Consider the following 128115-nt stretch of genomic DNA (forward strand, 5'->3'; position numbering starts at 1 on the left):
CAAGCAAGGGGTCAAACTTGACTTACAAATGGACTATTGATATTATTGCCATAACTGTATTACGAGTGTTCCTGTTATTTTATATCTGCTTGCCTAAGTGTTCAGCAAAAATTAAGATAAATTGCTTCATTCACTTCACTTATTCCTCAACCATCAAGTGACTTTGACTTAGTGGAACTTTGGAGGGCAAGAAAATGAACTAGAAAATACACTGAAATACAAATTTATTAAATATAGATTGTTGTTGTTCTCCTTTGAGATGCTCCCTGTTTGGGGTCGCCACAGCGGATCATTTGGTCCATATATTTGATTTGGCACAGATTTTACACCGGATGCCCTTCCCGACGCAACCCTTCCATTTTTATCCAGGCTTGAGACGGGCACTGAGAGATAACTCTTCAGCTCCGGGAATCGAACCTGGGTTCTGGCTGCTGGACCAGCAGAGGCTCATTTATTAAACATAGATTAAGATCTTAAAATATAGATCTGAGCTAAATGAATCTTGGGAAGTCAAAAGCTGGGGTCAGGGAAAATTCACAAAAAGTCTATTTAAGGTTCCATAATCCAAAGAGTTGACTTTTAATGCTCTAGATTTATCTTTTTCTCCCCAGATGTAGAAAGCAGGCTCCAAATCACAATATAAAACGTACAAGACAAACAAAGCTGTATATAAAAACTAATGAGTCATAATAAGAAATGAAGGTTGGATTCAAGTGGATTTTTATGTGATACAATGATATAGTCAAATAATTCAAACAACCTTACACATATAGAAGTGGAAGGAAATGACATAAATGCTAAGCCAAACATGGTCCTCACCCAAAAAGTAGGCTACCTGAGCATCTCAGTAACGAGTGGGCGGATAATTTATGCATCCCCAGCACTCGCAGGTGGGTCGTGTTTTGTCTTTGTCGTGAAACGGAGTAAGTTGTGTTTTAGTTTGCATGTGCATCTTTCTCATGAAGAATAGGTTTTAATGAGCAGAGATGATTTTGTTGGATGTGTAGCTCTGTTTCTGCAGAATCCATCTGTAGCACTGCATTTACATTTCTTTTCTTCTGGCAGATGCTTTTATTCAAAGTGACTAACAAAACTCACAGACTCTAACAGAATCTAAAGAACAATGCAAAAAACAATGTTACAGAGGCTCAGGAAACACATGTATACCTGCATGCTCATGCAGTTGTCCGATCAGCCAATCATGTGGGAGTATTGCCGTGCACACCGTCATACACCATTATACATCCATCCAAATCATTGAATTCAGGTGTCCAAAAGACATTCTGGACAATTTCATGCTTTGTGGGAAGAGTTTGGGGATGACCCCTTCCTGTTCCAACATGACTGTACACCAGTGCACAAAGCAAGGTCCATAAAGACATGGATGAGTGAGTTTGGTGTGGAGGAACCGTGAAGTCCTGACCTCAACCTGATAGAACACCTTTGGGATGAATTAGAGCGGAGACTGTGAGCCAGACCTTCTCATCCAACATCAGTACCTCACTTCACAAATGCGCTTCTAGAGAGGAATGGTCAAAATTTCCCATAAACACACTCTTAAAACTTGTGGAAAGCCTTCCCAGAAAAGTTGAAGCTGCAAAGGACGGGCCAACTCCATATTACATTCATGTGTATGTAAAGGGAGACATCCCAAAACTTTTGGCAATATAGTGTACATTAGAACGGAGAAAATTGCTGTGATCTTGGCGACTTGGTACGGTTTTAGGTTTCAGAAAAAGCCTATTTTTATGCAGAACAGGCTCAATTTTACATATGGGCAAGACTGGTTTCAGCTGACTGGAGGGTTATGGTAACTCAAATAACCACTCTTACGTAGTTAAGTAGCCTTTATTTGTCATGCATACATGCCGAAATTCTTTCTTCACATATCCCATCCTTGGACTGTTGGGGTCAGAGCACAGGGTCTGTCATGATGCAGCGTCCCTGGAGCAGGGAAAAGGGGTGTGGGTGACAAGAATTCGGTGGCCTTGGTCAAGAGCCCAATGGTGGCTTGGTGTTGCGGTACTGGTGCTTGAACCCCAATCCTCTGATGAAAAACCCAGAGTCTTAACCACTTGAGCAACCACCACCCTTGAACAACCGTGATGAACAGAAAAGCATCCCAGAATGCACTACTGCAACCACAGTAGTTTTTTTTTTTCCTATTATGCAACAGGGTACAGCAAGTACATACAAACAAGCAAGCTCTTTAGACCTAAAGCGAGCATGAAGGAGACTGAGGCCACTTTGTATTCACAAGACATGAAGCAAGCGGAGCGCAAAATGAACCACGAAACAAACCTCACTGAAACTATGTCTGGAGGTGAGTCGAGCGTTGCTTTGCTTGTGGGCTGTTTTACACTTTTTCTGAGTCATCAAGCTTTTCTTGTATTTACACATTTGACAGAAAAGCATAAATCTGAAGTTTTTGCTTCTTCTTTTTTTTCTCCCCCAGTTACTCAGCCGCTCGTTTTCCACATCTCGAGATAAAACGGTCCTCGAGCTCATCACAATTAAATGCTCTAAGAGACGAAATCTCTTGTTTATCAGGAGGAAAGCAAGCTGTGTATAAAAATACCTTTCTTTGATGAAATTGTTACTTTACTGTAATATCTCTTTACTTAGAGGAGATCAGAGAAGATCACCACTGTGTGGCTGATTATTTACTCCGAACTGCTGAAGCATGATTAACAGAACTATCCAACAGCTAAATTACAGCATTTAACTCATTCCTTACGCCATTTAGACAAACAAACAAACAAAAAAAAAGACAAATACTTCGTTCTTACGGTTTACTTTTCTATTACACCGAATTCATTATAACTTTATTTTCAAGAGAGAATTTTTGTTGCATAGGTTATCTTTCATCTCACTTATGTCCACTTGATTTTCCTTCACGGTAGCTTAATAAAGGGATATATGTCATCTCTCTTCTCACCTCTCATCTCATCTCTCATCTCATTTTGGAATTTGAAAGGTAATCAATAGTTTCCCGGACCGTTGTAGAGACCGGGGAGATTTGCAGGAGGATGCAACTAATGTCATGAAGTCACCCAGAAGCCAATTAGATTTTTTCTTTGCTTATTTGAAGTTGTTCGTTTCACAGCAGCCCGACAGCCTACAGCTCTGGGAGAAGTGTTATGAATGCTTTTTGATTCTAAACATAAAAATGGAGCCCGGAAATGGAAGTGAAATAAACAGAATCGGACAAAGCAATGATCCTGTTGATTAGATAAATGGCCATTAAATGAAAACCTACCATGGCTTTGCTGTTGTTTGCTCTTGGCTCAGTATTTGTGCGTAATGCTGAAGATTTAACTCAGGCAGCAGTGCCAACATAGTGCAAATGGCATTATCTGTATCTGTGTGAATGATTTTGGGTCATGATAAGCGGGTCTTATACTTGCTGCAAGTAAAAACCTGTTTACAAAAACAACCTGTTTATAAAAAACTTTACAGCAAGATACATTTTGTTATTAATTGTACCAGATTGACTCTGCCGTTGTTATCTTTCACGTACTTCGTGTTCAGGGTTTCTACAGCGGATCAATCTTTGTGTGTGTGTGTGTGTGTGTACGTGTGAAGCACCCTGCAATATCCAGGTGTCCTATATACACACTGATCAGGCATAACATTATGACCACTGATGGGTGCCATGAATAACACTGAAGATCTCCTCATCATGGCACCTGTTAGTGGGTGGGATATATTAGGCAGCAAGTCAACATTTTGTCCTCAAAGTTGATAGCAGGAAAAATGGCTAAGGGTAAGGATTTGAGCAAGAAGGGCCAAATTGTGATGGCTAGACCACTGGATCAGAGCATCTCCAAAACTGCAGCTCTTGTGGGGTGTTCCCAGTCTGCAGTGGTCAGTATCTATCAAAAGTATTTGCAACTAATAGGACTTGCTGCTAACATCTTGGTGCCAGATACCACAGCACACATTCAGGGATCTAGTGGAGTCCATGCCTTGACAGTCAGGGCTGTTTTCGTAGCAAAAGGGGGACCAACACAATATTAGTTAGGTGGTCATAATGTTATGCCTGATCAGTGCAAAGTGTATTTCAGGGTTATTCCTTCATTCATAGCACAGCCTTTGGACATGCTAAAAATTAATTAAATGACACTGAAGTGATGACTGATCGGCAATCAGTTTGATAGCAACTAAAGACTTCATACTTTTTATAAGAATGTCAGACAGACATCTTATCCACTTTAATTCAAGTTGAATTGTGATGGATTACTTAAATCTATCTTTTATAGTATTCACCTGTGGAAAAATAAAGAAAGCACGAGAGAGAGAAGAAAACGAGATTGTCGCACAGAGTGCTCCTCATTTCGTAGTGTTTCCTCGTTTCCTTGCTAGAGTAAGTGACACCAAACATATTTGCTAAATGAGACATCCTTGTTCACTGAAGCACTTTGGAGGATTTGGTGCACAGTCGTTTCACCTGCCAATGAACAAAATCAGATCTGCTCAACACCAAGTGATTACACACTGTATTAACTTCTAACGTTCCTGTGTGTGTAAATCACATATTGATGTGGCTTATACAAGCTTGGGCTCTGTCTGAACAAGAAACATCTCATTACTATCAGAGAATACAAAGCAAAATCTTTTGCTCCGTTTACTCAGAGCATCTCTCAGGCTTCTGCACTTGGACCTCTGCTCTTTGCCACCATAATGGCTAAATGTTTTTCTGTTATGCAATGACACATAACTCTATCAATTCTTGCTAGTACTAGCTCTATGTGTATTTATAAGCCTCCATGATTGCAGTAATCATCAGAATCACATGTCGATGTTGTTCTTTGGTTGTTCCCTGTTCAAAGCCGCCATAGCAGATCATCTGATTCATATCCAGTCTATCCAGGCTTGGGATCAGCACAGAGAGTTAAACCCTCAGTGGCTTGGTTGGTTCCCTACTTGGGAATCAAAGCCAGGCCACAGCAGTGAGAACATAAGATCCTGCTGCTGGACCACCAGGTCAAACCACCGGACAAATCCAAGCTGAACACACTCACTGACAATTGGGACGTTGCACTCTGCTCACCATATAAAACTTGATTCTAGTCATAGAGTAAATCTGTTATGGGGCAGTAGTGGCTCAAGTGGTTAAGGCTCTGGGTTGTTGACCAAAAGATCAGAATTCAAGCCCCAGCACTGCCAAGCTGCCACTATTGGGCCCTTGAGCAAAGCCCCCAACCCACCCTGCTCCAGGGGCGCTGCATCATGGCTGACCCTGCACTCTGACCTTAACCCCAAAGGATGGGATATGTGAAGAAAGAATTTCACTGTGCAGTAATGTATATGTGACAAATAAAGACAACTTAACTACTACAATAGTGTTAGCGACATCATCCTCAGACCTGGTGAATGATACATTTTTCAGGAATATAACTTTTGACTTCTGGCTCATCTGATGAAGATAAAAAGGAAAAAGAGAAGGCAATTTCACCGAATAACAGGAATGTACAATAAATGGGAGCTAGTCAGTGAGACGACATGAGAGTAGCTTCTTCTGGATCTGTTTATGCTAGCTGGCCATACTGTGTCCAAAATGTCACTTATTGATATTGCTATTAATTTCTTTAGTTTATAGAACTGCTGTATAAAAACAATTGGCAGTACCTACAGCTGAATCGACTTTTTGGGGGTTTTTTTTGTGGAGATTTCAAATTTACTAGAGATTGAAAATGTCTACCATGGATCAGGAAGATTCCTTTTTCCTTTGGAAGATTCATCGTAATGTCTTTAAAGAATTACATTTAGAAAGGAAATTATTTAATCACAATCTCAGATGATGGAGTCTGTTATGAGTCTGATTCCTGTCAAGGTTTATCCCTCATATCGTCTCAGGGAGTTTTTCCTTGCCACTGTCAACTCTGGCTTTCTCATTGGGGTAAATATAAATTTAAAATTTGTCATTTTTATTCAGGATTTTTATATTTCTGTAAAACTGCTTCGAGACAATGTCTATTGTTAAAAGTGCTATAGAAATAAAATTGAACTGAATTGAATATGTCTTTGGGGATCTAGAGTTACATTATATTGCTAAAAGTTTTGGGTAAAAGTTTTCAGCTCTAATTCATCCCAAAGGTTTTCTGTCAGGTTGAGGTCAGGACTCTGTGAAGTTCCTCCACACCAAAGTCTCTCATCCATGTCTTTGTGGACCTTGCTTTGTGCACTGGTGTGCAGTCATGTTGGAACAGGAAGGGGGCATCCCCAAACTGTTCCCACAAAGTTGGGAGCATGAAATTTTCCAAAAATGTGTATGTTGAAGCATTAAGAGTTCATTTCACTGGAAAGCCCAACCCCTGAAAAACAACACCTGAATTCAATGATTTGGAGGGGTGTCCCAAAACCTTTGGCAATATAGTGTAATTCAGACATATTTGAGATAAAACTCTCTTGCTTAGTAGTTTATCAGTTTCTAATCCAAGTTATATTTTTGTAGTTCTTTTCTTGTTATGCTGGTGATTATTGATTTGCTCGTACCATCGTGTTGGCACTTATGAGCCACCATTTCATTTCCAATCCCTCACATAGCTACCGACTGGAGCACATGTGTTTTCCCCAGACACATGAATCCTGCCACTGTGTGTTTTTGAGCTGTTGCTCATGCAAGGTTTCAGAGTAGCAGAATCTCTTGGAGGGCATTCTGACTGCCCTCTTCCATATACATGAGCTTATAGACGCCCACGACTGGCTCTGTCTGCATTGTCGTTAGTGTGTGAAGACGGTATACATCCTATATTCTGAGCGAAGAAAACGCTTAGTTGTGTAACCTTTTCTCCTGAACACTGAATAACCTTCAGAACCTGCAGAAGACACCAGAGATACAGGAAGGATTGTCTGTATTTATATGTGTTTGGGTGTGCATAGTGACAAGAAGTGCAATAATGAGTAACATCACCTGCTTATTGGCCACAGGACTTCAAATAGTTGTGCTGTTTCACAGCACACACACACACACACACACACACACATACACACACACACAGGTTGGGATTAAAAAAAAGATAAAAAAGATCAAAATAATAATAAAAGTGAATGCCCTTGAGACATCTACTCTCTTTTTCTCTCACACAATAACAAACAGGATAACGGTGAACAATGAATTCAATAGTTCACATATCCCACTGAGCAGTCACACACACACACACACACACACACACACACACAAACTGCATATTTAAACAGGCAGGAATAGGAATGCGATGAAGAACTAACCGTGACCATTATCTGAGCCTGCTGAATTGATATGCACATGCGAGTGTGTGTGTGTGCTCAGAAATGCTATTATCAGTTTGGAGCAGCTTTCAGCTTTAAATAATAATAAAATTGACATTTCTGGTCAGACACAAACACCTAATTCTACTCAATGGTGGACAAATTTGAGTGAAAATGTCATCTTCTCTAGTTAACATAATGCAAACAGACCCAGACGATTTTTTTTCTCTATATACACACACACACACACACAAAGAAATTCAATATCAAGTCTAAATAAAGCAGTTTCCTGCCAGACATCTACGCATCAGGTGCCAAACGCTTTAGTCAGCAGCAGCGATGTCTGAGACTTTGAAGACAGATGGCCCAAACCTCGGCCCAAACGATCGGCTACGTATCTTCATTTCTAAGAAAAGTGTGATAAAACCTGCAGCACATCATAAGACAAGCTCCAACCTGCCGAAACATGCATAAATAACTATTAGCTAGCGTAGAGAGCTAGACTAGCTCACCGCGTCATTTCATTTATTCAGCTTAATTTAACTTATTAACAATTGTTCGTGATGTTAAATAGATTTATAACTCTCAAGGGACATATTTGTTGATAGCTAACTTTGAATCGGAATTAAAATGAGCTAGTTAGCTAGCTAATAAACCTAGCAAGATACAAACAGCATTTTGCTGACTTAGCTAATCAGGCTTAATATACCTTTGCTAACGGTGGTGTTGCTCACTTCACTGGCTAGTTTACAGAAAAGAAAACATAATATTTTTGGATGAATTGTGTCAATTTTTGCAGTTAAAATGTAATATTTGACCTAAGTAAGCAGCACTAACACGACCACCGCCTTGTTTATCAGCAGGATATAAAGAAAAGGTATTGTTAGTTAGCTAGCTAATTTATTTAAGGTTTAGTAGCTCACTAGATTGCTTAGCTAGTTAGCAGGCTCATGATAATTCACACATGTTACTATGTACACAGTTAGCTAAAACTTTTATGGATGAAATCTTTTACCTGATGACTTATTTACTCACTTTACTAATTTTACATTTACGCCAATGAATTATTAGTACGTCAGTGCAAAAAAGAAAAGTAATTATTTTTTTAAAGTTTAAAAATAATTACAATTATATGATTTATTATCATATAATAAATTATTATTATTATTATTATTTTTTTAAATATGAAATTTCTACCATAGTGTTCACCCTGTGTCTGTGTTATACTATTTTATTTTATTAAAGTTATGGTGCTGTGTAATATTTTACAAAAAAATAAATAAATAAGTGGGTAATGAGTGTGTAAAGCCCGGGATAATGATTGCACTTATAGCTTTTGGAAAGGAAATGTTTGTGTGTGTGCAATACAAATCTCTTTATTACAGCTCTTACTGTTGCAACTTGGAAATAATTTTCTAATCTTTCTTTCTTTCTTTCTTTCTTTCTTTCTTTCTTTCTTTTTTTTTGTTGTTGTTTGTTGAGTGCTATGATATTATGCTGGGTTTAATATCAGCGGAAAAACAGACCACATTTACAGACTATTCGTGCTTCTTTGCTTTCTGTTAGAGCGTCACAGTCGGGGCGGTTGCACTCCTCCATAAATCACACCGCTATTGCATACTAATGATGCCACATGTCCCATGAAACATTAGCGTCTACACCATCTGTTTTCCTGGAATATAAAGCTCTGTTTTGTGACTATTCATTGGCTTTCTAAACAGGACTGACATGGTGCAAGCGTGGTCCTAATTGTTTTTTTGTTTTTTTTGTATTTTAATTTTCCTTTAAAATCTGTATCGTAGGCCAAACATACATATAGGCTTCTTTTTTTTTTGTTTGGAAAAGTTTTTCATCCTTCATCCTAAAATTTCCTTTCATATCTTTCTGAAGGCGTGTTTGCACATTCCAAGGGGCCCTGTGGGGCAGCAATGTCTCTGAATGCTCTGTGATTGGCAACCTTTTGTCAAATCTCGCTTTCAATCTAGCGCTATTGTAGAACTGCTGTTTGGATAGCTGGTGGGGGTAGTACGATCAGGAAGGAGGAGGATGATACTACCAAGCCTTCTTCCATACAGATTAACATTGTTTATATAAAATACTTTTCTGCTTGGAACTGCACTGGAAAACCTCAGTGACGACTACAGACATGATTGTGTGTGAATAGTTTGTTAATTTGATTCATTTGGATTTTATATACACCGATCAGGCATAACATTATGACCACTGACAGGTGACGTGAATAAGACTGATTATCTCCTCATCATGGCACCTGTTAGTGGGTGGGATATATTATATGGCAAGTGAACATTTTGTCCTCAAAGTTGATGTGTTAGAAGCAGGAAAAATGGGCAAGCGTAAGGACTTGAGCGAGTTTGACAAGGGCCAAATTGTGATGGATAGACCACTGGATCAGAGCATCTCCAAAACTCTGGGGTGTTCCCGGTCTGCAGTGGTCAGTATCTATCAAAAGTGGTCCAAGGAAGGAACAGTGGTGAACCGGTGACAGGGTCATGGGCGGCCAAGGCTCACTGAGGCACGTGGGGAGCGAAGGCTGGACCGTGTGATCCGATCCACCAGACAAGCTACTGTTGCTCAGATTGCTGAAGAAGTTAATGCTGGTTCTGATAGAAAGGTGTCAAAATACACAGTGCATGACGGGTCAGGGCTGTTTTGGCAACAAAAAGGGGACCAACACAAGATTAAGCAGGTGGTCATAATGTTATGCCTGATCAGTGTAGAGGATAAAGTTGGTAATGTTGGGCCAGTTTTCAAGATCTTACTTAACTTTATGATACACCACTTGTATCATATTTGCTACACACATTTCTGAGCCTCTGAACCACCAGATGTTCAATAATTTCCTGTAAATATATGGGAAATGTGAAGTTCATCTTTACCTTGAACTTTTTTTTTGCCTTCCACAAGGCAAAATAATAGAAAGATTTTTCTAGATTGAAAACAACAACAACAACAAAACAAACTAAACTAAAATTAATGTTTGAAATGTTCTAAATACAATGAACATCCTTTGTGTTTCTTCTAAAATTAAACATTTTTGTGGTCATTAAAATTGCCATAAATTCCAGATGTATCAAATATGATACAAATTCATATGTGTAAATAGTTATTACATTTTTACTGATACCTCAATTTCAATTTCAACCACTTCAGTTTCAAAAAAATTGAATTTTGTCAATTATATCAGGATATGTCAGGTAAACATCAACGTCTTTAGATCTGTTGGGGTAGGTTCAGGTTTCTCGTCCTATGAAAGACAAAGGAGATGTGTGTGGTGTCAATCAGTTGTGATTCATGCTGTGTCGCCAGCAGAGCACCGCATATGGTGTTTAATTAAACCAGTCGTCCTGAAAGAAAAATCAAATGACTCAGGTGTACTGACACACACACCTACAGGCAATGAAGAAGACGTATCAGTAGGGTGACCAGACCTGTGCGGTTCAGTCGTTGGACGGAAAAGCTACTTCTGAAATTCTCCAAAAAGAATCAATTTTATGAGGCTAATTTATGAGGTAAAAGTTTAGTAACCCAGTCATCTGGGATTGACTCATTATGAAGTCACTACTATTAATAAGCATGGTGTATTTTGGTTATAGTATCATTTGCTGTGTGTGTTTTTTTGCAGCCACCTGCATCTCAGTGAAACGAAGACATACCTTTCTCTCCTGGTTTGTTATGGCTTGAAAACAAAGACTATTAAAGAGTTTAATTTCTTTAATGGTTCAGTTTTCACTTTCTGCTCTGACTCCAGCAACACTTAAGGCTGTTTATTAGCGCACGTTTTTCTCCAAAACATCTTAATGGAAGCAGGTACTGCATGGTGAATGAGACAAATCCTTGACCTATAGTCTGTCTGGTGGGGTGCCATTTTCAGTCCCCTGCTTTGTACACTGGAGTTTTGGTGTGACATCCATCCAGGAACACTTCTGAAGCATCACCAGTTCCATCCAGGAACACTTCTGAAGCATCACCAGTTCCATCCAGGAACACTTCTGAAGCATCACCAGTTCCATCATCAATAAAGATTAGTGACAGAAGCAGCCATGCAAGCCCAAGCCATGACACTACCACTACCTTGTTTCACTGATGAACTCAAATGTTTTATATCAATACATTTTGACCTTTTCATTTTGGTTCCAAAAGGTTTGTGGCTCATCTCTGTATTTCTTTGCTTGTTCAATTCGATTTTATTTGTATACTGCATTTAACAACAAATCAGCTTTACATAAATATATAAAAACTGGGTACACATTTCAAATTTCTAAATGTATCTCTAATGAGCAAGCCAAAACAGCGGTGATTATAAGATGAAGAAATTTTGAGAGGAACCAGACTCACTTGGGTGACGGTGCGATTATAAATTAGCTCTCTCCTATAACTCTATACTATATAGACAAAAAGTGCAACTGTGTAAGCAGCTAACAAGCAACTTATAAAAATGAACATCAGAGTTACATTTCTTACTGCTTTGGAGTGGGTTATATCTTCTTGTATGCCATCTATATTTCTGGTCTTCTATTAATTGTTTAAACAATCGATCGAACAGGACAAACCTGCACAACAAGAAACACCTGTCAGTCAAATGTCCCGATATTTTTGATCAGTTGAAATAAATTGTGTTTTAGTAATAAAAAAAACCAAAACACTATGTTCTAGGCTGATTAATTAATCGAGATCTAAATATCAGGAAATGAAATTTAAAGAAATTCTCATCTCTCGTCTCATAGTCATCTTTTGACCTCAAACACAAATGTCCGACATTGCTGTTCCAATAATTTTGGAGGCAATTATACGAGAGCTATACAGTGAATTTTAATATTTGAAATATCGCAACCGCAAAATAATTTTATGCTAATTTACTGCTGTGGTGTGTTGGAGTGGGATGCAACAGATGTAAGGCATCTGGAAATGAATTATTTTTAAGCCTTTGTAATATGACAGACGTAGGCAACCAAGACAACCACAGAACGCCACAGGAGGTCTTTCCTACCAGTGGCAATCAAACTATATAACTCCTTCCTGTTCAGTAGGGAGCAGAGCTGAACAAATAAACACTGACTGTATTCACAATAATTACAAAGTACGTTAATATAGAAATACCATGTGCAATATCATACCATCTATATATATATATATATACTCTAACACACCACAGCAGTAAATTAGCATAAAATTATTTTAAGGTTGCGATATTTCAAATATTAAAATTCACTGTATAATTGCCTCCAAAATTATTGGAACAGCAATGTCGGACATTTGTGTTTGAGGTCAAAAGATGACTATGAGACGAGAGATGAGAATTTCTTTCAATTTTATTTCCTGATATATATATATATATATATATATATATATATATATATATATATATATATATACATGTATATATATATATATATATACGTATATATATATATATATATATATATATATATACACTATATTGCCAAAAGTATTCGCTCACCCATCCAAATAATCAGAATCAGGTGTTCCAGTCACTTCCATGGCCACAGGTGTATAAAATCAAGCACCTAGGCATGCAGACTGTTTTTACAAACATTTGTGAAAGAATGGGTCGCTCTCAGGAGCTCAGTGAATTCCAGCGTGGAACTGTGATAGGATGCCACCTGTGCAACAAATCCAGTCGTGAAATTTCCTCGCTCCTAAATATTCCACCGTCAACTGTCAGCTGTATTATAAGAACGTGGAAGTGTTTGGGAACGACAGCAACTCAGCCACGAAGTGGTAGGCCACGTAAACTGACGGAGCGGGGTCAGCGGATGCTGAGGCGCATAGTGTGAAGAGGTCGCCAATTTTCTGCAGAGTCAATCGCTACAGACCTCCAAACTTCATGTGGCCTTCAGATTAGCTCAAGAACAGTGCGCAGAGAGCTTCATGGAATGGGTTTCCATGGCCGAGCAGCTGCATCCAAGCCATACATCACCAAGTGCAATGCAAAGCGTCGGATGCAGTGGTGTAAAGCACGCCGCCACTGGACTCTAGAGCAGTGGAGACGCGTTCTCTGGAGTGACGAATCGCGCTTCTCCATCTGGCAATCTGATGGACGAGTCTGGGTTTGGCGGTTGCCAGGAGAACGGTACTTGTCTGACTGCATTGTGCCAAGTGTAAAGTTTGGTGGAGGGGGGATTATGGTGTGGGGTTGTTTTTCAGGAGCTGGGCTTGGCCCCTTAGTTCCAGTGAAAGGAACTCTGAATGCTTCAGCATACCAAGACATTTTGGACAATTCCATGCTCCCAACTTTGTGGGAACAGTTTGGAGCTGACCCCTTCCTCTTCCAACATGACTGTACACCAGTGCACAAAGCAAGGTCCATAAAGACATGGATGACAGAGTCTGGTGTGGATGAACTTGACTGGCCTGCACAGAGTCCTGACCTCAACCCGATAGAACACCTTTGGGATGAATTAGAGCGGAGACTGAGAGCCAGGCCTTCTCGTCCAACATCAGTGTGTGACCTCACAAATGCGCTTCTGGAAGAATGGTCAAAAATTCCCATAAACACAATCCTAAACCTTGTGGACAGCCTTCCCAGAAGAGTTGAAGCTGTTATAGCTGCAAAGGGTGGACCGACGTCATATTGAACCCTATGGATTAGGAATGGGATGTCACTTAAGTTCATATGCGAGTCAAGGCAGGTGAGCGAATACTTTTGGCAATATAGTGTATATATATATATATATATATGTATATACTATTTCATTTATATTTCAGCTTATCTTAAAAACAATTATACACAATACACCCAGACGCACAGAAAATAACAATGGCACAGATTATTTTGCGAAATATTCCCAAGCTACTACATGAAGGTTATGAAATGTATTCCAAACATACTGTATATGTGAAAGAGCAGTCCTTCACAGTGGGTGGTACATAGAGTCCCTTGTAATAGAATTTGCACCTGGAGACTGACAGGTGTAGGAATAATACAGCGAGCTCAGTTCAAAACATTTCCCTACAATAACATATGTAGATGATGTAGTTGCGAGCGTATTGTAACAGACGTCATGACATCATGCTTTGGAGAGCAGCTGAGAGACGAGATGTTGTTAAAGAGAGTAAATGGAGACCAGGGACATGAAAGGGATCAAACAAGCATTAATTGGCCTCTTAACCAGCGCGAGGCTGCCAGCTTTTCAGCACATTGTCAGAGGCTCAACCAAGGTTTTTAATCAAAGGTGTAGAGTGTGTGTGTGTGTGTGGGTTTGGGGGGGGGGTAGTTGATGTAGCCTTTGCCATTCTGTTCACACTGCCTCAGAGATGGAGAAGTGGAGTTTCCCACAGAAGCTGGCGATGAGCTCATACTTTACTCTTGCTGATGGAAAGGTGATGCAACTCGACAGAAACCTCAGTTATGATGAGCATCACACACATACCTGGGATAGTATAAACACATGCACACAAGTATTGCAGCATATTTGCAGTGTTTTTCACAAAATGGAAATGTATGAAAAAGGATTTGAGGGCAAAAGTGCAATATCCAGGTCTATTTGGGTAACAGCTTCTACATACATACAAGCGGGTAGAGAAATCGATGGAGACAGAAACACATCAGTACGTCGTTTGGTATACAATCTCAATGTAAATACGCTGTACAGCAGAAAAGTTTCGTTTAAACTTTAGCACAGAGTGCAGATTAGACATTTGAGAAGTCGTCCATGTTACCATGACAACCACAGCTCAACAATGAAAACACTGAGAAGCATCGGACGTGCCAGTCATGTTCTGAGAAAATCAACAAAAAGCATTTGTTGTTCAATAAATTAAAAAAAATGGCAAAGAGAAATAAGACTAAAATAATAAGATTAAAAAGAAGTACTTCTTGGTGGTAAAGTAACTGCTTCAGTAGGCCAACATCTCTCCCACTGAGCCCTCTCTTCTGCATTTGTACATTTTTACTGTACAAAAATGGTTAAATACACTGTATTGCCAAAAGTTTTTGGGACACCTGCCTTTACATGCACATGAACTTAATATGGAGTTGTGGCCTTCTCTTTGCAGCTTCATCTCTTCTGGGAAGGCTTGCCGCAAGGTTTAGGAGTGGGAATTTTTGACCATTCCTCTAGAAGCACATTTGTGAGGTCAGTCACTGATGTTGGATGAGAAGGTCTGGCTCGCAGTCTCTGCTCAAATTCATCCCAAAGGTGTTGAGTTCAGGACTCTGTGCAGGCCAGTCAAGTTCCTCCACACCAAACCCCCTTATCTATGCCTTTATGGACCTTGCTTTGTTGGAACAGGAAGCGGCCATCCCCAAACTGTTCCCACAAAGTTGGGAGCGTGAAATTGTCCAAAATGTCTTGGTATGTTGAAGCATTAAGAATTCCTTTCACTCGAACTAAGGGGCCGAGCCCAACCCCTGAAAAACAACAACTGAATTCAATGATTTGGTGGGGTGTCCCAAAACTTTTGCCAGTAGAGTGTATCTGCTATTATAGATGTGTCTTGGTAATATCCAGCTTTTCTGATAATGAAAAATATTATAAACAATACAGAATCTCATTTTAGGACCTTGTCATGCTAATAACATATGCACAACCAGAAGGCACTAGTCTTTATTAGTGCTGCAAAGGATTTCTAGTCATAGAGCAGCAAATAACTACGTTAAAATCCAGCAGAATTGGACTAGGGTGAGAAAGGATTTCAAAATAAATATTTACATCTCATCACCTCAAGTGTCTTCTCTCATAAGTGAGTCATAGACAGCGTTCTCTTTAATATTACATGTGCATTGAGAATCTCTGTACAGACTTGGGCATTGATTTCTCCACCATTGATTTCTTAGTGAGTCAAGTCTGGGTTATTACACCGTTGTCCTGCACTCATGCTAACGTCTCTGTATGAACACAGCAGCATCTTCCACGTATTAAGCATTTATGTCCTCGGAATCTCTCTCTCTCTCAGTGCCGAATTTTCCCCACCATGGATTCCGCTTGTGTATCACTGAGGCAGGGGTAGTTCCAGATGATGATGAGTATTACAACTGTACAAAGATAGGTCATGCATTAAAGGGCCCAGCTGCCATCGAGGGGAGCTTCACACACACGGTGACTCAACTGAAGCGTACTCTCACAAGGGCGTCTCACCATGTGAATACTAAACTCCCCTGTACCTCAGAGACTAATTGAAGGTTTTGCTGTTCAGGGTGTAATGTATGTGTGTGTGGGGTCTCTAATGCACACACAAACACACACACACTTGCTACTCAGTGTTATAAAAATCATGTAGATTCTTAATTTAGATCCAAAGCATTTTATTATCTATGACAAATACATATAGTTGCATTGAGTTACAGGAGCACACACAGCTGCACGTTGGCAATAAAACATAACCTTTTCTGTACAAATGTTTTGTTTTTTTCTGTATGAACCAAAAGATAAGAAAATAACGCACAAGCCTAGCAGAAGTAACATTTGAGAAGCACAAAAAAAACCCCAAACAAAATAACGCTTGCGCACTTACTGTATACAACCCTGATTCACACGCCGATAAACTTCAAATGGGATTTCAAAACAGCCTCGCACTTTTCTTTCAGTCGTTTGGAGATCTTTTCTTCTTTTGTACTTTCTCATTTTCTCACAGCGAAAGCAGCAGTGCTGGGCTTCTCTCCCCTGAGCTATTACTCATGCAGGCCCACACCTCATGCAGATGAAGCCCAAATTAAAATCTAATTAACATTTGCCATTTGTTTAAGCCCCAGCCAGGATTGCATGCTGGAGAGTCCTGGTTCAAACCCATTCTCATTCGTCTCCTAAACGTTTCCTCTGTCGCTGACAAACCGACCGAGCAAAGTCAAATGAATTTGAAACGTCGTGGCGTAAATCAGACATTTGTCGCCGTTGTTGTTTTTTAATCTTCAGGGGGAAAAGACACAATGTCTACATGTCTACACATGCTGTTTCATTGTGCACAAATGCTTTCCTTTCTTCTTCTCAGAGAGAATTGACGCTTTGGCTAGTGGTCTTGTGTGTGCGATAAATTAACCGTGTCCTGCTCTTGCTAGCTACATAGCTAGATCAATATAATGCTGATAGTAAGCTAAATAATGAATACCGTGAGAACCGTGGCACTGAAAACAAGCATATTCCCATTAATGGACTCGAAAACACACTTTTTTGCGGCCCTTATTGGTCCTCTAAATGCAAAAACTGTCCATTCGTATTCATTTTAATGACAAGAACTGGTATCAAACAATAGGTTATCGAAGATTTAATGACTGAAACATTGCATGGATGCTCAGGCCTGGGCGCTAATGAGATATACAACAGCGAAATGTACAGCATATTTGGTCAGAAAGACCATTTACTGTGAACTCCGAGTTAGCAAACAGCCTCGTTCAGGGACGTCAGCTCTACCGAGACTCGAGAAGATAGACTGACTAAAAGCAGGCGATTTAATTAACATGTTAGACAGCATTTTACAGCTTGAACCAGACATATCCAGAGCATTGTGCACTATTTTGCTGAAATCGCTCTTTACATTCTTTGCTTTTCGTTATTTTTAAATGATTTGTTTAAGGGCTTTTCTCTGACATTTGGTTTCGAATTCATTTTCTACTATTCGCCAGCTCCTTTGTTTCAACCCCTCAGCTCTCTCAGGTCATTTGCGGGTGACTGACTGCCTACTCCAGCTCATGGGTCCACTTACTATTGTTTCTATGATTGGAGATGGAGAGAGATTTTGACATTTTGAAAAGGTGAGGAGTCACACAGTGTCAGGAGAATCACTGTGTGATGGGGCAGAAACAAACAAACAAACAAAAACAGAAAAAAAAATATTATTACAATCTATACATAATATACTGTACCTTGCACAAGTATTCATCCACTTTAATTTATCCTTTCCACATTTTGCAGTGTTCCATCTGGACTTCACGGGGGTTATATACAGTGGAACCTCATTTGAATGCCCTCCCTTACGAATTTTTGCCTTAAGAATTGAAATTTTGCAAGAAATTTGCATCTGCATACAAAGCATCCTCAGCATATGGACTGAACCAAATGGCGGCTAAGTTGCATTTACGTCTGGGGAAGCCGCTCGAAACTTGTTTGCGTAAGTGGAAAGCCAAGTGAAGTGAGTTTACGAATTTTACGAATTTTTTTTAGTCAGTTTCAAAAGAGTCAACCCACAATACCAACGTTGTTTTTGACATATGTTCAAAAGCTAGGTGATTTTTCACGGGTTTTTTTGTTGACAGATTGGTGGCGTGGGTGGTCTGTTCTATTTTTCGCCCGAGCTTGGTGGCATGACTTCCTGTGAGGACCCTTGACATGGATTGTTTGGCTTGGGTCAGTTCTTTGTAAGAAGCCATACAGTTTACATACGCTTCGTATTGGTAATATTGCTAATATTTTTGGATGGCTGGAACGGATTATCTGCATTTACATTATTTCTTATGTGAAAAATGCATTTTCACCTTAAGAACTCGCCTCAAATAAGATTTCAATTCGTATGCCAAAGTTCTACTTATCATGAATCTATACAAAATAGCCTACAATATTGAATTGGGTGGAAGAAATTTTTTTATTTAACTGGTTAATCAGAAGTGAAAACACAATGGAGTTGACTGGAGTTGACCTGCGTGCAATTAATGCGTCATATGACCTCAATATAAATATTTTACATTTACATTTTCAGCATTTAGCAGACAGCCTTATCCAGAGCGACGTACAAAAGTGCTTTGGAGTCTCTATCAATGAATAAATTAACACTGGTTCACTAGGTCACAGATTAAGGATACCATCAGCCTTAAAACTGTGTTGGGAGGAAATTTAGCCTTTTTTTAAATACATAAAACAAACAGGGAAGATAAGAGCTAGTTTAAGTGTTTCAGGAAACGGTAGGTCTTCACCCATTGTTTGAAGACAGCCAGTGACTCAGCTGTTCGGACATCTAGAAGTTAATTCCACCATAAATATACCCGTTACTGGAAGGTTCTAGAGGTTTCCATACGTAAGCAAACATTATGAAGGAACAAACTTGTGAAAAAGTGTCATACACTATATTGGCAAAAGTTTTGGGACACCCCACCAAGTCATTGAATTGAGGTGTTGTTTTTCAGGGGTTGGGCTCGGCCCCTTAGTTCCAGTGAAAGTAACTCTTAATGCTTCAGCATGCCAAGACATATTAAACAATATCCTGCTCCCAGCTTTGTGGGAACAGTTTGGGGATGACCCCTTCCTCTTCCAACATGACTGCACACCAGTGCACAAACCAAGGTCCGTAAAGACATGGATGAGCGAGTTTGGTGTGGAGGAACTTGACTAGCCTGCACCTCAACCTGATAGAACACCTTTAGGATGAATTAGAGCAGAGACTGGGAGCCAGAACTTCTCGTCCAACATCAGTGCCTGACCTCACAAATGTGCTTCTAGAGGAATGGTCAAATATTCCCATAAACACACTCTTAAACCTTGTGGAAAGCCTCCGCAGATGAGTTGAAGCTGCAAAGGGTGGGTCAACTCCATGTTAAATTCATGTGCATGTAAAGGCAGACGTCTCAAAACTTTTGGCAATATAGTGTATGTCCATTTTATCTACCTGGGTAAGGAGACCATTAATCAGAGACTCCAACAAGAAGCCAATGCTGCATTCATCAGGATGCTACCACCACCATGCTTCCCTGTAGGGGATGGTGTTTCTCAGGATGATGAGCAGGTGATAAATAGCAGGTTTAATAAATAGTGGATTAAAAAGATGAGCATTTATGTAATGAATGCATTCATGTAACATCTACCAAACTATTGTTGTTTATTAGCCTATTAATTTGCGTTTAAAACATTTGGCAAACACTGACTGTTCAGATCACATTCTTACCCCCCTAAACATCAAAAGAATGATTGATTGTACCATAGAAATCTCTCTGGCTTATTGTTTCATACCCCCCAGCAAAATCGTTCGAGCCAAAAACCGATGCCGACTTTTACTTCTATGTTGGTGAAATGTGTAGCACTCGGAGCCGGTACCTCAGATAACAATAACAGTCCTCTGGCTGTGTGTGTGTGTGTGTGTGTGAGAGAGAGAGAGAGATGAAATTATATGTGAGCTACAGCACCAATAAAAATCCATAAAGTGAACTTTTGGGTCACTGGAGCACCATTTCAGAGGGCTGTCTGATGGAGAAAAACTAACCTCATGAGAAACGCGCATGAATTCTAAACAAGTGAGGACCATGTGGCTGGATGTGCTTCAGTTTCACACTGTTTGTTTGTGATCTTTTGTTAGTTTTAATGCCAGGTGATCACCTGACTGGTGTAAAAATCATTGCTGTCGATTGCTACAAGTAGACAGAAGTCAAATGAAGTTTTTCTTCTTCTTTTTCTAAGACCATGATAAACATGATATTGATATAAATCTCTCTCTCTCTCTCTCTCTCTCTCTCTCTCCTTACACTGTATGATTTAACATCTACCTCTCTTTTATTTCTCTCAGGTTCTTCTGGGCTACATCCAGATGCAGTGTACATATTAATAAACAGCTGTTGGGAGTCCATGAGAAAGACTAATAACATCCATTAACAGATTAATTAGCACACGGTCGGCTTGGCTGAGCGATGGAGGTGTGAATCTTACCTCTAGCGGTTCACTGATGCTGATGTAGATTCTTCTCACCCAGCCGATCACGGATGCTCTTCTGGATCGGATGATTTTCCGGATTCACGTAGGTTTAATATATCATAACATTATTATATATGATATAATCTCTAGCACAGAGTGTATACAGTGCTAGACAGTATATTAAAGTGGAATTTAGTGGCTAGACCTTATTTTACTGCCAATTGAGCCCAGGCTGTTAATGGAAGATGAATTGGTTATTAAAACATATTGAGCTGTCAGTAATGCAGCTGTGGCTGGAACAGACTGACTGCTTTCTGGCTTAGAGCCATGTTTCCAGATCGAGGAGTTAAGGTTGAAATTGTGCATATCATATCCTAATCAGACCTGCAGACTTACCCTGCACTTTTACATTCATGAAAGACTTCTTGAGGAGAAAATAATGGTTTGATTCCCTAGTTTATATGTGCGAGCGAAAACATTTCAGAAACCGGGTGAGTTGGACTTTATGATCACTTGACATAAAAACAAGAAGGCAAACACACACCAGAAACACAGATGAACAAACAAATAAAGATGATGTATGACATGAGTGTTAAAATTCTCACAAAAAAAATAAAAGGACAGAAAATGCTTAATGGACTTCATGGTCACTTGAGACAAATGGAGCATGAAATAAAATAAAATATCCAACCAACCAAAACAAATAAATAGGATTAGGGCCAACTGTGGGCGAAACCCATGCTGAATTAAGATTAATTTTCTGTGCTTCCGAATTATCATTATGGAAGTTTGGACTATTTATGACACTCAGCTTCAAAAGATTCATCTGTTATTAGCTGTCAAATATATATATTATACTATACTATACTATACTATACTATACTATACTATACTATACTATACTATACTATACTATACTATACTATAAGTATGTATCATTGTATTGAACTAGACTGTATTTATCTCTTGCTCTCTTGCTTGTATGCTGCAAATCATTTCAGTTGAAGGCAACGAATGTAATCAGTTTGCATTTCCTATCATAGGAGCTTTCATAAGAATGGTCTTCATTTTTCTGCCAAGAAAACACTAAACAATAAATAACCTGGCAAGCTCGAATGCATGAACTGTGAGCAGGTCACTTCAATAATCCACAAAGAATTTCAACATACTGCAAATACGGAGAACTTTCCCTGGGTAAATATTGATTGCCTTTAGGATGTATCTCTCTCTCTCTCTCTCTCTCTCTCTCTCTAACTCTCTTTCTATATATATTCACCACTGTTTCTTCCTTGAACCACTTTTGATAGATACTGACCACTGCAGACCAGAAACACAACACAAGGGCTGCAGTTTTGGAGATGCTCTGATCCAGTGGTCTAGCCATCACAATTTGGCCCTTCGTCAAACTCGCTCAAATCCTTACTCTTGTCCATTTTTCCTGCTTCTAACACATCAAAATGTTCACTTGCTGCCTAATATATCCCACCCACTAACAGGTGCCATGATGAGGAGATAATCAGTGTTATTCACCTGTCAGTGGTCATAATGTTATGCCTGATATATATATATATATATACATATATATACATATATATGTATATATATATATATCATTTTCCTCGCTCTCTCTCTCTCTTTCTCTCTCTCTAAATATATATATATCCTAATTTCTCTCTCTCTCTCTATCTTTCTTTCTCTCTATCTGTGTGTGTGTGTGTCTGTGTGTGTACGTGTTGGGCAGCAGTGGGAGGATTATGTTTTAAGTCTTCTAGCAGTCAGCAGTTCTCAACTTGTACCGTGGCTTTCCGACAATAACTTCAGCAACTTTATGATAAGCCTCAAAAAACAGGACCAAGACTTTATTCCTCTGTGAAAAAAAACCTCACATCAAATGAACATTTCTTATTAAACTAGTCAAGGAAACGGAGAATGTATTTCAGCTTATATCCTCTTAGCAGGACACACACCACAGGCAGGCTGAATGTGAGATTATTGTTTGGAGTTCCACACTGTGTTGGAGTCCGGGCTGAGAGAGGGATCGCAGTGGGAGTAAGCCATGGGGCATCACTGCATTTCATCTTGAGTGGTTTTTATGGCGTGTAATGTTGTTTCCAAAGAACGGCCCCAGTGTATTTTATCGGGAGTTATTAAATAAACGCTAATACCACTCCAGACAAAGTGGCGTATCTACTAAATTGGATGACAGAAATCCAGTGTTGTTCTTGGATAGAGATGTATCGTGTGTACTCCCTCAGTTATGCAGTGAGATGTGTCAGATATAGCGACTCTGTTTAAAATCCTTTTCAAATGAATGCTAGCAAGCATTAATCAGTCATTATTAATTGGCCTGTTGTAGGCTGGCTGATAGAAATTTCCATGCGGAATCGTACAGCAGTGTCGACATGCTGCAAAATTAGGACAGCACATAGAGCATAACACTCAAACACTCAATCTGATCCAGCAATTTTGTTCCGACGCTAATTAACAAAAGTGGCTGCTGGTATAAAAATGCTCTAGTGTTGCACTTTTCCTCACTTGGCTCCACACACAAGCATGTAGTAGTTAGCGCAAAATAATCAGACATGTAGAGCAAAATCGATGCACTAACTTCTTCAGGCAACCAGGATTTGATCCTCCTGCTTGGAGATATGTAGAGTCTTTCAAAATGATTAAGCCGGAACCATCTGGAGTGTGGAAAGCCTTCTGCAAGACATGAAACACATTCGGTTTAAATAACCCTCCTCACGGGTGCTCAGAGAGCTGCGAGCGCACACCAGCCTTTAGTAATGCCTCTCCTATCATAAGCCTCATTTCCAGTAAATTCGGAGGCCATTACCCCCATTACGCTTCTCATGACTGATGGATATTCAGGCCCCTGAGACCCAGTTCTCAAGACCGGATTGAAATATGTAACAACGTGTGCCAAATTCCTCCTGACAGTCTACATAAGAGCATCTGAACGCTCTCTAAATCCTCTTAGAGCAGCACAAAGCTGATATATATATATATATATATATATATATATATATATATATATATATATATATATATATATATATATATATATATATAAATGTGCTATCTGTCTGTCTCTCTTTCTGTCTGTCCTTCTATCTTCCTGTCTCTATTTCGGTCCGTCTCTATTCTTGTCTGTCTGTCTATCTGTCAGTGTGCCTTTCGTTCCGCCTGTATTTCTGACTGTCTGTCTGTTTGACTATCTGTCTCTCTCTGTCTTTCTGTCTGTCCTTCTATCTTTCTGTCTGTGTTTCTGTCTGTTTCTATTGTTGTCTGTTTGTCTGTCTACCTGTCTGTCTGTCTGTCCTTCTATCTTCCTGTCTCTATTTCGGTCCGTCTCTATTCTTGTCTGTCTGTCTGTCTATCTGTCAGTGTGCCTTTCGTTCCGCCTGTATTTCTGACTGTCTGTCTGTTTGACTATCTGTCTCTCTCTGTCTTTCTGTCTGTTGTCTGTCTGTCTGTCTGATTGTCTGTCTGTCCTTTTGTCTATCTGTCTCTCTTTCTGTCTGTCTCTATTCTTGTCTGTCTATCTGTCAGTGTGCCTTTCGTTCTGTCTGTCTTTCTGAATGTCTGTCTGTTGGCCTATTTGTCTCTTTCTCTGTCTTTCTGTCTGTTGTCTGTCCTTCTACCTTGCGGTCTCTATTTCTGTCTGTCTCTATCTCTTGTCTGTTTGTCTGTCTATCTTATGTTTCTTTCTGTCTGTCTTTCAGAATGTCTGTCTGTTTGACTATTTGTCTCTTTCTCTGTCTTTCTGTCTGTTGTCTATCTGTTTGTCTGTCTGTCCATTTGTCTGTCTATGTTTCTGTATTTTTGTCTGTTGTCTGTCTGTCTATCTGATTGTCTGTCTGTCCTTTCGTCTATGTGTCTCTCTTTCTGACTGTCTATCTGTTTGACTATCTGTCTCTCTTTCTGTCTGTCTGTTGTCTGTCTGTCTTTCTTTCTGTCTGTCTATCCTTCTATGTTTCTGTCTCTATTCTTGTCTATCTGTCTGTCTGTCTCTGTCAATGCGTATTTCTTTCTGTCTGTCTTTCAGAATGTCTGTCTGTTTGACTATTTGTCTCTTTCTCTGTCTTTCTGTCTGTTGTCTATCTGTTTGTCTGTCTGTCCATTTGTCTGTCTATGTTTCTGTATTTTTGTCTGTTGTCTGTCTGTCTATCTGATTGTCTGTCTGTCCTTTCGTCTATGTGTCTCTCTTTCTGACTGTCTATCTGTTTGACTATCTGTCTCTCTTTCTGTCTGTCTGTATTTCTTACTGTCTGTCTATCCTTCCTTGTTTCTGTCTCTATTCTTGTCTATCTGTCTGTCTGTCTCTGTCAATGCGTATTTCTTTCTGTCTGTCTTTCAGAATGTCTGTCTGTTTGACTATTTGTCTCTTTCTCTGTCTTTCTGTCTGTTGTCTATGTTTGTCCATTTGTCTATATGTCTCTGTTTCTGTATTTTGTCTGTTGACTGTCTGTCTATCTGAAAGTCTGTCTCTCCTTTTGTCTATCTGTCTTTCTTTCTGACTGTCTGTCTGTTTCTCTTTCTGTCCGTCTCTCTGTCAGTCTTTCTGTCTGTCTACACACTTAGAAACTAATGTCTTTCCTCTGCGAGCCCATATTCTATGTAGCACCCTACAAATAGTTTTCTATCAGAAAAGGTAGCAAGTAGAACTCTTTCAGGAAGCTGAATAACAGAGAAGTTAAAGCACACATTCCAAAAACGATGCAAAACGTTAACAGTGATTACATTTTGTCTCCATTTTTCTCCCCAATTTGGTCATTTGCCAATCCGCCACCAGCCAGATTTGCCCTATTAGACACCATCTACCACCTGAGGAGGATGAACGCTAACAACTTCTTCCTTTGAGACACATAAATCCAACCAACCTCATCGTCTCAATCTGCTGCTGATGTTGCAGCACAGAACATTGTAACACCATCGAAGGAAAGTGCTATCTGTCCTCTTCCTCATACCTGAGCTGGCTAGTGTCTCTGTAACTGTCATCATATGTTAGTTCTCCTTATTAGTTGTTCCTTAATCACCTTCTATTGTATTCACCTATATGTGAATTTCTCTGAAATGGGGAGACTCCTCCTTTTTGTAGTGGAAAACCTAATGATGTTGGGCGACTCCTTCCAAAAATGTTAAATATAAAAGTCTCATGATATAAAACCAACATATCCTATCAAAGTTATTCTTTTTATTCCTCGTTAAAAGATCAACACATCATTCAAATATGTTTATTATTAGCTTTATGTGGAACAACTATCATACAAGTCTCACACAAGTGTCAACAATTGCTTGTTGTTATAGAAACAATACCGTACCAATCAAGCTCATTACATTAAACCTGTGATTTGTATCGCGATGAGCTCTATTGTCATAAGACCTCTTATAGATGATGAATCATCACTTAACCCTTAACTATTAAGATAATCCATGGAGAATCAGCACAGGGACAAAACAGTGGATAAAAGCAGAGAGAGACATTATGGAAATTATGAATGATAGAGAAAGATGGAGAAAAAAAAATGAAACAGCTGGGGATTGCAGCAAAATGCAGTGGTGGAAAACATGCAAAGCTTTCCATAGCGCATTCAGCTTTCAAAGGCGAAGGGATGGAATACAAGATGTCAAAGGTGATTTCTTTTCATCCTTCCCATAATGTATTTCATCATTCATCTTCAGTAAGTGCTTGCTCCTGCTCGGGGTCAAGGTGGACCTGGAGCGTCTGGAATACACGCTGGATGAGATTGGAGTCCAGCACAGGGCACCATTAACACACATTTTCACACCTATACATTCACACCTTCTCCGAGCTCACAAGAGGGCGGATAGCGCTTTCTGAGTGTGTTACTGAAATAGTGGTTGGCTGTTTTCATGTGATAGTCACCATGTACCATGTGAAAGCCTTCACCCATCTCAGTCATATTACAGTGGAGACCTAAGTGGTAGGTGTGAATTGGCCAAGACTAAATTAGAGAGAAAATCAGGATAATTAAAGTCCATGGCAGAGCACCATGCATGCACATATTTACACCTTAGAAGGAACTAGAACTTGAGCTCAGGAAGACACAGAGAGAACTTGCGAAACTCCGAACCTGAGCTCAGGATTGAAGCAGAAATCCTGGACATGTGAAGTGACTATGCTGTACTATCTACTGTCTGCTATCTTGCTGCATCACTATGGAGTTTGGCAAAGTGGCACAAGAGAAATGTATTTGCTGTTATCTTATGGAGATGAGAAGTGTTCGAATCCTGATGATGCCACAACCATCTGTGGCTTGCGGTCTAAGAGATTCAAGGCTGGCTGTGTCTCTTGGTGCTCTCTTGACCCTATACTAGCCGATTGTAAGCTTTTCTGAGTTCATTTAGACAGAAAAGGGCAGATAGCACTTTCCGAGGGTGTTACCCTGCCCTGTGATGCAGCATGAGCAGCAGTTTGGCTAGCTACATGTGATGTAGCGTGTGATAGTCTTCACTCTCCCCTATTGGTAGTATAAAATAGTAGATACCTGACTGAAAATTTGACCAAGACAAAATTAGGAAGAAAATCCGGAACAGACTTGAATTGAAAAAATGTCTTAATTGTAAGTCAAATTGATCTCGTATTATGAGACATTTTTATTTCAGTTTCTAATTTCAAGCTTGACATATTGGCAGTTTTCTGAGAACAAAGCAAAATTATCTGCCAATAGAAGCTTGAAATGAGTCAACTCATCGAATCTGCATAATCTATTTGATTTATAATAATCTAATATCAAGAGATATTACATACATTTTCCCATATTCAAGATATTTTCCCTTGCTAAGATGTAATTTTCTGCAGTGTATCCAGTGAAGATTCTTTTCATATCAGACACTTATAGACGGCATCAGAATGACTGATGAATAAAATGGAATAAATTGCATCTACTTAACTCTTATGTTGTCTGAGGAGAAGCTTTAAAGCTTTAATCCTGGGCTGGATGATGATGGTGCGCGTATTCGAGACCTGTTTATGTCAGCTGCATTGCTGTGAATTTCAATGAGCTCGTGATGGTTGTCGAATAAGGATCTTCCAGAATTTGTGAAGGTATGATTTCCAAAGTTCTATCGTTAGTCGCTTAGTTTTGGAGACGTTAAGGACGAGGTCATTGTTCTTGCATCATGTTACATCATCAGCATATTTGAAAAAAAAAAAAAAAACTTGTCTGAGCCTCTTTTTTTGATGGGTGAGTCCTTGAATTTCCATCTGTCCACTATCTGTTTCTCCTTGGAGCATGAAACACACAAGTTAGTGAGCTATGTAAGAATAAACAGGATTGATTTAGGAGCTTGGACACAATGCAGATTTGGAAATTTCCTTTTGGGGAAATAAATGAAATATGAAAGCAAACAAAAATATAGATATTTGTGATCTGCGAACTCGAAATTCTGATTCTTGTCGTACAAATAAAAACAATTAAATAAATACAAATAAATCCATGTGTGGATTTATTCTTATGAATGACATAAATATGAATATTATTGAATATGAATAAAAAAAATATTTTTAAAAAATAGTTTTGCCCGTCAAACTCCTTTCCTAACACACAGTTTCTAGAAGTCAGCATTGTACGCATTCATCCATTTGTAATCACTTACAAATGAGCAATGTTTAATGACCGGAACTGCCGTTATAATCAGTAATTAAGCTTTATTACATCTCCTTGGTGGACGATAATAAACGCCGGTGGCTTGGAGGAGTGGCCTCTGGTGTGTGGGCGTGGTTTGTGTGAACGGGGGAGGGGTTTAGTGCCTCCTGTCAGCAGCACCTCTTTGTTTGAGATCTGCGCCTCTAACGGTGCACGAGCCCCGGAGAACTGCGCGCTTTCTCTCTCTCCTCCGAGCCGGTAACGGGGACAGCAGCAGTCGGGAAACGAGAGTGTGTGCGCGTGCGTGCGTGTGTGTGCGCGCGCGCCTGTGTATGTGTGTGTGCGATTGTGTTCAGGTAATTTCTTTGAGGTGAGTTATTTGTATCGCGGTGAAATAGAAGCGTCCAGGCGTCGCGCACAGCCCGAGGCACCGGCGCTCCTGCGCTTTAACGGCTTACTGGCGTTTAACGGCGGCGCTTCACCGACGTTCCGACAGACTGCCAGCTGGAAACCTGCGATATTTCTGCACGAGGCAAGAAACTTCCTTCCTTTAGAAAAGAATCCATCCATGAAAACATATAATGTGCACGCATATGCATGCTTATAACTTATTATTCTCCTTGATTCACTTTCATATAAAATATTTAACATGAACTGAAAAGAAAAGAAAAAATCCATGTCCGTGTTCTCTGTGGTGTGATTTTATTCATCTGTGTAATGTGTGATGTCTGGAAATGAAGATGAAATCCGGATTCTGTGTTTATGATGTCAGAAATGATAACAAGCTGAAAGAGAATTATTTATTGCTGATGATCAGCTGCATCTTCTCATTTGTTTTCTTTGCATGTTGGAGTTCACTTGGACAGCATGTGGGTAATGGTAATGGTTGGATACTGCCTGGTTAACAGCAGGAAACTCCATCTGAGGTCTTCCAAAAGTCTCTAACACTCAGTTACTGGAGGCTGCTGCATATGTGTGTGTGTGTGTGTGTGTGTGTGTGGTTAGACCAACCTCAAGCTGTTTCTTTTTGCCATAATGAATTGCGTGTCACATGTTTGGCCGTGGGTTTTCCTGGAAAGATGCAGTAACTGGCCGAGGAGTCGCACTTTCGTTCAGACCACAGAGGTTTTCTCGGTAAATCTTGTCAGTCTCTGCTCTATTGCACTGCTTGTGTATGTGTGTGTGTTAATATAGTGCAAAATTGCACCGGCTACAGTAAACACCTTTTACGCGAGTATCGATCCACTCATGCATGGCCCCCCATACACCGCCTCACTCCAGCAGACAGAAGGAAGATGTCTGTGCTGGCAAATCTCAGTAAGTGCCCTCGACAGGCAGCTGTGTCGAGAGCAGGCGTTAGGCTCGACTCTCTCCTCCAGTGGCAGCTGCTGTGAAGTTGAGAGAGATCGAAAAACTCCCCGGCAGCTGCAGTATGCATTATTTATGCCGACACCTCTTCACCGGCTTGCCAGGCACGGGAAGCTTCATCGGTTCTACATTGGGGGCAAAATGATGATCTCAATTTTGTGACATAATGTATGAGAGATAAATAGGAATCTCTCAAAGGAATTACGTTTATGAGATTATTTACAGCATAAAAAAATACAAAATATGCTACGGTTCCGTGTCTGCTTCACAGGGCTTTCTGTTGACCACAAAACACATCAAGTTCGTTGGCCTGCAAAAATAACAGCACTGAGAACTAAATGGAGTCATGGGGTGCCAATACTTTCATCAAACTTCCATCATCATTTTGTCAATGCGCTTAGGATGAACATATTCACCTGCTGCGTAAATCTCACATTGTATTCTATAGTGCAATAAGTAGTTCTATAAAGCCTTTATACATACATACATTATATATATATATATTTCATATACTGTACTATGTAGTAAGCAGATAGTGTAGTGAAGGCTTACAAATAAAAGATTTCTATTCAAAGATGAGTTAAGAAACGTAAAACCAAGCTGAAATTTAGTGACAAAAACAAAACCAGAAACCAGAAAGTCTTTGCTAATATTGTGATATTGCTTTCTCATGATTGGCTTTGCTTAATAAATGCTAATTATCACCTTGTGTAATTTATGTGATGTGAATGCGTTATTGCTGCTGTTTGTTCTGTGGCAGAACTAATGGCTAATTGCTATTCAAATTCTTTTGGTTTTAAATATATTCAATCAAGCACTTAGGTATTTAAAAAGAAAAGAGTTCTTCTTGACACTGTCGTGGAGCACACACAAGGGACCGACGGTTTTCTTTGTAATATTGATCAATATCGATTCACAAAGAAGAAGAATGACCAATGCCCAAAGATTTGCTCATTGTGTTAGAAGCTTGGGTCAGTACTGAAGGGTAAAGGGATGGGTGATTACTTAGTGCATTAGTGCATTGTGCCTTGGATTATTCGTTCAGTTCAAAATAAAAGTGGGGAAGGATATGATGAATAGATTTATAGAGATACATTTTTGTTTATTGGTCAAATTGATTTAAAAAAAAGTCTATAGGACATCTTGTTATGTTTGCCATGCAAGTAGTAACTATGGTTGTTTGCTTAAAAATAGAAAAGTGTGTGTTAACGCATAAGGTTTATAAAGAATCAAGAAAAATGAACGGAATTCAGTGATATGAATGGAATTGAAATATCAGTAATAAACTGTATGTCTTTATTGATGTAGTGATTTAGTGGCATAACCTGATGGAAATAGAGGCAAAATGGAGGGCAGTTTTCCAATAGGGTTTCTTTTAATCAGATGAAAAAGCTTCTCCGTTTGAAATCGAGTGCTGGACATGCTGCTTGATAAGGGTCAGAGGTGAAGGTCAGGTTTAGGAGAGCTTGCTGTTGTAATGGAGCTTGCAGCTCTTTGTTCCTCTCAGTGCCTTGTCCAACAGCAAACCTACAGCTGCAAGCTTCTTTGTCCTCTTCAATGGACTCAAGGGTCTACCCAGAATGCATCACCTTACACCATCGAAGCCTCTCGTCTGCCAGGATATCCACTTAACGCCAATCAGCCTTTTACATATTCATGTACAAAGGAGCGCTCGGACAAATTAATGTCCATTTTCAAGAAAGGCAAGAGGCCTCGGTGTGTGGCCGTGATCCAGATATTCCTCCATAAGCGTGTTCGCTGTAGCTTTGCTTTGTGTGAAGGATAATACAATGCAGATGAAACAGCCCGTGACTGGTGTGTAAGCTTTATTTGTGCCACTTCCATGCCTAAGCAGCATTTCTTTCCATTCAGGAATTTTACGAAAGTGGTGCAGATGAGATGTTAACTGAATAAACACTCGGTTTTGTGCAGCTGTGTTAGACGGCAGGAGAAATAAGCTTTGTGCTATTGATTGCTCAATACTGCTGACCATCTCGAAACTCAGGTTTCTGCAGAGTGGGACAGAGAGACGGACGGACAGACGGGCAGGGAAAGAAGATAACCGGCAACGGGCTACGAACACCGTTTAAAAATCAGAGCCTCTTTTCCCTCTTTCCCACCTTTCAGTAAAGCAATTACATTCAGGCATGTTAACACACACACACGAACACACACACACACACACACACACACACACATAAACAAGCACCAGGAAGGTGGCCAAGTAGACTGCTCAAGGTTCTTTAGTGGCACACATGCATATTTAATTGCGTCTAGATGTGTGGAGGTTCACAGGAGGGTCTCTGGCTCCTCGCCAGTCACATGACAGCTCTGTATCAGATCAGAAGCCTGTTCCTTCCCGATTCAGTGAAGGAGAAATGGGAGAAAGAGAAAAATAGAGAGAGATAAGCTCCAGACTGACCTTATGGATGACATTAAAGGTGATGATCCTCTAGAGTCACTGGACTGGAGATAGAAGATGCCAGAAAAGAGGACAAAATTCATCCAAAGGCAGTGTTGGAATATATTTTGCTCGAGAGGTATTGTTCACTATACAGCCTCTTGTTTATGTACATAATTATTAGTGACATTATTGTGGAGCGCAGGCATTTGATGAATCAGATTCTGTCTTGAAAGTTATTTTTAGATCTACTGAAATTACGCCACAGTTTCAGTACTTCACAAAACAGATGTCGTCCTTCAGCATGTGAAAAAGGTATTTAAAAGACATAAAGAAAAAAGGTACATATTTACAAGATATCTACATTTTATAAGAATACCATTACGGTCAAGACACACATTTATTACTGAAATAAAAAAGGCATATTTTTTTAAAGGTGAGATCATGGACCATTAACTTAAATAAATAAATATATTTATTGTATATATTATTTATTTAATATATTATTATTATATAATATGCACTGATCAGGCATAACATTATGACCGCCTGCCTAATATTGTGTTGGTCCCCCTTTTGCTGCCAAAACAGCCCTGACCTGTCATGCACTGTGTATTCTGACACCTTTCTATCAGAACCAGCATTAACTTCTTCAGCAGTTTCAGCAACAGTAGCTCGTCTGTTGGATCGGATCACACGGGCCACCCTTCCCTCCCCACGTCCATCAGTGAGCCTTGGTCAAGTCCTTACGCTTGTCCATTTTTCCTGCTTCTAACACATCAACTTTGAGGACAAAATGTTCACTCGCTGCCTAATATATCCCACCCACTAACAGGTGCCATGATGAGGAGATCATCAGTGTTATTCACTTCACTACTCAGTGCTCATAATCTTATGCCTGATCGGTGTATTTTCATGCAGTGTAAATCAGACCAAGTTGGTCCAATAAAAGATGACATCTCAAAAGCAGTGTTTAAATTGATCTAGCACTGTTAAGGTTTTTGGATTCTCCTTATGGGGAAAAAACATAAAGCTTCTATTTAACATTTCCATCAGGGAGGTGTTGGGAAATAAAAAAAAAAATGAATGAACAAACGAACGAAAAATCATTTTCTTGCTATGAATATAAAATGTCACATTAGATTTTATACAAAAGAGGAAATAAAAAGCAAGTAGAGAGCGCTGGCACTTATAGGTACTAAAACTTCCCTTTTAAAATTGAAAAAAGAAAAAACCTCTAATGCTGTTTTTCAACCAACAGTATAAAAGAAAATGACACCCTCATATTTCTAAACCTATCTTAACGTACTCTTTTTAAATAGAGTTTTTAAATCATGTCACAACCAGTTACTGGGGATTCTTAAAGCTAGTAATAGATTTCACCTTTCTTGTCACATCACTGCTGCTATATGATTGCTTGAAATCTGTACAGAGAAGTCGCTGAATCGGGTTTGTCATTTGAAATCTAATAATATAGAGCATCGCCACACTTAATTCCCAGAATATCCCTGAATTTCATCAGGTTTGATGTGTTTCCTCACTGACCTATCTCAGGTAGCCCTGCTGTTCTCTCTGCGTCTACTCGTGTCAGCTTCACTACTTCATTACCTTTGTAGTTATCGATTGCTGAAACGGATATCTGAAGAGATTGTATGACAAACCCTCAGAACTGTATCGCTTCGACCCAACTAAGACACTTACTTGATTTATACCTGAAGCCAAACAGCACCGTCCTGTTCAACTAACCCCTTTGCATTACCCTTAACTACCCAAAAAACCCTTGACAAACTATGATCAGAGTGAGATGGTGGCTTTGTGTGTTGTAAAATTAGTTTTTGAACACAGTGTGTTGGGAATTTTGTTGTGCAGGTTGGATGTGGAGTTTGCACCATGCCTCAGGGGTTTCTTCAGGGGGCTACCAGTTTCCTTCACCAGATCAAACAGGCTGATTAGCATCTCTAAATTATTCGTATTGTATAAATGGCTGTGTGAGTCTACCCTGTAATAAACTGGCATACGTTCCAGGTTGTACCCTGCCCTGTGCCCCGAGTCTTCTGGGATGGACTCTGGGTTCCCCATGACCCAGCAGGATAGAGGTGTAGAGAATGGATAAATAGATAGATAGATAGATAGATAGATAGATAGATAGATAGATAGATAGATAGATAGATAGATAGATAGATAGATAGATGGCTTATTTACTCTGTAAGTCCTATGTAGTGGATCAGAAGTTTATGTGAGATGGGAAAACACCCTGGATGGAATGCTAGTCCATAATACCATCACACACATAGGCTATGTCGCATCTCCAGTCCATCTACTGTCATGTTTTTCAGAGGTTATAAAACTTGAAAGTAACCACAATCAAAACCGTGACCATGGCAGTGCTCCCTGCTGCACAACATACTCATTATATATGAAGCCGGGTTACTTTATTTACATTACCTGCCAATTTTCCTCCCTGAATGTGTTTAGCTGAACAATGAGCATGTAGTTATAGCAATTAATCCACGTATAGTACCTCACCACTCAATGGTGAAGGCGGAATTATTATTTTGTTTCTGTAGACATGAATGTGGTTTGATTTGAATGAGAAGGGCTTTGATTGGGTAATTTTCGAAAAGTACATACTTCTTTTTTTCCCCTATGTGATCGCCGAAGATTTAGTTCATGCTAACGGGTTTGATTGTTTGTTTGTATTGTAATAAAAGTGTGATTTCTTGGGCTTGAACCAGGGATTTAACAGCATGAGCCAATTTAAGGTCAATTAGTATTCCAAATATGTCTGGTGCTGTGACACAAATTAAAAAAAAAAAAAAAAAGTTGTGCAAGTCTGTGGGTGTGCTGTAGCATTCAAGGTCAGTATGTCTGGGATTTCATGTGAAACATTTCAGCTTAAGGAGTTATTGGGAATTAATGGTAATTCTTTAAAATTGTAGATACTAAGAATGGTCTAAAACAAAGAAAAAAACGCGACTAGTGCAACAATGTGAAGGATAACGTGCTGTGGTTGAAGGTAGGATGTACAAGTTATTGTAAAAAAAAAAAAATCAATTCAGAGTCGTTGAGAACACAGAGGGCAACATCACATGACCATAAAAACAGCCCATGATCAAAACCAGGAAGAAAGATAAGATACCAAACACAGAATCATGACTTGGCCTTAAAGTGCCAATAAATACATGATAGAAACAGCGAGGCATGAGATAACTCAAGATGAGACACAGAACAGGTGAACACATTAAGATTAAGTCAACTGATATTATGATAGGACGGTGCAGAGACAGCAATAAAACTAAAACAAAAGCACATGGAGGTTTTGTCACACTGGGAAGCATTTAAGAGGGCATTTGTGACAGTAAGACGTCCCTCAAGGGTACAGCAGTACTTCATTTACATTTACATAGCTTAATAATGCCTCTGTACATTTACATTCCTGGAAGATAAAGGCAACTAATTCACACATATGTTTAAAAGAAGGTAATGGCCAAAAGTTAGTGGATATCTCACCTGTATGTAGATTTTAAACATGTCATTCCATATTTTTGTTGCCCTTTTAGTTGTTTTAATAAGCTTTGGTCTTCTGAAAGGCTTTCCACTGGATATGTGAGCGTGGCTGTGGGGATTTTTTTTTGTTCATTCAGCCACAAGAGAATTGGTGAGATTAAAAACCGTTGTTGAGATGGTGAGGAGGTCTGGGGTAAAGTCAGTGTTCCAGTTCATCCCAAAGGTGTTCAGTGGGGTTGAGATCAGGGCTCTGTTCAAGACACTCAGGTTCATTCATGTCAACCTTGAAAAACCGTGTCTTTATAGAGCTTGCTTTGTACCACTCACATAAAGTTCTATTCTTCATCCCCGGTGGTTTTCAGCTCCAATTTTCCACGCTTGTAAAATGGTTTTGAGTTTTTGAATGCAATTACTTTGTCTCTATAAAGGAGGATTTCAGCACCGGACAGCTCCCATGTTCCTACCCTAGAGCACACTTTCTCCATTTGCTGCTGTCTGATTATAACACGCATGCATTATAGCACAAACGTGGCGTAATACATCGCAGAATAAAGCTAGTGTCATTTATCCCGCTCAGCGTGGATGCGAAAGACACAAGCGTTTATTTATCTCCAGCCCGTCTTCTCTTCTCATGCTAAGGTAATCAGGAGAACATTATGCCTGACATTGCGTATACAAATGAGCTCATGGCACCTAATCAATCCTGCGCATCACACTGAATCGCGATTAGTGCACAGGGAATTCATTTTTTTCGTTTGAAAGTAGAGATAAGTGAGTGCCAGCAAATCAAAGCTGACTGTTTGGTGAGAAGGCCACCAGTAAGCCAGCTGGGAGTAGGTTACTTGTCCTTATTTGTCTTATTCCACTTGCATACGTTTCCGAAAATCGGCCAACATCCTCCGGGGTGTACTTTTTACTTTCCCATCCATTTTGTTTCCCTAGGTGACTGCTGGATGGTTTTTATCATTCTGCCCGGAAGGTTAACTCTCTGAGCCGGTCACTAGAGATAGGGATAGTGAAACTGGAATGAGTTCCACCAAAGTCCTGAGTGTTGATGTGTGTATTTACATAGATCTAAGTAGGTATTTGCTCTGCTGGGGATACTGTATGTCATTTGTCCTTGTTTGCCTTTCCGAGAATTACTCATGGTCCCCATCTCAGTGCCACCCCACCCCCCACCTCCCCCCTCTCGTCTGCTTTTCCTCTGCGGGCGACTCGCAGGCCGATCCATCAGCTCTGCATTCTGCAGGAGGGCCGTATCCTTCAGCCAATCACCAGAGGCGGTGGTATAACCAGTAAGGGAAAAAAAATCAGCTTAAACAAAGGCTTGAGTCTGTTCCTTTGTCTTTGGCCAGGCTCCATCATCCATTTTGTGTTGCTGACAGCCTGAGGCTGATGTGGTCACAGCTTCTCAGCTTCATCATAGAAGAATATGGATGAGGTCGCTACCACATGGCATATAAGGCAACACATGCATAATCTGATGTAAATGAATCACTTTCATGGCATTCTTCAATTTGTGAATGAGTTCCTTCTCAATTGATTTCTTTTGAATTTAGGTCAAGCTGGATAAAAACATGGCGGATTGTATTTACATTTTGGAAGAAATCTAAGGAGCAAAAAAACATTTGGGAGCAAATGGGACTGGGAAACTGTGTAAGAAAACCTTGTGGCCTGTGGTTAGATTTTCAAAATGTTATATTATAGTGGCTCACATTAACAAACCAGAAACAGCCAATTAAAAACCAGCAAGATCAGCAAAATCAGGAATATGACAGCGAATCTGGCAAGATGACAGCAACTTCAGAAACATGGCAGAAAGATCAGAAACGTAACAGCAAGTCTAGAAAAAAACATTAAATTGGGAAACACGACAGAAATTCAGAAAAGACGAGAGCAAATTCAGGAGAAAAAAACACTAGAGAAAACAACATATTTGGGAACACAAGAGCAAATTCAGTAGCGTAAGAGCACATCTATAAATATAAAAAAAATTCTGAAAAACGAAAAGCAAATTTAGAAAGATGACAACAAATTCTGTAACCCAGCTGCAAATTCGGGAGCATCCAATCTGGAAATAAGAGCAAATTTAGAAATACAAAGGAAAATTTGATCAAACTATTACAAGAAAAACTAAATTCACTTTATCATTACCTGTTCTGCACTTGGGCTGCTGTTTTCTGTAACCTAGAATCAGTTTGAGTACAGTTCATTTAGAAAGATACATACTGTAATGCCGAGTTACGAAATTTTGATCGATGACATCATCATTAAATCTGTCATTTTACAAACTGCCACTACTGTCTGTAGTTTATAAACATTGATTGAAGGGAGTTTCATGCATTTTACATCTAATGTTTTAAGCCATGACAGAAAATGATAGCTATCCTGCATTCCCTCAGCATCACTGTCACTGTCGGTGACACCGTGGATCTTTTTGCCTCTTCAACAGACAGTCACTGAGAAAAATTGGAGGGACAAAATTGCTTTTTTTTTCTTTTTGTTACAGTTGTATTGTAATGTTTTTTTCCCCCACATATCTCAGCTTGGACGGTCAGAATGTAGGTACATGGTAGGAGCATTTTATTCCCTACAATCTAAATGTCGTAGATTTTTTTTTTCTAAGATAAGATAAGATGAGATGAGATAAGATAAGATAAGATAAGATAAGATAAGATAAGATAAGATAAGATAAGATAAGATGAGATAAGATAAGATAAGATAGGATAAAACTTTTTTAATCCTGAAGGAATACTAAAGAAAAATAAATATAAATATAAAATAGAGGAATCTATACATTCAAATGTGTTTAAAAGTACAAAATGTATTTGAAAATATAAATGAAATATAAAATATAAATGAAAAATAAATGAAATAATCTCTCTCTCTCTCTCTGTATATATATATATATATATATATATATATATATATATATATATATATATATATATATATATATATATATATATATATATGAATGCAATATAAATTTTAAATGAAAAATAATTGAAATGATCAATATATATAAATGAAATATAAAATATAAATGGAAAATAAATGGAATAATCTATATATACAAATGTATTCAAAAGTACAAATTAAATATAAAATATAAATGAACAATGAATGAAATATTCTATATAAAGTACCAAAAAAGTTGCTAGGGAATATATGCCTCAGTGAAGAGCGGATCTTTCCGTTCGAAGACATTTTAAAGCTGTGTGTGTTTGATGTTTAAATATTGTAATTGCGAATAAGAAGTTTGAACAGATTTCATAGCTAATGCATTTATTATTCCAAATACTAATTATGCCGCATTTCTCATTCTCTTGCTTCATTAATAATGAAATATTACCCTGCTTTCGAGTTATAGATACATTATATGTATAATATATATATGGAGTTGGCCCTCCCTTTGCAGTTATAACAGCTTCAACTCTTCTGGGAAGGCTTAGGAGTGTGTTTATTGGAATTTTTGACCATTCCTCTAGAAGGGCAATTGTGAGGTCAGGCACTGATGAAGGACTGGCTTGCAGTCTCCACTCTAATTCATCTCAAAGGTGTTCTATCAGGTTGAGGTCAGGACTCTGTGCAAGCCAGTCAAGTTCCTCCACACCAAACTAAATCATCCATGTCTTTATGGACCTTGCTTTGTGCACTGGTGTGCAGTCATGCTGGAACAGGAAGGGGTCATCTCCAAACTGTTCCCACAAAGTTGGGAGCATGAAATTGTCCAAAATGTCTTGGTATGCTGAAGCATTAAGAGTTCCTTTCACTGGAGCTAAGGGGCCAAGCCCAACCCCTAAATTCAATGATTTGGAAGGTTGTCCCTAAACGTTTGGCAACATAAGTGTCAGTATATATACACAAACGATTCTAAACTTTGAATTCTTAATCATGACCAGGATGAAGTGAGATTTGATTGAGATATCAGATCTTACCTAAATTTTCTATTTGCCTAATTAAGTGTAAATGTTTAATATCCTCAAATTACACAAATGAGACAAATCCAAGTAGATATTCCGGTGAAATTGCTTGATTTATTTTGCCTTGAAGAAATTCAAGAAATTTCAAACGATGTCTCTGTAGCGAAGTTTCCAGTTCCAGTGGCATGACTGTGGGAAAAGAAGACATTAAATAGAATAAGAGAAACTCAACGAGAAATGGATTAATTAAAAGGAATTCATTTCCAGCTCCGAATCCGGAGAACATTGCCGTGCACAGTGCAGTCAGATTAATTGGTCATTATTTATTTATGTAAGATTCATTCATTTAGAATGATCTGATGTGGTGCTTCAGCAGTGCAGAATTATGCAGAGTCACTCAGCAGCATTAGAGTTCAGATTTAGCTAAAAGGTTTCTTAAGAAGAAGAATCCCCCAGCTGAATTCTTTATTATTCCAAATCCTGTTCCATATGGAGGATAAATCGAGAGAGCTTATTGTCTCCACAGTTCATTTCACTACACAATGCTCTCTGTATTAAAAAAAAAAAAAAAGATATATAGTGTGCTAATGCCACATCGCAGAGGTGTTAACACACGTAGACGCGATAGCGTACGCTTAGCTTCACAGTCTGAGGTGAGACGTGAAATCCCTATGCAGGGAGAAAAAGTCGCTTGGATCAAGTCTCCTTGGCAACCAGACCAGCAGCTAGAGTGATGTTCAATATTTTGAAGCCCACCCCATGGCTTCTGGGTGAAGGAAAGTGCTAGTTTAGGTATAAAAATAGAAGTAAGAAAGAAAATGAGTTCGAATTTAAATATATGTCCAACAAAGATCCATTCAGTCTCTAGATCTGGAGTGTAAGACATCTACTGGAGCAGATTTCCAACCATCAGGAAGAGAAAATGAATATTAAGGGGATTCTGCAGCTGTAACTGAATATGGATGCAGTTATGAACTTCAGTGATGTAGCTGAGGTTGAGGACCTGACAGAACATGCTGACAGGGCTGCTTTTTCTACCTCTTGTTATTTTAGTCCACGCCCACTTTGGCTTTGAATCAAAATACAGATCCAGATACAGGTAGTGATGACAAACGAGCTTGGAGGCAAACGTAAAGGCAGAGGATGGGTTGGAATTACAGGTTCAGAAAGGACTATGCAAATTTTAAATTGGTCTTATTTCACTTTTAATATCTTCCAACTTATTTATAGGAGTATGAAACTGAAGACTAAATGTCTTGCTGCTATAAATTCCATTTCGTTGTCTTTTCCATTTTGTCCTAAGGGTATGCAAACTCTTGCACTCAGCTGTAACACTATGCTTCCCTGGCTACTTCTCTTCTGTTAAACCACTCACTCATCCCCGGGGTACTAATTAATTACTTACACTCACAGACTCTTGCATTCGACCCTATGAGTGACTGGCATGATTAGTTCAGCTAATGCAGGGGACTAGAGTTTGTGGAAGACGTCAACCTGTCCTTCTGTCGGTGAATCGGTGTGACTTAGGGATGTGCTTCTCTCTATCTGAGCTAAATCGATGTGCATTTTAATGTGAAATCAGCAAACTAATCTATGCGGTATAGATTTAAAGCAGTCAGCATTGAAAATAAAAGGATTCAGTGTGCAAGCAATGTAATACTGGGACTAACATGTATAAAGGCCACACCCTTTCAGAGCTACTGACATGGAGACCTTCAGTTGGGCTGACAGATGCAGAGGCAAGAATGACAGACATTAGAGCTTTGTCTTCTTGACTAGATCTGAAGGCACTTTGAACACACTCCCTTTCACTTGAATTAGCTTTCACTGAGACCGGTGCCTGCTGAAGCCACAACTCTGTTGTCCTGAGAGTGTTAGGCCACACCTCCTAGATTACAACTGACAGACACAGCAGCTAAGGCTCCTTCTGGTGGACTGGCTGGCAAAGACACCATTCCCACTTTCACTCAGACTTTCTTCACTAGAAGACTGGAAGGAACAGTGGTCACACCTCTCTCAGTGCTTCTGTCAGGTTTCAAGGCCACGCCTCCTTGACTAGGACAACACCATTTTTCTTGCGGTTGGCAGGATTGAAGCCAATGGCTTGTTCATTAGGACTGTCAGGTATCAAGGTCTCATTCCCATCACTAGGACTGACAGGCACAGAGGCCACACCTCTTTTGGTATGATTGGCAGGATTGGCCATGTCTCCTTCAATAGGACTGGCAAGCTGAGAGACAAAACCTCTTTTGATGTGACTAGAGGCACAGAGGCCACACCTCCATCAATAGGACTGTCAGGTGTCCAGGCCACACCTCCTTCACTCGGCCTGGCAGACACAAAGCCCATGTCTCTTTCATTAGATCTAACAGGCACTTCTAGGCCAGACATCCTTCACTGTGTCTGCCAGACACTGCAGCCTCGCCTCCTTCTGGTGGACTGGCAGGCAAAGACGCCATGCCCACTTCCACTTTGGGCTGATGATTGCTGAGACTAGATCTGAGATGCAAAGATGCCACATCATGACTGACCATCAAAGAAACTGCTTCCTCTGTTGTGGATGGCTGTCACAGAGGCCACACCTCCTACTGTAGATCTGACAGGTACAGAAGCCACGCCCGCTACATTTCAAAATAATAGAACACGGGTAATAAAGAAGAGAAAGGCGTGTGGTATTGGATTTTACTGAGCTACAGAGAAACGCCTATATTGATTCTGTAATGCTATTTTCTCTCTGCTGGCTGTTGCACTCATTGTAGGCTTGTTAATATAAATATGGTTTATAAAGAGAATATTGATGCCACAGGATTCCTAACACGTTTTGTTCCAAACCAGCAACAGGCCTGCCTGGCCCTATATTGTATTTTGATTCAATAACCATGCAGAACAGGTAAAATATTTATAGCAGATTCCTCAGATGTCAGCAGATATTGTGATCAAGTTGATTTATATTTCAACAGAAAGCGATAGAAATGCTCAGTATGAGATAAAGCAGCGCGAATAAAAACGTAGCCAGCAATTCGAAGCAAGGGCAAAAGGCTTAAGTATTTTTAGATGAGAGAGCATGAAACTGCAAATAGACATCCATGTTGGTTGTAAGAATAAAATCACCTGGAATAATGAACGACTGCTTTCTGCTAGTGTCGTCTTCCTCTCAAGGTTGCTGTGTGTGTCTGGTCTGTGTGCATCTCTTTGTCAGTTGAAATCTTATACCATATCGAGCACTACTGATTGAGTGTTAGTTAAAGACATTGAAAGTGTGCCACAGTAAATAACTGGATGTGTGTGTGTGAGAGAGAGAGATGTGAGCACCAGCTCGGCCTGGCATAAACTCATGCAAGAAGACGTCATCATTTGTCCATTTTTGGACAATCATCCTGATCTGGCCCTAAATAAACTGCGGTCTTTTGTACCGCAGTGCTACATTTCCAGCTGTAATTCAATTCACATGTTTATATTAATGCACTCACTCAAATTTGACCATTTCTATAGAAACAACCTCATATGGACTTGATGCCAAATAATAAACATGATGCAATTCAACAAAGAAAGACAAATAATGGTTGATTATGGTGAAGCTTTCTGTATTGAGATCTTTATTTATGAAAGGAGTCTCCAGTTTCAGGAAGTTTTGCACAGATTCTTTTGCTGCTTTCAGTTTCTTGGTAAATTGACCATCTGCATTTTATCGTCTCGTTAACAAATATTTATAGCTGCTCATGAGAACAGGAACTACCTTGTCCCACAGATGTTCCACAACATTAAACGTAACTATAAATGGATAAAAATGACATGTTTATCATTAATAAACCTTGGGTCACACCACACCACAGTCACACCACTGCATCATTGATTATTTTGCTATAACGGCGTGCTCTGTTGTGTTTTATTACTGACAGGTTACAGCGATTAACTATATGAGAGAAAAGACATGCACAATGCACCTGATTTATGTGCCCTAGACAAACTCCTCCGTTATACAACACTGAAATACACACACCTGGTTTATATTGATTAGTATATTGAATATATTGGACATAGCTGCAATCAATCAGACAATTAGACTATCTGATCAGCATCGATTCTTGACCTTTGACTGTGTGGAAGGACTGCGTGGAAGATTGATGACCCAGTGTACCTAAAGAAATGGGTAAAGGCTTAGAGCTATAGAGATACCAAAGCTAAATGGTCTTTTGTATAAATATATCTCTTTGGGACTTCAGTGTTTTCTTTTTCACATGAAAAAGTTTTCCCTTTAATCTAACCTCAAATCGCCTCAGAAGCACCTCACTGACCTGCAGCCATACACAAGAGTCTTAGAGATTAAAAGGAATCTGAATGACCAACGCTTTGTTGTATAAAACACTCAGATAACATTGTTCTGGCTCACTGAGTGTGTGTGCTGGAGTCTAAACTGGAGATGTCTTGACATTGCTGAACACAAAAGCAGCATGAAAAGCAGCTCCAAACATAGGGATTATACTCCAGATATGCTAGAGAGGAGTGTCATGGTTGTCTCGTGTGTGTGTGTGTGAACCTGTTCTTTGAGTGATGCAGTATGGTGGATTATGAAGCTGCAGAGAATCTGAATGTGTGTAAAATTCTTTCCAGTGGTATCGTGCTTGCTTCACATGCTAGTACGAACCGGGGCTTCATTTGTGAATTTATCCTTCCTGAAAGGAGTTCATGACAAGGAAAACAAGTGATTGCATCCCATCCACCCTTTAGTACAACAAAATACAAGTAAAAATGTCCTTAGGCAAAGGGCTAATGCTAGTTAGTGATAAATAAAGCTATAAACTGAGGTAACAAATAAAGTTGGGGAATGGCTCTCTGAACTGGTTCTCATTGATATCTCAGGAGATTTAATCCTGACTCTTACTTGAGATACATTATAAACTTCTACTTAGGTACCATAAGAATGATACTAAAGCAAACATGGCTGGTTTTACTACATTTGAAGAAGTTAAAGTAATACTTCAATATAGCTTTACATTTGGAGTAAACTCTCTTATCCAGAGGAACTTATCCTATTTTTTTTTTTTTTTTACACAGCTGAGCAATTGAAGCTCGTTGTGTCTGGGATTCATGCTCACAGCCTTTCTATTAATAGTCCAACATCTTAACCACTAGGCTACTACATCCTCAGTTTACAGACCTGGGGGTATTTAGCATGAACTGTTTTGCTGAATCATTTATGGCATTTGGCCCACACCCTTTTCCATGTTTCTCATTTTTTAATACAACTGAGCTGTTAAAAGTTAAGGGCTTTGCTCGAGGGCCCAACACTGGTAGCTTGGTGGTTCTGGGATATGAACACACAACCTTCCACTGAGCTACCACTTTGACATGTATAGACTTTACACTATAATCAAATAAACTGTGTATCACTTTAAACAGAGGTACAGATGGATGACAAAATAAAGGAAAATCTAACACAACGTCTTAATAGGTTTTAGTGCCACCACGAGCCATCAGTCCAGCTTCAGTGCTCCTTGGCATAGAGTCAAGTCCCTGGAGAGAAGAACATCATTCTTACTGTCTAATCCCTTGCTCTAATTTAGAGCTGTTTATTAATTATATACAACAGAGATTTGACGTCAAATATGGACCTAACATTTATAAGAAACTAGACTCAGCTCCATGTTCATAAAGTAAATTAGCTTAGCTAATTATATAACTATAGGACATTAGTACAACATGTAGCTACATACACTATATTGCCAAAAGTTTTGGGACACCCCTCCAAATCATTGAATTCAGGTGTTGTTTTTCAGGGGTTGGACTCGGCCCCTTAGTTCCAGTTAAAGGAACTCTTAATGCTTCAGCATGCCAAGGCATTTTGAACAACTTCATGCTCCCAACTTTGTGGGAACAGTTTGGGGATGACCCTTCCTGTTCCAGCATGACTGCGCACCAGTGCACAAAGCAAGGTCCATAAAGGCATGGATGAGTGAGTTTGGTGTGGAGGAACTTCACTGGCCTCAACCTGATAGAACATCTTTGGGATGAATTAGAGCAGAGACTCTGAGCCAGGCCTTCTCGTCCAACATCAGTGCCTGACCTCACAAATGCGCTTCTAGAGGAATGGTCAAAAATTCCAAGCCTCCCCAGAAGAGTTGAAGCTGTTATAGCTGCAAAGGGCGGGTCAACTCCATATTAAATTCATTTGCATGTAAAGGCAGACGGTCCAAAATATTTGGGAATAAGGTGTATAACTAATCTACATTTTATATAGAGAATTTTAGATAAGCTAAATACATGAACACATCCCATTGCTTTAGTATAATATCTGTGAGAGATCATAGCAATAATGTACAGAGTGGTGTTGCTCATGAAAACTGCACACCAATAAGTACTGAAAAACTGAAACACTAACACAAGCTAAACCTCAAACACCATCTTCAAAATGATTTTATCAGCAAGCACTGATTCATGATACTTTGTGGTTTTGAACTTGATTAGCCTATGCTAAGATTACATGCTAGTTACATCATGGAAACGAGGAGACTGAAGGAAGAGGTTTTGAAGATTTTATTCCACTTTTTATGTGACTGCGGTTTAATATCATAGAGCCAGATATTGTTCTGGCTGTGTGTGTGTGTGTGTGTGTGTGTGTTTGGTCTGACAGATAAAACCAAGTTAAGACAGTCTCGAGCTAAGCAGGACCTGCTGGATAAGGAATGTTCCATGCTAAGTTAATAAAAGGGAAATTTGAGGGATATTGAGGAAACTCTCACACTTTAAACTCCAGACATTTTGGAGTTTGAGCTTGGCGTTTAACATGCACATGAATTTTCTTTATATCTCTAATATGGACCTTGTCTGGATCACCATCTGCCGTGTATATGTTTAAATTGCTTTGAATTCTCTCTTCATCTATAGAGACAGTAAAAGTAGTAGTGAGAAGATCTCTTCATTTCATACATCATTTTGTTTCTACCAAAAGAACAATTTCTGAGAAACTCTCCTACCGCAACAGCCATAACAGGCTAAACAATGAGGTGTTTAACTCCTACTCCACTGTCTGACACCTAAAAGGTCATTTATTCTCAGAACCATCTGTTTTTCCTACACTGTGGACACAAACCTAAATATCCGGAGTTTTTTTTTTTTTTTCAGCTCAGCAGATTCCCCGAGACGCTAATTACTATTCACTACCTTCACACGGACACGGAGTTACGCGGCAGAAGACAAGCAGCTCAGAGTCAAATTTCCTGTCTGACTATTTGCAGAACATGAAGCGGCGTAATTATTAATAAATCTTAGTTCAAGTGAAATCTTAAAGACGATACAAAAAGCGGCGTGTTAATTCATTAAAATCCAACGCAGCTCCATCCAGCCTGAACAAAGTCATTTAGTATGACATCTTCTAATTGCTTTAATGAACACCTGAACGGAAAATATGGTGAGACTGAAAAGACTTTCTTTCCTGGAAGTGCAGCTTGTAAATGAGTTGCTTGTAACAGCATGGCAATTAAATCTAACGGAACCGTGATGTAATGATTCACACCGGCTTCGGGATTATTTTTGTGCAGGAGCTAGCGTGACTTTGGTGTTTTGATTATTGCTTTGTGCAGAAGCTTTTTGTTTTTTTAACCTTGCAATTTTCGTGGTCAGAAAATAAAGGTGCCTGGTTTGATCAGTGCGTCATTTGAAAATCTTTTTTTGGTCCAAGCTAGAGTGAAATAATAAGTGGCTTTTAGCCTCACTTCTACTAAATTATCAACATATAATTCTGAAAAAAAAACAGCTTTGATTGTCACTGTTTTTAAAAAAAAAGTGATGGGGTTTGATTTGATTGGATGTCACTTAACCAAACCTTTAGATAATGCAGTCATTTGTTCCCCTGCAACCACACCTTTCTACCCAGTGGCCATGAAATTCACAGTATTACCAGTATACCAGGACCAGAATTATACATACACCTTCTTAATCTTCCATGAGTCGAGTGCCCTTGGATCACCTTTGCTCCGCAAGCTTGTGACTGCATAAGGTTTTATCCCTCAACCCACACACTATGAGAAACAGGAAGCTTACGGTTAAAGTGGCCAAATGGCTGCCATTTCCAGCATCCGCACTAGCGCAGACCCTGTGTTGCTCTGACGGCATCAGTGTCAAACGTGGTTCACTTTGATGGCCGTGGAGAACAGGAAGTGGCCTGGCACTGTGTTCAGTCACTGGCATTGAGAGACTTGGCACTGCAGGAGATTGTTAAAGAGAGGGAAAGAGGAGGTCTAGCTTCAGAGCCAGGCAACGCTATAGCCAAGCCAAAATGCCAAGGGGAATTTGGATTTCCCAAACCCCCCTAAACGACTAGAAAGGCTATTCAAGTCCCAAGTGGCATTCAAAGAACTTTTTGTTTTTGGGCGTTTTACAAAGTTGGAGACAGATTTTTTTTTGAAAAGGAGTTGTCTGGAAGGTAGCTCTGGCCTGGTTAGACAGTTGGTGTGATCCCAGTATGGACGCTTTACAGCCAGTACTGAAGACATTGCAGATTTTGAGCCAAAACTTTGGACAAGTTACAGATGGCACCACATCCTCTGCGATGTTCCTGTACCTCGGTTTCTGTATGGTTATGAAGCTTGCTTGAATATGAAGGCTTGTTTGTTTAGTAGTCTATCCATCAATTTTCCCAACACAGAGTTGCTAGGAACCTGGGGTCTATCCCAGGGGACTTTGGACACAAGGCATTGGGCCAACCTGTACAGGGTGCCAATGATCACAGGGAACAATCACACAACTGTTCGCAATCTATGGACAATTTAGAGATGCTAATCAGCCTAAAACGCGTAACTGGGAGGGAACCAGAGTCCCAGGAGGAAACCTGAAGCACAGGGAGACCATACTCACAAGGTGGAGGTGGGAATTGAAAGTAGCCTCAACTCTGGAGGTGTGAGGCAAAAATACTAACTACTTAGCCACTGGCACATGAGCAGTTTGTCCCATGTGGGCATGGTAGTGACTGCAGCTGTTGTCGCTTGAGGGCATGCACATGTCCAGCATTGTTTTACTTCTGATGAGAAATGCTAGTACTTACAGTATACAGTGGAACCTTGGCATCAGATTGATTTCGTTCTGGAGGCGAGGTCTTAAGGTAAAAATTTGTTTTGCGAAATTAATTTTCCCATAAGATATAATGTAAATGCAGATAATCCATTCCAGCCACCCAAAAATATTAGCAATATTACCAATACGAAGTGTATGTAAACTGTATGGCTGCTTACAGAGAACTAACACAATGTCAAGGGTCCTCATAGGAAGTCATGCCACCAAGTTTGGGCTAAAAATAGAACAGACCACCCATGCCACCAGCACAAACAGATTCCAGACATACAGTTCGGTTCGATTTATCCATATGCCGAAAATGCTTTGTATGTCGATGCAAATTTCTTGCAAAATTTCAATTCTTAAGGTGAAAATTCATAAGGGAGGGCATTCGTATGCCGAGGTTCCGCTGTGTCTAGTTTTGAAGCTACCTGGTCAAGCACTCTTCTTTCATCCCACTCCATCCGCACACCCTCTCACGTCTTTTTTGCTTTATTAAATAATACACTCATCAGTTTTCAAAATGTTTTGTTTAATTTGTTGCATCAAAGCAGGAACAAATCGATATTAACGCCCAAAGATTCATCCAAATGACTCCCAAGAGTCACCAACAATCTCTCCAAGCTTTATAACTCTTCTCTACACATTTAATACAAAGTTTTGTTTCCATCTCTGCATGTCAAACAGTAAATACGAACTGAAACATTATTAAGATTAAACAAAAAAAAAATGAATGAAAAGATGGATAGATCTAATGTTTCGCTATCACTCGATGTACTGCTTAGCATAACACTGACACAGAATATCAGTTCAGCTACAGTACATTAGCTCTGCTAGCCAGCTAACATCAGAGTTACCTCTCCAGCTAGAGCTATCTGATAAAATATAAATTCGTATGCCTCTGTGTCACACATAGAACACCAACTGTCGCCCGTCACTTCGTCTCTTGCTAGTATGAACGGATAAAAGCCTAATGATGCCACTGTTAAGACACAGACTGATCTAAATGAGCGAGATGGCCTTGGCCGTAACATCAATCTGGTTTTTATTCCGTGGTCATTAGAGAGCTGAATCACCTTATAGAGCCTTATGTTACCAACCCGACATCCCAGAGATCCTGATCTTGACCAATTAAACCTGTATGTGAGAGAAAGAAAGACAGCGGGAGAAAAAACAGAAAAAGAAAAAGTCCATTCCCACATCCCTCCTTCTCGCCCTTTATTTATTTATTTTTTTCCTATTGTTTAATATTTAACCTGCTGGAGTCCAGTGTGTCCGGGATTTTTCTTGAAATGTCATTTTTGTAATGTGTTGCGATGTAGCAGACATCATCGGCAGACATGCAGAACTCCGTCTAGCTGTTTATTGTATAGAGAACTCGCTGTTTAGGGAAAATGAAGTCTAGATTTTCTTGACATACAGTTTTGACGTTCTCTATAATTGTCCTTTCGTGTGATGCGGCCTTTATATGAGTCATTGTAATTGTTTCTGTCTGTTTGAACGTTTCTTTGTGTTTTGTTTGCTAGGTTTCTTTTCCTGATAAATGCCACAGACAGTCCACTGATACACTACTGATAATATTATATGGCCATAACACAACACTACTCCTACCTTTAGTTAGCTAGCAAGCATTGCTCATAGTGTAGCTCGTGAGTAGAGTTTGCTAGCTGCTAAGTTTCAGATACACTATATTGCCATAAGTTTTGGGACACCCCTCCAAATCATTGAATTCAGGTGTTGTTTTTCAGGGGTTGCGCTTGGACCCTTAGTTCCAGTGAAAGGAACTCTTAATGCTTCAGCTTCATACCAAGACATTTTGAGCAAATTTCATGCTCCCAACTTTGTGGGAACAGTTTGGTGATGACCCCTTCCTGTTCCAACATGACTGCACACCGGTGCACAAAGCAAGGTCCATAAAGACATGGATGAGTGAGTTTGGTGTGGAGGAACTGGTGTGACAGAGTCCTGACCTCAGCCCGATAGAACACCTTTGGGATGAATTAGAGTGAAGTCTGCCAGCCAGACCTTCTTGTCCAATGACTTTACAAATGTGCTTCTAGAGGAATGGTCAAAAATTCCCATAAACACACTCCTAAACCTTGTGGAAAGCCTTCCCAGAAGAGTTGACGCTGTTATAGCAAAGGGTGGGACAACTCCATATTACATTCATGTGCATGTAAAGGCAGGTGTTCCAAAACCTTTGGCAATATAGTGTAGCTAATGTAGGAGAGGGAAATTTAATAGAAGAAAAGCTTTGTAAATTTCCCTTTGTGATGAATACAGTATCTATCTATCTATCTATCTATCTATCTATCTATCTATCTATCTATCTATCTATCTTTATTTATCTGACTAGCTTAGCTCAAGTAGCTAAACTACTTTGCTGCTTGTGTGTATTACACAAGGCAAAATTTAGCCTAATGTTTGCTGATTTAATGTTAGTGTTGTTAGCTAATTAGTTGCCAGCTAGTTGGGTTAGTGTTGATAGGTAATTAGTATACTGCTGAAGAGGTGACTTAAATGTTTGCTAAACTAAACAGCTACCTGGGTAGCTTAGCTAATGTAGCTGAACTATGACATTAAAACCAGTGTTATGTTAAGAGCGATAGCAATACTCTGATCCATGAATTTTTGTTTTGTTTTGTTTAAGCTCACATTTAATGGTGTAGTCAGTAAAATTTAGATACAAGAGCATGAACGATAATGTTTGGAGTTGAAATTGTACTCTCTTTATGTTCCGTCTTTCCATTTTAGTGTATCGTTGTGGTAGAGAGCTAGAAAGACTGGATAGTTGTTTTGCTAAAATATAATTATAGTATAATAAGGGCTCCTTCAGTTGGCAGGTCTGACAGAGGCTGTGAAGAGTTCACACAGGGACTGACAGCTCGTCCAAAACTCTCAGCCACAGGCTGAATCATGAGACACACTCGTCTCCGTTTCTCCCACCTCTAATTGAAAGATGTTCCCTCGCTTTCCACCCACCATTACCTCTGGGGTAAACCGGCACACTGAATGTGACATCTAACTAATTCTCTTTCTCATCACTTCTCTGCATCAACTATTATATAATTGGGAAGAGCCGATAACACAATAATACTGATTAGAAACCACCGGTTCCATCAATATCAGGATCACACACATGTAGGTGGTTCCACAGTCGTAATCCGCACAAACCAGATTGTGGTTCCTCCTCTTTGTGGTCGCTGGCTTTGCTTTAAATTCAAAGGCTTCATTATTTCCTACTCCCAGTCCCTGGTCTATTTTAATTATCTGGAGGGTGTGTGTTTGATTGACTTTGTGTGCGTTTTAATCTCCAGGAATCAGTAATCACCCTGCAGCCCTGAAGCAAGACGGAGTTTCCCTACAGCACTGCTGTACAATGCAAGCCAATTAGTATGGAAGCAAGCAAATCATTTTGAACCTCAGGGAACCTAAAGCTGAGATTTTGCTAAAGCAAACTCGTGATAAAAAACTATGCTGGTACATTTAACCTGTGATAATGGCATCGTAGTGTCAGTTTATCTTAATTTTCGTGCTAGGGATTTCCATAGGGCTGTCTATCAACCATGTGCATTAGAATATCAGGCAACACCCACTTCATGGCTGATGAGAGGCGGAGTCATTGTTTCAACCTGGATAATCTTCTCTAACAGCACATCCTGGGGTTTTCTGCTCTTTTTATGCCCAAAAAATAAGATTAAAATTTTTCATTTACTAATACGTGACACATTATACTATGTATGGTTACATTTAATGTTCAGGATCATCTGTGAAACAAGATTATTACTGAGGTAAGGGTAGCTATAAACACAATAATCCAACAAAAGTGTAATAATCCAACAATAATCGTCTGAGCTAATGCCAGAGCTGATTTTAATGTTCTAGCATGTTAATAGAGTGTTTATAACATATCTGATCAATTCATCAGTATCTTGAAAACAAGAAGAATGTGTATTTACAAATCATTAGCCATCTCCATACAGAGATTTCTTTTAGAAAGCAAGGACATTGTGTCTCAAGATGAGCTGTTTGTTTTGTGTTTTTTTTTAAATCTAGAGATTGATGCTCTCAGCAAGACTGTCATCTGTAATTCCCATCTGATTCTATTCGTCTGGCAGTATTTAAATGTGAGCTGTAGACTTTTCCGCATTGCTTGTCCTCTCCGAAAGGTCCAGAGTGCAGGCGACCGCTGGATCGATGAGGGTTACGGCACCGCAGTGCTTCCAATATGGCTGCTTGCGCTATGGGGCTCATCCATCATTGCTTCCACAAGATGTTTGATTAAGCTAAGGGTCCTAACAGGGCCCTGTCCTCGCCTTGGGGATTTATGATCAGGCCCTGAAGGGACACTTCCTCATGCAATGCAATGATACGCAGCCAGCCATGCTGGGGGAAAAGGGCCAGGAAGGCGGAATGTTTTCTTTATGCCCACCAGTGTGATTTAGAGCCGGGGATGATGTCTTGTTTCTGCAGTAGCTAAAGGGAACTGGTTATATCCCAGTCAGAGACATTTAATACTGAACTGATGGCTATTTTTATACCACAGTGCTGATTGGTTAGATGTATAATTAAGTTTCTATATACACAGAGAACCTGAGGAATCAGTCTCTTGTGTACTGACTCGTCTATACTGGATTTCTAAGATGCCGTAAATAGATATTAGGTGAGATAAATCATACAGTATTCCTTTAACTTCATCCTGAAGCCAACTAGAAGGACAAACCTGGAGTATTTTAGCTGTGCTCACTAGTTTCGAGATAGAAATGACAGCAATATTTCGATTATAGGAGTATTTCCAGTAAAAAGGGACTGTGTTAAAAAACTTCCTATGTCACCCGAAGAGAAAAGATTTATGATTTATGTATATCTCGCGTTATTATAGCACATACCCCAGAGCTTCATACTGACAAATATGTCGATGTGTTTCTCTGTCACGGTTTTCCCGTAGACGTGACAACATATCCACTGGCTGCTTTTCCTTGGGTGTATGATTTGCCAATTCGATAATCTCCTTATGGCTAATCCTTGATTCTGGGGATCAGAAAAAATGCAAAAGAAACCAGAACTCAGGGTTTTTTTTGGGGGGTTTTTTTTTTTGCATAAGCCTTAAGCATATGTCTGAGTCACGGCTACCATTAATAGTCGTCATTACGAGACATTCTTTTCCAAGTGAGCTGTAAAAAAGACAACAAGCTTCTTTCCAGCAAAGAGTATTGAAATTGAGAATACATGATTCGGTCCATTTAGGATTTTGGGGGTTTTTTTCACACACACTTACTGGAGTATAAGGATAAGGCTTATAATCGTTCATTCCTTTGCCGGGTTTTATTCTTTTCATTTGGTTTCAAGCCTCGAACATGTGCATATTACTAGAAGCTATTGGATTTCAGCCATGCAGGCCAACACGAGACGTGCATTTTTTTCTTTTTTGCACATCTCTCAGTACAAGCACATGGCATAGGTGAGCTAATAACAGTGCTCCAGTCCAGTGCTATGAAAGTCTGGCTTTAGCTTATATATTAATAAGGCATTCAGTCATCTCCGCTTGACATAATAACCCTCTCCCTGCCATCATGGAGCATTAAACTTGAAGTTGAACCAATCATGTTCGTGCTCAGACGCAGTGGATAACTTCCAGCATCGCAGTTTGGTGGACATGCTGTTTCTATGAGGACCTGGAATCATTCTATGAGTCAGGAGAAAAAATGCAAACAAGAAAACAACCCGAGGGAACAAATATCCAGAAGCTTGGATGCTCCCAGGTCCAGAGTCCAATTTCAATAACCAGCTGGCTCTTTGTGTAATCCAGGAGCCGAGCTAACCAAAGCAATTTAAATCGTAGCTAACTAAAAGCCTTGTAAAGCCTGAAAGGACCGTCTTTTCTAAATGATTGGCTGTCTAAAGCTAAATGATCGGTGCGAGAGAGAAGGGCGGACCTGATGGAGAATTTACAGTAGAGGCAGGAGCTGCGTCATCGTGTCCAGGCTTTGAGAAACTCATTCCTCATTTCAATCTCAATAGAGTCTCTCTTGGGCACCGTTGGTGTCAATGCAGAGAGCATGCCCTTCCCAGGCCTGTAAATAAGTCTCTCTTTAGCGCTCCCTTTTCTTTCAGTCTCGCTTAGTCTTTATTTATTTCCCTGTCTCTTTTTCTTTTCACTGTCTACCCTTCAGTCTGTCCTAGCTGGTTGTACATTAGCCATTAAATTTTGGCTGCAGTCCTGAGCCATGATTTGACATTTTCTCACACCAAGTCTTTCTCTCTCTGTCTCTCTGTCTTTCTCTCTCTGTCTCTCTCTCTCTCTCTCTCTCTCTTACACTCAATCTCCTTAGTGCTCCCCTTTTCCTGTCTGTTTGTTTCTTCTCTGGCTGTCTCTCTGTCTCTCTCTCTCTCTCTCTCTCTCTCACTCTCTTACACTCAATCTCCTTAGTGCTCCCCTTTTCCTGTGTGTTTGTTTCTTCTCTGGCTGTCTCTCTGTCTCTGTCTCTCTCTCTGTCTCTCTCTCTCTCTCACTCTCTTACACTCAATTTCCTTAGTGCTCCTCTTCTGTTTGTTTCTTTTCTATCTGTTTCTCTCCCTCTCTCTCTCTCTCTCTCTCTCTCTCTCTGTCACACTCTGTCTCCTCTGTCTCTGTCACTCTCTGTCTCCTCTGTCTCTGTCACTCTCTGCCTGTCTCTCTCTCTCTCTCTCTCTCTCTCTCTCTCTCTTCCTGACTGCACAATATGGACAGAGATAGCATATTGTGACTATATTGCTACAGATCATAATCACAATATGCCTCACAATGTCCTAGGGAATGTAAAAACATGTGCATGTAAATATTTCAGGAAATATTACCCATATACTGTATACCAATACCAACAGCTCCAGGACCCAGAGTTAAATCCTGAACTCGTGAGTTTCCTCCAGCTTCTAGTGTTTCCTTTTAACTGTGTTGAATGTGTTAAAAAATGGGGGGAAAATATACAGGTAGGTGGAATGGCAATGCTAAATTGTGTTAGTATGAATGTGTGTGGAGGTGAAGGTGAAGTGGGCGTGGTCTAAACCCCTAAAGAGTTTTATTATTATTATTATTATTATTATTATTATTAAATCTGAACTCTGTCACTAAGCCTCCAGAAACACTGGAAAACACTGAAACAAAACCCCTAAGGAGTCTGACAGTTCCTCAGTCTCAGATATCACTCAAGTAAATAGATAGATTTAGGAAAAAGTTTTTTTTTTGTTTATAGTTTTTGTTTGTACACGCCTGTGATAGATTTTACAAATTGAGTTCCAAAACATGAAAAAACTGTAGCCTAATAAACCTCTGCAGCCCTAAGCATGTTAATGAACAGGGTCAGGAGCTTCGTATCTGACCGCTCGCTTGTTTTGAGACTACAGCTACATCTGCATCTGACCTGCAGATTCCAGCCCCTGTGCAAACCTCTAGCCCTAACCACATTCCCATGTGAAGCTTTCTGGCAAAATCTTCCTAAAAAACAACATGAAAATGGAGTGATGGGTCTCACGTTAGTATTCATATCTGTCTGTTTAAACTTCATTATGCATGACTGACTGGATGGCTGAATGAAGGAATGTCTAAATGAGTGAATGAACGAATGAACCAGTGAATGAATGAATGAATGAATGAATGAATGAATGAATGAATGGGTGAGTAAACAAATGAATGGATGAATGAATGAACTAGTGAATGAATGAACGAACGCATGGATGAATGGTTTGATGGATGAACAAATGAGTGAATGAATAAATGATCTAGTGAATGAATGAACAAACAAATGATTGAATAAATGAATAAACAAATGAATGACTGAATGAATGAAATAGTGAATGACTGAATGAATGAAATAGTGAATGAGTGAATGAATGCATGAACAATGCGTGAAAGAATGAATGAACAAATGAGTAAATGAATGTATAAACAAATGAATGACTGAATGAATAAATGAACGAATGAACCAGTGAAGGAGTGAATGAATAAATGAATGAGTGAACTACTGAATGAATGAACAAATGCATGGATGAATGAATGAATGAATGAATGAACAAACAAAGGAAAGAATAAATGCATGAACAAATGAATGAAAGAATGAACTAGTGAATGAATGAACAAATAAATGATTGAATAAATGAATGAACAAATAAATGATTGAATAAATGAATGAACAAATGCATGATTGAAAGAATGAATGAATGAACCAATGTGTGAATGACTTAATAAATGAATGAATGAATGAATGAATGAAATAGTCAGTGAATGAATGAATGCATGTACAAACTAATGACTGAATGAATAAATGAATGAATGAACGAGTGAGCAATCTAGTGAATGAACTAATGAATGAAAGAACAAACAAATGAATGAATTAATGAACGAACAAATGAATGAAAGAATGAATGAATGAACAAATAAATGAATGAACAAATGCATGATTGATAGAATGAATGAATGAACCAATGTGTGAAAGACTTAATAAATGAATGAATGAAGGCATGTACAAATTAATGACTAAATGAATGAATGAACGAGTTAGCAAAACTAGTGAATGAGTGAATGAACTACTGAATGAATGAATGAAAGAATGAACAAATGAATGAATTAATGAACGAGCAAATGAATGAAAGAATGAATGAATGAACAAATGCATGATTGAAAGAATGAATGACTGAACCAATTTGTGAATGAATGAATGCATGTACAAATTAATGACTGAATGAATAAATGAATGAATGAACGAGTGAGCAAACTAGTGATTGAGTGAACGAACTAGTGAATGAATGAATTAATGAACAAACAAATGAATGAAAGAAAGAATGAATGAACAAACAAATGGATGGATGAACAAATGAGTAAATGAATGAACTAGTGAATGAATGAATGAACAAACAAATGAGTGAATAAATGAATGACTGAAAGAATGAATGAATGAACTAGTGAATGAATGCATAAACAAATTAATGAATAAATAAATGAATGAATGAGCAAGTGAACAAATGAACAAACTAACTAATGAATGAATGAATGAATGAACACCATTGTAGAAACCTTTTTGCTCAACTTCATGCATACAAAATAAACCTATGGCAAATACAGTACACACACACACACACACTGTATCAGAGCTCAGGCTCAGACCTCCACCATCTTCATGTAGTAAAGACCCACAGGTACACTGAGATACAGATTAACAACCAATAAATTGTGCTACTCTTCATCTTTGTTTTTCCTCTCTCTCGTTTTCCTGGAGGCAGTTTTATTTTTATTTTTTTCTTCCTGGCAGCTCATCTGAAGCTCATGTCCTGCTGTCTGGCAGAATATGCGCTCCCTCCCTCCTGGTTCTTTCTGGCATCTGGTTACTGTGGCCACATGATGCCCGCGTGATGCCCATGTGATGCCCGTTCAGCGGCACCGAGCCCTCTCCACATGCATAATGGATAGGCTACATAAGCTCTCTTCACACTCGCAGTCTCCCTGCCAAGAGTTGGGCTGGCGAAACACAAACAGGCAAGCAATGTGTTCAAGAAGCCAGTCGCAAAACCACACACACACACACACACACACACACATACACACAGAGTCATTGCTCCCATGTATATTTTTAACAAGCTATGTCCTGGCTGTCAAGTGTCCTGCATCTTTTCTTTTTTTTTTCTCACTGTCACATTAGAACTTAAAGGAGCAATGTGTAATTTTTCTAAACAATATGAGCTCCCGGTTAAAAACCACACGTGCCGCGTGAGTTATAAAGATCTTTAAAGATGTAAGACGGTATAAAAAAGCAGCATCTTCCTGCTTAAAGCAGCTCTGTTTTATGAGCTCGCGGAGGGCCAGAAAAAAAGCTTGATATAAACAAATCCTGGGATTTCCATTCTATTAAAATTGTGGAAACTGCAGTTTCTTTTTTTCGAGGTAGCTTTAACATTCGGTGATTATCAGAGGCCTAGGAACAACTTTTTATACAAACAATTTTATAAACTGCAACTTTAAAGCTGCAGGCTTTTAAGGCTGTGTAGGGTTTTTTATGGCTGCAAAGCTTATGTGATGAGACAATAAAATAATACGTTTAAAAAGAACCTGTAAGGCAGCATGACCACCCACAAAGAGAGAGAGAGAGAGAGAGAGAGAGAGAAGGCTTTTCTTGAGAAGAGGCAAAGAAGGAAAATGCAGAAAAACTGTGAAGGGGGGCTGTGAGTGCCGGGAAGCAGGAAAAAGAGAAAGACAAAGCAAGAGGGAAGAAACGGGATGCAAAGCTCATTAACATTCAGCGAGTGCCACCACCCGGGCCACCTGATTGCTATTCTATATTTGATTAAAAAAGTGAAACTTTTTTTTGTAATTTCAACGTGTGGACGCACATTTACATTCATCTCTCCTCTTCCTCCTGGTCATAAAGGACACACAGTCGGCCTAATAAACCCTGGTGTTTTTCATTTTTCATCAGGACACTGAGCGTGCCTCATCAGTTAAGTGTGTGTGTGTATGTGTGTGTGTGTGTGTGGGTGGGAAGGCAGTTGCGATTTCATGATGCCCTTACTACTGACGAATGTCACAGGTCGCCTCTGCTGAAAGAGGCTCTCGCTTTTCAGCCTTATCTGCCCGTGTGAGTGTGTGTGTGTGTGCGAGCGTGTAATGATATGCTTGTGGAGATGGCAGCGAAAGGAGGTTGGCTGTGTTCTCGCTGATGATGAGAGATTGGTGGAAGGTCAGGGTGCTGGTTTATAAATTATCAACACAGGTTTTAGATGGAGAACGTGAAAGAGAGCGAGAGAGAGAGAGAGAGAGAGAGGTTTGGTGGAATCTTTTTTTAATGAATGTCTTTGTCTGACCCTCAAACAGCCAATAAAGCTTCATTTGGGATTCAAATCACAGCGGTGTTTCCTCTGTCCTCCCTTTCTTGACTTGCTACCTTACAGTATTCTCTGTTTTTTTCCTCGACAGGATGGAGGGTGTGTGTGTTCCCAGTGGGCTGCAGGCTCTCTTAGTGCTCCTCTGTCTCTCCAGTGGATGTGGTAAGTCAAAGATGTGTCTCACTCCATTTGTCCTGAGCTTGTGGAGAATTATGGATAAAGATGTTCACTAATGTGACTTGATTGATGAGTTACAAATCATATACACTGACCAGGCATAACATTATGACCACCTGCCCAATATTGTGTTGGTCCCTATTTTGCTGCCAAAACAGCCCTGACCCGTCCTGCACTGTGTATTCTGACACCTTTCTATCAGAACCAGCATTAACTTCTTTAGCAATTTAAGCAACGGTAGCTCTTCTGTTGGATCGGATCACACGGGCCAGCCTTCACTCCCCACATACATCAGTGAGCCTTGACCGCCCATGACCCTGTCGCCAGTTTACCACTTTTGATAGATACTGACCACTGCAGACCGGGAACACCCCACAAGAGCTGCAGTTTTGGAGATGCTCTGATCCAGTCGTCTATTCGCCATCACAATTTGGCCCTTGTCAAACTCGCTCAAATCCTTACGCTTGTCCATTTTTCCTGCTTCTAACATCAACTTTGAGGACAAAATGTTCACTTACACCCTAATATATCCCACCCACTAACAGGTGCCATGATGAGGAGATCATCAGTGTTATTCTCTCACTGCTCATAATGTTATGGCTGATCGGTGTAAGTGTATAATATACAGTGTATGCTTGCTTTGTTAAACTGAACAATCTAAAATAGCTATATAAGACATTCTATATAGTTGAGATCGTCCAGCATTGTGGCCTCTCAAATAGAAGTGATGGACAGATATCCCACAAACTTTGGCCATACACAGTGTACCTCTGAAGTGAAAAATCAGAGCTCCGAATTCATTAAAAAACTTGGACGCCTCCATATTTGTCTCCAGTGAACATTGTACCAGATGATGGATATTTATATCCTTAAAACATTAATCTGTATAGTCAGTGTTATATTTGCTATAGAATATATTTGCATATTAATTCATGTAATATAAATGAAATATGCAGTGTTAAAAAGTTTGTTTGTGTGCAGCCAGCTTTCACTAACATCATTTCCTGAACCTTGAAGCTGAGAAGTTTCCTGAATAGATTCTTTAATTTGCTCTCCAACATCGATGCTCAGCAACATCAGGGGACGGCGTAACACGCAAGGAGGAAAGCGCTGTCCGATTACTTCCACATGCATGAGCTCCCAGAGGCAGCTAGGGCTGCGGTGATTAATGAAGAGAGAGATAAAGGAAGTGAGAGAAAGAGAGAATAATCTCTCTATCACTGATGGCTGTTGCACCATCTGGATCCAAACGTACGATCTCCACATGATAGGGCAAGCGCTTTTCCGTAGCACCACTCGGGCACCCCCTGAGTAGCTGAGAGGGCTTGTTTCTTTCCTGGTCAGAGGGGATGAATTGTGAGAGCCGACCTCTGGAATTAAGCAGTAGAAAGCCGGCTAATTGGCTTAGCCTGCACATGCCAGTGGTTTCGAATAGCTGTTGCATTTTTGCATTGATTTCCAAGTAGACTGAAATATCTCAGTAGCAGAGGCTCTGCAGTGGCTGAGCTGCATTAGTGGAAGATTAGGGTGCATTTAGTTTTAGTAGTGACAAAATATAATTCACAGGTTACATTCATCTGGAATTTATTATCATAAAGCTGGTGATTATGAAGAATTGACAGGAACGCTAATGTTGTTTCGGCTGCTCCCTGTTTTGGGGTCAGCACAGCGGATCATTTAGTTCACACAGGTTTTACACCAGATACCCTTCCTGAAGCAACCCTCCCATTTGATCCAGCACTGTGAGTTAATTCTGCAGTGGCTGGGTTAGCTCTCTGCCTGGGAATCGAACCCAGGCCACGGCAACGAGAGCCCAGGATCCTGCCGCTGGACCACCAAGGGCATATTGTGATAATATGCATTTCAAAAGCTTCCCATTCAACCATGTTGGAGCACACAACAAACCCTAAAACCTTCACAGTGTGTGGTTATGATAACCTGTGTTGTCTACAAGTGTATGAGTTGTGTAGAGCTTCCTGCTCCGTCCTCGCTTATTGCAGTTAGACATGCTGTAGGTTTCGCTCCCATTCTCAGGGCCACACATTCCCTGGCAGCTTCACTCACTCGGCCAGGCATTTCATTAAACGCCCCACAGCAGTGTTAGACGTCACAGCGGGGCTGATGGGAAAGTGAGTTCCCTGCCAGGCCACTTTTATGCTCCTGTACGTCCGGAGCAGCAGTGTATAGAACATTAGGTTAGAGCTGACAGATGGACTATGTGAGAGGTTTAATGGTCAGGGTTTTTTCGAGTGCTGTGAGGTGCCACATGTGAAACGTGGCTCCTAAAATAAATGTAGTGGCTACGTGTGTCGATAAGTAATGACTGTGCACTAGCACACACCAAAAAGCTAAAGCTGTTGCTCTTTGCCTTTTTTTTGCACTCAAACATTTCTGTATTTACTTTAAGTGCTGTGTAAGACTGTGTTTGGGTCAGCTTTAAAAAATATAAAAACAGGGTTCCACAACCTTTGTTGTACCATGGACCGCTCTGATACCGGACAATTTTTCCGGGGTGGGGTGATTGATGGGGAGCTCTCTAGTGACATATTTTTTGGGGTCATTTTAGCGTGGGTTAGCTTGCGGACTGAAGTATGGAAAAATGCTGCGACTGCGTCAAATGCTGGAGTGAGCCACGGGCGGAAGTGGCAATTTATTTTTAATAAAATACATGTCATTTTAAGTTCTATATATAAAATTATAAGTTTATTGTTTCTTTGTGGGGCAGCATGGTGGCTTAGTATTTAGCACTGTTGCCTCACAGCAAGAAGGTCCTGGGTCTGAATCCCAGGTTCGAACAGGCAGAGGCCTTTCTTTGTGGAGTTTGCATATTCTCCTCGTGCCTATCATCACTATGTCTCCTGATTCACCCTGTAGTGACCACTCTTATGTCCGTGACCTGTAGAGAAACTCTTCCTACCTGACACACATAGGTTCGGGTTTCATACCAAGCTATAGAATGCTCTTTGGGTGGAAAAGCACTGTGTGTGTGTGTGTGTTTGTGAATGCATGCTCATGATGTCTGCGGAAATAAGAACACAAGGGAAAATATAGTTACTGCTTCCTTCCTTTGTGCTCAGCAGTCATAATCTGACACATCTGTTCACACGCATGCATTACACACACACACACACACACACACACACATAGATGCAGTCACACACACACACACGCATATATATACGCACACCTTTGAAGTAGGTTTGAAAAGCACTTCAGCCTCACCACTGGCTGAAACACTAGAAGTGGCGTTTTAATTATTCACTCAGGGATTGATGGCTGGGTGCTGTCTACATGATTTCCTACCATATGTGTCTCTCTCTCTCTCTCTCTGTAACTGTCTTACTCTGTGTGTGTGTGTGTGTGTGTGTGTTACTGTCAAACTGTCTCTCACTCTGTGTAACACTGTGTGTAACTGTGTTACTGTCTCTCAGTGTGTTACTGTGTCACTCTGTCAAAAGACTCCCTCCCTCCCTGTGTGTGTGTGTTACTGTCTCACTGTCTTACCCTCTCTCTGTTACAGTCTCTCTCTGTATTACAGCTTCACTCTCTCTGTATAACTGTCTCCCTCACTGTCTGTGTTACTGCCTCTCTCTCTCTCTCCCTCTCTCTCTCTCTCTCTCTCTCTCCTCCCTCTATAAGAGCCATATTGAGCAGTTTGACCAATTCCTTTCTCCCACTTACCAAGCAGCTGTTGCCATGGTTTTGCCTGGTGATGGCTGAGGTCTGTGTGTGGGTGCAGATGTGCAGCTATGTGTGTATATGTGGGCGTTTGTGTGTTTGTATGTGTGTGTGCGTGAAAAAGAGAGAGTGAGTGAGAGAGAGAGAGACATAGAGATATTAAAAGATAGGGGTAGGTATGAGGACAAGCTGTGCTTTCAGTGGCCTGGGAGTATTAATGCATAACCCCACTGAGAGAGAGAAAGAATGGGAGAGAGAGAGAGAGAGAGAGAGAGAGAGGCAGGTTAGGGGAAAGAAAAGATGAAGGAGAAGCGGGAAGTCGATACTCAAAACACTCTGTTTGTGACTCTTCTAGTGAAATGATAAAACTGACAAGACATGATGTGAGATGTACCACATGTGAGAACAGCGTGTGCTCACACCTGCGTGTGTGTTACATCCCATTAGGAAGAAAAACGAGTGGATTTCTGAACAATAGCGAGGTTCTGGGGGGGGGGGGGTCTGAGCACTGAAAGCTCTTCTATCTAAATGCAGATTTGTGGGGGGGGGGGGGGGTTGTCTTTATATACCGACGTTAACACGCCTTATATCCGTTATTCAAATACTCCGCCTCCCCCCTACCCCAACACCACCACCACCACCACCCTTCCCTCCAAACCCCCATCCGTTTTCCTTAAGGCTGATTGTATTAAATATCAGCAGTTTAGTTTGCTCCCACAGTCACAAATGGATTCGGGGCACAGATGGAGGAAGGCAGCACAGTCAGATGAAATCTCCGAGTCGAGTTTGTCCTCGGATCATGCGGCCGACTGAGTCTACTTGCAGTTACTTATTCTGTATGATTAAAGTTTGCTCGAGAGAGAGAGAGAGAGAGAGAGAGAGAGAGAGGAACAGTTTTCTGTGTAAATGTGACTCTTGTGATTTGTTAGAGAGATGCTATTCTTTTAAACTTTTGTCTAAACATTTACACAGGGAAAGTTATGCATATTCAGAGTCGGATTAAAACAAGTAGATTCTTCATTTAGATTATTCAAATCCTAGAATCCGAGTACAAGTTTTTCCCATGAACCAGTTTTTCAATTCAATTTATTCGTATAGCGCTTTTAACAATGGACATTGTCTCTTTACAGAAGTATAGAAGCAATAGAAATGATCAAGTTTAAAGTCACTATTTATCCATAAGATTTGTCCTTAATGAGCAAGCCTGAGGTAACGGAGGCAAGGAAAAAACTCCCTGAGATGATACTTGGCTAATTCCCTGCTGGAACACTAGGGGGCATTCCAGCAGGGGTTTGTTTATACCCCGTGCCATGTGTCTTTGTTTATGTTTTATGTCTGCCCCGCCCGATCCTTAGCCCATTCCCGTCTCTGCACATCTATCCCCTCCTGTTTCACTAATTACCTCCCTTATTTATACCGGTTGTCTCTCATGGAGTCCTCGTCTTTGGGTGCTGTGTTGTTACTCAGTGTTTTCTGGTTTTTGGTTCAGTATTTTGTTCTGTTTTCCAATGTTATTTTATAATAAACCCCTGTCTGATGTCTATCCCTGCACTTTATTCTCCCGCCTGGCACCCCATGCCCAGGACAATATGAGGAAGAAACCCTTAGGGGAACCAGGCTCAGGGAACCATGAGGGAACCTCATTCTCATTTGGGGGACAGTAAATAATGGAAAAGTTGATCATGTCCTTTCTTTAACAGTGTATAGTCATTAGGAATTGAGCAACCGAGAGCTCCTGAGGTCAGTGTAGTTTCTAATGACGTTAAAACATAAGCACTTTTCCTGAAATGAATATTTTTCACATTTCAAATGAATTCGTTTAACATCATCACTGATCAGAATAGCACTTGCTCCAGCCCATCATATTATTTTTCATATATTATCATATACTAATTATGCAGGCAGTTTAAAGATACTGGATGGATCTATAATGTGATGGTGATGAAATCTGTTTTTATCACAATTTGATTTTGATAGTTTGAGTTTGTTTGGTGTGTGACCACACGTGTAACTCACTTACATGTGTGGTCACTGCTTGGGATATTTTCGGATAAAGTTTTGAATGACCTTAAGTCCGAAAACCTCCCAAGCAACATCTCTGATTAAGATGCTTCTCCTTCGCTTCCTTAATGGCTGATGTGTGGAAAACAATTGTTGTGAGGCTCTCTAATGAGTTACTAGTCTCATATTTATGCATTTTCCCATGGTCTTCCCTCTTATTATTCCTCACTTCAAAGGTCTGCATTATAAATCAGTTTTAAATGCATAAGCATTGGCGCAATGTTGACGTTTTGCGACGTGGTAGAGTTCACGAAGTCCATGTTACTGGTTTCTAAGATTAGCTACAATGTTATTTTAGTCATACGGAAATTTTATAAGATCTTCCGGAATATTCCTGAAAACCTGTCTACAGTTTCTACTCATTTCTCCTGTATTAAAAACCTCCAGCTAGTTGAATTGTTAGCTTCTATCGTAAGGTCGTCTCGGCTTGCCGCCCTAGTTTCCTGGTTGCCTAGCAACAGTGTCTTATGACTGCTTTAAACTATTGTATCCTTGCCATTTTAAAGGCACAGATTCACATCGTCAGTTATAGTAACATGACCGGCTCTGGTTACAGTCAGAGCTTTAATTATACCCTAAGTGTCTTACACAGAGACATCAATAAAAGTGGTATGGTTCTGAATCTCTTTATTAAGCTTTAACATACACACACACACACATACACACACACTGAGAAAAACTCTGATTAATGCGACTGCGACCAAAGTGTTGCCCTTTCCACTGACTCCTCTCTCTCTCACCATGATCAGGCCATCGGTCTCCTGCCGAGTGTGTATAATGGTGCTGACATCAATCAGTAACCCCGCTTTCATTACCAGACACAACACACACACACACACAGTTATTTAGTTAATTAGAATATTTCTCAAAAGCAGTGACAGGAACGAACACATCGCTAAAGGAACAGTCATCTCTCTCGGCTGCCGATACGCCCTCTCTTTAGATACACGCAACATAAAGACATTGGAAACGTACTTGTTCTGTTTACCTCATTAACCGTTTTTTTTTTTTTGCTAACAGCTTTCTTGGGTCAATGAAACTTCAGCGGGTGCCGAAGCTGCCCGTAAGCCAGTGCGGGTCTATGGGAAGATTCAGAGAGCGTGAGCTCGGAATAAACCAGCTGTTACTCACTTTATGAACCGATTTTCAATAAATGTGCCTAATTAAGCATTTCATATCACTGGTGATGTAAATATACATGCACTGATGATCACTGAGTATAATTTCTAGTATAAATCCTAGACAAAGCAGCAGATTTTGGGCTAATGGAAATGTATATTTATACAGAAATGATGATAAAACACAGCTGGTCATGAGCAAGGGATTTGCTACAATATATAGCTTGATTTTAGTTAAGCTAAAGCTAGCATGATTGACAGCTGAAGCTATTTCAAGATGAACTAATTCTAGTGATTTGCATTTAAAAGGTACTTACTGTATGTCAAAATGTTGCTGCATGAGTCGATTTTCTCTGAGTTTCATTAACAGGATACGTTCATTTCACTCCTGACCTGGCAGGGGCATTAATATGATCAAGGAGGTGGTTTGCCCAAAGCAAGGTTCAGCCATTGCGCTCAGGCTGTGCTGACCTTTGAGAATTCCCCAAATGTAGGAATCCCGACTACGTAGTTTCTGGGGCAGTGGTGGCTCAAGTGGTTAAGCCTCTGGGTTGTTGATTGGAGGATTGGGGTTCAAGCTCCACTGTTGGGCAATTAAGCAAGGCCCTTAACCCTCTCTGCTCCTGGGGTGCTGCATCATAGCTGCCCCTGTGCTCTGACCCACAACTTCCTCAGCTGGGATATGTGTAGAAAAGAATTCCACTGTGCTGTAATGAATGTGTGGCGATAATAAAAGCTTCATTGCAGAAGTTGCCCCATTTCTTGAGATTCTACTTTTTCAAATAACGTCTAGACCCCAGACTTTGCCTTTCACCTGTATAGGAATCATGGGATAGAAAATACAGACCGAAGAGTAACAAATATGACTGATGTTTCACAGCAAGGATGAAAAAAGTAGTGTATCATCATCCCTCATTTCCCCGATTTGTTTCTCGTTTATTTAAAATGAAAGTCCACTCGACTATTCCCTCATTGCTCGCTTCACAAGTCTTATGAAAATGAATAACTTCCACCTGCTTTCTCCTGTCGTGTGGCCATGCTGCCGGTTTGAGCAGCAGGTAATGAGTATGATTATGCTACAAACACTTTGTTCAGAACAGCCAGAACATTTCTGTAGATTATGATTTTTTTTTAAAACAGCTTATATAAAGAGCAAGTGTATGATTTGAACGGATCTCGGTGAAGTTTATGCTTGACTCATACATACAAGTAGGGGGGAAAAAAATAGGCTGAGAGAAGAAAGGAGATGGTGCGAGTGCATGTGATGGAGGTGAGTCACTCGTCTTCGTCTTATGGAGTGCGTATGGATTAAAATGTTGGTGAAAATGGGAGCATATCACTGAGAGGTAGCGGGTTTTGGGGAAAAGTACATAAGGAGTGGAGTATGTTGTGTGTAAAAAATTAACCCAAATTGTGGACACCTTTGTCTAGATTAGATAACTGTGAGGTTTCTTCCACTCGCAGTTAAATAATCTAATTTTAGGTGTTTTTTCTTTCGTTACAGGTCTGAGTGACGCAGAAAGTCTTATTACTCTGCGTAAAGTGACGCACCATACAGTGCAAGAACCTCTCGCAGGCTCCGCCCTCCTTCCCTGCGTCCACACCCTGCCACTCGGCTCCTCCCACCAAGGCAGGACTCCGGACGTTCAATGGACCCGGCTTCAGGGTGACACAGAGATCATTGTGCTCTCGTTGGAGAATAGGGAAGTTCGTGTACAGCAGGCATACCAAGGCCGGGTCAGTGTCCCGGGGTACCACTCAAACAACCTGAACTTCTCGCTGGCTGTCTCTCAGCTTCGTACCAACGACTCTGGGGTCTTTCGCTGCCACGTGTTCCTCGGGGACACTTATGAGCAGGACACCGTCACGCTGGAGGTTACAGGTAAGATTTCTTAATATTGAACCACAGAGGAAGGTGGCTAGAACAGTGCCTCTGGGGTTAGGGGTTCGATTCACGTCTCCCCCCATTCTCAGGGGTTCTCTGGTTTCTTCCTCCATTCCAAAGGTGTGTTCTAGCCTGATTGGCATCTCTAAATTGTCCGTAATGTATGAATAAGGGCATGTGTTAGTTATTGTGACAATTTGATTTGATTGTGACAGTGTGATTTGAACCCTGTGTATGAACAGCGCTACAGAGAATAGACGGATAGAATCAGAGGAACTCATCAAACACTGCTAATGGTGCAGTTGGAATAGAGTACAATCCAATATTATCCCAATTATTATAAACAACAGCGTCAATTCAGCGATCCAATTATAATGTGATTAAATTTGACTTCTTACTCCAGCCATCTTCGCTTAGCACTTTGACCGATGTTAACTAGCTATCTGCCAGGGGCTCGCTGCGTGGGCCATCAATTACAAAACTCCAGAGAAACAGGAGTCGATAAGTGAGCCCAAAGGTCTGTCTTTAATTTAGGATGCTGAAGTGTGCCAGGAAGACGCTGCCTCATTAATGAGTCCTCAGAGCTGTGGAGGATTAATTACTTACTAATCATGATCGATTTATTCTGTCGATATAATATCAGTTTTTTTCCCAATAGTGCTAAGTTTAGTGTAGCTTTATTCTCATTTTCTCATGTCCAAGTCTATGGTTAATTGGTCAATTACCCATAAGTCTTTAATTAGAATTATGGGATTGATTACCTATAATGCTGCGCAGTTCATTAATAAAATACAGCAAGCATTACCGTTCCAGCTGCTGATGAGTCGTGTGAAATATATGACAGGGTAATATATTGTGCAGTAATTTTCTGTCTTTGATTTTATTCATTCTCTGCCTCTGTGTGTGTGTGTGTTTGTGTGTGTGTGTGATGTGTTTAGGGGTTGTGTTTCATTACCGAGTGCTGTCTGAGTCCTACTCTATGTCGTTTGTGGACGCTGAGCGGGCGTGTGAGCAGAATTCGGCTCAGATCGCGTCCCCAGAACAACTCTGGGCTGCTTTCCACTCAGGTCTGGAGGAGTGCTCGGCCGGCTGGCTCAGCGATCAGACCGTCAGGTTAGCCGTGCTTCCACCTACTTTAAGCTGTGTGTGTGTCTGTGTGTTATGACATTTCATGTTAAAGCAAAGCTTCACGAGTTTTCAAAAAACCAGCGTGTCCGAGGTCACGCATATGACTACATTCAGTCGGACAACTTATTTGACTTGATTAATAGAAAACGGAAAAAGGAAAATTGAACCAGTGTTTAATTTACATGTGCACCCAAAATCAGCCGAATATCTCGACTTCTGAGATTCAAAGGGGAAGTAAAGAATCTTTTATAATATTGCTACAGAACATTTGAGCTTAGGTTAACAAGCTAAAAAAAAACCCATTTTATTCAGTAACTATTATGACTTATTTATTATCTATGACTGAACTAATAATAACAGTGTAGGCGAGTGAGGACCTGGACCTATTTTCTTTAAGAGGAAATTATTTTTTAAAGCTGTTTGAACTCTGATAAAGTATCCTGATGTGAGGAATAAAAGCTCAACTGCTAGCCAATCAAAATCGAGTATTTTAGCACTATAATACTTTATGGAAATAGACACACAGGCAACCTTTCTATCCCTGACGATCCGCTTCATGGCAGGTGTGCATTGATTTCTGCGTCATTGACTTATCGTTTGCAAGCCATTTTAAGCTGTTCATTAGCAACAAAGTGATCCCCGAGCATCCGACTTGTGGCCGTATGCACCGCCGCTCGCTCTCCTCTCCAGAGCCCACGCAGCCGTACAGGATCCTCCATTAATGGATCAAAGCAATTACTCATTAATGACACCGACTTCAGCGCTGCATCGTTTGCATAATAATACTGGGGGAATGCGTCCTGGGGAATGCTGGGAGGATTTCATGCTTAGCTCAGCTCTTCACAGGTACTCGATTCAGAAACCAGAGCTGGGCTGCTATGGACACAGCGAAAACATGCAAGGGGTGAGGAATTATGGGAAACGAGATGCCTCCGAGCTGTTTGACGTGTACTGCTTCGCCAGCGCCATGCAAGGTGAAATGACAGACACAGGAAGCTGTATGATGATGTTTTATGTATTATTATTTGCTTGTTGTGGATTGTAAGACTAAATTTATTTTCCGGAAGATTTGTTTAGCGTATATATATATATATATATATATATATATATATATCAAATACAGAGTTCTGCAGTAAAAAGCTACAAAATGCAAAAAAGACTTTTTTTATATGGAATGACAAAAGGTAAAAAATAAAAAACACACTTCAAGCTTTTGTGCTTGCCCCCCAGGTGAAGTGTTCCCTCTGTCGGCTCCGGGGAATCTCACCCTGGCCGAGGCCGTGGCTCAGTGCGGTGTTCTGGGTGCTCAGCTGGCCACGGTGGGTCAGCTCCATCTGGCATGGCGCTCCGGCCTGGAGCACTGCGAACCTGGGTGGCTTGAAGATGGCAGTGTGAGGTACTCAGTGATTAAACCACGTCCTGAGTGTAGGAGCCGAGATCCAGGAGTCCACACCGAATCATCCACAGAGCTGGCCAATGGGACTGCCATGCTCAGTGCATTCTGCTACAGAGGTATGTAATCTGGTATATACCCAGGATTCAGTAGACACAACAGAGAAAATCAGATCTAAACACAGTACAGGTAAACACAGTGGGGCAACAAAGCAGTGGGAGATTGAAAGAATATTTGAACTGCGACACATGACAGGAAGCATGAGAGTAATGGTCTGTTTCAGGCATTTTATTTAAAGTTGGACAAACTGAGTTCATTAGACAATATCACGGATGGAGAAAAACACAAGATACATTATACTGCCAAAAGTTCTGGGACGTCTGCCTTTCCATGCACAGAAATCAAAGACAGAAATATGTAATTAACCCATTTTTATGTTTGTAGCTGCTCAGGAATAATCCATGCTTTTATGAAAACGACTTCTAGATGCCCACATGGTATTGACCACACCTGGTGACTTTTTGTTTGACATTTCAGCGCACATCGCAGCAGGAGTATGGACTGTAATGTGAAACACTGTCAGAGTAAATAAGGAGGAAATGGATGCTCGGGAATATGTGAATCTTCTTTTTTTTTTTTAGAATGGCTTTACCTGATAGTCTGCCAGCCAAGAATCCACAGGGGGTTTCACGAACATTATGAAGTCCCTCCTGAGACCAGTGATGTATTTAATCGAGACTGAACCCAGAGGAGAGGCTGAGAGATGCCTTCAGCACACACACACACACACACTCACTCCTAGAGGTTCAGCTTTTTAAAATAGAGATTTATTTACTCTTCTGTAGCTTCCATCACTTATAGATATTTTTTGATGCAGTGTGTGATTCTGGTTGGATTTTATTTCCTCCTATATTCCCTGTTGATCTTGCAAAGACAGTTACTGAGTCTGTGTGTTTGTTTTTCGCCCAGCGACTCAACGGGCTCGTGCCAAAGACGAGATCGGAAACCAAAGCCACGAGCACACATTTACAACTGTGTTGTGTATTCTCAGTCAATGAGAGGGCAAGCGCTTCATCTATAAAAATCCGTGTGCGCTTAAACTTACAATGGCCTAAAATTGGTGCTTAACGTATTTGCATGAAAATGTCCAGTGAACATTATGCGCACACACATGCACAAATCCTGTAAACTTGTAATATCAAACTCGAAAAAAAACACTTACAAATTTCTAGATTTGAGGCATTATAATATGAACAAGTCTTTGTCTAGCTGAAGCTAGTTAGCCAGTGTTACTCAGCTAGCTCGCTACCATCACATACAGTGGAACCTCTTTCTGGAGGCGAGTCCTTAAGGCGAATATTGTGATACGAATATTTTCCATAAGAAATGGCGTAAATGCAGATAATCTGTTCCAGCCACCCAAAAATATTACCAATATTACCCATTTCCAAGGGTCAAGGGTCTTCACAGGAAGTCGTGCCACCAAGCATGTAGCTTTTAAAAGCAATGCTCAAAATGACTCTTTCGAAACAGCTTTCACTGACTGGAAAAAAAATCGCAAACTTGCTTCGGTTGGCTTCAGTTGGCTTTCCATTGCCGCAAAGCTTTGAACGGCACCCAGACGTACACACAATTTAGCCAGCGCTCGTTTCGGTTTGTTCGTATGCCGAAAATGCTTCGTATGCCGATGCAAATTTCCTCAGAATTTCAATTCTTGAGGCGAAAATTCATAAGAGAGAGCATTCGTTCCACTGTAACACACTCATTCATCATAACAGAGGTTTTTTTCCCCTCCAACAAAGCCTTGTTTTTACCTAGCTAGCTAATATCACTGATACAGAGCCCGCTACCTTCAAAATGTGTTCTGATGGATCAGAACAAAGATGTCTTTTCCATTATCAAGGCCTTGTTTTTGAGCGTAGATGACCAGCTCACTATTATCGGCTTTGTGCTGCGCATCCGCAGAATCACAATGAAGCACAAAGCATTAACCACAAAGCATGACGCACAACCCATTTCACTTTAGCTGAAAAAAAAGGCTCTTATTATCAGAGAGAGAATTTGCTTGTTAATGTAGTCTTTCTTTGTTGTTGTCATAGCACATCTGTAACAATGAGGAGATCCCACTAGCAGCAGATCATTACATCTTCTGGTTTATGTTGCATTCCAAACTGTAACATGTTAGGAAACGTGGTATTTACGCATCCCTACATAGTATGAGGTTTGGGACGATGCCCTGAATTTGTATCTTCAAGCTGTTCCTTAAAATCTTACCTCCAAGTGCTTGAGAATGATTTTGGCATCATTGATGCAATTCTCATGTAATCGATGTCTCTACCTTCCAGAAACACAACATTCCTCTACCGAGCCACCTGTCCCCCAGACATCAAACTGGACCGGTCAAGTAGATCTGAACACCGATCCGGTTGTGGTCAGCAAATCCGTCTCTGATGATTACATCATGGCGCGTCTCTGTGTAGAGGACGGCTCTCTGGACTGGAGTAACCAGGCAGATACCACCCAAAATACCTGGCAGGATGTCTCTATGCCGCTATCTGACATCACCACCGAGACGCCCAAAGAGGGAAATAAAGGAGATGAAGTTACAACAGTGCCCTTGCCAGTACCAACCACCACTCCGAACAAAGACTCCATCAGAAGTGTCATGAGCTCCTGGTGGAAACCGTGGAACTTCCTGTCAGGAAACAATGAGGAGAAGAAGGACACCACTGCGAGTCCTTTGACCACAGTACCGGGTGTGATGAGCACTACGGTCCTCGAAGTGGACGCTAACACGAAATCTACCACTTCTCCAGCGTCAGGTACGAATTATCAAGTATTTGATGCTTGAAAAAATCTAAATAATTTTACAGAGAATTCTTAATACTGTATCAGATCTGTCTCTGAGCCAGTGCTCCAACCAATAAGCATATCAAAAACCAAAAGAATTTATTCTCTCTGTTATTGTTTCCGTTCTTTCTTTCTTTCTTTTTAACGCACCCTTTAGACCTGTTTTCAAAGGGCTCTTCTTGAAGTGGCATCTCTTTTTTTTTTTTCTTCATCTGTCCTGTATACATTTTTTTTCTCTTCTTCAAAAAGAGGAAAGAGGTTGACACATCGAGTCTCTCATCTTTAATGCAGACTTTTGGTTGTGAAGATCCTGTCATGAGCAAAAGAATACATGAGTACTCGGGATGCAAATGAGTACGAATATATTATCCCGAGTAAACAGATAATGTGTTCTAAACAGATACAAATTCAGATACGAAACAGGAGAACGCTCTGATCTTTTTCTCAAGTGAAGTGTTTTGGGGTTTTTTTTTTTTAAGCTGGCTTGTTGAGGCTAGAGTCTTGCATTGGGACTGGGATCATGTGGAGTGATGCAAGACGGAGGTTATTGCGTTCACACTGGCGAGCAGTGAGATGTGAAGCTTGTGGGCAGGAGCGAGTGGTCAGATACAATATATTGCCAAAAGTTTTGGGATGTCTGCCTTTACATGCACATGAATTTATTATGGAGTTGGCTCACCCTTTGCAGCTTCAACTCATCTGGGAAGGCTTTCCACAAGGTTTAGGAGTGTATTTATGGGAATTTTTGACCATTCCTTTAGAAGCGCATTTGTGAGGTCAGGCACTGATGAAGGACGAGAAGGTCTGGCTCGCAGTCTCCACTCTAATTCATCCCAAAGGTGTTCTATCAGGTTGAGGTCAGGACTCTGTGCAGGACAGTCAAGTTCCTCCACACCAAACTTGCTCATCCATGTCTTTATGGACCTTGCTTTGTGCACTGGTGTACAGTCATGTTGGAACAGGAAGGGGTCATCCCCAAACTGTTCCCACAAAGTTGGGAGCATGAAATTGTCCAAAATGTCTTGGTATGAAGCTGAAGCATTCAGAGTTCCTTTCACTGGAACTAAGGGGCCGAGCCCAACCCCTGCAAAACAACACCTGAATTCAATGATTTGGAGAGGTGTCCCAAAACTTTTGGCAATGTAGTGTATGTAGATTGTAGGACAAAGACCATATTTATGATGCGTTTACAGAAATGCATTAAGTGTTCATCATTAATCCTTAACTGCCTGGTTAGGGTCACTGGGGTTTTAATTAATCTATCGGTTTGTTTATCAGCTACATTTGCTAGACAATGCCACAATCAAAAATAATACCGTTATTATGCAAATGGGATTAACAAAATCTCTATTTCAAAAAAATAACAACAACATGCCCAGCTCAGGTTTAAATCCATATAGAGATACTAATAGTTCAAGCATTAACCAGATACAAATAGGCATTGTAATTAAAAAATAAGATGAATTTGGTATGCTAGGAGCAGCTAGTGTGGGATTGATTTGTGGCACTGGTATATAAATCTGACCCTTGATCCATTCAGCTAATCACTGGTAATTAATTCCTCAGTTTGAGTCACCGGGTGGTCAGTGTGTCAACATGTGCAATATGCTGAATATCCAGCTCCTAATTTACAGTCCCTTGAGGACTGCGGGTCAAATATCACTGGGGTAGAGCTTGTGAGTTTCTAAATGCAGCATGTGGGTTGACATGATTATTTATTAGCAGTGATCGAATTTTAATCTCACAGGGATGCTGGGTTCAAACACCAGCCCTCCATCACCAGGATCGACATGAGGGTGAAGTCCACATTACAGTTAATGTACACGATGCTGAACATGTACTACATCACTAGATCATTTTTAATCTCTGTTATATCATCCTTCGATGCTTCCATATTAAGTTTCTATGCCTAAGATACCTGTTGATTTCTGAATTCTGAACACTAGACTCTTTTATATGAAAGTGTCCAGTGTATTTCCTACAAATCCATCTATCTATCTATCTATCTATCTATCTATCTATCTATCTATCTATCTATCTATCTATCTATCTATCTATCTATCTATCTGTCTGTCTGTCTGTCTGTCTGTCTGTCTGCCTGTCTGTCTGTCTGTCTTTCTATCTATCTGTCTGTCTGTCTGTCTGTCTGTCTGTCTGTCTGTCTGTCTTTCTTTCTTTCTATCTATCTATCTATCTATCTATCTATCTATCTATCTATCTATCTATCTATCTGTCTGTCTGTCTGTCTGCCTGTCTGCCTATCTATCTATCTATCTATCTATCTATCTATCTATCTATCTATCTATCTATCTATCTATCTATCTATCTGTCTGTCTGCCTGTCTGCCTATCTGTCTATCTATCTATCTATCTATCTATCTATCTATCTATCTATCTATCTATCTGTCTGTCTGTCTGTCTGTCTGTCTGTCTGTCTGTCTTTCTATCTATCTATCTACCTGTTGATTTCTGAATTCTGGTATATGGATCTATGGCATCAATACAATAGTTAATAATACATTTTATAATGTATTAATGAATAACTTTAATGATTCAGCCAGTTCAGATTGAACTAATAATTCATGCAAACATTATTTGACTGGTAGCTTTAATCTGTTTTAATATACGTAATGGATGTCCAAGTCTGCAGGGCAAACCTAATGTGTGTATATAGAGGTCACTGTTTCCTGGAGAATACTGCAGATAAACAAAAATGTCCAGACTTTACGGCTCTGGTCCAATATTCAAATCCCATTAGATGCCGGAAGATCATAAATGGCCAGAGATCATAAACTCAGATTTTCTCTGGTTAATTCTGGGTGTAACACCTAATATATTTTTTTGGATGGATTACAACCATTGCTGTTTTTGAAGAAGCCAAATATTTCCACTTAGCTCCAAACGTGATCGTAGTATCTGAAGATCGATGATGTTGGTTTGAGCATCTAATACCATGTGGATGAAAATAAAATATCAATAACCGACTAAAAATAAATACTAAATGGTCTAGATGGAGGTTTTTAATCATGCCTTCAAATTTAAGCACTGCCAAATTTTCCACCTTAAAAAACCCAACCCTAATTATAAGGACAGGTTTGATATTTATATTCATTTTATAAGAGGCAATTTAGAAAATCTTTGAAACCTTGGGGGCCCTGTGGAAAATATTGAGACATAATTGCTGAGATATTATTCATAAATGTTCACAAACCCACACCAATATGTTCTACATAATTTATGATATTCTAATGCTTTTTTTAAACATAATTGTCCCTACCCCTTCTGGCATTAATATTTCCAAACACAGATGTATGACTAGCAGTTAAAAGCAGTGAGGACTGATCCTGTGCCAGAGCATATTCATGATTACAAACCATTCTCTTCATCCTCAGTGTTTCTGAATGCAGATTAATCAGTTTGCATTAAACAGAGGTGGAAGTGCATCGACGTTAAGAATTCGGTGTTTTGTTTGTTTGTTTGTTTATTTATTTGTTGATCACAGTTTTATCTGAATGATTGCAGGGGGTTTTCAGAGAGAATAATGTGCTGGATAAATATGAGTTTGTGCCCCAAGGGAGAAATAAAGAAGAGAGAAACGGTGGGGCAGGAAGTCTGAGCCAGCCTGGGTTATTGTAATGGATGTTACCCTGTCAGTACTGCTACTTCAAATTAAACCCAGTGCCTGAGCTCTGTTCTCTAGAGCAAACTAAGCAAAGTCAGTGCTCCCTGCAAGCCTGTTCCACTTCCAGGCCAGATCCAGGCCAGAGGCCGTATGAGAAAGACCTTGCATCCATCAGTTAGGTGATTATTTAGGTTTGCTTTAAGTCATGTGAGTCATGTCCTGCATTCAGAGCTGGCAAATTGAAGACAAACGTTACAAAAGTTTCGCTTATTCACAGATGGGTTGCTCGGCTGCTCAAATAGATTTTGTTCATATTATACAGATTACCTGTGGGTAGTTCATTGCCAGATATTCTTGCATCTGAGCTCATTTTTCAACAGACATAAAATAAACACCTGCTTTTAAACATAAAAAAATCTGGGATAGAAAATGCTGACTTACAATTCAGTTCTAATGGGTGATATATAAAACATGACAATGTCAAGCATTCAAATAAAGCCTCTTTAAATCTATCTATCTGTCTGTCTGTCTGTCTGTCTGTCTGTCTGCCTGCCTATCTATCTATCTATCTTATATCATCCTTCGATGCTTCCATATTAAGTTTCTATGCCTAAGATACCTGTTGATTTCTGAATTCTGAACACTAGACTCTTTTATATGAAAGTGTCTAGTGTATTTCCTACAAATCCATCTATCTATCTATCTATCTATCTATCTATCTATCTATCTATCTATCTATCTATCTATCTATCTAAACTAAATGAATAAAATAAAGGCAAAGTTGAATGCAATAAAATCATGCTGAAATAATTATAACCTGACCAGGCACTCCTCTGATAAAGTGAACTCCTCAGTGCAGAAATGTTGTTCATAATTTTATCCATGACTAATTAATAGACTAGCAGGCTCCTATAGTTTTAATGTATTTACTGCCCAAATCGAAATTTCAGAGTAAGATGTTTGCCACAGATGCCCTTATCACAGGTCTAAATCTCTGCCCAGGTTTCTGTATTGTTGAGATGTGTATTGTAAAAATCACTATACAAATAAAAAATGTATTGAATGGAATAGTGAGATTGAGTTTCAATGTCGGCAGGGATCAGTAGAACGGTTTAGTGACCTCTACACTCCGCCGACTTCTTTACACAGCCAGACTTCGGTGTTAGACGAGAGAGGTAGAGCTTTCCAAGATCGAGTTTAGTCTGTAGCTTTGGATTTCTTTCCTCTCACTTAATTAGTACATGTTCCAAACTTGGCCCAAACTTCAGCCATCAATGTTTAACAGCCAGTAGAAAGCCAGCCATGTCATGTACATTATTGAAGTCAGGTTCAATAATGGATGTGAGCTCTTGCTCTCTCTGGCTCGGTGAGATAAAAACCTGGGTTGAGAAATAAAAGCAATACACCCTCCAGTTACCTCATAAACAGATGGTCAGTGAGTTTATAGACACTGATCGTCGGAGTGGTTTGTTTGTTCCAAAAAGGCCATTAATAATGAAATTAATATTTCAGTTCAAGCATTCATTTGACTTAAGGCAACCCGAATTGAATCATCAATTAGTGCCGTTGTTGAAATATTGACCTGCCTGGTGAATTGATAGCAATTACATTTAATTGGTTGAAATCTGCAGCGCAAGGGAGCTCGCAAACAAATTCTGCTCTGCATGCTGGCAAGGACGTCTCCTCATGTAATGCATGTTTAATTTATAAACTTGCTAATTGAAGGCAGGGCGCTGCAATGATTAGTCGCAAATGGAAGTAATAATTGAATGATTTAAGTGGCTGGAAAGGCTGAAGTCGGTTGCTAATGTGTTCCAGTCATATGGAAAAAAGAAGCAGTGTGGTAGAAATAATTACATTTTCCAACTACACTTTAGGCAGTTACAGATTTATTAGAGTTTCTGAGTCTTGCAACTTTTAGCTATAACTAAGAACTGTTTACATATTTTTATTTCATTGGCATTCCTCCATGTAGACCTATTTTTCTGTTAGTAAATGACGTTATTTTTGTATGCAGGCCTTAGGTGAAGGCAGGAAGATTTCCCTGACCATTTTGGTGTGTTTTTAAACAATGACTGGTCAAAATCCAAATTTATCTGACTATGTTAGGTCCCTCACTGCCCAGGGCCACGAATGTTATTTGAAAAAAATTAACTTTAATGGACAGAACCAGATCGGCCGACCCGTACACGCTCACTCGATGGCTGGACGATGTGACAGGATGATGTCCGGTTGAGTGACCTGACATCTACACCTATCTGATAGAAAAACCGAGCGCTTCTGGCAGAATGTAAATCTTTAGAGAACGGAAATATAATGTGATATACATATTAGATGCTGTTGATTTAATTGTAATTCCAGTACAATGTAAACCCAGATAAGCAAACGTCAGCTTAGTAAATTTAGTTAAAAAGTTTAGGTAAAAGTTTAATTGCTTACAAATGGTGTTAATCACTCTGAATCCATCCATGTAACTAGTCTCTAAACTTCGTTTCTGTGCATCATTTAGTGTTCATTGAATTCAATTATTTGAATATTTTATCGACTCGTTCTTATGAAACACACCCGCAAACATCCACATACACATAGTTATTAGATACACGCACACCCACAGAGACAAAACTCAAACAGCCCACAGTTCCTGACGTCTCAGCCTGAATAAATAAAGACGAGGGATGTGACAAGCGATTACATGATGAAACCGTCTGGCACACATTTCTCAAGTCAGTCTCCCCCCCCCTGCAATTCCACTGAGAAACACTGGGGAGAACAGACGGCACACAAACACATATGCATGGTAATTACCAAACTAGCTAACGCTGATGGCTTATAATGCATCGACTGTATGAATTGATGTCTTCCAATAATATTGAGATATCTTGCACTTTTCAGGTACAAAGAAGTTGCAGATATGTTTATTGTATGCCCATGCATGTGCACCATTAATAAATTGGGTTTTATTAGTAGCTACCATGCTTTCATGACCGGAGTATCTGTATCTGGCTAATGTTAATCGCTGTTTGCTTGTTTCTCTACAGGACCAGTGTCATGGTGGTCACGTTCATGGTTCAACAAATTCTCCACAACTGGAGATAAAATGACTGCTTCCCCTCAGCTCGAAAACACAGAAGCCCCATCAATAGTCTTGGTCGAGACCACAAAAGAAAACCTGGAACAAGGCATGACCACAGCTACAGAAGATTGGACAGAGGTGACTGAGGTTCTCCAGCTTGGAAGCATGACGCCTGACATGGAGAAGGAGGTTGTGCCCTCTGTAGTTTCAGTCAAAGAAGAAGAAAAAGAAGAAGAAGACAAGGAGAAAGAGACTGGGCTAACACAAGAGGAATTTAGAGAGGAGAGCAGGACAGAGGCAGAGGGTAGCTCCTGGGGGGATGTGGATCTATCAGAAAGTACCACTGCATCCCATACAACAGGGCAAGTCCTAACTAGTGTGTCCCCTAGCATGAAAGGTACTGTAGAGACAACTGCACAGCAAGTAGAGGAGATAACAGCCGCTGAGGCTCGAGGAGAGATCCAGTACGAACTGAAGACAACAGCGAGCCAAGTCGACCAAAAAATAACCACTGTGTCTGTCTCCACGACTTCTCCTGGTTCTGACAAGGAAGAAGGAGCCCAGACCACCTTGATTTCTGATCTTCCCACTTCGTCTCCTCAAAGCCTGACAGAAAGAGGAGTCATCTCTCCCACGGCTTCCGATGAGTACCATCTGTCAATCTCCAGTACCCTGTTGCCTGGCAACCCAGAGAGCGGCCTTGGCAACTCTGATTCCAGCAGGAACAATGGATCTGAAGGTATGTCTGGCTGTCTTTCTGTCTCTCTCCTTTCGCTTTCAATTGGGCCTTGATTTGCCCAAAATGGCTGAGTTAATGGGGCAGCATGTGCACTTGAGTGTTAGATCTCCACAAAATACAGATAGCCGGAATACATCTGCTGAATATATTCTTGGCAATATCATTATGTTTGACAGCTGAAACGCCGCATTTCATATTTTCTTCCAGACTCCCTTTTTCACAACATCTGCCTGCTTTTGGGAGCAAAATAGGCAGTAAAAAGCCAGCGGTATTGATGGGGTGTTGGCAGCTATTAGCTGTCAACCACTTGGGCAAAAAAAAATGCTCTAAAACCCCAAAGGGATAAATATCTCATTAGACTCAGAGTAATTACTGTTGATAAGGCAGCTCTTATGAAACACTCCATAATACAGCTTGAATACTGGATATTATATTAACAGAACATGGCAGTGCACTAAATATGCATATGTAGACAAGAAACACTTACTAGGCCAAATTAGCAGCGCTCAGAGCCCGAAAGCCACTCAGAACTTCGATGCGGAGGGAAACTTTCCGAGCAAACAGAACTCTCTTCATGACTCCCGCCAGACCCCACGCCAGCAACATTTGGCTCTAATAGTCATCCTTCAAGCCCAAATTAGAAAGCTCGGAGTCTCCCAGGCCAGGTCATATTACAGCAACAACAAAAGACTTCAACATGAGCTGTTAAAAGGATCAAAATCTAGCAACGCTACCAGAATACAGAGAGAATCAACTGATTAGACTCCGGGTGCAATGGCCTTTTGCAGATTTGCCTTTGTGATTGGGAATCAGTCTGAATTACGTCTGAGGAATATCATATTAGCATTTTTATTGCCTAAAACAATTCAGCCGTGGCAAACCAAAGTAGACTAAACACAGTCCTTATATGTTTGTCTTACACATGATATGTGTTGCTGTATAACATTGGTTTATTTTGTCTACTTTGCTATGCACCTGGACGACATATATATATATATACATATAGATATAGCACTATGGATTCGAATGTTCGTTATTTCTTTACTTTGATTTATTCCTGTCCATATACCATACGTGGAAAAATTTGCTAACACGGGTTAATTAATAGCAACACTTCTCAAAGGCTGTGTAATTATCAGTGAGCAGCTGCAGAGTGAGTTGTGCTAAGAGATGAACATTGGTGAGTAATCATTCTTCTCCCTTTTTTTAACCACTGATGAATAATTAGTGTTTAAAGATGAGTTTTACTAGGACCATTAGCAAAAACCAAATCGGAGATATTGGAGATATCCAACATTTTCCTCATTCAGCGGAAAGATAGAGTGCAGGCGCCACACACACATACACACACACACACACACACACCAACAGATTCTGTCCTCTGTGTCAAAGTCATGAGCCAAATCCAAAATGAGGTGCACAAAAGCATCCATTAAGGAAGAATATTCCTCTTAAGACTTCATAGTGCTGCCATCCAACGGTTTCCTTTCCTTTTCAACCCCTTTAGTCTCTCTTCTTTTTATACACACACACACCCACACAGACACACTTTCGTCACTGCCCTAATACCGTCCCTCTCAGATCATCTCTCTAGAGCTCCAGTGTCCATCTCTGTAAGCTCTATGCACACACGTATAAGCCTCTGACTCCTAAATGTCCTCCAAATGGGAATTTTCCTCTCATAAAAATCCTAAAGGTCAGCCCTGACATAACACAATGGCTGGAGGCTACAATAACAAATCCTACATATCATCATTTTCAGCCAACCGTGGCAGCTTCTGTCATGACCTGCTCCTGCTACTTTGTGTGGAAACTTATCACGAGGATATTTTGGCCGGGAGTGTGGGCTTGTGCGCCGGCTGATTGATTCTCTCAGTCGCTTCGGTTTAGAGAAAGTCAGGCCGAATGAGGTCGAGCCGAACTGTCAGCTCTGTTTATAGGGCCTGCTTTGACCTTGTGTGTTACATCACACTTCAGTCAATGTGCTCTGGTAGCTGGGCTGCTCATCAGATCCTGAAAAGGGGGACGGAGCTCTCTCTCTCTCTCTCTCTCTCTCTCACACACACACATACACACACACACACACTGCCCATTGTTGTTCTATCTCAGCCGCCTCTCTGAATTGCCTCTAAAAGCCATGTGGTGACATCAGCTTCAGAGAAGTCCATAAATCTATCGGCGGCGTCCACTTCACTTCTCCCCTCCCGGTGATTGGGCTGATTGTCGATTGAGTTGGAGTTTCGATTGAGTGCGTTTGTGCAATGTGTGTGGCCAACTCCAGTTCAATTTCACTACCTGGAATAACTTGGTCAATGAGAGCAGAACCAGATTTGCATTGATAATGCAAGCCGCTCAAAGACATCTGACCGACTGTAGGTATTCATTTCAGAACTTCTGAGAAAATCTAACAATTAAAGTCATCACGTGATCTGTACAGTTATACTGATAAGCATTTTTATAAGCAAGCAATAAGCAATAATTATAATAACAGTAGGATGGTGGCGTAGTGGTTAGCATATTTGCCTCATATGTCCAAGGCTGGAGGGGTTTCACACCCTGTGTATAGAGTTTGCATGTTCTTCCAGTACTTTAGAGGTTTGCCTTGGGTTCTCCAGTTTCCTCCTCCAATCCAGAGAAAAGTATTGTAGGCTCTAAATTGTCACAGTGTGTATGATTGTGTCCTGTGGTGGTTGGCACCCTGTCCAGGTTGCCCCCCACCTTTTTGTCCTGAATCCAGGACCCTCATGCAGGATAAGTGGTACAGAAAATAGATGGATGATAGAAACAGAATTCATCGCCAAAATTACAGATGGAGTGAAAAATGTCTAGTGCATGAAAAGAGTAAAAACGAATGTCTTATTCATGATTATATCTCATATCTAATGAATGTCTACTGTTTTTGTGTGGAAAACATTGCTATTGTAGCCATATACAAGATGCCAAAATGAAGAAAAAACAGTGTTCTCATATTTCAGATTTAACGTTATTTAACAATGCTAACATTTGGTTAGCCAAAAATACACATTTGTAATTACATAAAGAAGTTAGCAGGTATTGTCCAAGAGGTATTATCAGTCAAGCATTTTCTCTGATGGAATCCAGAATGAAGACGTGTATAATAGTGAACAAGTGAGGTTCTACAAGGCTCTTGTTTTTGACCATTTGTGATTCTGCTTACATCATTAAACTCTCATTTATTTATTGTCGTTTAAATGTAATGTTACATTGAGGTAAATAAACCATTACCATGAGGAAATGTGGTTTTCTTTGCCTAAAGAAGCAACACTGCATGAAAAGAAGATAAAAACAGAAGAAGAAAAAATAGATGTGTATTTTAAGATCAAATGTTATTTTCACCTGCTGCTCATGTTTGAATCCATCCATTCATCCTTCTATCCATTCATCTATCAATCTATCTATTCATCCATCTATCCATTCATCTATCAATCCAGCCATCCATCCATCCATCCATCTATGTATCCATCCATTCATCCATACATCCACACATCAATCTATCTATCAAAAAGTCCATCCATCCATCCATCTATCTATCCATCCATCCATCAGTTAAATTATCAAACCATCTATACAACCATCTAAACATTCATGTGTACATACATCTATCCATCCATCTATCCATCCATCCATCAAATTATCAAACCATCTATACAACCATCTAAACATTCATGTGTACATTCATCCATCCATCTATCAATCTATCCATCCATCCATCCATCTACCCATTCATTCATCCATCCATACATCAATCTATCTATTCATCAAAAAGTCCATCCATCCATCCATCCACCCATCTATCTATATAGCTATCCATCGATCAGTACGTCCATCCATCCATCCATCCATCAATCTATCAATCCATCTGTATAACCATCTAGACATTCATGTGTACATTTATACATCTATATATCCATTCATCTATCAATTTTCCATCCATCCATCCATCCATCCAGTTCTTATTCTACACTGGTTTGCAAGAAACCTGGTGCACAAGACAGCAGACACCCCGGACGGCTCATCCAGGACACAGTCACACATACACTCATACACTACAGACAATTTAAAGCCGGTGATTTCTGCCACTAGTCATTGTGCCTAAAGATGTCTAAAATCTAACATTTTTAAATTTCAGAACTAGAAAATGTCATGATTTTCACCATTTGAAGTGTTTTCCCAGGCCACCTCACACATCTTTCTGTACTGACTGCTAAATTTCCTGGTGTCAGGTACAATGCCTGCGTGACACATTATTAAGCATGTTGACGAAAACACACCTCTAACCCCCGCTGGACTTAATTGATGTCTAGCACTGTGTGTATGTGGTGTTTCTGCCTGTCCCTTTCACCCGCTGCAAAAAAAACAAAAAACAAAACAACAAAGCCCATCACTGGGATGTCTGTAAATCCTTTAGTGGGCGAATAATTATGCCCAGTGCCAGTGATGTGTGAATGCGTGTGTATTGAGGCCGCCAGGCTCATTAGAGGATGTGACGAGAGAACCTAACGAGCCAATTAAGGCTCGGGGTGCCGCTTGCCACTTAAAGCGATGAGGGGCTTCTAATTAACGCCGTGAGGTGACCAGCCGAGAGAAAAAAAAACCCTATGAGGATGAGGAAGGGGTGTGTGGAAGAGAGAGGGACGGGGGTTTGGGGTGTGGTGGTGGTGGTGGTGAGGGGTGTGACTGGGGGGGTTCAAGGCTCTTACGCAGCCACTTTCAGTGCGGTTTCTATGGCGATGGAGCCGCAGAGCATCGAATGTGGTCTGGAGAGTTTGTAAAGCACAGCAAGAGAATGAGAAACAGACGAGGGGATTGCAAAAGGAGAGAAAATAACAGCCAGGTTGAAATGTGCCATTCCAAGCGATTTTCATTTCAAACGCTCCTACCAGACGAGCATATGAGGGACGCGGCGGATATCGTGTCAAAATTCCAGATTTTGAAGCAAGACTATTTAAAATAAGAGCGATGCGTTGCAGCGGAAATGCATTTGCATGAATACATAACGTGAGTGCAAATAAAATCGAGCCATTTGACTGAACTGATTAGTGACTGAACTGACAAAAAGCCTGCACTTCAAAAGTATCTTTCCAGCTAAGAGCTCTGGATATAAAACATCTCTCCCCGTCACGTCGCACGGCATGTGCTGTCGCTTTAAATGGCAGTTTCCGGTGCTAATATATTTTGTGTGTGCCGTTTGTCTTCCCTGAAATGTGACCATTAGCTGAAATAGCTTTCCCCAATCCTACGGATGGGAAAATATCTCTCGTACTTTCGCCAAACTTCCCGGCTCAAATAAACCCGTTAACATGGCTAAGCTAAGAGCGGAAAATTAGCATAACGTCATTTTCCTAATGCTAATTACTGCTTTATTGCTTTCCATTCCTCCAACCAGACCTGTTGTTTGTTCTTCAGTTGAATTCTCTATATGGAGGCAAGAATGGGTGGTGAAATGGAAGAGGACAAAACACAGACTAACCCTGAGAAATAGATGAACAGATAGAAAGAGAAAGGCAATTAAGCAGTGAGCTATTCATCTCTCTGAAGAGAACAAGGGTCGAGGTGTTCATTAAAGTGAATCGTCAGGACACAGCTGAGCTCAGCGTGCGGCATTACATCACCGACTCACAGCACTTAGCACTTCCACATCATCCTTTCAAACATCCTGGTGTATCAGTTACTGTACAGAGTGCAATGTGAAGAAGATCCCAGTCTATTCTAGTCTTTTCAGCAAGCACCAACTGACCAGAGACCATTACTTATCCCTTTTGACCAATACACCGGTGTTCCTTTCCGGCCCGGTGGAATGGATATCGACTTATTGGACAATCGGTATAAACAAATGAATCATTTTCTGGCTGATATAATATGAGTCAGGACTCTGTAGGCTTTCAGTGTGTTTCAGACGTGTGTTTTTCCCTCTGTTGGATAACCTTAAACAGAATTTCAGCGGTTGAAGATAAACACCTTCAGATTTTCGCTGCTTATGAACAAGCACTTTGGGGCATCAGAGAGAGCAAAAATGGGTTTGATATCAGCATTCACTTTAAAGATAGAAAGATTTGTTTGGAAAAAATAACCTTGTTTTTTTGGGAACTATTCTAAGAAAAAGGACAAAAGTCCTGAGTGTCTACTTTCATAAAAGCTTTATATTAAGCACCAGTGTGGAGTGAGACGTGACAAAGACATGCAATGCTGAACATGGACACAACAAAAGAAACACAAAATCTCTGGGGACACTAAGATTAGTGTTTAAGGTGTTGGGATACTGATCAGAAGGTTGTGAGTTCACCAAGATGCCACTGCCGGGCCCCTGAGCAAGGCCCTTAATGGTCAGTTGTATAAAAATGGGATGTGACTGGATAAGGGTGTTGGATAAATGTGGTAAAAAGAGTTAAATTATTCATTCATATTATTAGGCAGCAAAAGAGGGACAAACACAATATTAGACAGGTGGTCATAATATTATGCCTGGTTATCATTATTAATATTACCTTGTACATGACCACATTAATCGTCAAAGGCTAAAAACTTTCACTTTGCCACTTTTTTTTTAAATTTTTTATCTGAGTAAACTCATGCTGCACTAAAAGTATGTACACCCCCAACCATCACACCAGTATGTTCTGTGAACATCTCATTCCAAAGCCAAGGGCGTTGATATGAACTAGATCCTCCACTTGCTACCCTAACAGCCTCCGCTCTACATTTTGGACCGTGGATGTAGGAGTTTGTGGTCATTCAGCCACAAGATAACTAAAACTACATGGAAAAAGCATGATTGAGGTGAAGTTACTAGAAAGGATGCTGTCTTTCATCAGTGTTTGGATCGTTTATTTTGAGATTCTGGTTCATGTTCATTTGATTGAACCACACTCAGTTCAGAGGAAAGCGCACCAAACTCAGTGTCATGTTCATGGAACCAGTTTGAGAAGATGCAGGAAATCGGCATTGGAGAAGTTGTCTTTATTTGTCACATATAAATTACTGCACAGTGAAATTTCTTCTTCACATATCCCATCATTGAAGGGGCAGAGCACAGGGTCAGCCATGATGCAGCACCCCTGGAGCAGGGTGGGTTGGGGGCCATGCTCAAGGGCCCAATGGTGGCAGCTTGGCGGTGCTGGGGCTGGGGTTTGAACCCTGATCTTCCGGTCAACACCTCAGAGCCTTAACCACATAAGCTACCACCACCACCCCATTGGCGCCATCAATTCAGGGATCAGCAACAATACACACATGAGCTGTGAGATGCTTTATTGGTATTAAGAGGCACAATGAGTGCCAAAAAACATTCCCCATAGTACCACACTACCACCACCACCACCAGCAGCCGGAGTCTGGATCCAAGGAGTCATGGTGTTAATGCCAAATTCTGACCCTATCATCTGAATGGTGCAGCATCAATTAACATTAATCAGACATGGAGATCTGTCCAGTTTTGGAGACCAGTGAAGTGTCCGAATCCTGGATGTAGATGACAGGACTGGAGACTCAAGATTTAATGAAGTTTAAATGAAAATAAAAGTCATACAATTCATTTAAAATTCAAATGTATAATAGCCCTAATGGTTGTAGAAATAAATAAATAAATTCTATTCAGTCTGTTCCATTTGCTTTATTGTATGCACTCTCTTTCTGACGGAAAAATCTAGCAAGTCGAATCATTTCTGAGGAATCCACTGACATCCAGGATCCACTGAATCCGAAGAGAAGATGTGATCATGTGCGTGATGATCCAAAGCTTCCCTGGCTCTGTGAGGGATGAATGGTGCATTTGAGGATTGCAGTTCAATATAGTGTTTGTTACTGTGCAATTTTCTATCTACTTCAGCATCTCTCTCTCTCTCTCTCTCTCTCTCACACACACACACACACACACACACACATTTGATGATATTGTGTGTTTGCCTGGGAAGTAAGCTCCAGACTTTTGAGTGTGTTTTTGTGTCAAAGTCCTAGTCATTTGTGTTAGCTAGGAACATGGACTGTGTTTCTGTAGTCGTAAAAATCTGTAAATGTGTTCTGGTGCAATTTAGCCAAAACACACTGCTGCCTTTGAGTGTGTCTCAAAATACCGCAGTGCTAGGAGAAAGGGTTGTCTCAGTCATACTGTGTGTATATGTATATGTACAGGTGTGTGTGTGTGTGTGACCGCAGTATCTGTGGTTTACCATAAGTAACCCTCTCAGAGTGGAATAGATGTTCTCTGGTCCAAAAGCAGGTTGTTTTGAAACAAGCCCTCTTTCTTAAGCTTTCTCTCTCTCTCTCTCTCTCTCTCTCTCTCTCTCTATCTATCTCTTTCTCACATGCTCTCTCTCTCATGAGCTCTCTGTTTCTTTCTCTCTGTCTCTTTCTTTCTCTCACAATCTCTCTGTTTCTTTCTGTCTCCTTCTCTCTCACACACACACACACTCTCTGTCTGTCTCTTTCTCCCTCTGTCTGTCTCTCTCTCAAGCTCTCTCTCTATCTCTGTCTCTTTCGGTCTCTTTCTCTCTCACACACACACACGCACTCTGTCTGTCTGTCTCTCTCTCTCTCTCTCTCTCTCTCTCTCTCTCTCTCTATTTCTCTGTCTCTCTCTGTGTCTCTTCCTCTCTTTTCTCTCTCTCTCTCTCTCTCTCTCTCTCTCTCACACACACACACACACAGGGTACAACAGAGCATCTGAGAAACTGCGTAGTTGCACATCAAGTTGTTTAGACAGGTTTGTCACAGCGCAGGTCAAAGGCAGAGCACATCCAACACGCAGAGGTACATTAGTGGGTGCAGAGCACTGAACCTCTGGAAAGCCATTACAAGCCCCAGTAAGCACTGCTGCCAGACAGACCTGCTCTGGTGTGTGTTTGTTTTGTGAGTGTGTGTGTGTGTGTGTTTGTGTGTCTCTGATGCTGAAGCAGAGAACACTAATGCTCTTACCCAGTCGCTGAGACAGAGCGTGCTCTGCTTTTCTGTAGAAATCAACTCATTTTGACTTTGGAGCAGTCAGTGCTGGCTGCTGGGGTAACAGCACCATGTTCACATTATATCTCTAGAAAAAAAAAAAAACCCATACCTGTCTCCATACACACCGACAGAGAGTCAAACACCGTGTCAGATGCAATTAACCTCTTTATTTTAGCTCGACGGTGAGACCTTGCTGAAAAACACACACTCAGGACTTACGACTTTGTGTTGAGGAGCTCATCGAGGCAGGGAGCAATTCTATTCTATAAACAGGGAACAATGGCAAGACTTCACAACTAGACCAAAACATGAACAAATCAAGGACTAACTGAAAGAACAGACCGTTGACTCGCTGCATTATATCTCTCACCTCATACCGGGTGCCACTGTAACGACATAATCAACACTATTCACTTCACCTGTCAGTGGTTTTTATGTTAGCGTATGGCTGATGGGTGCAGATTCCTCACAATGGGCATTATTAAAAAGACGTCCGTGAGCTGAAGTCAGCCGACCTTTATAGACGTGAAAGCGTCGTTTGTTTTAACGGCGACTCATTTCGTCTTTATTGCTATGAGCACCGGGTCATGACAGTGTTTCTAGTGTTGTCTGGGAGACACTACTCTTAATGAAATGTGTTTTTCTCTGTGTGTATGTGTGTGTGTGTTTAGACTCAGCAATGGACAGATGCAGTTGCTTGCACGGAGGGACGTGTCTCCCTCATGATGAGGGCTTCCAGTGTTTCTGCCCGCAGGGATATACAGGAGAGAGCTGTGAGATCGGTGAGTCGTACCACACACACACACACACACACACAGTTTACAACCTGTACATTGCTCAGGGCCCACAGAATCTCCTCCGGCCTCTGCATTGCCCACTGCTTCATCATCGCTCCACACTGACTGAGTGTGTGTTCAGGTTTGGAGAGGATAAGTGACACACTTGTCATTGGTAATAAAACTGAGCTTCCTGAATCAAGGTGAGCTCCGTGTCTTCTTTATGTTGAAAGAAATCAAACAGACCTGTATTACGCGATCCTGCTTTTCGTTACGATGCTAAACTTCTAACTGGATGGCCTGTTCTTTGCAGGAGAGCTGGCGAGAAACTATGAGGGAAAAAATTGAGAAAAATATGTCACTGTGCCACCTTATAACAACTAAATCTTAAAAACTGAACCGTTTTTATCCGGGCTTGGGACGAGCACTGAGAGTTAACCCCTTAACAGGATCAGTTGCCTGCTAGTGTTTAGATTGTGTCATTAAGAGCCATGTTTAAGCTACTGCTAATTTTTCTGTGGTGTGTTTAAGACAGTAGCTGTGTTTGCAAGCGAGCTAACCTGCTAATTTTTCGGTGTTATTGAGACAATACCTGTGTTTTTCTGTTGCATTCGTACCTTTGCTAACCTTCTGCTAATTTTTCTATGGTGTAAGCAAGACAGTAGCTGTGTTTTTGACCTAGCTAACCTTCTGTTATTAAGACAGTAGCTAGCTAACTTTCTGCTAGCTTTTCTATTGTATTTAAGACAGTAGCTGTGTTTGTAAGCTAGCTAACCTTCAAGTTTTTCTGTTGTATTTGTAAGCTAGCTAACCTTTTGCTAATTTGTCTGTGTTATTAAGACAGTAGTTGTGTTTGTGAGCCAGCGAAGCTTCTATTAGCTTTTCTGTTGTATTTGTAAGCTATCTAACCTTCTGGTAAGTTTTCTACGTTATTAAGACAGTAGCTGTGTTTGTGAGCTAGATAACCTTTCGGTAATTTTTTCTATTGTGTTATTAAGACAGTAGCTGTGTTTGTAAGCTAGCTAACCTTCTGCTAGTTTTTCTGTTGCATTTGTGAGCTAGCTAACATTCTGCAAATTTTTCTACGTTATTAAGACAGTAGCTGTTTGTAGGCTAGCTAACCTTCTACTAATTTTACTATTGTATTGTATTGGTACAGTATTTTAAGCTAGCTAACATGACACTGTCTGCTGTATTGTATAATTGAAACCAATAGCCATGTTCACTAGAGCTCTAGCCTTTCCACTACCCTTAACAACAATACCATCGCCTCCATCAGCTCGCAGTTCTCTGACTGTTTTACCTCTTGCGGTTTTTAGCCTAGCAGGGATGCCATGTTGGAATCGTCAGCAGTTTGCGGCGCCGCTGGAGCTTATTTACAGCTCAGATGGAGCTCCTGCAGCATCAGGAATAAATCAGCCTCAGATCCTGCACACTTACAGCCTTCAGTAAAGCCTCAGTTGAAATAAAGAGCTTTGCACAACACCACAACATACGGCGTCTGTTCCAGAAAACCGCGCACGTCCGGCCCTCGCCTCCATGTCCTCTGTAGCCGCTGCGTTAACGTGTAGCATGAGGCGGAAAACTATTCAATCACAGCAGTCAATGCGACAGCGATGACCTCGGTGTCTTTCGTTAACACGTTCGTATAGAAAGCGAGCGGAACAGAAAAGGCTCAGCGTGCGCTGAATCAAGGAGGTCGACAGTCAAGTAGTTCATCATGAGAGAGGCATAAATGATGGCTGTGGAGAGGTCAGGGTTGAGGAGTGTAGAAGAGATCTGAGCATGATTCATCACTGCTGGTCAGGTGATCTGATGCGTCACCAGGCTGCACAGAGCTTCCTTTGGTCAGTATTTATTCAGCTCATCTCAGTGAGATGAATTTGTTACAGCTCTCATGAAGTGACCCTGGTATTCTGATAGGTCAGGTTACACTTATTACCAAAAATATCGGCAGCAATCCCAGCTTGCCCTCAAGCCCCATCACACCACGCTAACGCTGATTATTTTCCTTTAACAGCATGCCTCTCAATGATGTACTGTATTCGACACGAGTTTGCTATATCAACATCATTTCTTTTGTCATCTCAAAAGCACTCGTGAATGAGTCACGATGCCTTGTATGAAGGCATCCATCTTCTTTAAAACCCTACTGCACTTCTGATAAAATAGAAAGCCAACAGAAATCTCAGTTTAAGATTACAGACTACACAATACAATAGTCTTCGGAAACGATCGCTCAGAAATGATCATCACATCATCGAATATCAGAGACATAATCTCCCAATCTCAGGATGATACTGAAGCCTGTAGAAAAGGACCCATTCATCTAGCAGCGTGAATGGAGTGTAAAGTCAATAAGCATTAAGGGAAATGCGGTGTTGGATGTGGTGTTTAGAAAGGAAAAAGTGAATTCGAGTCGTAACAAGCCGCATGCGAATGGTGCAGTGAACCCGGAGCGTCAAAGAGAAAAGAGCTGCGGCTTTATGCCTCCTGTCGAAAGTGTTGCAGCTGTGCGGTCTGACTGAGTCCAACCTGTTTGCATAATGCATAAGCGGATCAATATTCATGAGGAGCAAAAGTACGTGGAGGCTCGTGGAGGCTGAGGGAATGGAAAATGACCTTGGTACTCTCGGCGTCTCGGGTGACCCACTCCTACGCCGGCATCTCCTTCGGAAAAACTGGAGCAAAGTACAGCATATGCAGCTTGTTAGCGACACGGAAACCACGTGGCGTGAAGTGTCGCGCAAAGTCGCACGAAAGTTCTCTAGAAACGCTCCGGCTTAACTTTCAGAACGGCGGCCATGTATACAGCGAGTCAAATGAAATGATTTAATTAGGAGGATTATCTGCGATGGATCAGTTACTTCAGCAGGAGACGTGAAAATAAACACCCGTCAGTAAATATTTCCAATATCCAGTCCAGCTCTCTATTTTTACATCATCACCATGGCAACAATCCAGCATGACGGTCAGTTTTGGTCTGCTGGGCCATGATGTGGCAGTTTCCCTGGAGTCATTATCTTTGGTGAATTTTCATGCAGATTTTTCTCATCTGTTAGTATTTATTTTCGGGTTCTGGTTCACCAGAAAACCAGGATTCGTGACGATGATGAAAGGAGAAAAAAAAAAAGAAAGGGCCAAAATTTTGGACCTGAGCCGCCCCCTCGTTTCTCTTTTTCTTTCGTCTTAGTGGTGTATAGAGAGGACATTTTTATTTCTGTACACAATCCTGGGCATCACTGACCACACAGTCATCATTTAGGCTTAAATCTTCATTTGAATTACACGATTTTCGCCAAAATGACTCGCGTTAAATGGACGTGAAAGAGTCACGTCTCTTTTAGGAGCTACGATGATTAGAAAAAATGAAATCCGTCTAAAAGTACAGACTATACAATAGTCTTAATAGGAGTCCATCAAAGAAATATTACGTAATCAATAAAATTTGTACCTGTTTTTGTTGTGTCCATGTTTAGCATTGAATTACTTTGTCAGGTCACACTGCACAGTGGTGCTTAATGGCTCATATGACAGTAGACACTCAGGGCTTTAAGAATTTGTAGTTTTTCATAAGTGTTTCTGTTTCTACCTAGCCTACTAGGGGCAATACATTCATAGAAAGGTTTTTCCCACACAGATGTGTCTTTCTTAGAAGTAAACTGCGATATCAAACCTATTTCTGCTCTCTGAGACGCCCCAAGTGCTTCTAAAAGCAGCTAAAATATAAAGGTGTTTATCTTCAACCACTAAAATTCTGTGTAAGGTTATCCAACAGAGGGAAAAACACACGTCTCACACTGAAAGCCAGCAGAGTCCTGACTCATTTTATGACTCAAACTTGCGATAAAAATAATTCATTTGTTTATACTGACTGAAAATGTTGCCAGTGTATTCATTAAGTTGAGTTCCAGTTACAACCCCAAAGAATGCGTGTTTTATTCCTATTACACCACAGGAATTTGTCGTTCCCTTTCTCCAGCTTCCTTCGTTTCTCTCTCTAAAAGTTAATAAGCTCAGTTTGGCTTAGCCTGACACTGGAGACTTCTTTCAGAAATATTAAACAAACACTTTACAGCAAATGTTAGTGAGTAGACGTCTTTGTTAAATCACAGCACATCTCTAAAAACAGTGAATGAGCCTTTGCTTGTATTAAAGAGCGAGAGTTTTAATACGCTATAGATCTGGCATGTGAAATACAGCTAACATTAACACATTATGTTTACTCGTTTATACATCTGAGTGGTTAAGGGCCTTGCTCAAGGGCCCCCCAGGAGAAGTTGTCTTGGGAGTTGAACTCGCAACCTTTCAAACATGTCTAAAAACTTTTTTGAGTGATCTCCCATATCTCTGTGGTAGTGTTAGAGCTTTTTTGTTCAGACAACAGTGTTTGGAAAAGATTTGGAAAATCTTCTGACCAATCAGATTAGGGAATACAAGAGCACTGTGGTATAAAGAAGAATAGAAAATGTGAAGCAACAATGCTGAACCGATGCTGACTCGACCGGCGCAGGCGTCTAAACGGATATTTATTCAAACTGACAAAAATGCAAACATAAGTCACTAAAGGCCTCGGTTCTATGCAGGTTGTAGTCTGGCGTCCTGAGCTGTGTTGCCTCGGGCTGTTTGTTCTGAGCCTGAAAACACTTTAGCTTTAATGACTCAGCCTGTGCACACAAACTATTCTCAGAAAGACAGGCAGGAAGATGGCTTTCTGTGCTCTGCCGCTAGCACCGAGTCAGGTTGAACCTGCCATCACGGTGTCTCCCCTTTACCCCTCTGAATGGACGAGGAAAGTTTTATCGATAGCCGTAGCGTCCATCCTGCTGTCATTACAGCCGTATTAAGTCTGCACCTGGCAGTATAGCCCGTATTTTATTCGAGACCTGTTAAAATAGAGTGCGGTATCATTGTAAAGCTATCCACGGAGCATTTATAGCGCCGTATACGCGGCATTCTTGTATATCAGAGGGTTCAGACCTTGTAAAGTTTCTCTCTTACAGTCGTATTGGCATGCGCTGACAGGTTGTGTGTGTGTCGCTGATGCTCTTGGCAGGGGTCCAGAACATTCAGACACTGAGATCCATGTACCACCTGGCGCTCAGGCACCCGGCGATTGACAGATATGACAGGAGAAAGACGGACCCCGGCGAGGCCCTCGGCACGTAGGCGCTGTTTTGAAGTGAGTGAAAGCAAAATCTCGGTGCTACGTGACAGGCAGCTAGAGAGAGGAGAGAGGTGAAGATACTGAGGGGCAAATCCGGTGACGGGGTGCAGGAAGGTTGAAATGTTTTGACAAGCCTCACCATTAAGCCGTTGTCATTTGTAAGAGTAGTATGTGAAGGAGAGGCTTCAGGAGGTCTCAGGAGAAAGTCAACACAAGACCTCAACTCAGAACCACACAGGACTTCCCATGAGCCTCTGCTTCTCTGTAAAAGATGAGAGTTGTAGGGAAATATTCTGAACCGCAATTTGGGATCACTGGAAAGACCATCTCTCTCTCTCTCTCTCTCTCTCTCTCTCTCTCTCGCTCTCTCTCTCTCTCTTTATCCCAACCCTACACCAACATTCTTTTTCTTTTCTTGGCATACAGATTCTGAGTCATGAGCTCAGAGGATTTAATACCATCAGTGACATTTTAGACACACAGGAACGGCTTCATACCTGCGATTTATTTCCGTATCTTAACCCGTTTCCTTTTGAAACAGGTATTTCGGAGTGACATCATGTTGAACTGCATGACTGACTCACACAAAGACCAATAGTCACGCCACACACTCACACCCCATCTAAACAAACCTGACAGCAGCTCGGGGAGCTAGCTAAATATAGAGACGAGTCAAGAGATTACCCCGAACCTTTTACTTCCTCTCGCACGGAGGACATCAGGGGAGATCTTAAGTTACGAATGAGCTGTAGTGTAGCCGATGAGTGCTCTTGGTCAGCTTATCCTTCAAAACCATAGTCATGTTTTCTATACAGGAGAGAACACCCACTGAATTAAACATAAATTCGAACTTATTCGTAGGACAAATAGAATGTAATTCGATTTTAATTGAATAGCACTTTTAACAATGGATGTTGTCTCAAAGCAGCTTTACAGAGCATAAGAAACAAAAAGTTCAAGATTAATGTCAGACAAAAAGTTTCATATCAGATTTATTTGTATTCATAATGACCAAGCCTAAGGCGAACTGTGGCAAGGAAAAACTGCTTTAGATGGTATGAGAAAGAAACCTTAAGAGGAACCAGACTCAAAAGGGAACCTCATCCTCATTTGGGTGACACCGGAGAGTGTGATTATAAATGATTATAAACACTGGAGAGTGTGTGGTTATTAATAATGTCCTTTCTACAGTCAGTTGGAGTTGTGTGATGGAGATACAGCAGAATGTAGAAAGTTATTTTGTGTATTGGTTAGAAGGTTGTTGTCCTCAAAGTCCACACGGGGTTGGCATCTTCTATTCTATTCTAATGCAAAACGTTTCCAACACCCACACACACACACACACACACACACACACACACACACCACAATGTAGTATCTCACAGCTTCATTTAACCGAGCACACAATTAACTGTCCTGGTCGGGTATGAGCGCTTCAAATAGAGGCAAATGAATTCCAGAAATCTCTTTTTTTCTTCACTCTCCACGTTTGATTAATGGCACCGGGTCTCTGTAGCGTAGATATCCTCTTTAAACAGCATCAGAGTTGACAGGAGCAGGTGGTAAAGAAAGCTGTTTACTACTGCAAGCCTCCCTGTGTTGTAGTAATCCAGGCAACACACACACACAGAAACAGATGTGACAGAAGCCGTCAATCATACTACTAAGAAAATCCAAGATCCTCCCGGCCTTGACACAGGACGCTAAAATGCGACTTAGGAAGGAACAGGTTCAGTTATGAATCCCACTGATCAAATCCATCTTTTCTTCTCAGACAGCTTCTCGGGGGGATCGTGCGTACGGCTTCGGCATCTCAGATCCGATCTTTAAGCTGATTTAAGCTACGTTCACTTTTTTTTTAGTTGTCTGTTTTGGGCTGAAATGAAAAATTCGTGACTCACACACACACACACACACACACACACACACACACACTTCAATACTCATCCTCTCTTTGGCCCCTTAACCCTTCTGTTATCCTCAGTTTACTGATTTTATTTTATTTCTAAGTACAGAATTTTTGTTATTAGGACAGTAGTACAATTTCTGTTATCAAGGACAGTAACATGTGTTTTCCTAATGTTTTAGCTGCTGTCAACCCTCCAGCTGTTTTAACAGCAAAAAAATCTGATTCTTTGTGCTCTCTATGGAAATATCTACAATATAACGGGCCATAAATCTACTGAAAAGTCGCTCCTATACGAGACTGAACACACATTTTGTCGTCCATTTTGTGGGTTTTTCTCTTGATTTGAACAGTCGTAACGATTAAAGCGGGTCTTAATGTCAGTTGGGAACTGGTTTTTGCTTATCATAGTAAAACACATGCACTGGTGGTTGTGAACGAAAACACCTAATGTGTAAGCAGCTTTAAGCCATATTTGGACAGGATTAGTTAGGCCAAAAAATAAATAAATAAATAAATAAATAAATAATTTAATTATCCAAAAAAATGGAATTTGCGCCTGTTTTTGTTGTGTCCGTGTTCAGCATTGAATGTCTTTGTCATGTCCTGCTCCACACTGGTGGTTAATATGAAGCTCATATAAAAGTAGACGCTCATATTTTTAAGAATTTGTCATTTTTCATTAGTATTTCTGTTTTATTATCCGACTAGGGGCAAGATATCCATAGAAAAGTTGCAGAGAAAAATGGTTCGTTTTTTCTCACAAATGTTTTCAATCTAAATATTGATATCAAACCCATTTCTGCTCTCTGAGATGCCCCAAGTGCTTCTTCAGGTGTTTATCTAAAATACTGTGTAAGGTTATCCAACACACGTCTCACACAGAGTCCTGACTCATTTTATCCCAGACTTGGCGATAAAAAATAATTCATTCGTGTAAACTGATTGAAAATGTCCCATAAATTGATAAGTTGCATCCATACAATAATTCATTTGTTAACTGATGGAAAATGTCCGCTAAGTCCACTTCCATTACGCCTTGGGAAAGGAACAGCAGTCACATCGTTTACAGATGTGTATTTATTTGGCAGGATTTAACATTAGTTGATAACAATTTCATTATTTCCATTAATAAGCTGCGTGATGTGGGAATATAAAGTAGCTTTATATCTGTGGCATGGAACTGTCACTGAACACTGTTACCCATCAGCCCCGGCACGTGACATGTCCTACTGATCACTCACGCCTGCTTTTGTGGCTGTTGTCGTGTGTGTGTGTGTGTGTGTGTGCTCCACAGCCTCGCTCACAGCCTGTGATTTCAATTTATGGTCCTTGTTCTTCACAGGTTGTTAGTTCTGCACTTTATAAAATAATTTTCTGCAAAATAAATCGACAAAATTTTGTGACTGTCGCTAAAGGCATCATTCTGGTGCATTTTATTTATTTATTTATTTACTTACTTAATTACTTATTTATTTATTTTTATTCATTTCACATTTTCCTGCTCATCGAAATTTTCTTTTTAGTCATATTATTATAATATTATAATATTTTATATTGTGTAGTTATATAACACATATTGTTTTGCATCTTTTTTCCTTTTTTTGTAATTCAGGCACTGCTTAATAAAGCACTAAGCCAAAGAATGGGCTTTGTGTGGCTTATTGCTTTCCAGTGTTCAAGAAATCATTTATTATTAACAATATTGCCTATAAACAACTCTTCTGCCTCGCAATGCAGTCTCTTAACAGTAATCTTTGGTTGCTAGGCAACATAACGAACACAAATCAAGCATATTCTTTGGTCAGAGCAATGTAATGGTTATTGGTTTGAAGCCAGGCGCAATAATTCAGTATATGGAGAATTTTCCGGAGGGGATTCCGATGGGATTTTTTCAGAAACGAGACTTTCTATATTAATGTAACCTCATGGTGGTCCAGCGGCAGGATCCTGTGCTATCATTGATGTGGCCCCGGTTCGATTCCTGGGCAGGGAGCTAACCTGAGTTAGCTCAGTACCTGATAAAATGGGAGGGTTGCGTCAGGAAGCGCATCCGGTGTAAAACCTCCTTGCAAAACTAATCCCATCCAAATAAGGCTTTCAACCAGAGTCGGTCAGAGTTTGGCGTGAATCAACAATATAATCAAATCTATATATAGAGCAGAAGGATTTCAGAGACTTCTATGATACAGAAACTTTATTTTTTTGCCCTCCCACCGTGTCAAGGCTCTAATATAAGGTGACAGCGTTGCTTGCTTCAGTAAACATTTCGCCATGCTGCTCACACACCCCGGCAGTCTAATTCCAGCACCGAGAGTTCGTATTAGGAAAATGGTACCTGCTGCTCTAATCTCTTTGCTCATAGCAGGGACCGTTTCAGAGAGCCATCATATTTAGAGTGTTAATCTATAGTGGCGCTCTGAGACACACAAATAATAGGTACTAATCAACAGCGTGGTCTGGTTGACGTAAAATTGCTTGCTCAGTGGACTGAGAAGGGCACTGAAGACCTCTTTGCTTAATCTAGCCCACTTTCCGAGCCGCGCTTCAGCAGATTTGCAGAAACAGTGATTGAGGCACAGCGTGAGAGATCATTGATGCCCCATTAAAAAGAGTGCTGTTTGCTCTGGGAGTCATTTTTGGGTTAGAATGCAGTCGAGCGGAAGAAAAAAAAAGGAAAGAAATCTGCATTCTGTGTGATTTTACGGCAATAAAAAAAGGGGAAAATGTGCTTCTAATTTTACAATTTTGTAAACAGAAAAATCACATTTTAAAATGCAGAGGTCCGGCGGTGATCACGAAGAAGAATACATCTGGAGACTGAACAGCTTTACTCTCGGGCTTTACCTCGGACAATGTCCTGTGTGCGCTTTTAGCGTCTTGAAAATGGACGAATTTTTACAAGGGTCATAGTGGCTTAGCCTCACAAGCAGCGTGAGACATAAACACAGAGTCTGTCTTTAATAAATAACCAGCTGTTAGACTTGCAGAAGCACCTTGGTTTAAGAGGAGTGTGCTTACAGGATAATAACTTAACCTCATAGTGCTAACTCCTAACCTCGTCTGTGATTAGTTTCCTATAACCGCACACCCAGTGACCAGAAGGCTGTGAGTTCAAATCCCAAGCTGTCACTGCTGGGCCCTTGAGCAAGGTCCATAACTCACAATTGCTCAGTATAAAAATGAGATAAAATGTAAGTCTCTGTGGATCTGTAAAATGCCAGAAATGTACATGTAAAATCCTCACATGTACGCTTTAGAGTGTGGCCATGATGGATTGCACACCCAGTTTCCTCCGTGTTCTCCAGTTTCCTCCCCCAGTAAAAAACAGACAAGGATTAGATGGCTGATCAGTGTCTCTAAATAGCCCATAGTCTGTTTGAATAAGTGTGTGTGTGCGATTGTGTCCAGTAATGGGTTGGCACCTTGTCCAGAATGTCCACCACCATGTGCCCAGAGGCCTGGGATAGACTCCAGGTTCCCTGCAACACTGTGTAGGATATAAACGGTACAGAAAATGTTCTGACATTTTGAATATACTGTAAAGTTTGGCTCCCATTCACGGTACCATATGTTTAGTGATGCTCAGACAACGTTTCCGGCTTTAACACTTTGACCTTCTGCCTCCAGCCATGGCTTTAAAAATTTAAACAGACATTGTTGCCCAAAATGTTCGGGGAAAAAAAAGAAAAAATTGGAATGATCCACATACAGTAGAACATTTTGCTATGACTCTGTCCGACTCTGAGTTATGACAGAAATGAAGTCATGAAGAATGAGGAACTGTAACAAACCTGAAGCTATTCAAATATTACACATAGACGTATAACAGGGCCAGAGGTGTGAGGGTGTACGAGTTATTAACGTTCAAATAAGCCGAGGTAATGATGTTTAGGATGGGATCGATGGGTCTTAATTATCACAACATGATGCTAAATCAGCAGAAATGGAGAAATAGAGTATATCAGTATATATAAATAAACCACAGTCACTTATATTCACCATCAGATTGTAGAAAAATCAACAGTAAACTGTCATTAAAGCCACAGAGATGAACTTATACTACTTCCTGAATTGTACTTTCTTTCATCCCAAGTTTATTTTCCAATTTTGGAAAGTTAGAGGTAAAGCTAATATGTTCGGTTTTTGTGCTTGTTAATGTTTATAAATAAAGAGATGCTGATGTTTTGTAATAGATGTAGAAAACTATAATGTCATTCTTTAATTATTAAATACATTCTTTGTTAATTGTCGTGGTAAAAGAGGGACTGAAACATTTTGAGAACAATTATAAACAAATGCCCCGTTAAAAGAGTGCTGTTTGCTCTGGGAGTCATTTTTAGGTTAGATTGCAAGCGAGTGCAAAAAATAAGAGAAAGAAATCTACATTCTGTGTGATTTTAGGGCAATAAAGAGGCAAAATGTGCTTCTTACTTCTAGCAAGTTCCAGGATACTCCACCATTTTCCTAGCGGACACACCACCATGAGACACTGTTGTGTTTTAACTCCTTGGGACTCGGGGCCAAAGGCGGAGGACATTCATTCACACACTACAGACAATTTAGAAATGCCAGTCAGCCTACAATGCATGTCTTTGGAGCAGGGAGGAAACCAGAGAACCCTGAGAAAACCCCAGACATGGAGAACTCCATACACAAAGCAGAGGCAGGAATCAAACCCTAAAAACCTAGTGATGTGAGAGAGACATACTACTAAATTTCCCGAAGGTGAAACATCTAGAAGGTTCTTCCACACCCGGCATTCCTTCCTTGAGAAGTGAAGTGAATAAGACTGATGATCTCCTCATCATGGCACCTGTTAGTGGGTGGGATATATTAGGCAGCAAGTGAACATTTTGTCCTCAAAGTTGATGTGTTAGAAGCAGGAAAAATGGACAAGAGTAAGGATTTGAGCAAGTTTGACGAAGGGCCAAATTGTGATGGCTAGATGACTGGATCAGAGCATCTCCAAAACTGCAGCTCTTGTGGGGTGTTCCCAGTCTACAGTGGTCAGTATCTATCAAAAGCGGTCTAAGGAAGGAACAGCGATGATCCGGCGACAGGGTCATGAGTGGCCAAGGCTTATTGATGCACGTGGTCCGTGTGGTAGCACAAGGGGGACCAACACAATATTAGGCAGGTGGTCATAATGTTATGCCTGATCGGTGTACTTCTCCTGTATATAGTGTTAAATCGGGACCTTTTCTATGCTAGTGAAGTATAATAAAATTTCACCGCTGCAGCTGAAACTCGCACCTCATCATTCAACCGTCACCGCTGCTATTATCATCACAAACCCAGACATTTCTAAAAACGAATTCAAAAAAATACCTGCATTCGGGACTTCGTAATCTCCGAAATCCCTTTTGAATCTCAACTTCCTCCTCCTATGGATGAGATCCATACTCTACAGCTCTCGTTGCTTTTCTTCTAGACTCGAGCTCCATTTAGCAGAGATTTAAACCCTCTGGCTGTGATTGGCAGTAGACCAATAGAAGCCATAAATCTGCCTTTCTGCTCGGAGCTGCTGGGAAGTCGCTGCTGTGTTTACTTCACTGTTCATTTCCAAAGCAGCACTCAGTTAAAGCGATGGATGGAGGAGGCTCATAAATTCCCGTTGTGGGAATTGTGGTGAGTTGTGTTGGTAGGAACTGTAGCATTAGTGCAATGAACCTTCATCCTAGTCATTTTTATATCCTGCAAGAACGTGATAAATTATTTGACCTCTGCAGGAGCTGACATTGTGGTAAACAACAGCAGATTGGTGTTGATAATAAAAGTTCTCATGAGGATACTAAGTGTGTGTGTTTCCTTTTTTTTGCCCTAATCCCCAACTAAACAGCTAATAAATGATTGTTTTGAATGTAAAAAGGCATTACTAGCATTATTATACCTTTCAACACCAGTGATTAAGACGTGAAGCGTAACTAAAGGAGCATTTGTGCTTCACAAAGGCTCACTGTCTGTGTTGGCATTCACTTCAGCTTGCTTTGTAATTAAAGTGTCTTCGGGCGAAACACTACGACAGTTTAAACAAGCTTGCAGAAGGCTATTATGCGACATATTCATGCAGCAGAAAGCGCCTTTGCCAACATAATTGCCTTGGAACTGTACCGGGGAATAATTAATTCACTGATTCAATCTGGGTACAGGTGTTAATTCTGGCTATAGGTTTAATTAAAATGGCTCTTTAGGCTAAAATGTCAATTAAGACATGCTTTCTGGGGTTTTTCTAGTAAGTAAACTCAATTTTTACCTGCCTTGTTTTTTTTTTTCTGTCAACTAGAGCGGTATAGTTCGCCTTGAGGTAGATTGAAGAGATAGGAGATTACATGGGTATGAAGAGTTAAAAGACTTTAGAAGTGAGGGCATGAAGCCTTTATTATCACCACACGTACTTTACAGCACAGTGAAATTCTTTTCTTCGCATATCCTAGCTGAGGAAGTTGGGGTCAGAGCGCATGGTCAGCTATGACACAGTCCCTCTGGAGCAGAGAGGGTTAAGGGCCTTGCTCAACTGCCCAACAGTGGAGCTTGGCGTTGCTGGGGCTTGAGCCCTATTCAACAACCCAGAGCCTTAACCGCTGGAGCCACAGTGTGTGTGTTAATGATAGCGATTAAATGGTTAATAAAAGAATGAATCCGTGTATGAGTTTAAAGAAGAAAGGCAGCACGGATCTGCTGATTCGTATCTCATTCACGCTCGACCGAACAGCCAGGAATCAGGAGGCAAGTTGCTGGGGTCTGGATATAAATCCCACATGTTGGTAGTAAAGTATCTTCCCTCGAGCGATGAGGTTCCTTGCCAAGTTTTGAAATCAAACGCTAGTGCAAAATTGCAACTCATGCAATTCAATCTCACTCTGCAAGTGTCGGAATCATGCATGAATATTAAAAAAAAAAAAAATGGAAAATGAACTTTACCTTTGCAGATTTATAAACCCGGGGAAGCCAGAAATAGATGTTGTACTGATCATTAAAACATACAGCTGTTTTGGTGGATCCCAGTACTGATGTTCACCTCTCGTTAGGTGCCATATACTGTACTAAAACTAAGACTAAGACTAATGCTGTCACGTCTTTTTCTTTGTAGATGTAGATGACTGTCTGTCCAACCCATGTGAGAATGGAGGAACCTGCATTGATAAAGTGGACTCCTTCATCTGCCTGTGTTTACCCAGCTACAGTGGAGACATGTGTGAGAAAGGTAAAGAGATCAGAGCTTCGACTCACAAAATAGTGCAGTCACAGCCCTAAGAAAGCACCATGAAGATCTCGTTATACATGCGCAAATCAGAAAGCGTCCAAAGTGTCCTGTTTTTCATGTGTCCATGTCCTGCATTGAATATCTTTGTCAAGTCCCACTCCACACTGGTGGTTATTATGAATCTCATCTGAAAGTAGACACTCAGAGCTTTAAGAATTTGTAGTTTTTCATCAGTATTTCTCTTTTTACCTAGCCTTCTAGCGGCAATATATCTTCAATCTTAAAAGTAAACGCTGATATCAAACCCATTTCTGCTCTCTGAGATGCCCCAAGTGCTTCTAAAAGCATCTCAGATTTAAAGGTGTTTATCTTCAACCAGTAAGGTTATCCAACAGAGGGAAAAACACACGTCTCAACAGAGTCCTGACTCATTTTCTATCAGACTTGAGACTGGAGATAAAATGATTCATACTGATTGAAAATGTCCCATAAGTCAATTTCTATTATTCTAGTTTAATGGAAAGCCAGAGTTCTGGTAAAGAAAATGGTTATCTGTATTATTTTATTATTATTATTATTACATTGTAGGTTTTTTCCTCAGCATGCTCTGTTCAAGGCTTTAGAAATGCAGCTGTGGTCAGTTATGTACTTTGTGAACCACTGGTATTTGCAGTGTGTCCAGTCAAACATCATTTCTCCAGCGTGGTCTGATGAAATGCCAGAAAAAGAAGGTCGTGTTTTGAGATGAAAACGAATGTCGGTGTCGGTGCTTATAATGAAAACTAAACAAAATGTTACTTTTCTGTAATCAGTGGTTTGTGACCAGGAATCAAAATTGTTCAGGTGCTTCCTGGGTAGAAGGGATGTCATGATGACTCTCATTTCTCTTGTCAATCACAGTGACAACTAGCCAGTTATGGGTAACTCTGAGCTCATATACTTTTCTCGGAGTGTGTTATTTTGCCCTGTGATGCAGCATGAGGTTTGTTTCAGGTGTCTCAGAGGAAGCAGGTGTTAAGCTTCAATGCTACATGGCTGGAAGATGATGTATGATATGTACAATAATGACTGTACAGATGATATGGAACCGGCTGTGAACCAAACTGGGGAGGATAAATAGAGGGAATAAATATATAGATTAAATTTAATTTAATTGCAGTTAAATAAATAAATAAATAAATAAATAAATAAATAAATAAATAAATAAATAAAAAGTGCATAAAACTGAAATGATCTGTTTTGTTTGAACATTTTATTACCAACCATTGTTTTATTTTATTATATTTTATTTAATTATATTTTATTTTATTTTATTTTTTAAGTAATAATAAGAAATCATTCTTAGAAATTATGCATCTTCTATTTCTTTGTGATAATTAAATTATTTTACCAAAATATGTTTTATATAAAATAATATAAATAAATAAATAAATATATATATTTTAAAAAATCTTCTTTCTCAAAGCTTCAACGTCCTTTGTCACAGTTATAAATATATAGATTTCATTTAATTTAATTGCAGTTAAATGAATGAATGAATGAATGAATGAATGAATAAATAAATAAATAAATAAATAAATAAATAAATAAATAAATAAGTGCACAAAACTCTGAGAAAAAAAATCTGAGAATCTGTTTTGTTTGAACATTTTATTCCAAACCATTATTTGCCCTATTATTTTATTTTAATTTATTTTATTTTTTATTTTATTTTTATTTTATTTTTTTTAGAAATGATAAAAAATAATTCTTAGAAATAATTAAAGTATTTGACCAAAATATGTTATATACAAAATAATATAAATAACCAAATATATATTTTAAAAATAATATAAATATAAAAGTTTAAAAAAATATAATGAAAATTTTAGAAAGTCCACAAAAAAAAAAAAAAAAACACCGTCACCAGTTTCACTGCACTGCCCCTAGTGGTCTGGATTACTTTAGTTCTAAGCAACTTTTTGCAGTGTTTCTTTTTGATTTATGTCGCCGCGTTCTCACTTAATTGCATAGCTGTAAGCGCTTGATTGTTTTCTCAAACGCCGCACACTCCGAAGTGTTTCATTCGGGCTAATGTTGTTTCGCGCACCTCTGGGCCTCTGCACTTAACAGCACCTCGCATGAGTCAATAGGGTTGATGCACGGTAATGCATTATCCAGAATTTTAATACTCGCTCTCTGCATTATGAAAACATTTCAGGGATGGTATTAATCTGAAACGCTCGCTAGGGTCGCGGCTGTTACAGGGCTGGCTGACTCTGTAGTCTGTGTGACATTCATCTCCAGCTCCCCGCCGTCCACACTGCCATTAATCTCAACAGCTTTACACTCTCACAACAATTCAACCCCGCTCGCCCTCGAGTCCTCGGGCGGCACACGTACACACATATATACATATACGTATACATATACACACACACACACTAATGATGATTTATGAATTGTAATAATGCAGCTGCTGCGGCACGGGATAAAGATGATGTAACGATGCTAACAGGAGTTTGAGGGAGATCACACACAAGGGCGCGGTCTTTACAATCTCTATGAACCGTCTCTATAGTGATGAAGATTATAATGTATTACACTGTAACACAGCGCACTTGAATCTGATTGGTCAGAAGATATTTAGAAAAATTCTATAGCATCAGCTCTCGCAGGTCAAACAAGTTTATAGTAATGCACTCGTTCACATCCGTTATCGTTTCTTTTTCTAAAAATGTGTGATATGGTGAAGTCCTAGGAGAGGAAACTAGCTTTTTTTGAAAGGAGTCTCCAGGGCCGGTGGTTAATGTGCTAAGTGTCCTGATGCAGGAGTAAACCCCCTCGGGTCCTACTTACACCCACTCCAAGCGAGTCTCGAATGGGAGGCTAAAGATTGCAGCCACTAGCGCACCTCTTGAGATTAGGGGAATGAGGTTTACTTGCACAGCACCTACCGCCAGCTTCCGTTACACTCACCCCCCTAAACCTCACTCCCATCTGGTTCATGGCACCAATGTAACCTCCCCAGATCCTACTCGCACCCGGGTCTCCGGCATGGGAGGCGGGCGCACAAACATGGAGGCTAAAGACTGCAGCCACTAGCGTCAGTTGCTAGTACGTCTCTTGAGATTACGGGAGTGAGGAAAGACACAGGAAAGTCTTCGTGACATAGGAGATTTTTTGATCTTGTAGCTGCTATAATATACTAACCTTTCTCAGAGATGTTCTACAACATTAAATGTAACTATAATCGGATAAAACGTATAACACGGCATTATTTAACAAATAACTAAACATCATACGAAAGGAAAAACAACCTCATGACATCTTGTTATTGGAAAGCGATCGACTTTCAATGCCCCTGAACCCCACCCCCTGCACCCCCCGCCCCCATTCTCTTCCTTTGCTTATTCCAGACGCTTTCTAGATTTTCACTCCACAAAAGTCCATTAAACACATGATACTGAAACAGTGTCCTGAGAGTCCAGTGATGTGATTTAGTACCGTCAGAGTCTCGAACTGCATCGTGGTGGTGAAGACTTTTTAGAGAATTATACAGAACTTTATTAGCATTCACAGCGTGCCTTTGTACTGATGGGGTCTTAATTAGCACCCGGTGCAGCTCTAATCGCAGATCCCTCATTGCACTCATACGACATGCCCCAGAAAGCGGCGACCGGGCCGTTAGCGTTTGACGCACATGTCTCAGCCTCTATCTCACACGCACAACATTTCACACATAAACATTTCATGTTGCTGTAACTCTGTTAAGGCGTCCTGCTCTAACTCGGTTAAGGTGATTGATTACAAAAGGGCAGCAAAGTAAGCGGAATGTCATGGAAATGCATTTTTGTCAATGGCAATCCTATTAGCCCCATTGCGTGACTGATCGATGTCAGCACATTTATAAGGAGATTTATTGCTTGGACAATACAGAACTCGGATATTAAAACGCTGCTAGAACATGCCGCTTTAAAAAAGTTCCTGACTTGACTGGGCTATTTTATTACTATTTTATAACGCCCTTGGGACAGTGACATTTTGGAAATTGCTCTATGGCATCGAAAGGCGAGTCTGTAGGCACCATGTCCTGGACTTTTCAACACTAGGAAACTGGCACAAATCCAACATTCAATTAAATATAGCTCTTATAATAGACATGATGAAGAAAGCTTGAGAAGAACCAGACTTTCACTACATTACAGGACACGTGTAGAAGAGTAAAGACACGTGGACGTAATGATACAACACAACAGATTGCAGAGCAGATTATCCGCTGAAGCGAGGATGAGATTGCGAAGGAACTGTTTTGCCGAAGTTCAAATTTTTAGGGTGACCGAGTTTGACCATACACACTCTGAAAGGTTCTATGGTTCTATCGCTTGCTCCATATACACTCTTACAAATACAGGTTGTTTGTCAGGGTGGATGGTTCTCTGAAGAACCTTTAACATCCATGAATATGAGGTTTTTTAGTGGAAAAAGTTGACAAGAATCAATGGGGTTCTTTGAATTCAAGCGTGATGGTTCTTTTTGGAATCATTTAGGTTTTTTATTATTATTAGTAGTAGTAGTAGTATCATAACAATAATAATAATAATAATAATAATAATAATAATAATAATAATAATAATAATAATAAATAATTTTATAATATTTATAACATTTTGGAAAATCTTATTTTGTATAATAATAATTAAATTAAATAATTAAATAATTAAATATAATAATAATTGTATAATATTTTTTTAAAGTTGAAATTATAAATTAATTATTATTATTATTATTATTAATAATAATTATTGTTTTATTTTTTGTAATTTTATAACATATTAATATTAATAATTATTAGTAAAGTTTAATAATAATAATAATAATAATAATTATTATTATTATTATTATTATTATTATTATTATTATTATTATTTATTTTTATTACTGTTTAGTTGACCATCACAGTCTAAATTTTCTCTCATTTCACTTTGAATTATTTCACAAATTGTTTGTTAAAACATTTCTAAAACATCATTCCTAAACATCCTTCCTTCAAAACATCTCACAGCGCTATTTACATCGAGATAAACCCCCACAAAGTACGGCACTGATTTCAGCTTACACTTTGAATTTTAGAAGTGTTTGAAAGTAATAGGTTCAGAGAGTGCTCTCCGAGAGTTCAACATAAAACCATTTTTCTAGAAGGTTCTATTGGACAAAGGCCAAAGCCCCAAAGCTCTATATAGATGTTTTTAAGAGTGCACAGTAGCAGAAGCTCTGAGCAACAGGAAGAATCAGACAGAACCCGGAAGGCAAGACGAGTCACAGCAGCAGGAGAAATGATCTGGAACCTCGGCTTCACATGAAGCAGCAGGAGCATCTAATGGTTCCAGATGTTCCAGTTGTGTGCTTTCAGTAGTGGAAGCTGAAAACTGAATGTTGGGAACAACTACAGCTAGCAGTTCTGATAAAAAAAGTCTCATAATCAGCAACATGGTGATGTTTAATGCTAAAACACACCTGAAACTGGACCAAAATGAAGAGATTTGCAGCAAAAAATGCTGTGGAAAAATGCCAAGATTGGTGATAATGTCATTAAAATGTTGTTATTGTTGCATTTAATTCAGTTATTTTTTAATCTGATGTCGAAGAACTCTATTGTTGTGATTTCATGCTTAATCAGAGTAAAATATTGTGCTCACTTTTAGTCTAATTATGATACAATAGCTTTCCTTCTTACATCTGTGAATGTTCTAGATTGCTCCAATGAATCAAATCTGTTTTTATTATCCTGTAGCGTATTATAAACCTCTCTCCTGGTCTCTATTTCTGTGTTTCTGTCTTTTGTAGACACTGAAGGCTGTGACCATAACTGGAAGAAGTTCCATGGACACTGTTACAAATTTTTCAGCCGCCGGCACACCTGGGAGGACGCTGAGAAGGACTGCAGAGAGCTCAGTGGCCATCTGACCAGCGTCACCTCCAGCATGGAGCAGGACTTCCTCAATGGTGAGATATTTAAAGCTTTGAAGCTAGCATCGCTGTGGTTACAGACTGCTCAAGTCTCATGGATTATTGCTGTGATTAATGGTGGCTGACATGTTAATCTCCATCTGGCAGGCCTGGGTCATGACAATGTGTGGATTGGGCTGAACGACAGAACAGTGGAGGACGATTTCCAATGGACTGACAACGTGGACTTGGTGAGTGCTGTGAGAACTTTTTTCACAGAATTCTGTTCTATAATATAACTGAGTGATATATCTGATTGAACTGGAGGCATTCTCACAAGTCAGTGTCTGATCTCTCATGAGACTCTGATTCTGTCCCAGTGCAGTCTGATTTCCCTTGAGCCACTCTGACTAGTATTGAGTCACTTTGACCAATCAGATGATGAGCTTATCTGACTTGCTTTGACCAATCGGACTCTGATTTCTCCATTCTCATTCTAACCAATAAGACTTTAATTTCTCCTCTCAGACTCAGATTTGTCCCTGCCCATTCTAACCAATCAGACTCTAATTTCTCCATCCTCATTCTAACCAATTAGTCTTTGATATTTCTATGCTCATACTAACCAATCAGACTGATATTTCAATGACCATTCTAACCAACTAGACTCTAATTTCTCTAGTCTCATTCTAACCAATCGGATTAGGATTTCTCCATGCTCATTCTATCCAATCAGACTCTTATATTTCCATGACCATTCTAACGAATCAGAGTCTGATATTTCCATGACCATTCTAGCCATTCAGACTCTGATTCGTCCAAGCTCATTCTAACCAATCACACTGATATTTCCATGACCATTCTAACCGGTCAGACTCTGATATTTCCATGATCATTCAAACCTATCAGACTCTAATTTCTCCACTCTCATTTAACCAATCAGTCTCTGAGTTCTCCCGGCTCATTCTAACCAATCAGACTCTAATTTCTCCTCTCTCATTCTAACCAATTAGACGCTGATATTTCCATAACTATTCTAACCAATCAGACTCTACTTTCTCCACTCTCATACTAACCAATCAGACTCTCTCCACTCTCATTCTGTCTAATCAGACTGATATTTCTGTGACCACTCTAACCAATTAGACTCTAATTTCCCCGCTCTCATTCCAACCAATCAGACTCTAATATTTCCATGCTCATTCTAACCAAACAGAGTCTATTTCCATCCTCACTGTGACCAGACTCTAATTTTTCCATTCTCTCAGAGCAATCAGAGTCTAATTTGTCTACGCTCACTCGGACTGTCACACTTTCCTCTGTCATGTTGCAGTTCCCATGGTGATGAACGCCAAGAGCTGTTATTTGTTTTGGTTTTTGATCTAGTCCTGCCTCTACACCACTGTCATTGGTTTGCTATCTGCTTGTGTTTCTCTATCTATTCTGTGTTAACCTTGATTATTAGTCTCTGTATAGTCTGGTCCCTGGTGTACCAAGTCATTTCATGCCTTATTGTTAATTTAAGTCCAAGCTTAGCTTTTATAGTTTGCCTATTTTGACACTAAATTATCCTTGAAATGACCTGCCTGTGTTTCCCACCTCTATATATCCTATACGGACCCTAAAAGGACCTTGATGTCAATTCTCGGATTCACTCAAATAACTCGTAGCGAGGTTACTCCCTTACATCCTCCGTCTTACTGCCTGTTACACCGACCAGTCAGATTAGATCTCTCTAAACCCTGTCCAGTTACGGTGTAATCTCTGACCAGTGGGCGTCTGTGTCTCTCTGCTATAACAGGTTTATGAGAACTGGCGCCAGAACCAGCCGGATAATTTCTTTGCAGGTGGAGAAGATTGTGTGGTGATGGTCTCTCGAGAGGACGGCAAGTGGAACGATGTGCCTTGTAACTACAACCTGCCCTACATCTGCAAGAAGGGCACAGGTGAGACACTGTCTGATCATGCTGAACTAGTTTCTTCTTAAAAGTTCCTCTGGGATTGTACAGTGTATATTTGGAACAAACATTTTGGTGATACATTATAACTCATGTTTCCCTGAGCTCTTACTATGATACTGTTGTCATATGGGTTTATTTCTACAAACCTACTTTTAGTAGCATAACTACTGTCCAGTCGCTGTTTTATCAGACCAGAGCGCGTATAGTGTTCTGTCGGGTGTCCAGGATCAACTTGTGTCCCAAATGACGTACTATGCACTTACACTATGGACTATGTGTTCTGTCGTCTAGCATAGAAAGTTCGTATCGTCTCTAATGAAAAGTGACAACTCGAGCTTTAGCGGAGTACTGGGAATTTTTAAAGCATTCAAGATAAATCACACAAGGTGGGCTGATTGGAAAGACCACCAGAGTGTCGTCGGCCATCTTGTAAATGTTTTCTCATCCAGTGTCAGCCCCTGGTAGCCCCACCCCTCTTCTGCTATGTAAGCAAAGCCTTGTTTAAGTGTCCAATATTCCAAACTGAAGTGGTACGGAATATTGTACGGAATTCTGAAGGGTACCTGAAGTGCACATCTTCTGCTTCTTCTTCTTCTTGAAGTTTTCGGTGTGAACACACTACTCACACTTTTTATACTCCAGAATGGTGTAGAATAGTGTGTAGGTATGCACCTAGAGATTTATAAAGCTCTAGAATTTTCCCTCAAGTGATTTAGTTCAAGGTCTGACGGGTCAGTCGATTTACGCGACTGCTACAACACATTCTTGCTATTGGATCACACAGAATGTCTCATTTACTCGTCTTTTTTTTTTTTTTTTGCAGTCGATTAAATTTATCAAATAAATTTTATGCCTGCCTTATCTAGAAATGTGCAAATGTATCATATTTAAGTTATATTTCATGCAAAAAGCATGTTTATTTCCGCTTTAGAAACATACTTCGAATACCATTTTTCCATTTCTAAATCTTTATTTATTTATTTATTTTTACTGACTGAATTAAAGTAACACAGAGTTTCAGTAGCTTCCAAAAGAACAGCAACGAGTCTTAATTTTTGGTTTGTAATAAAGTCATCCAGAAAGAATTTATCATGCCAGAAAATGGAAAGGAAAGGACCTTATACTTGGTTTATTGTAATAAATAAATATGCTTAATAGAAATATTCAGTTTTAATTTGTGTTTTTATTACATATTTAATTAAAAAATGTAATTAATTATTTTCATTTATTATTATTTTTAATTGAATTACATTTTATTTTAATGTTAAATATAAATATTAAATAAATATGTTGCATGTTAATTTTAATTTTTTATTATTATTATTACTACTACTACTATTTACTGTTACTATTATTAAACTATTATTAAATACTATAAAAGTACAATGTGTGTGTGTGTGTGTGTATTATCAGTGATGTGTGGCACTCCTCCTGCTGTGAGAAACACGTATCTCGTGGGTCGGAGGCGAGCGCACTACGACATCCACTCAGTGGTACGTTACCAGTGCGCCGACGGCTTCTTCCAGAGACACGTCCCGACGGTGCACTGCCGACCCAACGGCACCTGGGAGAGACCCAGGATCGTCTGCACCAAGTGTGAGTATCACCAGCATGTTCATTTAAAAAAATTAATTAAAATTATTAATAAATGAATAAATAAATTAAAAAATATATTTATTAAATATTTAATATATAAATATAATTATAAATATAAATATTTTATATAAAATATTTGAATATTTGTTTTAATATTAAATGAATATTAATACGATACAATAAAAAAAATATTTTTAAAAAATAATATAAAAAGTAAAAGAAGGAAACAATAAAAACAAAACAGGCCCAAAGATCCATGTATCCAGATCCTTCTCCATATATAAATAATATTTTTTGCAGTGTAAGAGGAATAAAGCACTGTAGGGATGCTGTTGTAGGAAAATCTGTGACTTTCTCTCTGTCTCTAACTCTCTGTCTCTCTGTCTGTCTATCTCTCTCTCTCTCTCTCTCTCTCTCTTTCTCCCACCCCAGCACGGAGGTCTCACCGTTACCGCCGGCAACATCACAGATATCACCACGAGCACCGGCGACACCGCAGACACGGCTTAGGCCACAGGGGGCGGGACTAGAGCCTCCATTCTCCGCCCACAGGTCCCTGTGTGCTATCACTTCCTTTACTGGAAGTGAGAGGGCCTTCATGGACAGAAATGGTCATACATCCTTCTTTTCTTTTTTTTCCTCCCTCCCTTCTTTCTCTAGAGTCTTTCTCTTCTTTCAAAGAGTGTGTTCTGACTCATCTTTCCTCTGTGTGTTCGGATTTTTCATTTCCCTCTCGCTAAAAAAACTGACTCTTCTAGCATCGCCGCTACTATACAACCTAGTCGTGGGTGTTTACTAAAAGTTCTTGATGATGAGATGATGATCGCAGCTCACGTTCTTCTGAGTAAGTCATTAACCTGTGCGTTTGAGGGAGCAGGGTTATGCTTCGCTAGGACGTTCGTGTTCATTATCGTCGTAGGGGCAGAATGTTCTCATAGGTCTTGCTGAGTATCTGTTCGATTAGAGTTCTGTATATCCACTTTGTAGTGCAATAATCAATTCTTTAATGAATGTCGTCCAAAACCTTCCCAAAAACGACACACTCACGTCAATGTCACGCTATCGGTCACGCCTGTATATATTACGGTAAACAATAATCAGTCCTTGTTATGGCACAATGAATGATTTTTCTTTCAAATTCATGATTTTTAACAAGAACTTATGGGTGTAAGGGTTGCATAGGTGTGAAGAAAAACAAGACATTGCTTTTTTACTTTCTAACGCTTTGGGTTTTTTTTGTTGTTGTTTTTTTTTCCCCTCAGAACAGGAGAAGGAGTGTTAGATTTGAGTAAAATGAAATAAATTTTAAAAAAACAGACAGAAAGGATGTGCTATTAATACACCATGACAAGTCTTCTGGAATCGCAGTATTTAGCACGCTTCCTTTCAACGGCGGTGTTCATTAAAAAGTCATTCACTTAAAGAGAAAATAAAGGCACTTCAGTTCAGCACATTACATATAATGGATGTATCCTGGCACGTGTGTGTGTTTATATATGAATAATTAGCACTTCATAACGTGTTGCTGATAAAAGTGCTGAAATACACTGCAATATTTGTTCATTTGGCCGACACCAGTGTGAGTTATGTTCTTATAAACTGTACTGGAACACTGAGGAATTTTCTTATCTATCTATCTATCTATCTATCTATCTATCTATCTATCTATCTATCTATCTATCTATCTATCTATCTGTCTGTCTATCTCTATCTATCTCTCTATCTATCTATCTATCTATCTATCTATCTATCTATCTATCTATCTATCTATCTATCTATCTATCTATCTATCTATCTATCTATCTATCTATCTATCTATCTATCTATCTATCTATCTCTCTCTCTCTCTCTCTCACCCACCCAGGTTTAGATCCTTCTAGAAGTGAACTTTGACACAAACTGAGACGGACAGAGCAAAAAGTCCAAAAGTCTGAGACCACCCTGAACATATGGGATTTTTTTTTTCCTTTTTTTATTGAAAATTGGAAATAAACAGAATTTTTTTTTTTAAGTATTCAGTCTCTGGAATATCAGGATTCTGCACTGTTTCTAGCTCCCGATTGAAATGTTAAACGTTTCAGTGTTTGAACTGGCCGTGTACAAAAAGGTCAGATTTTCCTCATGCCTGGTCTCTGCTGCCGAAGCGTGCGTCCAGACGACATTTAGACTGAAAATCAAATCAAACTATATGGATTTGAGCTCAAATGGATTAAGCGCACGCTGTCATGAAAGCAAAAATGGGACGTACCAAATACTGAAAAACTCTAAGAAAGATTTTCTCCTTAAAACTGTGGTCAGTGATGTGGTCTAAGGTATATATTCCAAATTCAGCAGATTTGGGTGGAGACGTGTCATGTGACATCATCAGGCAAAGCCCTCTTTTATTCACGTGCATCAAACATGAGTACAACTCTCAATGAAAGAAATATTGAATGTGTCTTCATTGCTAGGAGACTTAATTGAAGAATCCTTTGCTTGTAATTTCACTAATTTGAGCAGAAAAATAAATAATAAAAATAAAAAAAAATACAAAAAGTTGCATTGAAATTTTAGGGGAAAAATTTTTTTGGATGCAACAATCATCAAGCGATTCATCATTAAATTACAAAAAGAAATGCGAATTAGAATTATTTTTACTTGGGCTCTCAGACTTTTGGACCTCTCTAACTCTCCTGTCAGCGTAAAAAATGTAAAAATAATAATTATCATATTTGGCAACTTATGATTTATCTGTACAATTAAGAGTTAAGGGCCTTGCTCAGGGGCCCAGCATAGGCTGCTTAATGGACCCAGGATTTGAACCCACAACGTTCTGATCAGTAGTCCACCAGCTTAACCCCTATGCTACCACTTCCCTAAAGATATACCTCGAGTAAAAGCTTTCCCATGTTCCTTCCCTAATCTATTAATGCATGGAACTAGCTAACTCGCTCTCCATACAGTATTACGTTCTAGCCTGAGCATTGGTCTATCAACTAAATTTATGATTTGCCCACCACCTGTACCATGGAAAAAACTGTACATATTTCTCTCAGCTAGTCTCTCCGACGTCTTTAGCACCGGAGCTGTGCGGCTAATGTAGCTGGACGCTTATGGCCACGGTTTGCATGTGGATTCTGACGCTTTATAACCTTGTGACATCACCAGCATTGGGATAAATGTGGAGGTTGACCTGATTATGGGGCAAAAGTTGATGGGCAAGGGGATTAATTTGACCACAATATGTGAGGGGAAATGGAGGTTCGGGTTTGTTGCGGTGTTACATATGATGCGATGTGGAATCAAGAACAGAAACGGACGCAGAATCGCGTCATAGGTTTGGGAAAGGTCCTGATCTTATATAAAAATCTACACTATAAGGTACTTCTTACAATGATTGGGTGCTTATATTCTCCTAGTGCATGTATTCTTGGCAGATTGTATACCGTTTTTTGAAGTAAGTCAAAATTTTGACGTTGCTTTCCAAATCCTGCAGACTTTTACTCACTTACTCTATCGTCTGATTTGACAGTTTAGACTTAATGCAAACTAACCTCCAAGGTGCGCGATGAGTTTGATGATTTTACGGGATATGCGAGCCGGATTTGGATTACAGGAGCTTTCTTGGAAAAAGATGCCTTTCTGTTCGATCATTACAGCACATGCTGAATCACAGATGGCTCCTTATTCTCTCGTATTGTGTGAAATAATAGCTTCTACTCGGTTCTAATAACCAGCTGCTATTGAGTCACTATACTGTGTGTTGAATATGCGTTCTTGTTCATGCAGCTGCTTAATCAGCCAATCATGTGGCTTGCAGCGTAATATTTCAAAATCTCACGCAGAGACAAATCGAGTTTCGGAAAAAATGATCGGAAAAAAGTTAACCTGATCCTTTCAATGTTCAGTTTTAGTGACTCTAGCCTCAGACTTTCCAGAAGATTTCTGGAAAACGATACGGTCGTCTGCTTGTTATAGCACAACCACCTCAGATCACTAATCATGAGATGCTTTTCAGCTCACCACGCTTGTCTAGAGTGGCTATTTGAGTTAACATAGCCTTCCTATCAGCTAAAACCTGGCTGTCAAAAGAACTGACACTCACTGGATGATTTTTTTGTTTGTTTTGTTTTTGTTGTTTTGTTTTTGTTTGGTTTTTGTTTTGTTTGTGTTTGTTTTTTGTTTTGTTTGTGTTTGTTTTGTTTTTTGTTAGTTTTTGTTTGTTTCTGTTTGTTTGTTTTTTGTTTTGTTTCTGTTTGGTTTTGTTTTGTTTTTTGTTAGTTTTTGTTTGTTTGGTTTTTTTTTTTTTTGATTCTGTTTGTTTTCTGTTTTGATTTTGTTTGTTTTTTTTTGTTTGTTGTTTTTTGTTTTTTTGTTGTTTTGTTTTGTTTCGTTTTGTTGCTTTTTTTTGCACCATTTGGTATCAAATCCAGAGATTAAAAAAAAGCTCGGTCTGTCAGAAGAACTGACGCTCAATGGATGTTCTTTTTTGTTTTGTTTTTGTTTGTTTTTGTATTGTTTATTTTTTTGTTACATTTTTGTTTTTTGCACCATTTGATATCAATTCCAGAGATTAGAATCCCAGTGTGTCAGAAGAACTGGTGCTCAGTGGATGATTTTGTTTTGTTTTTGTTTGTTTTGTTTTGTGCACCATTTGGTATCAACTCTAGAAACCTTTATGCATGAAAATCCCAGTCTGTTAGAAGAACTGATGCTCACAGGATGATTTCCTTCATTTTGTTATTTTTATTTGTTTTGTCTATTTGCTTCGGTTTGTTTTGTTTTTGTTTGTTTTGTTTTTTTGGATTTTTTTTGTTTCGTTTTGTTTTGGTTTGTTTTGTTTTTTTTACACCATTTATCAACCCCAGAGATCTTCATGCACGAAAATCCCAATTCAATTCTAATGGCTAAATTTCTTAATTCCAGTCACAGAGGCACGTTTCTTATCTTATTCTTGTCTTATGTAGTGCACCAGCTGTGTATTCGGGAGCCATATGGGATTCAGCCAGTGTGTAATGGGAAGTGTGTGATTCCAGACCTTGTTAAAGCAGGAAGAGCCAGTGTGTAGTGTCCATGCTTACTGCGACAAAAACACGAAAACATCTGAAATAACGGTGAATTTATATCATGTTTCTTATTATGAGATTAATTATAGCAATTATAAAATCAGTGAAGTCATTTCTAGAACTTTTCTAGAAATACTTGCTAGAGAGCAGCAAATCTCAATTCCTTCATCTACTCAAATCTCACAATAAGAAATATTACAAAACACTTTTTCACTTTTATATCTAATTTTTTTCCTATGAAATTTTAAGGGTTTGCTTTTAGCGTGCACCAGTTTGTGTGCTGTGATTAATTTAGGTTCATGCTACCCTATATATGTGTGTGTGTGTGTGTGGTTTTTTTTAGACTTTACTAATTCAAACCCACACTTTATAACATTAGCATTCATCCGATAGTAACATTCATAACCTAACACATTGTGGGTGTTTTGTTTCCCAGTATCTGTTCATAAACGTGAGTGACTTCTCTGAAATTAGCTTGTTGTCTTTTTTCTCGGATTCTCTGTGTTTCTTTCTAACATGTACATGCTAGACAAAAAGACATCTTAGAGCTGTTATTGATCCATGTTGCGTTTTTAATTCCTCTGACCGCCTTTTTGGTTTGTACACCGTGATCTCTTCTTGTACTTTCGTTCTGAAGGAACTTTTTTTTTTTTTTGTGCCGACCTCAGAGCTTACAATCTGGAAAAACTCTCCCTAATTGAACCGGGTGTAAAATTTCAGACCGACGTCTCAGTACCAACCCACAGAGGTGTCGGTATTGATCGGTCAGCAGGCTTGCCTTGTGGAATATTTTTCCTTACATAAATTCATTTAAAGCAGGTCAAATCGGGAGATATTTTGAGATGGATGTACTGCGGAGTAATTGGACGATGATGATGAGGTTGGATTTGGTCTCTGAGATATTTAATGTGTCCACTATTTGGTGTTCTTATGACTTCTCGTTGCTGTGTTTTGTTCTTTATTAAACTGGAAACAGACAAACAATAAAACTGATTGCCTCAGTACCCTCACTGTTTATGAGACCTTCTTAATGGATGACCGTCAAGTGCAAATGTTTTTACGCTTCAAGGTGTTTTAACAGCATGTGAAATGTCATACAATAAGACAGCAATTATAATACTAATAATAATCATCATCATAATAAGATGGATTTATGGACAGATGGACGGACGGACGGATGGATTCATGAAGGAATGTGGGAATGAATGGAGGTATGGATTAGTGAATGAATGAATGCAAGGATAGATGGATGGATGGGTGGATGGATGAAGGAATGAATGGAAGGACAGATGAATGGGTGTGAATGGAAGTATGGATTAGTGGATGGATGGATGGACGGACGGATAGATTAAACTGGAAACAGACAAACAATAACACTGATTGCCTCAGTACTGTCACTGTTTGTGAGAGCTTCTTAAAGGATAAACATCATGTGCAAATATTTTTAACAACGTGAAATGTCATGCAACAAGACAGCAATTATAATCATCATCATCATCGTCATCATGATAATAATGAGAAGAAGAAGAAGAACCTCTTAACTATGTTGCTTGGCCCCTTAAATATGAGGGGGAAAATACATTAGAACAGGACCTGAGTTATGATACATATTAACAGTTAGATAGCAAAGTGCAGTATAAATATTGTTAGAGAATATCGCATTCAGAAACTGATACTGTTTTCTAAATCATAATCATGGCCACTTTTGCTTTGAAATGATAAAGTAACACGAGACATGTACATGTTCTGAAGAAAACGTGAGTGGAGCTTGCCGTGGCAAAACTCGTCCCCGAGTGGACCGACATGGTGTCAATACTTTTGGAGGCGACTGGTCAGATAGGGTGCCAAAAATTTTGGATGCGAGGTTGGTAGATAGGGTGCCAATACTATTAGAGGCATGTATACGTAAAGGGTGCCAATACATTTGGGGGTGAATGGATATGTGTTTTATTTGTTTTCTTTATTGTACATGAAGGGTGTGCAAACTTTCACAAAACGTACTGAAAAATCAAAAAGTACTGGGAAAATCAACTTGTACTGAAAAAAATGGTTATATACTGAAAATTTGCCAAGTGCTACAAAATCATCTAGTACTACAAAATCACCTAGTAGGAAAAAGTACAGAAAAATCTGGTACTGAAAAATCATCTACTACTGAATAGTCATCTTGTATTTTTACAAAAATTGTTTTATACATTGTTATTTTATAGCTAGGGCTTTATAGCTATAGCTAGTGCATCTAGTACTGAAAACAATAGTGCTATAGTGGTTGAAAAATTTCTTGTACTGAAAAAGTCATTTAGTACTGAGATTTCATTTAGCTTTACAAAATCACATGATCTTATAATTACAAATAAGCTAGTACTGAAAATTCATCTAGAACTGAATGATCATCTTATATCATCTAGTATTAGAAATTCATCTAGTACTGAAAATATTCTAGGACTGAGAAGTATTAAAATTCATGTAGTACTGGAAATCAGTTAACAATGAAAAAGCCACTACAACAGAAAAACATCATCTAGTACTGAAACCTAGTACTGAAAATCATATAGCACTGTAAAGTACTTAAAATTCTTCTAGTGCTGAAAATATTCTAGCACTGAAAAGTATTAAATTCATGTAGTACTGAAAATCTGCCATTAAAGAAAAATCAGCTAACTGAAAAACCTCATCTAGTACTGAAATCTGGGTACTGAAAATCATCTAGTATTAGCAATTCATCTAGTACTGAAAATATTCTAGGACTGAGAAGTATTAAAATTCATATAGTACTGAAAATCTGCTAACAAAGAAAAAGCCACTACAACTGAAAAATATCATCTAGTACTGAAATCCAGTACTGAAAAGCATCTAGCACTGAAAAGTTCTTAAAATTCTTCTAGTACTGAAAATATTCTAGCACTGAAAAGTATTACATTTCACATAGATCTGAAAATCCGCCAATAAAGAAAAATCAACTACAAACGAAAAACTTCACCAAGTACTGAAATCTAGTACTGAAAATCATCTAGCAATGAAAAATCACCTACAACTGAAAAATATCATTTAATACTGAAATCTGGTACTGAAAATCATCTAGCACTGAAAAGTACTTAAAAATCTTCTAGTACTGAAAATATTCTAGCACTGAAAAACATTCAAATTCATATAGTACTGAAAATCCGCCAATAAAGAAAAAGCCACTACAACTGAAAAACATCACCAAGTACTAAAGTCTAGTGCTGAAAAATCATCTTGCTCTGAAAAGTACTTAAGATTCTTCTAGTACTGAAAATATTCTAGCACTGAGAAGTATATAAATTCATATATTACTGAAAATGTGCTAATAAAGAAAAAGCCACTACAACTGAAAAACATCATCTAGTACTGAAATCAAGTAGTACTGAAAATTATCTAGTAAGGGAAAATCACCTACAACTGAAAAATATCACTTATTACTTAAAATAATCTAGTGCTGAAAATTATACGGTACTCAGAAGGCATCTGGTACTGAAAACATCTGACTTGGGACTTAATAATCACCTAGTACTGAACATCAGTCGTGATAATACACCTGTGCTAGGAGCCACTGTACTGTATGTAGGTTCGTTATTAGTAAAATAGAGGAAATGGGAATGACTTTCACCCTACAGTAGACTATTCCCATAACAAGCACGAGAGACGAGGCGTAGATTTCAGTTTATGGAGCGTAAATAAATGAGCGGTTAGAGGAACCAGGGAAACGTCAGGACGTCCTTTTCTCCACAGCCGGGTTTGACATGCCGAAGTGGTTTGCTGTTCATTACTCCTCGGTTAAGCTTCGTCCCTTCGGAAGGACATCTCCATGGATTTATTATGGGATGTCTGCACTCAGCTGTGGTACCTGGACCACCGGGTTTTACACACACGCACACACACACACACACACACACACATGCTGTTTTTAAGTGATTGTGGATAAGCTCAGAAACCACTGCAACTCTGACCACAAAACTGTGGTTACTGAGATTAATGGATGGATGTATGGATGGATGGATGGATGGATTCATGAAGGAATAAGGGAATGATTAAAGGTATGGATTAGTGAATGAATGAATGAATGAATGAATTAGTGGATGAATGGGTGAATATATGGATTTATGGATGGATGGATGAAATTACAACATCCCATGATAAAGGAATAAGGAAATGAATGAAGGCATGGATTAGTGGAATGGATGGATGGATAGAAGGATGGATGGAAGGATGGATGGAATAAGGGAACGGATGGATGGATTAGTGGAATGGATGGATGGACGGAACGGATAGACGGATGGGATTGATAAAGGGATAGGATTGATGAAGGGATGGATGGATGGGATTGATGATTGGATGGATGGATGGATGGATGGATGAATAAATAAAATTACAACATCCCAGACCTCACGTGGGGTTTTATTTCTTGCATTTTGGCCCATGATCTATAAATACACATTGTATTTTGTTGTTGTTTGTTTAAAGGGTAAATCTAGAACCCTAAAAGATTTGGTTTGGGTTTCTGCTGAACCCATAGAAGGTTCCTTACAGAACCTTACAGAGTGTTTTTCTATAAGAAAAGATTCAAAATACCTCTTCAGCAAGGAACGACCATCTTGCTAAGAAGCGTTTGAATCGTACAGTATGTCACACACACACACACACACACACACACACACACACACACACACACACACACTACAGAACCCATTTTCCCACATAGCCCCCTGTGACTCCTGCCATTAATACAAAACTAATAGTTTCACCACTGAGGCCTGACGTTGACTGAGTTTAACTGTCATTTACACTGTTTACTGTGAGCAGATTTTCTCCCAGCTTGGGCTGTCCTCCCCTGACTGCTGCCTTCACACACGCTCCACCTGCTCGCTCAGCCTCATTCTCCCCTCATTGCCTAATGGGCTGGAAATCGCCCGTGTCACCTCTCATGGGCCGAGTGTAGAGCCAAGCTGTTTTCCTCAGGCTGCTGCTTGCTGGGGCGATGAGGCCCAGCTGCTTCTCCTTCCATGCAGAATGCAGACGCTGTCGTTCTAACAGCTTCTCATGCACTTGGAGTGCTGCAAGTCACAAACTAGACCTTTGACGTGCATGTTTATGCGATGAACACGTAAAGTACAGTATGTGTTCGAGATTTCTCTTCTCTGATACAGATTTTCAGACAGAAACACAGATATCAACTCAATTAATCCAGGAAGCTAAGCATGAAGATGATTGATGATATTATACTTCATCTTGGAATGATGCATAAAGTCACGCTGGAGTGTATTAGCTATAACAATATGGTGATAGATAATATTTTCACCAATTTCTCCCAGATGATCAACTGGAGACCATGCAGTAATATAAGATATTCCCGCTGCATTACATAATACATGAACCATCACATGGCTTCTATCTAATAATTCATAGCTACGAGATATTTAGATTGTCGCCTCCAAATATTATCTTGTGGCCATGCCTTATTAAAAAACATACACCAGGTCATCTCAGCATCTCTGTAGTATTTAATCCAAATGCTTCATTTAAGGTCCTGCCATCTAAAATTCCCTTACTCTTCAAACTTTTCAAACACGTCTACTTATACAGCAGAGAATATACACTGACCAAGCATAACATTATGACCACATGCTAAGTATTGTATTGCTCTATTTATCTACAGTATGTTAGCCTGATTTGTTTGCTAATGCCAGGTTAGACTGCATGGATTCCAGTAGCTAGGCTTGGTTAATGGCTAGGCAGCAATCATATTCAAGCTAATCAGTTATTTACAAGATGTTTTACTCGCCGATTATTAATTCATTATCAGACAATGTAGCGTTAGTCCAGTGAACATATAAAGGCCAATGGTGTTGCTTTTATAAAATGGATTTAGATAAGTTATTTTTCACCTGAAAACATGGCCTGGTTTAATGTCTTTAGTTAAAAACATTTGATTGCTAGTTGGGAGCTTTCGAAGTTATGCTACGCTAGTTTTGCTAGTTTTACTATATATAAGCATGCAGTCTAATTTGGTCACATGACCACACACTGGAGACAATTTCAGGGCAAAACATAAGTATTTATATCAGACGTTATGATCACATGTGTGATTTTTTTTTCCCCCCAACCTTTTTGTTGTGTCTAAAAAATGCCATAATTTTTGTCAAGATCTCGGAGATCATGGAGTAGCTTTCTCGCATTGTTTTAACCCTCTCTGCTCTTTTAGCCTCTTCCTTGGCTCCAGAAAACTTTTTCATCTCCACGGAGTCCATATGATAAGGTTGTGAGCGCAGCCCTGTGCACCCAGGTTTCCCTGCAATAATATCATTTACTTCTGACCCTGAAGCCAAAGGAAATTTCTCCGAGCAACAGAAAGAGGTCTACCGACTGCCATCAGACCTAATCTCCTACACAGCTCTGAGAGTGTCATGACCTTCTGTCCTGCAGTCGTCCTGCCGTATCACACTCCAATTTCTACATCTTTTCCCCTCGGCTGAGAGGGAACCATTCATCTCCAACCCCGCCAGCCGCAGATAAATGAGTCCAAATTGAAAGCCTTTTGTGATTTAATGGTGTTGAATTTACTCAAGTCGCCAGCCCTTTTGTTGCCTTTATTTCATTTGCTGCTCAGGAGAGCGCACTATTTTTCAGTCACTTGAAAAGGCAATTTTCACGTTCACCACTCCGGCTGTTGTGTGACAGTTGTCGGGGAAGAGTGTTTCAGTCACAACATATCGAGACGCATAAAAAAACCATTCACTACACACATGCATAAACAGACCCACACACACACACACACACATATACAAACATTATACAGTACATACTTGAGCTTCCTGGTGTCTCCAGGTTCAAGATACTTACACATTTTACTGTTTGTTTAGTCTAGGTTTATTAATCTTCTCATTTTCCTAATAAGAGAATGGACAACAATGCCGCTTGTCTCTCCTTGTCCTTTCTGGCTGATTTGTCTCTACTTTTGTTTGGGTCCTTGTCACTACTTGTAGCATGAGGCAGTACCTGTAACTCAGTCAGGTTTCACAAGTAGTCCAGCTCCTCCAGGATGCCACATCCATTCGTCCCTTCATAAGGAGGATTGGGGTGTCTCCCAGCTTGGGTTTTTTGGGACATGGAGGAGATACCAAGAGACGAGGAGAGCTGGACATGGCCATAGAAAGGCAACAACTGAGCAGCAGGACTGGTATCTCCTCCAGTGTGTGGTGAAACAGGAAGAGCACTGCCAGAGCCCCTCTGGCAGGTTACTGGTGTGCATGTTTCTTAGCAAATTGTCATGAGGACCCAACATGCTCTAGTAGGACCTGTGCTCACGGCCCAGCACTGTGCAGCTTAATTTGTGTTTGACGGAGACCATCGGAATCGGCAGATCTACCAATGGCTCTTCGTTCTCTTCACGGATGAGAGAAGGTTCACACTGAGCACACGTGACAGACGTGAAAGAGTCTAGGGATGTCATGGGGAATGTTATGCTGCCTGAAGCATCATGCAGCATGACTGGTTTGGCAGTGGGTCAGTGAGGGTCCAGGGAGGAATTTCCTTAGAGGGTTGTGCAGGCCTTCACATGTCGCTCTTACTGCTGTTAGGTACAAGGATGAAATCATCAGAGCTGTTGTCAGACCATGTGCTGGTGCAGTGACCCCTCGGTTCCTCCTAGTGCCTGGCCTCATGTAACCAAAGTGTGAAGGCAGTTTTTAGATGACGAAGGCATTGATGCTATTGACTATCCCTCACATTCCCCAGACCTGAATCCAACTGTGAATCACGTTATATATCGGAGCATCTGAAGTACTACAGAGTGTCCAGGAGGTCACTGATGCACTGATCCAGGTTTGGTAGAAGATCCACCAGGACACCATCCGCAATCTGATCAGGAGCATGCCTAGATGTTGTTAGGAGAACATACAGCCACATAGGGGCCATACACACTACTGACTTCCAGTATGATTGCTGTGATGAGATAATGCAAGTTTGGATCAGCCTGGAATTTCAGTTTATGATGTAGATTTTCGATCTGATTTTGAATTCAGCCCTCAGTGGCATGATGAATTTGGTTTCTACTGACCACATCATTTCATCCTCATCAAAATAAACGCCGACTAAGTTACGTGTACGTCTGGGAGCCGTTCAGAAATTGTTTGCGTCAGTGGAAAGCCAAGCGAAGTCAACCAAAGCGAGTTTACAAATTATTTTCAGTCAGTAAAAGCTGTTTGGAAAGAGTCAACCCACGATACCAACGTTGCCTTCGGCATGCCTTCAAAAGCTACATGACTTTTCAGGTGTTTTTTTGTTGACAGATTGGT

At 40.0% G+C, this 128115-nt stretch overlaps 1 protein-coding gene and 1 non-coding gene across 2 annotated transcripts; both read left to right on the forward strand.

The window, feature by feature from the left end:
- Nucleotides 1–59628: 59628 nt before the first annotated feature.
- ncana (neurocan a) lies at nt 59629–120933 on the forward strand. Its single transcript, XM_058417970.1, has 14 exons — nt 59629–59698; nt 68075–68452; nt 69394–69568; nt 70430–70557; nt 70814–71095; nt 73322–73798; nt 80486–81259; nt 90889–90999; nt 105160–105273; nt 111100–111258; nt 111370–111452; nt 113003–113147; nt 114576–114758; nt 115191–120933. Exons 1-14 carry the CDS (start codon nt 59629–59631, stop codon nt 115286–115288), a joined length of 3177 nt encoding a protein of 1058 aa, XP_058273953.1. The 3' UTR covers nt 115289–120933.
- LOC131342095 (U1 spliceosomal RNA) lies at nt 66956–67120 on the forward strand. Its single transcript, XR_009202965.1, has one exon. It is a non-coding gene; the product is annotated as a U1 spliceosomal RNA (small nuclear RNA).
- Nucleotides 120934–128115: the final 7182 nt, after the last annotated feature.

This window comes from Hemibagrus wyckioides, linkage group LG20 (genome assembly GCF_019097595.1).
Source record: "Hemibagrus wyckioides isolate EC202008001 linkage group LG20, SWU_Hwy_1.0, whole genome shotgun sequence".
NCBI lineage: Eukaryota > Metazoa > Chordata > Actinopteri > Siluriformes > Bagridae > Hemibagrus > Hemibagrus wyckioides.

Bases quoted from the DNA above. Each gene is read 5' to 3' on its own strand.
- ncana (XM_058417970.1), top strand. From the start codon at position 59,629: ATGGAGGGTGTGTGTGTTCCCAGTGGGCTGCAGGCTCTCTTAGTGCTC. The intron at 68,453-69,393 runs GTAAGATTTCTT...TGATGTGTTTAG, and splicing joins CGTCACGCTGGAGGTTACAG to GGGTTGTGTTTCATTACCGA. The intron at 81,260-90,888 runs GTATGTCTGGCT...GTGTGTGTTTAG, and splicing joins CAGGAACAATGGATCTGAAG to ACTCAGCAATGGACAGATGC.